This window comes from Micropterus salmoides, unplaced genomic scaffold (genome assembly GCF_014851395.1).
Source record: "Micropterus salmoides isolate LMB-PRFRI ecotype aquatic unplaced genomic scaffold, ASM1485139v1 Ms_hic_scaffold_3, whole genome shotgun sequence".
NCBI lineage: Eukaryota > Metazoa > Chordata > Actinopteri > Centrarchiformes > Centrarchidae > Micropterus > Micropterus salmoides.
Window position 1 is genome coordinate 1,492,111 of NW_024042261.1, and position 137,884 is coordinate 1,629,994.

General features: G+C 41.4%; 3 protein-coding genes and 1 long non-coding RNA gene across 10 annotated transcripts; 3 read left to right on the plus strand and 1 right to left on the minus strand.

The window, feature by feature from the left end:
- Positions 1 to 331: 331 nt before the first annotated feature.
- asb7 (ankyrin repeat and SOCS box containing 7) lies at positions 332 to 23,284 on the minus strand. Of its 5 annotated transcripts, none has more exons than XM_038693638.1 (5): positions 23,056 to 23,284; positions 22,256 to 22,342; positions 18,252 to 18,442; positions 16,282 to 16,887; positions 332 to 2,363 (listed from the first exon to the last, which is right to left on the minus strand). In XM_038693638.1, exons 2-5 carry the CDS (start codon positions 22,291 to 22,293, stop codon positions 2,224 to 2,226), a joined length of 975 nt encoding a protein of 324 aa, XP_038549566.1. In that variant the 5' UTR covers positions 22,294 to 22,342; positions 23,056 to 23,284; the 3' UTR covers positions 332 to 2,223. The 5 variants fall into 5 exon arrangements, with proteins under 5 accessions (XP_038549566.1, XP_038549568.1, XP_038549567.1 ...); XM_038693640.1 differs by having other exon boundaries at positions 18,252 to 18,505; XM_038693639.1 differs by having other exon boundaries at positions 23,052 to 23,284.
- A 27,683-nt stretch (positions 23,285 to 50,967) lies between these two features.
- lins1 (lines homolog 1) lies at positions 50,968 to 72,611 on the plus strand. 3 transcript variants are annotated; one of them, XM_038693733.1, is made up of 6 exons: positions 50,970 to 51,342; positions 52,566 to 52,655; positions 53,695 to 53,827; positions 62,191 to 62,772; positions 67,412 to 67,598; positions 71,738 to 72,611. In XM_038693733.1, exons 1-6 carry the CDS (start codon positions 51,016 to 51,018, stop codon positions 72,600 to 72,602), a joined length of 2,184 nt encoding a protein of 727 aa, XP_038549661.1. In that variant the 5' UTR covers positions 50,970 to 51,015; the 3' UTR covers positions 72,603 to 72,611. The 3 variants fall into 3 exon arrangements, with proteins under 3 accessions (XP_038549663.1, XP_038549661.1, XP_038549662.1); XM_038693734.1 differs by having other exon boundaries at positions 67,415 to 67,598; XM_038693735.1 differs by lacking the exon at positions 52,566 to 52,655 and having other exon boundaries at positions 50,968 to 51,342.
- A 1,751-nt stretch (positions 72,612 to 74,362) lies between these two features.
- Positions 74,363 to 111,236, plus strand: cers3a (ceramide synthase 3a). Its single transcript, XM_038694004.1, has 11 exons — positions 74,363 to 74,522; positions 79,159 to 79,340; positions 95,006 to 95,123; positions 96,282 to 96,400; positions 96,518 to 96,575; positions 96,796 to 96,846; positions 97,067 to 97,159; positions 99,288 to 99,416; positions 104,551 to 104,657; positions 107,432 to 107,585; positions 109,131 to 111,236. The coding sequence occupies exons 1-11, from the start codon at positions 74,436 to 74,438 to the stop codon at positions 109,314 to 109,316; spliced, it is 1,284 nt and encodes a 427-aa protein (XP_038549932.1). The 5' UTR covers positions 74,363 to 74,435; the 3' UTR covers positions 109,317 to 111,236.
- Positions 111,237 to 127,871: 16,635 nt separating this feature from the next.
- LOC119883381 lies at positions 127,872 to 132,238 on the plus strand. The gene is made up of 4 exons (XR_005440630.1): positions 127,872 to 127,952; positions 128,693 to 128,722; positions 130,091 to 130,167; positions 131,671 to 132,238. It is a non-coding gene; the product is annotated as an uncharacterized LOC119883381 (long non-coding RNA).
- Positions 132,239 to 137,884: the final 5,646 nt, after the last annotated feature.

A 137,884-nucleotide genomic window follows, 5' to 3' on the forward strand; every position in this document is an offset into this window, starting at 1 on the left:
AAGAGAAAGCTGTGTGGATCGCTGGTGTGTGTGTCGCATTGAGTATTACGTCACTGCAATTGTGTGGTGTTGCTTTGACGACCAGCTACATTGAGGGGTACTATCTGCAGAGTCGAGGCGAGTTTAGCTGGTACTGGTAATAAGGAACTTTCCCCAAAATGTCAGATTCAGTGTCTGTTACAAGGCTGCAGACAAACATGCAAATGTATGTTAAAGCAGATAAACACTGTTAGAATTGACTTTTGAATAAAACATTTTAGGAATACCAACTTTAGGTGCCACATCATTTCACTACACATTTTCAACACATGCAGAGACAAAGAAAAACATATTTCCTGTGGCGTGGCCATTGTTTAGACCCCAAATCCTACATTTTATTTTAAATTGTCAAAATGAAAAATTCACAGTAGAATCTCAACAGAGATTCCTGCAAGAGATGATGAATTTTAAGAAAGCAACCAACATTTCTGCCATAAAACTCAAAAAACACTTGATTGAATTATTCTTGTACAATAGAGTACTTCAACTCAGACAAAAAAAAAGAAATACTTGAGTCACACCAAACAGATCACAATACTTTCCAAACTTTAAATACATTAAGAATACCAGAGATCATAGCTTAAATAAATTCTACAAAAATATCTGTTATACATGTAACATATTTACATTGACTTTAGCTTCTAGCGTAGTTTGTGTGTCCGTGTTATCCAAAACAGACCTTATTATTCATGATTCCATCAAACGGCTTCAGTGAGGAAAAGAGGTGCTTTCAGAAGTGAATTCTATCAGTGCTCTCACGCCAAACTCAAATGTAGTATAGTGTATACATGGGAGAAAGAACTGGATTTACAGTTGATCACTGCAGAATGCTTTCACTGTTCAACTGCTAGTCTCAAATTATCCACGTAAGTTCAAAAATCATTTCAGCTGTATGTTATATTCTTGCCTACTTAAACACACTCCCTGATTGTGAATAACAGCACCCTGTAAGCAGCTCCAAACCTCAAAATGTCCTTTCAGCTTACTATTGCTATTGTAAAATTCTATTCCGTTCTAACACATCAGCAGTGAGCATGGAGGCCATTATGTAGCCTACTAATAAGGCTAAAGTGTCATTTAATTCTACTCCAAACAGGTTGCACCCCACACATTTTAAAACTGACCTTTGAGCTGAACTGACACCAGGTCGACTGTTGTTTCTGACATTCAGTGTGTGTGTGTGTGGCGGTCTGACTGGCACATCAGATGGATTTCTAACAGGTTGAAAATGGTGTGTTGCAGTGTACTGTAATGAGCTTGCTTTAATATCATTGGAGTAGTACATCTAATGTTGTGTCTGCTGCAGTTCGGAGTCAGTCCTGCAACAAAAACAAATCTGACTGTCCATCGCACAGCCGTCTATAGCTCCACATTTTGCTTCCTCTTCCTGCTTTCTGTTCAAAGCAGAACTGAGCACAAACGTTAACACTACTTTTCTCTTCCTACATAGCTACCTCTGTAAGAAGATGATGTCCCATTGCTTATCTCACCTGCCAAGCTCTGACTGGTTTCACTTGAAATAACTGGTCAATGAGCACAACAAGAGTGGTGTTTGCTTAATATGCCACTGAACAATTTGGACATGTGGGTGATGATTTGGAACTAGGCTTTTTTGTGATTTTATCCTCACTCTTGGGTGATAAAATGAAACCAGGGAGTGTACCTTGTAGATGTTTTTTAAGGGATCATTATCCAATAAGCTTAACACTTTACCGATTTTGAGTCGGAAAGAAAATTATTACTGCAGCAATTTAGGTTTAGCTTTCTATAACTTACAAAAAAGATGGAGGGTGGGGAGATTAAAATGGACTAACTGGCAAGTATGCACATGATGACAACAGGACCCAGTAAGGATAACATCATGCATATTTTTACAGTAACATAAATGATAATAACTGTAACAATGCTATCTGTTGTAAAATGAGGTTCTCTTTTCATACAAACACCATCGCCGTTGCTCAAGTGAGGCAGATCCATTTCCAACTGTAAAAAGGCAGAACTGGAGAACAGGAGCAGAAAATGCATCGAACTAGACGGACAAACTGGACTAACTGTCCCTTCAGCGTGTACAGAACAGACCTGTGAACCTTTCTTCCAGACGAGGATCATAGTGATTGCATAGTCTTTATAAACAATAGCAGAGAGTTCACAGTAAAAACCTCTCCTTTTCTACTGTCGTCGTCTTCACACGTTGTCAAACTTGTGTTTTAAATAGTCTTTCATAACCTTTGCGATTGGTAGCTCCTCCAAGAATTTCAAACTTTGAAGGCCAATGCAGTGACGGATTTTTATTCGACACAGGTCCTGTAGAGTCCGAGGCTGTTCTGAAAGAGGACAGAAACAGATGTTACACAGTGCAATCCCACCTGAGAGCCTCACAGATGCACCGGTAGGGCTGGGTATTGACAAGACCTCATGATATGATACTATACGTATCACGAAAGAAGAGTCATGATACAAGGGTCACTATAGGATTGTATCACAATATATTGCGATGTGATACACATTGCAATACACTCAAAAAACTCTAATTTACTGAAATTTTTAAGACAGCTGAAAATACAACTTGCTGTGTACCACCTAAGTCTATTATATCACATTATTATCTATTAACTGTTTAGTGACAGTTAGGGTTGGGCTGGTAGACGATGCCATCGTCCATTGGCTGACAGACATAACATTGAGCAGGCATTGTGACCTCCCACCCCCTGGCAAAAAAAGATCCAAATTTTTCAAATTATACCATCGCGAACATTATAGGCCTAGTTTGTTAAGATTATATTATTGTAATTGCAATATAATATTAACAGGTTAATGGGGATTCCCATCAGATGTTAGCATTGAACTAACAGCCAAAGTGCTATTAAAAAAATGTATGTATCGAAATGAAGGTCTGGAAAATAATTTTGCTCAGCCGTATGAACCAGTGAGTCAATTTATCAGCAGATATTTTTTTATTGCACATAAGTTGGTACTGGTTTTTATGTGTGCCAGTTAGTAACTAGACATACTTGAGAGCACTGTAACGCACTGATCAAACCTGCCTGAAATCGTAAAAGTCAAGTTGACCTCAAACTCAGCAGCAGATAATCGTGTACAACCATGTACATCGTCATCATGGCAAGGCGCTTATTTGTGTGCGATACATGACTTCAATGATAATAAACCATGCCTCCTCATCTGACCGTCATGCATTAGCAGATTGGCCAAAACGGGACATTTCCCAGTGGCCTATGGGCCGTTAATTGTCAACTTGACCAACTTGATAATATAACAAGCTTTTTTAGGCTAATCCAGCAAGCAGGACAATCGGTGCATCCACGTGTCCGCGTTCTCTCTCTCTGTTACTCTGCTGGTTTTAAGAGCTTCCACGCAGTTGGCCACATGTTTTAGCGTTTGTGTGTGTGTATAAAGCCTTTTCAGACAGGGTGCACCCCTCCTCATGCTCCTCTTTCGGATCCGTAGGTTGTCACTGCGCTCCTCCTGTGAACAAACAGGCAAACAAGAGCTCCGCTAGGAAACACTGCTCTATTGGTAGTAACCATGGCAACGGCTTCTGTACACTACTGAATCTGTGCAACTGTATTTTCTTTATTGCCTAGGCCTACAGAAAACATTAAATAGCCTATAGGCTGGCTATCTAGCAGAAATGATAGAATGATAGAAGATAGATGTGTTTATATTTGTGCTGTTTACTTTATGGACACCAGTGACTGAACTCTAATAAATATTTTTTTTGTAGGCTATAGGAGTTCTTTATGGACTTTTGCATTAGGCTATAGGCCTACATACCTTTATTGTTGTAGGTTATGTTCAAGTTCAGTGAACATGGGTGTGTGTGATGTTTTTTGGTATGACTGATGCTTTTGCCCATATAAAAGATAAAATTTTAACTCTGTATATCTCATTCTATTTTTTAAAAGTAAAGCCTAGGCTTATTTTTTGTGTGTAGCCTTGTACATTTGTATGTACTATGATTGGTGTAGCTAGCCTAGGCTATTTCTCTGGAGTTTTGAGGGTGCACCCATAGCCTTAGCATACCTTGTGTTTACATCTATAGGCTACTTTAATGATCATTCCCAAATGTCTGAAGATGAAAATAGTGTCAAAGACTATACCTGGTTTGGTACCCGTCATCTCAACATATAGGGTTAGTCCACAAAAATTATCGGTCTGGAGGTTTGCGTGCACAGGGTGGCCTGGGATGAAGTCAAATTCCCGGCCTGTTTGTGCCAGTCCTATCAGCCCTATCATTTTGTCAGATGTATGATACAGATATATGTTTAGACTGCTTCCCTCAATCTTTACCTACTAACTTCAAAAATTTCTTCATCTAAACCATAAACCTGACCCATCCCAACTAGGCTGCTTAAATAAGTTTTACCCTTAGTCAGCACTTCTTTACTAGATATGATCAATGTGTCTTTATCAACAGGCTATGTACCACAGTACTTTAAAGTAGCTCAGGGCTCTACAATAATGGTGGCCCGATGGCCCGGGTCAGTAAAACGTAACTGATCAACTCACTGGTCCGAAACATCAGTATTTTCAAAAAAACAAACAAACAATGAAACTCAACATCCTGCAGTTGTTTTGCAGCTCTTAGCGCGCACCGATGTCCAATCCAGAGTTGTAGAGAGGTTTCAAATGTTACTTCTCTAATCTCAATCATGCCGCGACCTCTGTGTTGAAAGTGAAGCTGCATTCTCTCTAACAGCCAGCAGGGGGCGAGTTCCATTAGAAATAATGATAAAATGTTGCTACTTCTCAGCTGATTTATTACCTCAGTAAGCACTTTTAAATGAGTTTATGGTCTCAGTCGCTAGTTTCAAGTCTTCTTCAACACAGCATGATGTTCATTTAGTATATTATGGTCCTATTTAGGGGCGGTGGTGAAAATTACTAACGACCTCCTAATTGAATCAGACAAAGGACTTGTCTCTGTACTGGTTTTATTATGTCTTAGCACTGTTTTTGATACCATTGACAATCGAGCTGTCTCAGCCCCGAGACTGTGGATGAATTGCCTCTTCATGTCAGACTGGCACCAAGCCTTCCGGTTTTTAAATCGTGACTTAAAACACATTTTTATTCCTTGGCTTTTAATCTGGCATGAGATCTGTATGTTGTATTTGTCTGGTGTTGTATTTTGTCTATTGTTTCATGTCAATGTAGAGCACTTTGGTCAACCTGGTTGTTTTAAATGTGCTTTAGAAATAAAGTCTGATTGATTGATTGATTGACCATCAGATCCTATTACAGAGATTGGAACATTTAATTGGCATTAAAGGAACCGCTCTAATGCGGCATTCAGACCAAACACGAATTTTCTCCTCGCCACACTTTCCTCGCGCGAGTACATTTGCTGTTCACACACAACGCGAGAAGGCGATTTTAAGGAAATGGTCTCTACGTGTCTTTGCATTGACTTTGTATGTAAACTCACTGCACCAAACGCTCGCTTCGCTTTTGCTCTGAAAGCACCATAAACTGGTTTAAGTCCTATTTATCAGATCAATTTAATTTTGTACATGTTAACGATTAATCTTCCATGCACGCCAAAGTCAGTCATGGAGTTCCACAAGGATCTGTGCTGGGACCAATCCTGTTCACTTTATATATGCTTCCTTTAGGCAATATTATCAGGAAACACTCCATTAACTTTCATTGTTATGCAGATGATACTCAATTATATCTAGCCAGATGAAACTCATGAGTTGGCTAAAATTAAAATGTGCCTTCAGGAAATCTGGATGACCTGTAATTTTCTAATATTAAACTCAGGTAAAATTTAAGTTTGTTGTTTAAGTTGTTCTAGGGCCCAGGCACCTCCATGACACATTATGTAAAGATATAGTTTCGTTGGATGGCATCGCCCTGGCCTCAAGCACCACTGTGAAGAATCTTGGAGTTGTCAGGACATGTTGTTTAAGTCTCACATTAATCAAATTTCATGGACCTCTTTTTTTCACCTACGTAATATTGCAGAAATCTGGAACATCCTGTCTAAAAATTATGCAGAAAAACTAGTCCATGCATTTTTTCCTTCTAGGCTGGATTACTGCAATTCCTTATCATCAGGCTGTCCGAAAAAGTCCATTAAGTCTCTTCAGCTGATTCAGAATGCTGCAGCACGTGTCCTGACAGGAACCAGGAAAAGGGCCTCCAGCACCACTGTGAGGAATCTTGGAGTTATCTTTGATCAGGACATGTCGTTTAAGTCTCACATTAAGCAAATTTCAAGGACCGCCTTTTTTCACCTACGTAATATTGCGAAAATCAGGAACATCTTGTCTAAAAATGATGCAGAAAAACTAGTCCATGCATTTGTTACTTTTCACCGACTGCCACCTTAACACTCCACTGCAGCACATCCATTATGACACTTAAATGTTCCTCTTTCAGCTGTGTGGTTTCCGACAGCCTGCCAAAGGCATCAATCAGTGCCCTGAATCACTCAGTATCCACTCTGCTATCAGCTGTATGTAAACCACTGGGAAGAAGCTCCTTGATTCCAGGAAGTGATGGGCGTTGGAGTTATCAGTCTGATTTGGGTAAATAACTCCTCTGCCACGGACATTTCTCTTCCTCCACCACAGAACCACCCACATGAAATGTGAGGCCAGTTTACTGTCTCCACTGTCTCAACTGACTCCATGACGCTTAATAGAAATGTCAATCCAAAGCCCTGAACCATGGCAGTGCAGCTAAGTGGGAAATATGACTGACTGAGGAACTGATAAGAAACAGCAAATTGTCAGAAAATACAGCGCATATTTTGATAGGCGTGTAAGGAGTGTTTATTGCTTTATGACATGAAATAAAATAAAAACTCCAAGCACCTAGCTGTCCTATTGTCATGGATTCTTGCTTTGGTTTCCAAACATTTGGGCACTGCTCATGAGATAATACTAAATGCAAATACAGGGAAAACATTGAAAAGATGAAACAAGATTATAGCTTTGTGGTCTGTGTACAAACTTTAATCTCAATTTCAAATTCTCAAATGTCAGTTTGTAAAAGTGACGCCTCATAAGGCTTAAGGCCAATTTCTACTTCTGCGTCAAGTCTACGCCTTAGCCTGCATGCACATTTATATTTGTGAGTTGGTGTCTTGGTGAGGTTTCAGTGTTCCACTGTGTTGTTTCTTCTTTTTCGTTGGAATAGTCCCCTACAAACAATGGCGACTGAAACTGAGCAGATCATGTTGGAGTTGGAGCTGATCGATGTCGAACAGCAGTAACTTTGTGTGAAATTACTAAAATGCAGAAATGAGAGAAGGCGTGAAAAAAAGAATGGTTGCTCCACATAAAGATGTCCTAGGCTATAAGAAATTTACCATGAATCTGAGCTGCAACACGGTCGCCAAGACCATACAGCGGTTCAACAGGAAAGGTTCCCCTCAGAACAGGCCTCGCCATGGTCAACCAAAGAAGTTGAGTGTACATGCTCAGTGTCATATCCAGAGGTTGTCTTTGGGAAATCTATGTATGAGTGCTGCCAGCATTGTTGCAGAGGTTGAAGGGATGGGGGGTAGGGATGCACCGAATGTTTGGCGACCGAAGTTAATCGGCCAAAGAGCAAAAAAAGCACTTTCGGTGTTCGGCCTAATAAGTCAAAACACCGAAGACATTTTACCCAACAATTACGTTGACATGTCAGCAGTGTGGATACATTTTAAACAGTTTGCTGAAGAAAAGCAGACTAAGGACATAGATTACTGGATTACAAGCTGTACACTTTACTACTTTACATTGTAGCAAAAGTGTAATTTCTTCAGTGTTGTCACATATTAGATATAAGAAGATATAATCAAATATTTACAAAAATATGAGGGGTGAACTCACTTTTGTGAGATAATGTACATGACCTTTTAGAAGCCACAGAATAAAGGTACTTTATTGTCACATACACCTATAGCGAAACACATACGCTGCATTTAGCTGGTTTAAGTCCTATTTATCAGATCGATTTCAGTTTGTACATGTTAACGATGAGTCCTCCATGCATGCCAAAGTTAGTCATGGAGTTCCTAAAGGATCTGTCCTCGGACCAATCCTCTTCACTTTATATATGCTTCTTAGGCAATATTATCAGGAAATATTCCATAAGCTTTCATTGTTATGCAGATGATACTCAGTTATATCTATCGATCAAGCCAGATGAAACTCATCAGTTCGCTAAACTTCTAATGTGCCTTCAGGATGTTAAAACCTGGATGACCTGTAATTTTCTAATGTTAAACTCAGATAAAACTGAAGTTATTGTTCTGGGGCCTAAGCACCTCCGTTGACGCATTATCTAAAGATATAGTTTCCCTTGATGGCATCGCCCTGGCCTCCAGCACCACTGTGAGGAATCTTGGAGTTATCTTTGATCAGGACATGTCGTTTAAGTCTCACATTAAGCAAATTTCAAGGACCGCCTTTTTTCACCTACGTAATATTGCGAAAATCAGGAACATCTTGTCTAAAAATGATGCAGAAAAACTAGTCCATGCATTTGTTACTTCTAGGCTGGATTACTGCAATTCCTTATTATCAGGCTGCTCGAAAAAGTCTGTTAAGACTCTTCAGCTGATCCAGAATGCTGCAGCACGTGTCCTGACAGGAACCAGGAAAAGAGATCACATTTCTCCTGTTTTAGCTTCTTTGCATTGGCTTCCAGTAAAATCCAGAATAGAATTTAAAATCATTCTTCTTACCTACAAAGCTCTTAATGGTCAGGCACCATCTTATCTTAAAGAGCTCATAGGACCTTACTACCCCACCCGAGCACTGCGCTCCCAGAATGCAGGGTTACTTGTGGTTCCTAGAGTCTCCAAAAGTAGACTTGGAGCCAGAGCGTTCAGCTATCAAGCTCCTCTCCTGTGGAACCAGGTTCCAGTTTGGGTTCAGGAGGCAGACACCATCTTTACATTTAAGAGTAGGCTTAAGACTTTCCTCTATGATAAATATATAGTTAGGGCTGGCTCAGGTGAGTCCTGAACCATCCCTTAGTTATGCTGCTATAGGCCTAGACTGCCGGGGGATTTCCTACGATGCACTGAGCTCCTCTCTCCTCTACTTTCTCTCCCTCTGTATGCAACCTCATCCCATTATTGCATGTTACTAACACAACTTCTCCCCTTTCTGGTAGTCTTGTGTTTTCTCGTCCCTCTCCTCTCTCCTCCTATCACTTCCTGCAGGTGTTTCTGGCTCTGGAGCTGTGGAGTCTGGATCTGTGGCTGCGGGTCACCTGCTGCCCCCGTGTTCCTGCTCGACACCCTCTGCTACAACAACTGTTGTTACTAGTCCTATTGTTATTATTACGACTGTTACCATTAACACTACTATAAATATCTGTACCATTTTTCATTTAGTCTATAGCAACATTACCTTTACTGTCTGTACCTCTGTGTGTATATTGTGTAGGCTGCCTCCCTCCCCTCTCTCTCTCCTTACATCCCTCTCTCTCTGTTCCTCTCCTGCTCTCTCTCTGTTCCTCTCCTGCTCTCTCTCTCTCTCTGTTCCTCTCCTGCTCTCTCTCTCTCTCTCTCTCTCTAACCGGTGGAGGCAGATGGCCGCCCACCCTGAACCATGGTTCTGCTCGAGGTTTCTGCCTCTTAAAGGAAGTTTTTCCTTGCCTCTGTTGCCTAGTGCTTGCTCTTGGTGGGAACTGTTGGGCTTCTGTAAATAACATCACAGAGTACGGTCTAGACCTGCTCTTTTATGAAAAGCACTGTGAGATAACTGTTGTTGTGATTTGGCGCTATATAAATAAAAGTGAATTGAATTTAATCCATCCCTCAAGGGAGCAGTGGGCAGCCACTGTATGCCTGGGGACCAACTCCAGGACAAAAAAAAAAGTGGCACTGGTCAATGACAGTGACTGGAGATCCCCAACACGCAGAAGAACATGCAAACTCTTGAACCCGGGACCTTCCTGCTGCGAGGCCACGGTGCCATCCACTGGGCCACCGAAAAATGAATTACGTAACCAATACTCATTAACGCTATCCAAGTACTGTGCTGGAGTAATGACATGTTACTCAGCAAGTGCAAAAACAGGCTGCCGGACTTATCAATGCACTTTCAACAGGCGGAAGTAGACTTTTCTTTTAATGATTCATGGATTTTCAAGATCACAAATCTAGACTCAGGTGTGAACAATGATCGAGATATCATACATGTGACATTTTCTCTTGGTGGAGTATGTCTGAGTTTTTGGGTTTGCTTTAAGTTGGAACCTTTGTATGAGGACATGTGCCTGTTGCAGTATCTGACATGAGAAAAACCTGTGGGGAGCGACGCTGACTTCTGCAGCAGTTGAAAAGAGCTGGGAGCCTTTCACGGCGTATGAGTTAATCCAGGAGGTAGAGGTGTAATCAATAACCCAGCAGATATGTGATCTGGCTGAGGGTTTGGAGTCTGTGAAAGGGGTTGTCTGAATCAGTGCACAGCTCTTTGATATCTTTGATATCAAAGTTCAGGGGGTAGTTCAGGAATGTGGCCATTGTTCCTTCTAAATCATATTGCTTCAGGTACATGTTCTCCTGTTCCTCCATCCTGGGATTGTTCTGTCACTTAACACTGATCATTATAACCTTGTGTTGGCAAGCAGCCCATTTTCCTTCTCTCAGCTTACAATAAAAAGCTCTATCACTTTTTGTACTGAACTTGGAATCCCTTTCTATACTCCACCTAATTTCACAGGTTCCTTTTCATGGTTAAAAGAACATTCACTTTTTCCTGTGCCACGCTGTCATAGCAAACAAGCATGCACCATATGCTAGTCTCCACTCTTAAAAATAAGGGCCAACCCCCTATAAGTCGACTAAACTGTTGTCCATGAGAAGAGTTGTGTCACGTGTCATGTTAATTTGCGTTGAAATAAACCATTACAATGTTCCGTCCCCTTGCCGTTTTTTCTGACACATCCAGAAACATTACCCCTCGTCATTAACAGGCGGGTCATTAAGGTTCATTACTATTGCTGTAGCACAGTGTCAATGCTACTTAGGACATTCTGGGTGTTTCTCAAAACCAAGAATGCAAAGAACAGGTTTGTTTTCTTGGGCAGAACGTTGCTATTCATTCTTGGAAGAATGAACTTGCAATGTCATGAGCACACAGAACGCTGCTGACAGGTTGAGATGATGCGTTCTTGCTGGTATTGTGCTATACCCTAAGCACAGAGGCTGCCTGCAGTACTCCAATATAACAGCCAGGCTTTATCACCCAAAACAAAAAGCTAGGAATTGGGTTTATTGCCAAGTAGGTTGCCACGGTCTATTGCTGCATAAATAACATTTATATAAAATAAAAGCAAGTACTGTACCCGCAACTTTACTGTACACTAACAATGTAATGTCTAATAATAACAATAATACTACCAAGATGGCGCCGCTCAGGGCAGCTGTGGTATCGTGTCATCAGTGGAATTATTGAACATTCTGGTCAAGGCTTCACTCTCTGCTGTTCATGCGGTGAGATGCCGGAGGGGGAGAAGGTCCGGTACGCTGGTGCGACTACACTGAAGAGGACTCCGCACGCCGCTACTGGGAATATTTCTCTCCAACGTGCGCTCACTGTGCAACAAACTGGATGAACTTCGTCTACTGGTGGGGAAAAACTGAGACTTTTATTCATCTTCTGTTCTGTGCCTCACGGAGATGTGGCTGTGTGGATCAATACCGGACTCCGCGCTGCAGCTGGCTTCCAACTCTACGGAGCGGACGGCAACACGAAACTCTCCGGCAAAACAAAAAGGTAGGGGTATCTGGTTTTACATTAACAGTGGATGGTGTAACAATGTGTCAGTAATTCAGCAACTGTTCTCATGACCTGGAATATTTACCGATACACTGTAAACCATTCTACTCTCCCCGAGAGTTTGCTAGCTACTTTCTGTCTAAGCGCACGCTGGTCGACCAGATACTGTGGGTAGAGCGGACATTCCCGGACTCCTTAGTTATTTTTCTTGGTGACTTTAACAAAGGAAACCTCAGCCAAGAACTCCCCAAATACAGACAGTTTATGAAGTGTCCAACCAGAGAGGGGAACACTTTGGATCACTGCTACACCACAGTTAGCAGTGCCTATCACGGCGTCACTGCGCTCCACTGGGACACTCTGATCACACCATGGTTCACTTGATTTCTGCTTACAGGAAAAAACTAAAACTTTGTAAACCTCGAGTGAGGACAGGAAATGGACCAGTGAAGCTGTTGAGGACCTCCAGGTGTGTTTGGACTGCACTGACTGGGATGTTTTCAGGACTGCTACCAACAATCTGGATGAGTTTACAGAGGCTGTGACGTCCTACATCAGCTTCTGAGAGGACAGCTGCATATCAACGCGCACCAGGGTGAGTTATAACAATGACAAACCCTGGTTCACAGCTAAGCTCAGACAGCTGAGGTTGGAAAAGGAAGAGGCGTTTAGGAGTGGAGACCAGGCCAGGTGGTTTAAGGAGTCAAAGTGGGCCTTTATGGAAGACAGAACGTAGGCTAGTCCTCACAAGACTTTCAGTCACTGAACATTTAATGTTTCGTCATGTTGTCGTCTCCTGTCTGTGTTGAGAAAATGTTGCCAGGTGTAAAACACTAACATAACATCAGGAGGCTTATAGACTTGCAGGACTATAGGACTATATTCATACACTGAGCCTAAGTGCTCAGTTGGAAACTAACATTCACACTCACTCGGGGTTCAGTATCTTGCCCAAGGACACTTCGACACGCAACCAGGGGGAGCCAGGGATTGAACCGCCGACCTTCCGATTATCGGCCAACCCGCTCTACCTCCTGAGCCACAGCCGCCCCCAATTAACTGCATTTCAGTTAACGCTGCACTCAATTTCTTTCTATCATTCTCTGCCAGGAAGAAGCCATTACTCCAAAAGAAACAAATGCAAATGCACACAGGCACAAAGACACATGTCCAAAGAGACATGTCCTGTGGTCTGATGAAACTAAAATCGAATTGTTTGGCCATAATAGCCCCTTTTCCACTGCACGGTACCAGCTTGACTCGGCTCGACTCGCCTTTGTTTGGTTTTCCATTGCAGAAAAGTTTTACCCGTACCTGCTTCCAGGTACTTTTTTTCAAATCACCTCCGTCGAGGTTCCAAGCAAGCTGAGGGATACTAAAATGTGACGTGAAAACACAGCAGACTGCCACTTGGTCAGAGAGAATCGTCACTATTCACTGTGTCATCATTGCGTGCGCCAGACAGAGGCCAGCAGCATAAAGTTTTATATTTTAAAGTTTTCGTATATAATTCCATCACTAAATCCACTTCTGAGAAGTTTTGAGGTGAGAAATCAGCTGTGTAGATTTCGAATATTGACAGTTTTACGAGAAGTGATGGCGGAACAAAAGTGTGCTTTAAAGTTTTGGGAGTTGAGGAGCTCAGAAACTGGCGGCGGGGGAAGCCTGCCAGCTTGTGAGGCCGGCCAGCCGCCCGCTCAGAGCCCTCTGCTCCCGCCGTCACACAGACCGCTGCAGCAACAACGGCAGAGGAAAACACAGCTGGAAGGTTTTCATACCGCTTATCTGTCTTTACATTCTGACAAATGTTGAAACGCTATAAAAAAGAGGAAACTGTGTGGATCGCTGGTGTGAGTGTTGCATTGAACATTACGTCGCTATGACGACCAGCTACATTGAGGGGTGCTATCTCTGGGTACTATCTTCAATTTCAATTTTCAATTTTATTTATATAGCGCCAAATCACAACAACAGTTATCTCACAGCGCTTTTCATAAAAGAGCAGGTCTAGACCGTACTCTGTGATGATATTTACAGAAGCCCAACAGTTCCCACCAAGAGCAGCACTAGGCGACAGAGGCAAGGAAAAACTTCCTTTTAAGAGGCAGAAACCTCGAGCAGAACCATGGCTCAGGGTGGGCGGCCATCTGCCTCGACCGGTATCTGCAATGGAAAACAGAGCACGGACAAACCGAGGCGAGTCGAGCTGGTACTGGTAATGGAAAAGCGGCTAATGATCATCGTTACGTTTGGAAGAAAAAGGGGGAAGCTTGCAAGCCTGAGAACACCATCCCAACTTTGAAATAGGGGGGTGGCAGCATCATGTTGTGGGGTTGTTTTGCTGCAGGAGGGACTGGTGCACTTCACAAAATAGATGGCATCATGAGGAAAGACCATTATGTGGAAATACTGAAGCAACATCTCAAGACATCAGCCAGGAAGTTAAAGCTTGGGTGCAAATGGGTCTTCCAAATGGACAATGATACTGCCAAGCTGGTTCCAAAATGGCTTAAGGATAAAGTCAATGTCTTGGCTATCACAAAGCCCTGATCTCAATCCTATTGAAAATGTATGGGCAGTGCTGAAAAGGCATGTGCGAGCAAGGCGGCCTACAAACTTGGCTCAGTTACACCAGTTCTGTCAGGAGGAATGGGCCAAATTCCTGCCAACTATTGTGAGAAGCTTGTGGAACGATATCAAAAACGTTTGACCCAAGTCATACAGTTTAAAGGCAATGGTACCAAATACGAATGAAATGTATGTAAACTTCTGACTTGACGAAAGTAATAAAAAAAAAAAGGGTCTAAAAAAAATCCTTCTCTCATTATTCTGGCATTTAGCAAATATAAATATAAAATAAAAACAGACAGTGAGGAAAAAAGCACATGTGTCTTTCTATATAGTGTATGTAAACTTCTGGTTTCAACTGTATATATATCATATTTGGGCTGATCTGAAGCAGTTGGTTACCTGAGCGATCTTACAGATCTTAAGAAAATATCCGAATATCTTTATCAAGGGTTTTTTTGAGGCAACGGCCAGGGGCCAACCTCCTCTCCCTCGCCCTGTACGCTCCAGTGCCCTGCTCCCCCTCCGTTCACTCTACTATGGGTTGTGTTGGTCGTTACCTGATCTTAAAAACCAGAGGATTCTCAGGAAAGCGTTCCTGTTCCAGTTGCTAGTCAGTTACAAACTGAACATTGAGCCAATATTATATAGCTGCAGCCTCCGGTACTACAGCGATATAATATTGTCCTGTTTTTCTAACTAAAAACCCGCTTACATTGATGTTCAAGCTCATCTTAATTACATTTAATCAGGCACCGCCATCCCCCAAGTGTATCTGCTGCAAGTTTATCAAGTATAAAACACAAAGCTACACAAATCGGACTCGTTAAATATCAAAATCAATATTTTTGGTTTTGGTTTTAAAACAGAAAAACTAAAAAGACGACTTGTTTTTTTGTTTTTTCCAATTCGGTTTTGGAAGGCAATAATAAACGAACGAATGTTTTGAAAAATGATTGTCATCATAATTGTTATTAATTCCTCAGATTTGTGAAGTGATCCACCGTTTGGCATAAAGTGTATGTCATGTTCTAATCATAAAGAAATTTTCTCTCAGGAGCAAAAATCAGCCTTTAAACTAGAAAGAAATAATAATTTGACATTTATCGTGATATTTATCGATATCAAATGGTATGAAAGATCTTTTCACACATTGCTAAAGTTGGTCTAACATGTTGCAGAATTGTATGCAGTATACGAATGCAGCCCTTCAGTATCTAGTCATGTCTTGAAGAGAAATTATATTCTGAAGAGAAAAATCATCATTATTCAGTTAATTCAGTCATTTAAGTATTAGTTCACAAGCAGAGGGGTGAAAACATGGATATACCAAAACTGTTAACTGTAACACTTCGTCATTGTATACACTGAACTTCAGATTAGTGACAGAGTCGGCCGGCCGACATCTGCCATTTTGAGATAATTAATCAGCCGATTCCTGAACTCACAAGGCTGAAGGCTGAAAAAACATGTCAGCGGACACATATATTCTCTTACTCTTCTGTTTCATTAATGAATAAAACACCACGTTACTGGCTGAGATAACATGTATGTTAGATTGTACTCTGCATGGAATAATGGAACTATATATGACTTTTCTTAGTTTGATTTACCCTGCTTACAAAATATCGTCAGCGGTCTTTTTAAGTGGGATACTTTCAGAATCTAGCCGTCTCTTGCTAGTTTCTCCAAGATTAACTACCGTAGGTCTGATGAAGGATTTATAGCAGAAGTAATTTAGCATGTAATAACACCAAACATTTGCTGGTTGTTGTTGGATAATATATTGTTATTAATTATTATTATTATGCATTTTGTAGACTTATGAATTAAAATATTCAATCGATTATTTCATAATGATGATCAAATGAGTTTTCGGGTGGCTATATGTAACTATAAGTAGTGTGTTGGTGAGACTCACTGGTGACCTCCTGCAGGAAGTCCAGACAGGGCCGGCTGATCCCAGACATGCTAACAGATACAGCTACGGGTGTCTGGCCCTCGTAGTTCCTCGTATTGGTATCAGCTCCGTACATGTAGAGCATCTGGGCGCACAACACATCGTCCCTGAGGGCTGACAGGTGCAGGGGGGTTTGGCCGTCTTCAAGACGTCCGAGATTAGTGTCCGCTCCCCTTTGCAGGAACATGCGGCAGTAGGAGTGATTGCCTTTGATGACAGCATATCGGAGCAGGAAGCCATTTTGAATGTCAATGTTGGCGCTGTGGTCCAGGAGGATCCGTACACAACTGGAGCGTTCACGGATGATGGCCAACTGTAGTGGTGTGGTCCCTTTGTCACTCAGCGGGTCCACCTCGGCCCTGAACTCGAGGAGGAGGCGCACAAATGAGTCTCGTCCGTAGTGGGCAGCCACGTGCAGTGGCGTCCAGCCATCGTTGCTTTTTGCATTTATAATGTCGCTGCGAAACTCAGATTCTAGCATCAACCGGGCGATGCGTGCTCTGCCGTGCATAGCAGCATAGTGAAGTGCTGTGAAGCCACCAATAAAGTCCTTCACTGTGGGGTCAGCTGCACAGAGGAGAGTGGAAATGAGAGGAAAGTCAAATACAACAGGAGTTTGTGGCTGTGGGTGAAATGATCTTTGATCAGCTGGATGGCTACAGTCCACCTAAACCTAATCTAACACAAGAACCTCTTTACCGGTTCACACTAACTGTCCTAATGTTTATTGCCCTCTAGCTGTTCTACTTCAGGTAAACTATTAAGACTTCAGGATTCTGACACGTACAGTGCATTGGAGTTTAGACACATCTAGACATTATGGCTAGGCAAAAGATTTCATCAATGTAAACCTTTGAACCTCTTTCAACTGTTCATATCAGTTTTAAATGTATTACACGATTTAAGAACAAAAGACAGAACAACAGTTTCACACACTAGTAACATTTTCCAGGACATTCATGTATCATTCCAAGATATCCAACCATGACAATTTTACTAGCTGATAATATGTCAGTGTTAGGATTGCAGTTTTTTGTGCTGCATCTGAGAGACCAAAGCTGGACTGCTGACTTTAAAAGTTGAATAATACCCAGAATGTAGGAAAGACGTGGAACATTTTGATATCTGAATGGAGTTTCTATCTGAAATTCTGAATTAGTAGGTAAGAGTTGTCCATTCATTTGAGTGCAGAAAATACCCCGGAAAACCTGGAATATTTTGTAAAGTATGAAAGGAATGAATGAGAAAAGCATTCTCCCCACCTCCCCATTAGTATTATTATATTATTTTGTATACTTGTACATTTTTGATCTCTTTACTTTATCTATATTTATATTTTTTATCTTTATATTCTAAAGCGAAAGTGAACCTGGCAATAAACTTCATTCTGATTCTGATTGAGCTGAACATTTTAAAAAAATAAATTTGTTCCCAATGTGGAAGGAGTTGAGTGCCAAAATAAAGCGGTGGAAAAATACAAATAATGACAAACATGGCTGCCTCATGACAGCTTAAGTCTGTCTTTAAGACAGACTAAAATTTAAGTTGTAAACAAGATGATGAATATTTTTAATTGTTGTTATATTTAATGTAACTTTAAATGCTTCTCACAGTATCATATGTATACAACTACATTTATAGATGATATAGTAGTATATTTTCTTCACATGTAAGGCATTTATAAGGAATATTTGTCTGCTGTATAAATATAATGACCATATTTCCTTGCCATATGAACCTGTGTGAGACATGTAATTTATATATATATATTTTGTACTTTAATGGCTTTTAACATGGAGGTGAATCAATGGAGTTCTCTTCCAGTAAAATAACGCCCTCTAGTGTTTGGACAAAAAAACCCATGTCCTGGCATAATGCTAACCATCAAATGATGCCAAATTCAGTGACAAGACAAAAAAAAAACAACTCACCTCCATGCTCTAAAAAGACTCTAACACATCTCTCTTTTCCTTTGGCAGCAGAGAAGTGAAGCAGTGTCCAGCCGTTGGCATCGCGGATTTTAGGCGAGTATCCCTGCTCCAGCATTCTCCTGACAGTGCAGACATCCCCTGCTGCCACTGCCGCTTGGATCTGTAGCTCCTCATGAAGCTCAGGGTTCCTTCTGCAGTGATGGTTCAGCATCCTGTCACATTTCGTAATGGAAATGTTCACCTGTACCTAACCTCTGTTAGGAAAAACCATTGAATACATTCTGTATGTCTTGGAAAACTGGATGGGTGTATGCAGTGTGTCTGAAGTGAAGTTTCAGACTCTACTGTCAAGGGTCAGTGACCTAATGGCTATGTTACAAAGATGTTCTACAATCCAAAAAAAACATGTTTCACATACGTCAGAGCTATTTCAACTTAAACTGAACACTGTCTAATACACACCTGGGAGAATGAAGCCACATAAAATAATTAACACCTGACAGATGCTGAAGTACTGATAAAAATCTGATAACATATTGGCCACCATTTTTTATATCCATGCATAACATAAACAACTGGTTTTAAAAAAGAACCCTTAAATTTGGTTCTTAAAGAATTGTGACTTTAGGTTGACGAGCCGATACAGGCATATTTTAATGGATCAGTAACAGCTGAAACAAACCTGAACAAACCACCAATGGACGATAAATACATACATAAAATGATACTCAAAGAAATTGGCTTTAGCTTTCAGTTTTCTCATTTTCCAGTGCAGCCAACAATATAATTTTTAAGCAATATGGAACAATATACAGTTTGTTTGATCATGTTCGCCTACGTTAATCGTATCATAAAAACTAGGGATGGAATAGTTTATGCGACTATCATCTTGTCTTAAAATATATTTTCCTTTTGTGTGTTCAGATTCAGTGTGTTCAGTGAGAAGGATCCATCTGCAGCCGCCGTGTGAGGGACCTTGAAGGAAGTTGTTGACTGTTCAAAGACGTGTCCTGGTCACCACATAGATTTACACATCAGGTTAAGATAGGGCTAACGTAGCAGCAGCAAAGTTGTGCTGATGCGTATGAATATAAAGTTCTAGGGTTGAAAAAATGTAGTTCCTAAGCACAGCACTACAACGGTGTGTGGAGATAGGTCTGGCTACACGGTACCAGCTAGAAGCCAGGCAAGTCTTCAAAGTCAAATATTTTCGAGTAGGGTTGGGCGATGTCTACAATGTCTTCAGTGACACATCGGGATGGACAATGGCAATGTGTGTAACACACGTCTGTCGGTGGGGGGTTAGCAGTAATCTTATAAAAGGTATGCGTTTCAGACATAGACTTCATTTGGTAAAAAACATGGTATTAAGTTATAAGATAAGGACACTGTGGATATTTTACAAGCACAGACCAAGTAAAGCAGCAGTGAACACAAAGAGTGCAGATGTTGGTTTTGGGTTTTTGATAGGCTACGTTATTAATAAGCCGGCATGGAGCTCACCTGCCATGATAATGGATCGCGGGTGGAAAACTCTTGGGGAAAAACGAGTTCTGTATCTTTTCCGCGACTTTATAATAAATCAAACTGCTTGAAACGGCCATTCCTAGTAAAGATACATTATATCCTTATAATGAACTCTATGATGTTCAAGTTATGTTAAAGACCTCCAATTCAGTGGTCTCTAGTGGCATTTGGGTAATTTGTACAGCACATATCAGTCGGGTTTTAGAATTTGGCACATATACTTTTCACGTTTGAATACAAACACAAAGAAAATGCCCTTTCAGGAAACACGTAATTTTGTTCCAGACAACACAGGTTTAACTTCTCTAATTTCATATCGTCTGATCATGGCTACTTGAGATCACCGATTGGCGATCTGATCACCAGGCGGTGTTACGTTGCAGCACGTCAATGAAATGCCAGCATGGAAGAAATAGACTTATTAGCTTTAGGAGAAACCACCAGAAACATCTGTAAAAGCAACGCATTCAATAGCAGCTATGTACAGCTTGCTAACCTCGACAAACCAGGGCTGTCGTGATTACCGCAAAATTGAGATACTGCCTACCACGGAGAATGGCAAGCACCGCAACAACCGCAATGTTCATATTTTCCACTTCAGGGTGTGTTAAATTAATAAATTAATGCTTTAAAAGTTCCACAACCGTAATGAGCTCTGTAACAGTCCAAGGACGGATCGCCATGGGCTGTTACGTGACCTGACTTCAAACTTGGAAACTGTAACCGTATTTTGTGTTGTTGTACTGTTGTTGTAGCTAATTTGGTTAGCATATTGCGTGGCTTATGTGGCTAGCAGGCTCGGCGATGTTGGATTAATGATGTGATATTGAGGGACAGTCGAGGGAAACCGTTAACGGTAAGCCTCATTTGAAGCTCACTAAATAACGCGTGTATAGTGTCGGATGCCTGCAGCTGTTTTTCATGTTGCTTTATGTGGAAATTTAGTTATAACGTTACTAAAGCGCAGTGGTTAGTTGTGGACACGGTATGTTAATTGACTTGATAGACATGCCCTGAAGGTAACGATATAGCTAACATTACGTGTGAAAACGACACGGTCAAACTACAAAAATGAGTTTGCTTGGCAATGTTGTTGACTAGCACCCAGCAGCTAGCTTGCTCCGACCATAAAGCTGTTGTTAGCGGCTCGCTGTAAAGTGAGGTGACAGACACAGACACTCTTACTAAGTTATGGCACCAAATTACTTCAATGATGAAAACTGTGATAATACCGCATAGTTTTGAGCCACAACAAATTACCGCGGGTGAAATTACTTCACTGCAACAGCCCTACGACAACCCAGCTGTATTCTAACGTTTACATAGCTATCGTTATTAGTTCGGCTCCTTATATGCTTGCTTAACTAATTTGAAGGTGGCTCTCCAACATTGACAGTGTTGTGTTAAGAAAATAGACTAACTTCTCAGAGTTAACTTCAATGCATTCGTTTTTCTATAACACACTGCTCCATTTCAATGTGAGTGTGTGTGTGTGTGTGTGAGAGAGCGCACGCGCAGAGGTACTGAGTGAATCAACGGCTCCACAATGATTTATGATTTTAAATCATTAAAATAAATCAGTGAACGGGAAACACTGCAGTGTGGTACAGATTCTAGAGACTGTTTTTATGTCATCTTAGTTCTAACAGTGAATAAGTTAAAATTGCCTTAATATTGGCGCATGAAAAACCAATAGCTGATCACACCTTCAATTGCCAATCGGAACAACCCTGACTTAAATGATAATTTCAGTTTTTTAAATCTGTATCTTCCCCCCCCCCCCCCCACATATTTTGAGATTGAAACAACAAATAGGTAAAAAAAAGTTTTGGAATCCATGCGATAGATGGCTTGCTCAAGGACAATTCTTGCTCTGAAATCTTGTGAGAGAATAGCTGCCCATCAAAATGGAGTCCACAAAAAGTGCTTCTTTCTTCCAGTGACTGTTATACCAGGTGTCTGACAACATCATGGAAAGTATCCCTACGACTGACTCCGGGTGACAGCCTTCGTTTTTAATAGGAAAGTCTCCTTAAGGAAAATTTTTGTTCTGTAATCTCGTGAGAGGCGAGTTGTTGTGGGAAACACCAGTGGAAACAAAGGAGAAGAGTTTGTTGTGTACGTAAAGGGGCAGCTAGTAAGACGTTGTTTTTAACAGTGCTCCAACACAACAAACTCCTCTCTCCAACTCTGACTCACGTTTCCACCAGCGTTTGCATCAGCAACTTGCCTCTCACGAGATTTCAGAGCAAGAATTGTCCTTGAGCAAGACTTTACCTACTTGTCATTTCAACACCAAAATATGTGAAAATAGCAATATTATTCTTTAAAATGTAAATATACTAATGACACAGAAACAGCCCTGGGAAGTTAATTCCTTTTGTTGAGAGAAATTACTAATTTTGTTCAAAAATTTTGAACTTCTCTTGTTGCCCACCCTAAATTAAAAGGGTGGCGTGATAAAAAACAAAGTATACCTTTTGACAAGCTGCAGAGAGGAGCTTCTCTTAGTCATATCGGAGCTGCACCTGGAAACATAGGATGGCTCTCTTCAATAGTTTTTCCTGCAACACACACACAAACAAACAAACAACACAGTCACTGATCAGATTATAATCTTTAATTGGTACATCTCATCCAATTAATATCACAGAACAGTATCTATTTGTAATGGGCAATACAAATAACAAGACTGTCAAATGGGAAGAATGTTGCAAATGCACATCTTACTAATAGAAATACCTCAGGTTTCAAATGAGCTAACGTCTTGTTAAAAAAAAATGACTAAGACGTGGCAACAAGGCAGAAAACTCTGCAGCAGTCCCGTTCGCCTAATTAAACACTCAGATTTATAGTTGGTTAGCTTAACCGGCTGATGAAACAACAATGGACAATAGAGTGGCTTTATTTGCTAACATAACTAACAATGTTAATCATGCACAAGTAAACAATAACGATAACTAACTAAACCAGAGGGAGCCAGATGAAGACCATACGTTTCACACGTTGAAGAAAATGTAACCAAACCGAGATTCTTAGACAAAACTTTGGTTTAGGGCTACATTTATCCCAGGACGTTAGCTAGCGCTGCTTAGCCAGCAAGCTAACAAGCTCACTAGCGATAGCTCGCTAGATTGCGTTGACTTTTTGGACTTGCATTGTTGGGTAACGTTACGCATAAACCCCAACACATTGGGTGCATCGATATTAAAGTTGGTTCTACATCTTTACTGACAAACACAACAGCGCTGCTGCTATAAAACAAAGACTTACTTACAGACACTGAGCCCGACGTTTAATTAAGCCAATCAGCTTCCAGACGGGACGAATTGGAGTTGTCAGAGCTGTGTATTTCTGACCCTTTCTACTCATAGCCAACACTTAACTACAATATTGTCTATTAAACTTCCCTAAATGTCAGTCTCAGCAGTGTTGGGCATCATTTCGCTGTTTAACAATCAGCTCTCTCTGTGAACATATCAGTGTGACCCCAGCAGCAAAAACAATTACACTTCCGCCTGAGTTCCACAATAAAAGCACAATTTCCTCAACTCTAAACGGACAACGGCAGATGTTCTCAAAGTCTGCCCCCGCCCCCACTTCATTGTTTCTGACCCAATGGTATCCCCGAACTTCCTATTTAACCAAATCACACACCCTTAGGATATTCTACGTTAAGGTGACCGTATTTTGGTTTTCAAAAAAAGGACAGTGGGGGCAGGAGGCAGACAGACACCCGCAGTAGGTGTCATTTACTTATTTATTCACTGTGGACGCTGGGGACATGTCCCCAGCACATTTTGAAATGGCTGATTTTGTCCCCATCACTTTTTTTAACAAATAAAAATGCTTTAAAAAAGATTTATTTGCACAATAAGAAAACATGCAATGGAATTTAAATATAGAAGAAACAAATGTGGATTGTCTAAAAAAAGTAACTTAAGCTAAAAAAAAAAACAAGCAACTGATTACTGCTTTATATTCTGTTATATTTTTATATTTATGAATTTGTCACCTGCCAGCTGAATTTTTTGTTTCTCTTTATATAAATAAAGACATTTCCACCGTAAATTGGAGCATAAAATGCAGGAAATTAAGTGTTTAATGCTCAAAATCTTCTGGGGCAGGACACCCAGACCCCCACTCACACACACTATATTTCAGCATTTCATATTTCTTCAAAATAGTGTTAGAAATCTTCTAGTCTTGTTCTCATGCATCGTCATATCTCGTGACCTAACTGTATCATCATGACCCTAATCTTAGCCCTTATGTCCTCACCATTTTTCAGCACAAAGTGATGACTGTGGCAATGTGTACTGGGGGTGGCAAAACGAGCAAATATTCATTCACTAGTACTAGTATGTACTAATATTTTAACAATAAATTAAAAGTTTAATGTTTGTATAATACTAATATATTTATAGGTTACACTTTATTTGGATAATGTCTGCATACAGATAGTTAAAAGTATAGGCCTATTTGTAAGATTTCAACAGCTTTTTGATAACAATTCTAATGATTCACCGTTTTCTGTCTTGTTAAGATTTGATTAAGACTAATATTGTCCTCTTTTTGGAAGTTAAAAAATGCGTCCGGCTTGGACTCTAAATCGCCCAAAATTTCCAGATTCGGCTTTTGCTTTCTATAATAGCCAATGATTGTGTGCATTTTTGCTGATGCGTACCTGTCAGTGTCAAATAAAACTGCTAGCAATCTAATAGACCACATGTAGGCCCTATTAAAGTTCAATGACATAGTTGCCCCCCATTCACATTGCCACAGTGCCACCAGTTACTTGAACCCCACTACCCCGAACCTTGCACCTACTGCGGGTGTCTGTTTGCGTCCTGCCCTCACTGTCCTCTTTTTTGAAAACCAAAATATGGTCACCCTAGTTCTGCTATACATGTTTTCAATTAGCTACTAGTTTTGCCCACATATCATTTCCATGAGACAAATTACTGCTTTAATATGGACAGATGTATCACCCCGCAAAGCAGCTGGGCCAGACTCTGTCTCCCCATCAGATATTTATATACATTATTCACTAATGTCCAGACTTCCTTAGAAGTTTTGTCTTTTGATGATTTTAAGATCAAATATGATTTTAACTTTGTCTCAGAGAATATTTAGATAAAGCATTGCCTTTCTAATTGTAATTCGTGACACAGCACAGTTCTCTCCGGCAAACTTAAGGCCCCACTCACGCGCTGTTACAATTAATAAAATGCTGAATTAAAAAAAAAGCAGTCATAATATTTAATGCTCCCAGCGCCAAGCGCTGTGAGATAACTGTTGTTGTGATTTGGCGCTATATAAATAAAACTGAATTGAATTGAATACCAAAATGTTGTGGTTTCAAATCCACAGCTAGATTTCTTTGAAGCCAGATATAGTAACATTCCATGTGTTATTGTATAAGTAAGCACATCGTGAGCAATGTGCAATCCAGAGTCAAATTCCTTGTATATGTGTACACATACCTGGCAATAAAGCTGATTCTGAAAAGTCACTCTACATCCACTCAACAATCAGAATCAAGTTGGAACAAACTGTTTAATTGAACCACATCTTAACTGTGGCTAAATACCACAACCACTGTTCCAAATGGAAGTCCAGTCCCCAATCTCTCAAAATTGCCTTTTTAAACATTGTTGTGTTTACAAACTTGTTGCAGCTGATTGGGTAACACCTGTGACACGCCCACCAAACAGAAGAAAACATAACTGAAAGCCCGTTACGGAACGTTTCAAGGAAACATGTTGTTGCAAACCGGTTTGAGATTGAACTGTTTTGGATTTTTTTGAGATTGAAGTTGCCCCAGGCTATGGCAAGTGTAGTTAGGTCAGTAGTTGACATTACACGGGGCTGTAATAAACAAAAGTAGCCTATGGGCTGCAAACCAGAAACAAAACCAGTCGCATGGACCTGAGGGCCATTGATCTTAGAAAAATGGAGAGAGGTCCTCAGGAATGTGTTTCAAATGGGCAAGCTGCTACTAGCCATGTCCCCTCATGTTATGGGAATATCCCGCAAGACGTCAACAGCGGAAACAGCTGATCAGTCGTGAGTTACAAATTTGCTACGTCAGAACTTATTCGGCAGAAGTGTTTCCATCTCCCATGGTAACTCTTTTTTTGACAAAGCTACCAGTGCCCACCAACATGACATCACTCCGGCAGACAGTAAAGGTGTGAGTTTTAGGCGGCTTGATTACTGTTACGGCTGCCGCCAGCACCCGTCTGTAATTTACCTGTGCTTAAGAGTATCTGTTATGCTGAGCAGGCTGTGCCAAACCGTGCTGAGGATTGGCTGTACGACGAGGGAAGGTCCCGCCTACTTCCTGGGTTCCTGTGAACACGACGCCGCTTGGTGCAGCATGCTTCCGCCGGCCAATCAAGGAGCGCCAGTGAAAACCACCACCTGTTTAAAAGCCTGCTGGGTCTGCCGTTTGGGGCAGCTATCAAACCTGATTTGCTTGCCTCGGCGACACACGTCTCAGAGCTTGATGTATTTAGTGTTTTTGTTAGTCTTGGCAGACATTGAGTACGTGATTGAGTAAATTGTGCAAAGGAAGTGGGCCAGGCTTAAGGTTCAAAAACTGATACCATTCTTGCACCCACAGTAGTTGTGTTTTATGTTAGTTTCCACTAGGTTCAGGGGTGCTGTGCGCTTTGTGATTTGGTTTTTGCAAACACTTCAGTTAGATCTTTTTGGTTTACCCCTTTTTTTTCTCCCCTGTAGTTAGAGTAGTAATCCTCTTGAGGACCTCTTTTTGTTATAATTGTTTGTTGATTTCCACAGCACCCATTGGTCCATTTTCTGTTTGTGAGCTTTTGGACAAATAAACACCCGTAGTCGGTCTGGATTATGCTCTGACAATTACACCGTTTACCCGCGGGAGGAGCTCAGAGTTAACTGCTTTTATTAAATTAGCTTTTTACTTTAGTTTTTGGGATTACAACTTGTTTTATCTTGACTTCCGCTTCTCGGCAGCTAGCTTCCGTGCACATTTGGTTCCACTGTTGTTGTTAGCGTCAGATGGCATCAGAGTTTTGCTTTAGTTTAAGAAAATAATGATCCCCATCGAGGGAGGTCACAGATTTTAAGTTTTTAAGTTGTGAAGATTGTTTTATTCTTAATCACAATCCATTTGTTGCTTCTCGAAATTCTAGCACATTTTTCCAAAATTATACTTTAAAGTTTGTTCAATTTGCCGGCAAACATGACAAAGATCAGAAAGGTCAACAAGATACTGACGGAGCGGTGTCATTAACTGAAGTTAATGTCGCCTAGTGCTTGCTCTTGGTGGGAATTGTTGGGTATTGTAAATAACATCACTCTGAGATAATTGTTGTTGTGATTTAGAGCTATTAGCATTATTGAAACATACAGAGGTGGCCAAATAGAAACCTGCTGCCATCCGATAGAAAGGAAAAACTCTTTAAAAATAGACTAAACTAAATATGGCACTATTTTCTCAAGGAACAACCACTTAGTTTTTTTATAAAGGGGACTGTGGCCAAACTCCCCTTAACGGGGATGCGTTTACTAAAAGCATTGTTGCTAACTATGGTAGCAACTTCCTTTGTTCCTTTTACCGGAACTATGCAGTTGCAACGCAACTGTTTCCCAAAACCCTACTTCAAACTAATGTTCTAAGGTAATTAAGTTGGTAACTTACATGGTACGAATCATCGATAAGCGATGCAGGTGTTTCCCGAAACCATAGTTCTGACTAACGTTTGCAACCACAGTTTGAACTACAGCTCCTGACCTGTGGTTAGAAGCTTAGTTCACAGTGACTATGTCACAGATAGCAGAAAATGCAGTGTTAGGAGATGGATGTAATGTGTCTAAGCAGGGAATGTTAGATAATCCTGCTGTAAAAACATATTTCAGGTGAAGTTTTTTAAAAATGTAGTTGTAAAAGTTATTTTAAACATTTTTGTCAGGTCATGGGTAGGGTTGCATTGATTCAGTACTAAGTAACTTAGTGTAGACCATCTATTAACAGCAGGTGTTTTTCTCAGAGATCTGTTCACAATAACTTAATTTAATATTAGTCACACAGTACAAAGGTTAAAGGACAAAACAGAGAATGTAAAGACAAGACTCATAATATTACCTTCATGTGTACATTTCTAGGCCTATGAGGAAGATGGGTGTTCTCTAGTCTTCATTATTAACAAATATAAAAGGGACAGCATAAGATTACTGTAAAGTACTGTAATAAATAAATCCCTGAGAGCTTTTGTTGCCATTATAACAAAGATAGAGAATTCACGGGACTCGACCCCGTGTCTATCTCAACAGAGAAAATTTACAAGTCCAGACATATATCACACTGAGCTATTCTCAAGACCTTTATAGAGTTATTTGTGGCCAAGGGATTCATAATAGTGTTAAAGTGTTGAAATGAAGATACTTGCAGATCAAACCTATTTTACTAAATGTCATCGCTAATAGTTCTTATAGGCTAAATAAAATTATTAATTATATATTATTTATATTGTTGATTTTCTTGTTATTGTCGGTACGACTATAATATGAAAAGTCTAAAAAATAAGTTTGCATAATAATGTCACTTAATATCGTTCACAACTGACATATTTAGGCATAATATGATAATTTGTGCTGTGAAAGTCAGACGAACACACCTAGAAACATGTTAGTTTGAACTATTGTTGGTTGAAACAAAGTTAGTTCAAACCACGGTGGTACCAACAAGGTACGACAGTTTTGGAAAACGGTCGTACTTCAAATGTATGTTAGTTTAACGATGCATCGTACCAAGATAGCTCAATGCTACCTTCCGTGGTTGTACGGGAAACTCACCCCTGAACGAGAAAGTCTGATCAAATTGTTCAGTCTTCTCCAGAGCAGCCTTTACTGCCAGTTAACAATCTGAAGATTCATCACTCTGATGAACACCAAGCTTTATTTAGACATTAAGCCTTTCATTCACAAACACCTCAGAAGAAAAACCTTCTGGTTATTCCCTCTGTCACGTCACAGAATACCAACAGCAACTTCTAATGACATTTTCTCACATCTGATACAAATCAGCAGACTCAGAGCAGGACTGAGTTCTCTTCCTCTTAACATATCAGACATGTCCCACAAAACAAGCAACAGGCAGTATTGCATCCATCCGTCCACAGACATCCCTCACAATGTCTTAATATTGCAACATGTCTGCAAAGATAAAGATAGAATGTCATCGACAGTGCTGAAAACAAATTGCAACAAACACATAGCTTAACCCACCAAATTAACTGGAACATTAACTCAATCCAGTTACCATTGCATATTACATTCAGCCTCCAAGAAACAGATACAATGACCAAGTAATCAGCAGATTTCGCCCCAATATTCAAGTTTTGTATCTATTTCCTTTAAATACATCCAATGCACAAAATAAGAATAGACTAGACTAGACTTTAGAAGCAATTATTTTCTTTTAACGTTGAAAGCATTAAGTATTAGGCTACACATGTGAGATGTTGTCTGTAAAGACGGTGCAGGTGATTGGTAGTAAAGGTGGGTGACCCAGGTAGGGTCGACATGTTGGAGATGTGTCTAGTACAGGTCACCCATGTATTTCAATATCCTTATGCACAAAAGCAGAGCCACAATTACCATATTTCATGATCTAAAAATCAATTTCACTTTTATTTTACTTTACACAGACTGTACCTGATGGCTTATCAAACAGAATTAAACCCAAGAAAGGCAGTAAAAGACTTGAAAGCCCCAGGGCTAGAGGAGATGCTTTTTTACTCACAATAATGCTCACCAGGTTTCACATACTGTATAAGTAGGCCTACATAACTAATGAGAACTACAAGCTGCATTAAAAATATTTAACCTACTTAACTAACATAATAAGTGTATAACACTGGAGAAAATTGCAAAGGTAAATAAAAAAAACTGATTTGTTTTGGAAGAGTTTTGTTTTGACACAGAATGGGTAACAATAGCTCAGATTTTTAACAGTAATAGCACCATTGAAAGAGCAGCTGGAAGGCAGGTGGGGTTCTGCACACCCTTCAAAAGTGATTAGCTTCCTCTGGTAGCAGTGCCAGCCTTCTCTTTGATATAAACACAAGTCGAAAGTCAAAACCTTGTTGCCTGTTGGTGCCACAGAAGTGGGTAGAGTGACGTCTGCTGGTTGAGCTCCCACATAGCAAGAAGGCCTATAAATATGTTACGAAACTAAAATAAGAATTATAGAATATATATATACTTAAATAAATAGGCAAACTGTCAAACAAATCCTAAACTACATATAACATTAGTTCACTTGTCTTAATCTGAAGTTACAGGTCACCAATGGTCTTACAAATGTTTAATTCTCCCTAACAGCCAGAGTTATTATTTTATTTATTTATTTTTTTTATTTCAGTTAACTAAAGTGTTTTTTCACACCCAGTGTTAGTTTAGTTTTATAATCACCTTGCTAATCACACAGTAAATGGGCTACTTTTATGTTTTACTGACGTTTGTTTCCTTGCTTTCAGCTCGAAACAAGAAATATAATTAACAAGGAAACCAAAACTAAATTTTAGGTCGTTATAGTTCTTTATTTTTCTTTAGCCTATTTGTTTTCCCATTTCCCACGGAGCCGTCAATTCTGATTTGCGCATGCGCAGTGGATAATCTCCAACCATGGAACAAGCACAAAACAGTGTCCCTCAGTGCCAAGACTGTATGCTCTGTATGCCCTGGTGCCATCCGTAAGCTTCTACGTTGTAAAATGGAGAAGCTCCCGTCTGGTTCGATCTTACTTTCGTGTTTTTGAACTGAAGTGTGATGGCAATCATGTAAATGAATAAAATATTTAATAAAACATCTGTCAATAAGTTAAATGCAGAATATCATGTTAAAGAATAAAAATATGTCTGTCTATAAAATGAATACAGACCGTAAACAGACTAAAGATCCATTCTGAGATCATTATTATTGTATTCCAGCAATCTGGTAGAAAGATTGTTCTAAACAATAAGTATTCCTATCCATTGTTGTTACAGTATTAATTCAATTCAATTTTATTTATATAGCGCCAAATCACAACAACAGTTATCTCTGAGCACTTTTCATAAAAGAGCAGGTCTAGACCGTACTCTGTGATGCTATTTACAGAAGCCCAACAGTTCCCACCAAGAGCAAGCACTAGGCAACAGAGGCAAGGAAAAACTTCCTTTTAAGAGGCAGAAACCTCGAGCAGAACCATGGCTCAGGGTGGGCGGCCATCTGCCTCGACCGGTTGGGGTGAAGGAGAGAGAGGGGGGAGGGAGGCAGCCTACACAATATACACACAGAGGTAACGAGAGTAAAGGTGATGTTGCTATAGACTGAATGAAAAATGGTACAGATATTTATAGTAGTGTTAATGGTAACAATCGTAATGTTAATGATTATAATAACAATAATAACAATAGGACTAGTAACAATAGTTGTAGCAGAGGGTGTTGAGCAGGAACACGCTAATCAGAAACAGAGGACACTACCTGCATCACTGCCGATGTCATTTGACCAGGCAGTGAATGATGATTAATGCAATTGTCATCAGTGTTTTCCTAGTGTCTCCTTTTGTTCTTTCACTTCACTGTGTTTCCAGTGTTCTCGTCTGTCCCTGTGTTTGTTATTGCCCCATGCTCAGTCTCCTGGCTCTCGCTCAGCTGCCTATTAGGGCCTCCCCCTGCAGACAAAGATGTTTCACCTGGACATGAAGGACCACTTGGCCACTTGGACCAGCTTTGGATCAGTCCCAGTCCACTAGGTCACAACACAAGCTGGAAATTACAGCTACAGCTGATTCAGTAACCTCTGGATCCACTCAGGATTTTTTCTCTCACTTAGACATAATTTACTCTTCATTGAAGGCTTGTATTTTATCTTGCAAAGTTTCTATGTGATCTATAATTACCTTGTTTTATTTTGCTCATTATATTATGCATATAAAGAGCACAGAGGTGCAGTTTGACGGGAGAAGCTGCTTGTCTTTTGTTTTCACCATATATAATTGCTGCTGTTGCACCTAAATTTCCTCTAGTGCAGTCTTATCTTAACTAGTATACATGATCATACAGCCTATGGACTTGCACAGTTTCTATGATCAAGTGTTGTGCTATACCCAGTCTATGGCTATACCTTATTTGATTCTAGTGGTGGGTGCTGCTGAAATTAGAAAGATATTAAAGCTAATTTGGCTTTTAGTTATGATTATGTAGTTTGTCATTTGTTCTGCTGTCTTTGGAAGAATTTGCTCATTTATAGAGGCAGCGAAATTGCCATAACATTTCATTATACTTCCAATTTTACGATACTAAAATGTTAAAATCAGTGTTCTTCAATTATGTATAGAAGCTTCCTACACCAGGTAATGAAAGATAGAGACAGCGAGGTCCCCTCACAAGGCCTGACCTGCACACGCTTATTTTATTTTTTCAACCTGAAAACAAGCCCTTTAAAATCTATTTGTAAGAAATAAATATTTACCTTCTGAGCCATGATCCTCTAATTTCCAAGTTTTGCAGTTTAAGAAGCAACATTATATATTTAACACAGCCCTGTTCTTCCCCCATTTACATTGATCTGCACTGGCACTGTTGACAAAACCTGGACTCATTACATGGAGACAAAACTCAGGAATTTTATTCCATAGGGCAGGAAAGTTTGTAGGCTCTTTATGCTACACACACAGAACATAACAGATAGTTAGATATACATTTGAATATGGTTACATACAACATGGCCTATACAGTTATTACTTTACAAATATACATACACATATACACCCAGGAAGTAATTGTCCAGTGCATTTTTTAAATTTGTGTCAGGGAGAATGTTAACAGCAGTAAGGTCATAATGGTAATATGGTTTTCTCCAACTGGACCTCAGTCTTTTTTTTACTGCAAAAAGTTTTTGATCATCCAGTACTTGATGTCACTGATACAGTTGTCAAGGTCATTAATAAGGCTGAGGATATCATGTAAAAGTGAAATAACACAAATGAGCCTTGTGGGACCTCAAAGAAAATGTCAGAATTGCCAGTTTAAAAGCTGTCAAGAGACACAGAGAATGTCCTGGTTTTTAGATAAGAAGAGAGCCCTTTTAAGACACAGCCACATTGCCCAAATGAATTTTCTAGTTTATTGATTAAAATGCTGTGGTTGACAGTATCTAAGGCTGCAGTCTGTTCTAGAAATACTAGGATAGAAGGTTTGTTTGCAGCATTGTTGATCTTTTGATCACTGACTACCTCAAAGCTGTTTCAGTGCTGCGGTTGGTCTTAAAGCAAGATTGATACACATCGTATAGATTGTGGAGGGAGAGGTAATTATGCAGTTGTTTGTAGACATCCTTTTCAAATATCTTACTAGGAAAAGGGATATTGGAGATTGGTCTGTAGTTGCTTATCACAAATGGGTCTAAGGGGTTCTTTGAAAAAAAATTGGGGAGGTGTAGGTGGAGGAGTTTAGCTGCTTTATCACCTCTTTGGGATCATAGAGGTAGTAGGTGAAAAATGATGCATTGTGCCCACAGTGTTGTGATGGTAGGGGCATTAGATGAACCGGAGATGACTAGGGTTGGAGATCTGAAGGAAGTTTGTGAATAATGTCAGATGAGATGACGTGGGCAGTGGTGAATGGGGGAGGCAGAGGAGCAGGCGGTGATCCTGAGGTACAGGAAATGTCTCGGGTTACGTATGTAACCCTTGTTCCCCGAGAAGGGGAACGAGACACTGCGTCGGTGACGACACTATGGGAACGCCTCTGGGCGTGGCAGGGCTGAAACATGAATGAAACTACTCCAATCCTATTGGCGTTGCTAGAACGGTAGCGTGTGACGGCGTAACTGGAGGCGTATATAAGCACGCCGGCACACAGGACACATTAGCTCTTTTCTATGAAGCAAAGCACTCCAGGCGGGGTGAGGTGTGGCGGACCGACGCAGTGTCTCGTTCCCCTTCTCGGGGAACAAGGGTTACATACGTAACCCGAGATGTTCCCCTTCGAGGGAACTCGAACTGCGTCGGTGACGACACTATGGGAACGAGAATACCCACTTAGGCCGTGCCGAAACCCCGTCTGCCCCCAGCGTGCAGTACCTGACGGCACGACTAGGAGGAGAGCGCACGGGTGCCAGGTGCAGAAGGGAGGTCCAGACTGTAGAACCGGATGAGCTGAGCAGTGTCTCGACTGTTCCCGCCGTGAGGCCCGCCTCCAGGAACTGGGGCCAGACCCACAGTCTTCATAGGGCGGGGCAAGGGTGAAAGACCTGTCCCTGCGCCTGAGACAGCAGATCCTTCCTCAGAGGGACCTGCCATGGCGGGCCCTGTAGGAGCAAAATTAAGTCTGAGAACCACACTCGGGCCGGCTAAAACGGGGCTACTGCCAGTAGGCTGACACCGCCCTGACGGACCTGCTCAGGAACCTCCGGAAGCAGAGCGACGGAAAAGCATACAGCCGCAGCCTCGGCCACGTCTGTACCATGGCATCCATCCCTAGTTGGGCTGGGGGCGAGAGGGAGAACCACAGAGGACAGTGCGTCGTCTCTTGAGACGCAAACAAGTCCACGTCTATGGGGCCAAACTCTTCGCACAATACCTCCACCACTGTCTCAACAGCAGGTCTGCTCCTTGATTCTGGGTCCCAGGGATGTACATCGCTCTGAGGGACAGCAGTCTCTGCTGGGACCACAGGAGGATCCGATGCGTCAGCTTGCATAATGGGCGCGAGCGCAGACCCCACTGGTGATTCAAATAGGCCACCACCGCCGTGTTGTCGGTCCTGATAAGGGCGTGGTGACCGCGGAGAGCGGGCAGAAAACTCCTCAGAGCTCTGAAAACCACCAACATTTCCAGGAAATTTATGTGCCAAGAGAAATGATGCTCCTGCCAGGAGCCTCTTGCGAAGCGGCCGTCCATGACCGCGCCCCAACCCGTGAGTGAGGCGTCTGTCAAAATAATTGTCCGGCGACATGACGCTCCCAACACGGGCCCTTGGGACAGGAACCAAGGTTTCTTCCATGCTGATAGGGAACGAAGGCACCTGCTCGTAACACGTATCAGACGGAACGGATTTCCCCTCGGGGAGAATCCCTTGGATTTCAACCACCACTGCAGGGCTCTCATGTGCAGCAGGCCAGACGGGAATACGCTGGACACTGTTGCCATGAGACCCAACACTCTCTGAAAGTTTTTCACAGTGATGGAGCGGCCTAGCTTTATCCTGGTTACTGAGGACACAGTGGACCCAACGTGTGCAGGCGACAGGTGGGCCTGCATCGTCATCGAGTTCCACACCACCCCTAGGAACGTAGTCTGTTGGGTGGGTGTCAGCACGCTCTTCTTCGTGTTGAGCCGCAGCCCCAAACACCGAAGGTGGGCGAGGACGACCTCTCGATGCCAAACCGCTAACTCTTGAGACTGGGCCAGAATGAGCCAGTCGTCGATATAGTTCAGTATGCGTATACCCTGGAGCCTCATCGGGGCCAGAGCTGCATCCATACATTTAGTGAACGTGCGAGGAGAGAGTGCTAGGCCGAACGGGAGAACCCGATACTGGTATGCCACTCCCCAGTAGGCGAACCACAGGAACTTCCTGTGAGAGGAACGGATGAAGATGTGGAAAAGTGTGTCTTGTAGATCTATCATGACAAACCAATCCTCGGATTGAATCTGACTGACGATGGTGGGGATGGTGAGCATCTGGAATCTGAATCTCCTCAGAGATTTGTTCAGGAGATCTAAAATCGGACGCGATCCTCCGTCCTTCTTGGGAACTATGAAGTACCGGCTGTAGAACCCGGACTCCCTGACTGGCTGGGGTATGCGTTCTATGGCCCCTTTGTTCAGTAGAGAGATAGTAAAAGCGCCTGCTTCCTGAGCTGTCCTGAGGCTCTCGGGAGGGGGACCCCCACTTCTTTTGACACCTGTCGTGGGAACCAGCCCCTCGGGGTTGGTGGCCGAGGTCTTGTCTTCTGGAGGTCCGCCAGGGAGATCCCGCCGACAGCCCATAGTATGCGAGCCAGAGCACCTGCCAACTATGGCCCCTCGGGGCAGGCAGCATGACGCGTGCTTGCTGGAGGCTAGCGTGTCCCAAGCGTCGCGGTGGGATACCTGTGCCCGCTTCCTGTGCCCGCTTCCTGAGCTGCCACGATGGAGGGAACCTCGGTTGCCCTCTCTCGGGGGGGGGGGGGGACCTCTTCCCCCGGCCCCGGCGAGACTGAAGAACGGTCCTCAGAACCCTCGTCTCGGGGGGATGTGGGTGACAGCGCCGCCTCGAGTATGCTGAGGGGGAGCACGACAGGCGACACTCTGCCTCTGGGTCTGGCGGTAGGAGCTGGATGACGGCTGGGCCCTCTCACGTCTCTCCACAGCCGTAGTCATCCTGGCCCCCGAACGACGAGGGAGATATTGCCGGAACGCATCTCCTTGAGTCCTGGCATGCTGAAACCTGTTGACGACGGCGTCAACCACCTCGCCAAACTGGCCAGAAGTCGCAATCAGTGCGTCGAGTAGAAAGGTCTTCTCTTTCTCCTGGATGCCCGACAGGTTGAGTCATAGGTGCCGTTCCGTGGCTACCAGAGCTGACACGGAGCGACCAATAGCGCGGGCCGTCTCCTTTGTGACTCTTAGTGACAAGTCTGTAGCTCGGCGGAGCTCAGCAACATCCTCCTCAGAGGGGCCTGCTCCCGAGACTATGTCCTTTAGCAGATCAGCCTGATATGCCTGCAAAACCGCCATTGTGTGCAGGCTTGCACCAGCCCAGTCTGCCGCCATGTAAGCTTTGCCCACCAAAGCAGATGTCATACGACATGGCTTGGTAGGTAGCGCCGGCTCTTTGAGTGATGATGCATGTCCGGGTGAAAGATAGCTAGCCAGAGCATCCTCAACCCGGGGCATCATCCCATAGCCAAACCCCTTGACTCCTGCTACGTCGCTGTAGACCCGGAGCGGGGGAGTAGTCAGACGAGCTGAGAAGGGCTTATCACAGGACTGGCACAACTCATCATGCAAGTCGGCAAAAACGGCAGAGAATGGCGCGGAGGCGGCGCACGGCGCTGCAGAAAGCGCTCATCCAGTTTGCTCGTAGCATGTGTCTCTGGTACATCCTGCGGCCAATCGAGCTGGAGCTTGCTCACTGCCCGCGTCACCACCTCTAGGAGTTCGTCATAGCTGGGCGCCGACTGATGATGCTCTGCTTTTCTCTCCCGGAAGTCTTCCTCCTCCATGATGCTAAGCACGTCCAGCTCCTCAAAGCCAGATAGCTGTAGCCTCTCCTGGCTCATACCTCGAGTGGGAGAATCCACGAAGAGGTATGAGCCATCCTGCCGTCTTGGGAGAAGAGAGCCACATGGGACCTCAGCACCCTCAGGGGCAGGGCCTCATGTTCCTGACACACTGAGTCAGAAATCAGCTGTTCATCAGAGTGATGGCTTGTGGGAAGAAACTGTTCCTGAGTCTGTTGGTTTTGGCGTACAGTGCTCTGTAGCGCCTACCAGAGGGGAGAAGCTGGAACAGGTTGTGTCCCGGGTGAGATGGATCTGCAGTGATGTTTCCTGGCCGTTTCCTGACTCTGGAAATGTATAAGTTCTGAACGGAGGGCAGGTTGGCACCGATTGTAGTCTGTCACTGTCCTTTTTGGTGTCAGATCCAAACCAGACAGTGATGGAGGTGCAGAGAACAGACTGGATGATGGTTGTGTAGAACTGGATCAGCAGCTCCTTAGGCAGCTTGAGCTTCCTGAGCTGACGCAGGAAGTACATCCTCTGCTGGCCAGCTGATCAACCTCCCGTCTGTAGGCCGACTCATCACCGTCCCGATGAGGCTGATGACCGTTGTGTCGTCAGCGAACTTCAGGAGTTTGACAGATGGGTCTCTTGAGGTGCAGTCGTTGGTGTAGAAGAGCAGTGGGGAGAGCACACACCCCTGGGGGGCGCCAGTGCTAATAGTCCGGGTGCTGGATGTGATGTTCCCCAGCCTCACCTGCTGACTCCTGTCAGTCAGGAAGTCTGTGATCCACTGACAGGTGGAGGCTGGCACAGTGAGCTGGGTGAGTTTGGTGCTGAGGATGTCCAGGATGATGGTGTTGAACGCCGAGCTGAAGTCCATAAACAGGATCCTTGCATACTGTATGTCCCTGGAGAGTCGAGGTGTTGCAGGATGTAATGCAGTCCCAAGTTGACAGCATCATCCACTGACCTGTTAGCCCTGTAGGCAAACTGCAGGGGTTCCAACAAGGGGCCTGTAATGTCCTTCAGGTCGACCAACACCAGTCTTTCAAAGGACTTCATGACTACAGATGTCAGGGCGACGGGCCTGTAGTCATTTAATCCAGAGATGGAGGTTTTTTGGGGACCGGGATGATTGTGGAGCGTTTGAAGCAGGAGGGAACTTCACACAGCTCCAGTGATCTGTTGAAGATCTGAGTGAAGATGGGGGCCAGCTGGTCTGCACAGATTTTCAGGCACGATGGTGAGACACCGTCAGGTCCAGGAGCCTTCCTGATCTTCTGCCTCTGGAAGAGGTGGCTCACGTCCTCTTCACAGATCTTGAGTGCAGGTGAGAGGTCAGAGGGGGAAGGTGACTGTTTGAAGATGGCGTTGGATTGGGGGAAAGGTGTGACTGTGGGCTTTTCAAACCTACAGTAGAAACCATTCAGCTCGTCAGCCAGTCGTTGAGTACCAGCAGTGTTGGGGGATGGTCTCCTGTAGTTGGTGAGTGTCTGCAGGCCTCTCCACACTGTAGCAGGGTCGTTGGCTGCAAAGCTGTTATTTAGCTTTTCAGCGTAGCTCCTCTTTGCAGCTTTGATCTCTTTAGTCAGAGTCTTCCTGGCCTGGTTGTACAAGACTCTGTCCCCACTTCTGAAGGCCTCCTCCTTGGTCTGACGAAGCTGCATGAGTTTCGCTGTGAACCAGGGTTTTTGGTTGTTGTATGTGCGGAAGGTTTTAGTCGGCACACATCCTCATAAAAACTGATGTAAGATGTCACAGTGTCAGTTAGTTCGTCCAGGTCAGTGGCTGCAGCCTCAAAAACACTCCAGTCAGTGCAGTCAAAGCAGGCCTGTAACTCCAGCTTTGACTCGTTGGTCCATCTTTTCATAGTCTTTACAACAGGTTTAGCAGATTTCAGTCTTTGCCTGTGTGTCGGAATAAGATGAACCAGACAGTGATCAGAGAGTCCCAAGGCTGCACGGGGGACAGAGCGATAGGCGTCCTTTAATGTTGTGTAGCAGTGGTCCAGTGTGTTAGTGTCTCTGGTGGGACACTTATATGATTATTTGGAAGTTCATGACTGAGGTCTGCTTTGTTAAAGTCCCCAAGAACTATGAGCAGGGAGTCTGGACGTTTTTTCTCCACGTTAGTTATCTGGTCGGCCAGGTGTAGTAACGCCTCACTAACACAGGCCTGAGATGGAATGTAAACAGCGACAAGGACAAACGAGGAAAACTCCTGCAGTGAATAAAAAGGTTTACAGTTTATAAATAATGTCTCTAAGTGAGGGCTGCATGATTTTTCCAACACTGTGACATCTGTGCACCAACCTTCGTTTATATAGAAACAGAGTCCGCCTCCCCGTGTTTTTCCCGTGAGCTCCCTTTTGCGATCCGCGCGGATGAGATTAAATCCCGGTAGGTAAAGTGCGCTGTCCGGGATGCGCTCGGTGAGCCAGGATTCGGTAAAACAGAGGGCAGCAGAAGTCCGAGTTGGTTCTGTTGAGAAGCAGCAGTTCGTCCATTTTGTTGGCCAGAGAGCGGACATTCGCCAGGTGGATTGAAGGGAGCGCAGTGTGAAATCCCCGCTGTCTCAGTTTAACCAGCGCGCCTGCTCGTTTTCCCCTGTACCGTTTCCGAAGGATCCCAAAGGAGCTGCTGCTCCTCCAACTAATAACTTCGGGAAAGTTCCGGGGACAAAAAAGAGCGGTGGAATAGTATCAGCAGTTGAAAGTCCAATGTTTAAGAGTTACCAGAGAGGGACGGCAGAAAACAGCGTTAATTAACAAAAACACAAAAAGCACTACGGAGCGTAATCCAGAGGCGGCTGTCTGCGGCGCCATCTTGGAAGAATTATATGTATAATACATTGTACCACCACAAGGTCTTAAGCGGATGATACATGGACTATTTACGTCTACTTACTTGTGTACGTTCCGTTCATATATTATGTCTGCTTGCAACATACCTGCAACATACACAAACAGATCGGTACATTGTTATGAGCATGGTCTGCACTGCCTTGTTGAGGCTGCTCCTAACATAACTCACTAACAGTATACTCCCTCTTGTGGTAAAAGTGGGATCTAACATTTACTTTTTAACAATGCCCTGCTTGTGTACAGGACAGTGGAGCACAATACATAATTAAACAATACCAAGAAGCAAAAGTATCACAAAACAATACATGAAGAAACAAAAAAACAAAGTGCTACACTCACAATATGTAAAGGGGTGCCTGTGTTATGATCCTATGAACCCATTAACCTCACATAATACAGAGCTAGTGCAACCCAGTGCAGGTGTGTAGATGTAGCTGAGCATGAAAACACTGATGACAATCGCATTAATCACCATTCACTCCCTGGTCAAATGACATCGGCAGTGATGCAGGTAGTGTCCTCTGTTTCTGATTAGCGGATGTCTATCAGGCCTCAATGTTACATCCATACGCGTGTAGTAATAATACCATACTAGGTCTGCCGGCTGAGCCCCGGCTCCTCCAAGCTGCATGTCGAAGTATCCTTGGGAAAGACGCTGAAACCTGAATTGCCTCTGGTGGCTGTTTCATCAGTGTATGAATGTGTGTGAATGTTAGTTTCTGTTTGAGCACTTAGACTAGAAAGGCGCAATACAAATACAGAGCATTTAAAATTTGATACTTCTTCTCCACCATTGCTGATAATAATAATTCATGCAATTCATGCATCACTTTTCATCATAATTTCATCATAACACAGGCCTGACCCACAAGAAAGAACAGTGTATGTTTAATCTATCTAATATTGTGTTGGTCATACTATACACTGATTTACTGCCTGTCCATTTTGAATAATACAAATACAGTTAAAGAGCTTAAAACATTGCATATTAAATTGCAATATAGGTTAAAAAAATCGCAATATTGGTTGAAAAATTGCAATTAGATTCTTTTCCAAAATCGTTCCGCCCTACTGATCACACAGCATGGGTTTTGTACAGGTGTGCCTTAGGCTGACCACAATAAAAGGCCACATTTGATTGTGTCTGGCACTTTGGAGAGGTGTTCTCCCGGTTTTCACTGTACAGGGCAGATGGCCATTGAGTACGTTTGGGATGCTCTGGATCGGCGTGCACGACAGCGTGTTCCAGGTGCTGCCAATATCCAGCAACTTCGCACAGCCATTGAAAAGGAGTGGATCAACATTCCACAGGCCACAATAAACAACTTAATCAACTGTATGTGAAGGAGATGTGTTGCTGCGTGAGGCAAATAGTGGTCCCACCAGATACTGACTCGTTTCTGGACCCCCTGGACCTCAATCAATCAATCAAAGTTTATTTGTAGAGCACAAATCCAAAGTGGACACAAAGTGCTGTACAGTAAAACAATAAATGAATACATAAAAGACACGAAATACAAAGCTCGCACGACGCATAAAATACAAATAAAAACAATAACAACCAAAACAAGAAATTTCAATTTCAGTTATCAAAGGCCAAGGAAAAGAGGTGGGTTTTAAGAAGAGACTTAAAAACAGACAGTGAAGATGCCTGTCTAATGTGCAGAGGTAGATCGTTCCACAGGGACTTCTACAGCAAAAACTCGGTCCCCTTTGAGCTTGCGCTTAGATTTGGGCACACTTATGGTGCTTTCAGACCAAAAGTGAAGCGAGCGTTTGGGGCGGTGAGTTTACATACAAAGTCAATGCAAAGACGCGTAGAGTCGCGATTTCCTGTCGGGTGGCGCAAAGTGACGACAAGAGTGCGGGGCCGGCGACACGAAGGCAACGCGAAGGAATTCGCGTGAGTTGAATATTTTCAACTCAAGCAAAGAAGTTGCATGACGCTGAGTCGCGATAGCCTATCAACCTTGAGTTTGTCTGTACGAGGCTTCAGAGCGTTGTGTGGAGAGGGCCGGGCAGAGCGGGAGATTGAAAATCTGCTGGCCGGCTGAGAGCTGCTAAACTTGGGGGAGAGGAACGGGGAGCTGCGCTGCAACCATTGGACAAATAAACACCCGTAGTCAGTTGGATTCTGCTCTGATAACCACGCCGTTTACTCACGGGAAGAGCTCGGAGTAAACTGCTTTTATTAAATTAGCTTTTTACTTTAGTTTTTGGGATTACAACGTTGATTTATCTTCACTGGAGCTTCTCAGCAGCTAGCTTCCGTGCACATCCTGTTCCAGTGTTGTTGTTAGCGTTGTTAGCTCTGTCAGACTACGACTTCATATTTATATAAAAACTGGACAAAACTGGACATTACTTGGAGAAAAGAAAGCGAGGAGGTTGAACTACCTGGTGAGTAACTTTATTCCAGCTATCATTGTACTTTACTGTGACCAAGTTAGCATATCATAGCCCTGATCGATCCAAACTCCATTCAGAAAAGAAACATTTTAGAAGTTGTTGTCCTGCTGTCTTTCTGACAGACCTGACAAAGCATGAATTCGTATGTTTAACAAATCTGCATCATGTTGTAGTTATTTCGGCATCAGTTTAATCCGTTTATTGCTATTTAATCACAGCAAAATGTTTACTTTGGGTTCATACAGTTGTTAAAATCGCCTTCTCGCGTTGTGTGTGAACACTTACAGCGAATGTACTCATGCGAGGAAAGCGTCGCGAGGCGAAAATTTCGCAGTTGGTCTGAAAGCACCTTAGGAGCAGTTGATCGGTGACCTGAGAGAACAGGTGGGTCTATAGCAGCTCAGAGATGTAGGGTGGGGCAAGACCATTAAAGAAGTGGTATTCTGCTTTTTGGCTTTTCCCCTCTCCTTTATTGAGCTATATATCTTTTTTGTGCATGTAACAGGTTTGCAAAGTGAAAAAGCCCAAAGGGAGTTCCCATCTCCCACAGAAAACTCTGCTCTGAACCGCTTGAAAACAGCTCGTTTGTAGTCCAGCCCTTCACTTCCTTTACTTCTGATGTCACAATGAAAACGCGTCATAAAGCTTGCCAAGCGGCTAGCGGGGTCAGGCACGCCCTCAAACCAAGTTAGTCTGAGCGGAGGCCCTTTGGTGCGACTCGCCTTTGTTTGGTTTTCCATTGTAGAAATGTTGTACCTGTACCTGCTTCCAGCTACTTTTTTTCGTATCACCTTACCTCCGTCAATGTTCCAAGCGAGCTGAGGGATACTAAAATGTAACGTGAAAACAAGACAGACTGCTGATTGGTCAGACAGAATCGTCACTATTCACTGCATCATCATTGTGTGCACCAGACAGTCCAGCAACAGAAAGTTTTATATTTTACAGTTTACTTATGGAATTTCATCACTAAATCCACTTCTGAAAAGTTTTGAGGTGAGAAATCAGCTGTGTAGATGAAGTGATGGCAGAACAAAAATGTGCTTGAATATTTTTGGAGTTGAGGAGCTCTGCAAGTTCTGCTGACGCACCTCGCACTGTGAGTCACAGACTGTTTTTTGCCAAAGCGGACATATTCAGGAGTTTCAGTAGGCTCTAAAAATGTAACGTTAATCAGAGGTGCTGAAGTTAACATGTGTCATCCAGTTCTGTGTCTGTCAGACGGTTGAGGGGAAACTTCCAGTGAATCAGTAACATAATGCAGTATAAAGCATGTAGTAAAATATTATGAATTCTCTTTAAATAGGCTAATGACTTTGGTCTCCCATTACGACTTTTTTTCTATACATGTCAGAGAACACAGATACGTGAGAGAGATTCTGAATGTGCAGAAAGGTTTGAACATGAACAGATTATGATATGATAAGTTATTAACAGATGAGCTAATAAAGTCCAGTCAATAACTGAATTAAAACGGATTAATTTATCACAGAGATGAAAAGGGGCCACAAACACATTTATAAAAGGTTACTTCACCTCATAAGAGGAGGTGAGACTTAATGTGTGTGTTGACTCAGCAGGGATGATATTAAATAAGTTGATCTACAGGAGAAAAATATTTAAAAGCAATAAGAATACCTGAGAGCCTCACTAGATTATATTCTATTATAATTATATATTTTGAATTGTCGAATTGTTGAATTGCAGGAGAAATTTTCACCAGAATGCAGGAAATTAAGTTTTTAATGCTCAAAATCTTCTGGGGGAGGACCCCCCCCCCACACACACACACGCACACACACTTATTACGTGCCCCATCCAAGAAAACAGTATCTGGCTTCAGACACAGTTTCTGGGAGGAACATTCACTTATTAGTTAAATATAATTACTTTTCACATGGCTTTTTGTTACCTTGTTTATGTTTTTAATAACAATAGTAACAATAATAAAAAATTTGCAATATTCAGGGCAAATAGCAAACATCTTTTTGATGGGGGGTGGTAAGAGACCTGGATAATGGATAGGGGGCACTGGGCCAAAAAAGGAACCACTGGGTTAGACAAACCTACACATCTGTAAAGATTCATCCAGGTCATAGTTATCCAAGAAAAGTTGAATCGGGAGCATCTGGACTTGGATGTAGATGACGTACAAGAAGAAGTCCAGTCAATTCAACCTTCCTTGTAAACAGGTACTTTGAGGCAGACCAGTTTGTCAGGACCAAAAAGGTCATCATCTTTGTGCATTGTCCTCAAACCTGTAAATATTAAAGCTGCTGATCAAAGCTTTACTTTTTAAAGTTACACAGAAGTAATAAGAATTAACTGTTAAACAGTATTGTTTCTTAAATATTACATTAACAGTGCCATGTCACCTACTACTACAGGTATTGAGGTAAGAAGGAATATAAAGTCTAAGAAGGGAAGAAAGAAAGGATGCAGACACTAAGAGAAGAGAAAGAAAATATAACATTTTACGTATGATTTCTTATAAATGGTATATTGTAATAGGCATTTACAATCATGTGTTATTTTCTGTCTCACCATGGTCCACTCAGTACTCTTTAGCATCACTGCTTCTCCAACACGCGGTATACTGCTCTAATATAATTCATGTTTACTATGAAGATTGTCTACACAACTGCCTTTTTAACACAGTTTTGTAGACAAATTTGTCATAGCTGATTGGGTAACACCTGTGACACACCCACCAAACTGGAGAAAACATACCACAAGCCCGTCACACGTTTCAAACTGTTGCAAAATGTTTTGAGAATTAACTCGCCCCTGTTGTTTGTAGTTTCCGATGGGGTCCCATGAATAAGAGGACAGAATTTGAAATTTATTCAGAAGAAATTACAGGCAGCAATTACAAGCAATTACAGTGGAGGTGGAACAATGGGTGAATAACTGGAGTTTTAAGGTATCGGTTGCAAAGAGACAAGTTATATGAGACATAAAGAAGTGTCCTTAAAACTATATGACCAAACCCTCGAACAAGTAAAAGTTGTCAGACTGTTAGGTTTGTTTGATTGTTGTTTGATGAAAAATTTACCTGGAAACAGCACACTGATAAGGTCAAAGACAAATGCAAAAAAATCAATAACCCTTTAAAAATGTCTATCAGGAAGGGACTGGGGGGCAAATACAACATCATTGCTTAAAATATATCAAGCCTTGATGAGATCTACAATAGATTATGGATGTATAGCATATATGTCAGCAGCAGAATGGCATCTTAAAAAACTAGATGTGGAACAGGCGCAAGCTTTAAGGGCATGCAGTGGAGCATTTAAGACCTCTCAGTGGCTGCCATGCAAGTGGAAATGGGGGAACAGCCACTAAGGATAAGAAGAACAAGAATTATGCTAACATACTGGGTTAATCTTCAGGGACACTGTAGCTCTCACCCCGCTAAAGCCATCCTAGAAGAATGTTGGGAACACTGTAGCTGTTTCAGTTTTGGATGGGTGGGAAATGATAAAGCAGAAAGCCTTGGCCTGTGCAGTATAAAATATAGTCCTCCATGTTTTTTTCTAATCCATCCGTGGACCTAAATATACAGCATATAATCAAAAAGAAATCCAAGCAAGCACACTTAGGAAGAATAGCAGAAAGTTACATAGAGCAGCACTATATAGATAAGCGCATGGTGTTTACTGATGGTTCTAAAGATCCAGAGACCGGACGGACAGGAGCTGTTATGTACATCCCAGCATACAAAATAGGCATTAAAAAGAGAACCCCAGATCATCTGTCAGTATATATAGTTGAGCTTATGGTCATTTTGATAGCATTGCAGTGGGTAGAAGAAAATAATGAAGGCAAGGTGGTCATTGCATCAGATAGCTGGGCAGCACTCAGTAGTATTAAATCAGTTAAGTCCTGTAGGCTAGATCTGGTATTTATTATTCATAGTTGTCTGTGTAGAATATATCATAAGGGACTGACTGTCTGCTTTGTTTGGGTTCATGCCCATGTAGGGGTAGAGGGAAATGAAGACGCTGATATTCTGGCAAAACAAGCACTCAAATAAAAGTCAGTTGACATACAAGTTCTGTTAAGTAAATCTGAAGGTAAAACAGTCATTAAAGAGGAAATGCAAGAATACTGGGAACTAAATGAAACTGGGAGACATAGATAGATAGATAGATAGATAGATGTTTATTTAGTCCTTGCGGAAATTCATTTTGTGTCATACAGCAAACGTCAGATAAACAAAATCAACAGACCAACAAAGACAAACCGCCCCGCCAACACAACATCTATACAAATTACACTAAGGTGCAGCTCCCCAACACCCCAGGATTTAGCTCTTTTTTATCTCATTCTTTGTTAAGAAATCCAATACCAATAGGTACAAATGACCCGCGGGCCCAGTTGGTTCGGAGACATGGCACCCTAAACCTTCTGCCTGAGAATAGCGGCTCATACTCATATTGAAACAGAAAGTGTTCACTGCCAGGCTAACCCCATCTCTCTGTCAAAGCCCAAAAGAAACACAGGTGAACAGGTGAAGCAAACCACCATCACTTCCGCCCATAACCCTGGTGGACACACCCACCCCCTACAATCCGAGTGCAGTGAATAATATGAATGAGACCATAAACATAGAACAAATGGGAGACTTACAGGTGGCTCCTACAATCTCTAAAAATCGCCTGCCCCTTCCTCACCGACTGGTGATGCTAGTTTGCTGTACCCCTGCAATCTTACTGGACATATTAACTACCTTGTGCAGTTTATTTTTATTATTCACCGACAATGTGAAATACCAGGCAATGTAACAAAAAGTTAGGATGCTTTCCACAAAGGAGCGATAGAAGAGGACCATTATTTCTCTGTCCACATTAAAAAGTCTTAGTTTACACATAATATATAGACGCTGCAACCCTGTCCTATAAATAACATCTGTATTAAAATTCCATGACAGTTTTGCATCGATTATTGTTCCTAAGTTTTTATAATCATCTACCATTTAAATACTCTCTCCATCCATAGTAAGTGGTTGGTGGGTGGTGTCACTTCTGAAGTCAAAAATGATTTCTTTCATTTTCATGGTGTTCAACAGAAGAAAACTTGCCCTACACCCAACCCACTCCTGGTAGCTGGTCTCCTTGTCATCTTTAATCAAACCAATGAGTGCTGTATTGTCAGCAAATTTAATAGTAACATGCTCAGGTGTGTTGCTTCTACATTCATTTGTATAAAGGGTAAATAAGACTGGGGAAATAGGGCTCCCTTGTGGAGCCCCTGTGTTAGTAATAATAGGAGAAGACACTGCCTTATTTACTCTGACACACTGTACTCGGTCAGTCAAAAAAGACTTACCCCTCTGACGATGTGGCCATTTACACCTAACTGCAGTAGTCTCTCCATCATAATATGGGGTCTGATAGTATTGAATGCAGATGAAAAGTCTACAAAAAGAACACGTGCATATTGCTTGGTCAAGATGACAATAAATATTATGCAGCATAAATAACAAAGCATCCTCTGTACTCCTCTCCTTCCTATATGCAAATTGCAGTGGGTCCAATTTATGTTGCACTTCCTTCAGGACCTGGTTTAAGACAATCCTCTCAAGACTCTTCATTACAATTGATGCTAAAGCAACTGGTCGATAATCATTTAAGACAGACGGTCTTGATGTTTTTGGTACTGGCACTATGAGAGAAGTTTTCCATACCCTGGGAATCTGGTGTAAATCCAGGGACATTTGAAAAAGCTGTCTGAACACAGGACTAAGTTGTTCCCCACACTCCTTCAGAACCCTACCTCTGATCCCGTCCGCTCCAGCTGCCTTATGTGGATTGATCTTCTTAAAACTTTTACCCACCTCCTCTGCTGTTATAACCAAGGGCTGGCCATAGTCCAGATGTTGCCTAATCACATTACGTTCAGTGCAAAAATCAGATGCGTCAAATCTGGCATAGAATGTATTTAGATCATTTGCCAAAGTCATATCGTCTCTTTTCTTCTCCTCCTTCCCTATCATTGTGTACACTCCCTGCCATGCCTGCCTTAAATCATTTTCCCTCATCTTATATTTTTGTTTACAGTCGTTTGTATAACTTTCATTTGGGACACCTCCCCCTGCTCAAAAGTTTCAGTGCTTCTTTAAGTTCCCTATTTACCCATGGTTTATCATTTGGGAAAACTTTAATGTTTTTTTTCTGGGATTATGCTGTCCACACAAAACTGTATATAATCTGTCACCACAGAGTTAAGTTCTTCCAGGTTCCTGGAAGTGTCAAACAAGGTAATCCAAGTTCCAAGTCAAGTGTCCTCTCCCGTCTCGTGGGACAATTAAAGTATTGGTAGAAGGTAGGCAGTACATTTTTGATGGTACAACCATTGAAATCCCAAAGTACCATCTTAGGGGCATCAGGTGCAATGTTTTCTAATTTAGACATTGTGTCATATACAGTGTTGAATTGTATACAGTGTTGTAATAATATTACTTTCCCCAGTAGCTAAGTAGTATAACTAATTACTTTTCTAAAATGGTAATATTATTAGTAGTTACTAAGGCAAGTAACGCTGCGTTACTCGTTACTGAACGCACCATCCTTGACGTAAATCCACGACTGTGCGGCAGCTCAGCAGGACCGGACTTTGTTGTTCATGTCCGCTGATAGCCAAAACTAAAGGAAGAATGGAGAACGAGGGAGAGAGGCGTTCTTACCACAGCTGGAAGTAGCTGCTGTTACGAGGTTGTGTGGTGTGGGGACAGAGAGGACCCAAATGCAGCACTCTGAGGGAAGGAGGTTTATTGAGGGAAAAAGGGGTATAGGGACTGGAGTGGAGGGAGAGGAGGACGTCAGGGAAACACAGGCACGGGGAACCAAGGAGCCTGGGGGCCAGGGAGCTGGGGAACACTGGGGCCGAGGTAGCGAGGAACGGTGGGAGAACAAGGAGGTCCAAGGAGGAGAGGGTCGGTGGATGAGCCCAGCCGACTGAACGGAGGATGAGGGTGAGTGTACCTGGGAGGGAAACAGACAGAGAGACAGGGTTAGAGATGACAGCGGCAAGACACAAGGAAAATGTGGAAAAACAAGAAACATGAAAGCCTGCACACAGAGGTGGTACCAGGTATGGAGCAACGACAATCAAGCGAGGATGGTGTGGAGAACCGGGGTTGAAATACAGGCAGGCATGAGGTGATTACTGGCAGGTGTGGCAGGCTGACGAGGTGGCTGATGGGATGCAGGTGCAGGTAGTTGGCTGGGCTCAGGAGCAGAGGGAGAGAGAGAGAGAGAGAGCACACACAGGGGAGGAGACACAGGGAGGCAGGCAGGGAACAGAAAACCAAGGAAAAAGCAGAAAAACAGATAAAAAGGAGAAAAAACCAGGACACTCACCGTCAGCCGGGCTGCCACCACAACAACTGCTCCATTATTGTGTCACAGTCTAAGATGCAAAGAACATTGTCATCTAGTGTAAACTGTCCAGCAAAAAGCTTTCAGTGTGAACATTTCTACATCTGATTTATTGAAGCATCTGCTCACAACAATGTGAAACTTACAGAAAGAAAGTCCAGCAGCTGCTGTCACTGATGCTTGGACTCGTCGGGAGAGAGTGGCGTTAACGTAATGTTTTGTAACTGCTTTATAAACAGGCTACATGTGCAGAAAAAACAGCTGTTCAAAAGTCGGGATTTACTTGAAACGTTAGGCCTAGGCCATGCTCTGTAAAAACCACACTCCTTGCTGCTGTTATGGATATGATGTTAGTTAAAAAGCCCCCCTGCTGTCATTCTGTGGGAAACACTAGAAAGTAAAGTGATAATATTACTTTTTTAAGGAGTAATAAGTAACTAGTAATATATTACAATTTCTGAGTAACTTGCCCAACACTGGTCATATACTGGCAGTCTTGATGTTGGCAAAGGGGTGAACGTACACTACATTGACAAACACCTGACCAAACTCCCTGGGCAGGTAGAATGGCCAAAAGGACAAAGATAAAAGTTCAATTTCCTCCAAACAATGAGACTGTATAGTTCCCGCTCCATTTCTCATTTATATAGACACAAACAAAACCCCGCCCCGTTTTTTACCCGTTACCTGTGAGTCTCGGTCCAACCTTATAGGGTCGCTAAACCCTGTGACTCCTAGTGTAGAGTTGTCAATCGTCTCCTTGAGCCATGTTTCGGTAAAGCACAGCAAACAGTATACAGAATCATGTTGGTCTGGGAAGAAAACTGTGGGTGCTAAGGATAGGAAACACAGGGCTTAACCACTCACTTTAGAAAATAGGTAAACACCCAACTGGACACTGTGTAAAATATAATAGTTAAGAGATAATTCAGCATGTGCTGGTTGAGTGTAGGGTCTATGTGGAGACAAGGAGGGAAATAGTAGCAGTTGTAGAGAAAGCTAAGCCTAGGTTCACTGTCGAGAACCTGCTTGGGGATAAAATATGGGGAATATCTAAGCACCTCATTAAATATCTGAAAGATACGGATTAATGGAGAGGATATAGGTTTTTCAATTTTTATTTTGTTTTTTCTGTTTGTTCTTTTAAATTGTTTGTTTATTAGATTTCAAGTATGTTAGTCTGCAAATTCTCTGTTCCACTCTTCAGTCCGGTAGGTGGCGGTAATGCACCTAAATCCTGTATGCCAACCGCCAATCAAATCAAAAGAAGAAGAAGAACCTTCCGCGTGTGTCACGTGGTGAGCCCGCACAGAACTGATACAGAAGAGGCTGCATCATGGAGCACGCGGGGGTGTCGTTCACAGTGAGAACGCGCTTCGACCGGCTGACAGATGCGTACAGATGTTTTCTGACTGACTCGCGCCCCAGCCAAAGCGCTGCCGATGCGGCGGCTGTCATCTTTTCCGGGGTGTGTGGACAGGTTCCCGGTGAGGACAGAGTGCTCTGCGGCGGCAGCAGTGCGGAGCTCACCTGCGTCGGTGTCAGTCTAGTGGGGAGGATCGCCTCCAGCCTGGCGTCTCAAAGGCTGCCTCCACCAGTTACGCTGTACTGCGTGGACATCCTGAGGGTGCTGGTTGAAGACCTGGATCTCATGTCACAACTTGTGAGTGCCGCATAACACCAGAACTGCGTATAGCTACAGTAACACGATTGACTCACATTTTATTTGTAATCTCTGTTCAACCTAACTTCTTTAGGAGAATCTGTTAGGACTTAGGAAAAGAGGACCGCGGGTCTAAGAGAATCCGACTGCACTTTTCTAAGCGACGTAATTATGCGACGGCGGATTTATCAACATGTCAACTGTATGTAAATACAGTGTTTCCCACAGAATGACAGCGTATCAGACATGATTAAACGGTTGAAACGTGGACAAAAATCATGTAGGCCTATAGAAAACATGCGACACCGCAAATGTGGTGCTTGACAGTTAAGGGAGAGACTCGAAACAGGTGCAGCAATATTACTTTATTTTTTGCTGTTCTTTTTTGTAGCTGAAGACAGCAGTGGAGATGCATGCTGCAGGCGGGCTAGTGACTTGTTACAAGTAACTTAATTTTGCAAAATAAATAAAAAGTAATTGGCAACTTTTCACGTTCCTTTTTTAAAACTGTAGTCTACTTTTACTCTTTACTCCAGTATTTTCTGTGGGCCAGTAATCTACTTTTAATGTGGCTACATTTTCCATTCATACCTTCATAACTTCACCAGTCTGTAATCTGCTATAGGTTTCCTTAACCGAATGATGTCAGCCAGGCTGTGTGCGCGCAGTTACGCAGAAGAACGCAGGTCTCCTCTGTGGTACAGTGACAGGCGCTTATCACAGATATGAATGAGCTGGGCAGGTGTAAACATTTAGAAAATAAGGCAAATACCTTTTCAGTTAATGGCTTTATTGTTCTACTGAAACCCAGTGAGCCACACCATGGCGCTGGTGACCGTGGTGTAGATCGGCCATTCCAAATTTAAGATATCACATTGCATCCTGTTTTTAGCATTTTTCACAAAAATTTGTTAGCTTATAATTGGGACATTTTGTGTCGGATGAAAATTTCCTCTACAAACCTTTATCAGCTTGGTCCAGAGATGGTCTATGCCAAGTTTGGTGCTGACTGGAGTTTCAGAGATGTTAATTAAAATAACTTTTTCAGTTTTTGCAATTTAGCAAATAAAAATGTCATGACACAAAGGCGTGTCCTATACCATAGGAATCGGCAGTATCCCCCAAACACGTAGACATAAGGTCTGCTGGTACCCACTCGGGCTTGGACCCCTAATAATAAAATATTTTCTACCGTGGCATCTAAACAGCCCTCTTTCCCACAGGTCCATCACTTTCATGCTGAGGATCAGATCATCTCACAACTGGCTGCAAAGAGCATATCAGTGTGTGTTTTCTATCATCTCCAACAATCTGTGAGTTCTGAGTGCTGCAGGCCGCTGAGCTTTTAGCCAAGTTTGCTTAGAAAACCTGTTCATTTCTGTCATTTTTACAGCCTATGAAGTCCATTTTATGTGAAACTCCTTTACTGAGAAACTGCCTTTGATCACCCCACCTTTTCACCTGGTTCATCTATACAGGCTCAGGTTGTGTCCAAGCTTTGTTTATATGTTGACTGTATTTTAAAAGGTTCAAACAAACCAGTTTTAACAAATAGTAAATGTTCTCTGTCACTACATAATTAAATAAATAACAAAGAAGACTCTTTTGTTAAAGCAAAATCTGGCTGGTACAACATGGTATCAAGCTCCTCAGGCTGATGGACTGTTTAAAAAAAACAAAAAAATATTCTGTCACATACTGAATCTGAATTTATAGTAATTTGTAGTAATGTGGGTTATATTTATATTTTCAATGTATATGCATCATGTGCATTCAATAAAAACATTAGACAAACAGATAAAGGATGTTACACTGGCACAGTGGAGGAACAAGTGCCATAAATTGCACTCCAAATAATTGCTCCAGGCCAGTGGCAGACTCAGGCTGTCTGAGGGGCAGGGTCGAAAAAACCACCACTGCCCTAGGCTGCGAGCTAAAATGTATCTTTTTTTTTTGTGCAGACCAACTAAACTATCTATGTGACGCTAGCAGTTAACTGGAATTAATAATCTCCACATTCCCTAGACTTTACAATAGTATATAGTCTCTTTGTAGGAACTTCAGTACATGCAATAACATTACAATCAACCTGTTCAGTGTTTGTTCTCATAGAGAAATGACTGTCAGGTCATGCAAAGAGATTGGCCTAAAGCTGCCCTACAGATTTGGACATTGACATGGCAGGTCAGGAGATTCAGACAGAGGGGTGGTAGGGTTTTCAGAGGCAAATAAAAATCTGTGTTTGAGCTGATCAGTAGTGATTAGCAGCGATGATTTGACCTAAACCTAGTACCTTTATATAGCAGCACACTGACACATTTTATGTGTATAATATATACTTTCATTTTCCAGAGTACTGTCAGTCCTGTCTGGGAACAGAAGTGTGTGCAGGCCTTTTACGGCTCACCCCCCGGTACCGAGTTGGATGCCTGTCTGTGGTCCTTGACCGAGGTCTTAAAAAGACTTCTTAAAGGAGGTCATCAAGGTAACGCTTTGTCCATTCAGTGTGAGCAGAAACTGTATGTTCATTTAGCTTAGATCTGAGTGATGTCCAAACTCTGCTGATGTGTGGAGCGTGTTGCTCACTATCTCCCACTAGGACATGTCAGTCCCTGAAGAGCTCATCGAATCTGTCACAGAAAGAATGTTAAAAACAACTATAGCCCGGCTGATACTAGCTTTTAAATTCCAATACCGATAGCAATAGTTGAGAGTTACAGAATATCAATAATGGTGGAACAGGCCATATTCATTCTTTTGCATTAACAGGGTTAGCGCTACAGAACGCCTTTCATCACAATGTAGACGTTCATCACTACATTGAATACGTACGTTCGAAGAAGAAGTAATAATATACAGCAGGGTCTGCAAATAAGTTTTGCATAGGAGCAATTTATTATCCATTAGAGGGTCAGAATATAACACATATATTTGAAGTCATTGTCATTTTTTCCCCCTCTCTTTCGACAAATTGATTCTGCAGCGACAGTTTCTCAGCTCACAATACAGCATGTGCTACAGTGTGTGTGCGTCCTGGTGTTTGATCCGCATCCATCAACCTTTGGACGCTTTTTCATTTCTCCAGTATCTTCGAGGTATGTTTTCTCCCATTTGGTGGGTGTGTCTCAGGTGTTACAGAATCAGCTGCGAAAAGTTTGTAAACACAACAGTGTTAAAAGGGAGTAAAATTCAGTGCGTACACGGCAGAGTGTTCAGGGAACCACAGTTTCAGCAAGAAAAAAACGTTTTGCTACGTTTTGTCTGCACTAAACTGAGCCATGTTATCTGACAGCTCTATCAGAGGTGTGTCAAGCAGGCTACAGACTCTTTTAATGTCATTTGTCAGTTTAACGTCAGTTTTTCAAAGTAAAAGCTCAGTTCAACTCCAAATACTGAATTACAGTAAACAACTTCCTCGCGCTTTTATTTTGCAAAACACTAGAGAGGAAGTGATTATGTGAGTAACTGTTGCTGTCATGACTGAGCTCTATTTCATAAGGGTGCTCCGATCAGGATTTTGGGGGCCGATCACAGATCGCTGGAAGCAGTATCTGCTGATACCGATCGGTTCTATTTGAAGCCTTCTATTTATCATGTCATATATTAATTTAAATATTCTTAACAACAATGTATTAAAGTATTAAAATTAACAGAAGATAATGTATTGTGAATTGTCAACTGTTTACTTTTATTGACAGGAAACGTTCAACATTCCATGCCCTCTGTTAGAAACACACCTTAAACAGCTTAGAGCTTAACAAATAGAGCCTTATTTCAGAATAAATTACAAAAAAACTGTCATTGTTAATTTACACAAACTTAAAGTGTAATTAAACTTAAATTCACTTAAACTTAAAGTGCAGGGCAAAGAGAAAAAGTCCCATATCTTGGGATGTCAAGATAAAAAGGCATGAGGTATTTGAGTATCTAAAGCTTGTCCTCCTGCTGTAATGAACTGAAAATTGAAGCCATGACGTTAGACATTCTCTAAACAGTCACATATGTTTAGAGAATTTATAAGTAATTGTTTTGCTTTTGTCCTAGCTAAAAATCTAAAAAATGTCCTTTCAATCACTGCAAATATTTCTTTAGCAAAACAATTTTTTTGTATTTTTGTCAATTTCAGACAAATCCTAACTGTAAATGTTCCTCTATGAAGAACTTGGTACGCTTGTAAACAATATTGTGCTCTAATAAACCATTTGATCATAAACCCATTGTAGAGCTATAAATGGTGATGAAACCGCAACAAAAGTCAACAAATATATTTAATGTTTTCCCAAAAACCCTGAATCAAAGAATAGAAGACAGACTAAGTAATTTCCCTAACATTTTATTGTTGTGTTTTTTACTTTTATTGGTAACATGTAATATGTTTTATATTTTCTGTGAATATAATCCTTTTTATATCCAGTCTATGATATAATCCAATTAATCTTATTTCCATGCTGTATAGACACCTTATTTTGAAAACCGGTCGTTGTGTGTATCCTCGCTCTAAATTCAAGTCCAACCAGAGTCCGAACTTGATAAATAATGTTGTATGTGGTTCTCGTATCGCGTAACATAAAGACTTCACAGCCTCTCTTCAGGTAGGACTCATACTGCAACACGTGTCTTTGTAAAGAGACAAACTGACAGGATAAAGTCGCTAACCTGCCTGTCAGCTCACTCTGGTCCGTTACTGTGGATTTACCATAAAGGCTTAAATACGTGTGCACTCTAAATGTAGGCGCGGCTAGCTTAATCGCATTCTCACAAATGAGTGACAGAAACAGATCGTTTACGTTACCATAGTTACCTCAAAAGAAAAGTGATTGTCTCGAGTTGGAGGCCAAAGTGTCTGAGCGTGCGAGCTTACAGTAACGCAGAGCAGCGCCCACAAAACACAACGTTGGTGGTCTGTAATATATTATGAGATGTGAAAATATTTTCCGGTTCATTTTGAAACTATGGTGGGCTGCCATGGTCTCGATAATTAATGGGAAACACTGGATGGTATATAGGCGCTTCGATTGAATGTGTTCTGGACTGCTTCCAACAACGTGGCTTTCGTTTTTACACCGTGGTCCGTCTCAGCTGTTTTCTCCAGAAGACGAGTTAAAGCTCTGATGGATGGTTGAACATCTGCAGCTGATGCAGTTGATGCGCTGATCTGTTGCGTGAGCTCTTCACACGGGGCAAGTAGAGAAATCATATTTTCCACCAATTTCCACTGGCTGCCGGTGAAAATGGAAGGCAAGTCATAGTCAGCTCCATAAGCACATAGGGCACGCTTCTGTTCCAGCAGACTCTTTAGCATACAAACTGTACTGTTCCACTTTGTAGGTACATCCTGTTGTAGCCTCTTAATAGGCTGGCAAAGTTGCTTCTGAATACTTTGAAGTCGAGAGTAGGCAAGCTGTGAATGTTTGACATAACCGACGATGCATCTTCCACAGGCTATAATATCAGCGATGCCGCGTTGTGATAAAACTCCGTTGGCAACGGCAAGCTGCAGTGTATGAACCATGCAAAGCAGGATGGGTAGATCCGTATCCCTCATGGCCTTTACCATGTTCTTGGCATTATCCGTTAAAATAACGTGCACTTTTTCCTAGGGGATTCCCCATGGGCGAAACAGACATGGGACATACAGTTGAACTCCAAATATCTCTTGTAAAGCTGATTGATGTGATGTCCTTTATAAGGCTGTTAACATGTGCAAACACTGTTTGGTATAACTGCGGTAGGCATTCAATAAAGGTCGTAGCAGAAGCCCTAAAGCGACTGGGCAGTGCATCTGATCATCGTCCACACATCGTCTGGAGGGCATTTACGACCAAAAGCCGATGTCTCAACGACATTTTGCCAATTAGCATTCGCTGTGCATACAACGTCTTGGCGAACTTTAAACATCGGGCCAACATCTGCAAGATGTATGTGTGCTATCTGGGTGGGCCACTGACAGACAACATGGAAAATGTAGTGAGTGTGGAACATTGTCACTGTTTCTGCACCACAGTCCATCATAAACCACATAATAGAAAAGGTTTATACAATCATTGACAAGGGGAAACATGTTAATTCTCTCTGCAAGTATGGACCCTCGCCAAAACTGCCCGCCAACAATAATAGGTTAACCGTTCAGCACCCTACCACGTCCCCGGTAAGAAGTGAACCACCATTGTGGTACTGAAAACCCAGGGTTAACCGTGAAATTGCAGATTCTGGAGCTCTGCCAGTGTGGCTGTGAATTTGCCACGGGCTTCGGACGCTGCACAAAGGTGTTAATCATCACTTACTGTGTCGCCTTTGTGGCGCTCATCAATGGCTTTAGAGTAGACTTGAAAAATCTGAAGTCGGTCTGACTAATTCTCTAGGACAGGGGCAAGTCTGGCATCAGGCCAAATTTCTTCAAGCTGTTAAATGGCGGGCCAGAACAAAGTCAAACCATATGAAATCATGTGCACATTTAGCTCAGTTGGTGTGGGACTCCCGATGGGTAGATAGTGAGATCAATCCATCTTATTGCAGATATTTTTTTGTCCCTTGTTAAACAAATTGAATAAAAGGACACTTTTGCACATGCTTACATAAAGCATGTGCTGCAGTGTGTGCGCGTTCCGGCGTTTGATCCGCATTCATAAACCTATTATTATTTTCATTTCCCTAAGAAAATTCAGGGGAATCCAATCACACGTTTACTGACGGCTTTTTCAGAGGTGTGTCAAGCAGGCCAGAGACTCTTTTGAATGTCCTTCAGAACTCTTCAAAATAAAACCTCATCATAAACTTGACATGAATCATTGCGTCAAAAGACGTTCTTGCCCATTTATTTTAGAGGCACAATCACTTAAGAGGCAGTGATTATGTGAGTAACTGTTGCTGTCATGACTGAGATCTATTTCAGCACCAGCCGTTATCTATTTATTTATTTTTTATTTTTCTGCTATCAAAGCAATCTGGCCGCTGGCCAGATATTATTGCTGGCGGGCCGCCTATTGCCGACCACTGCTCTAGGAGGTATTTCTTAAAGTATGTAGTGTGTGGAAAAATCCAAAAATAACCTTAAAATTCAAAATGTGTTGTGTTTAGGGCATCACTCCAAGAGGCTTTTTTGTACATCTGGACATGAAACATGCGGCACAGAAATTTCATACATGTAGGTAAAACATACCGCAGGGTCTGCTTCGTTGAAGGTCACTTCCTATTGCCAGTAGGTGGCAATCAATCAATCAAATTGACTAAAGAAAACTGTATAGAAAACGTTACAGATCATAAGGTGAAGTAACAAGGCGTTAACGTAAAGCTAGCTCATTAAGTAGCTTACCGAGACGCGTCGTATTCATCCACAGAGCAACAACATTACGTGCCGCCTCTTCAGATGCTCCGGTGTTTCCAGGAAAACTCAGCTTTGCAGATGCTGCAGTTAACAACCTTTTTTTTAGCTGAGTGAAGAGTGAACTGCTCCCACACTTTGGAGGTTTTAGGTTGTGAAGGTGTTACTGCACCGCTGATGTTGTGTTGTTTTAGTAACTTTACTGTTGACATCACTTTACTCTGTTAAGCATGAATGAATCGATGGCAACAAATTTAATAACCGATTTTCGTCGACTACGTCGATTAGTTGTTGCACACCTGATAACAAGCAATGCGCCGATCCAAAGCCAACCCATCTGAGAAGTTAAATGGAGCATGAAGAAATCCAACTTTGCGCAGATGCTTGTCAGACGCTATAAATATAATTCGATGTACGATCTCAGGCCGACATCATATTTGTGCTATCTGGGAAGTTGCATGACATGTGGTTTTACTGAATAATTAAGTATAATTTCTTAATATATCTACCTAAAGAAACCTCAATTCTTGACTGGCTACTCTCCGCTGTCTCAGAGGACGACACCTTTTGTGCTGTGTCTGCCACTGTAGCTGTCCTTCGCTCTTTGAAAGGGTAGGGGGCAGTGGTAGAGTGTACAGTTGGTGGCAATGCACAACCTCACCGCTAGATGCCACTAAATCTTACACACTTAACCTTTAAATGATTTCTTTAAAGAATTGTGACCAACATATTTTGTTTCCAAAAAGGGGATCAGAGAGTGTGTGCCTATTACAGGGGTATCACACTTCTCAGCCTCCCTGGTAAAGTCTACTCTAAGGTGCTGGAGAGGAGGGTTTGGCCGATAGTCGACCCTCGGATTGAAGAGGAATGCGGATTCCGTCCTGGTCATGGAACAACGGACCAGCTGTTCACTCCCGCGAGAAGAGGGGGGGGTCTGGTAGTCTACATGTGTTTTGCAGATCTGGAAAAGGCATAAGACAAGGTCCCTGGGGGGGACCTGTAAGTCCAAAGCGAGAGCTGTGTACGGATTCTTAGTAGTAAGTCGGACTCTTTCCAGGTGGGGGTTGGTCTCCACCAGGACTCTGTTTTGTCACCAATCCTGTTAGTGATATTCTTGGACAGGATATTGAGGCATAGTCGGGGTGGGGAGGTGTTGCAGTTCAGTGGGCTGGGGATCTCCTCGCTGCTTTTTGCAGATGATATGATCCTGATCAGTCCGTGACCTTCAGCACTCACTGGATCGGTTCGCAGCCAAGTGTAAAGAGCTGGGATGCGGATTAGCACATCTAAATCTGAGTCCATGGTTCTCAGCAGGAAACTAATGGAGTGCTCACTCCAGGTAGGTAATGAATGCATACCCCATTGAGGGAGTTCAAGTACCTTGGGATCTTGTTTGCAAGTGAGGGGACAATGAAGCGTGAGATTGACAGAGCAGGGGGCACTGTATTTTATTCTCACTGCACCATTGTGGCAAAAGATAGCTTAGCCAGTAGGCAAAGCTCTTGATCTACCAGTAAATTTTTGTTCCTACCCTTCACCTATGGTTATAAAGGCTGAGTCCTGACTGAAAGAAGTAGATCGCTGGTACAAGCGGCCGAAAAGAGTTTTTGCACGAGGATGGTTGATGTCCCTCTTAGAGGTAGGGTGAGAAGCCAAGTTATGCGTGAGGAACCGAGTAGGAGTAGAGCCGCTGCTCCTTTGCATCTTATACCACTGGGCGCCATCCTAAGGAGGTGTTACAGGCACTTCCAGTTGTGTGGAAGCCTCGGGGAAGACCCAGGACTAGGTTGAGAGATTAAATCTCCACACTGGCCTGGGAACGCCTCGGGATCCCCTGGTCAGAGCTGGTTAATGTGGCTTGGGAAAGGAAGGTTTGGAGTCCCCTGCTGCTGCTGCCCCCTTCAACCTGACCCCATATCATATATGCAGTTGAAAATGTATGGATGGATAGATGGATATTTTGTGATATATTGTGAGCAAAACATTTTGCAATTTAAAAAAAACTTTGTTAGTGCACTCTGGTCCACAAACTATGTAATGGAGACACCTGTCGAATTCACGCTCCAAAAAAGTAAATAAGGTGCAGCATATCATCTATCTATCTATCTATCTCTGCTGTTATCTAGTTAGCTCAATTAGCCAGACAGCTAACTTAGCAGTCCTATTAGAAGACCTCGTCCAGAATGGGCAACGGACCTGTTCTCAGCAGCCTCCCAGTGAAAACAGCTGGACCGTGGTCGAACACGGCCACCAAGACCGACGGAGGACAGGATGACCACATACAGTGGGGAGAACAAGTATTTGATACACTGCTGATTTTGCAGGTTTTCCTACTTACAAAGCATGTAGAGGTCTGTCATTTTTATCATAGGTACACTTCAACTGTGAGAGACGGAATCTAAAACAAAAATCCAGATAATCACATTGTATGATTTTTAAATAATTAATTTGCATTTTATTGCATGACATAAGTATTTGATACATCAGAAAAGCAGAACTTAATATTTGGTACAGAAACCTTTGTTTGCAATTACAGAGATCATACGTTTCCTGTAGGTAGAGCGGGTTGCCCGTTAATCGGAAGGTTGATGGTTCAGTCCCCGGCTTCTCCAGGCTGTGTGTTCTTGGACCAAGATACTGAACCCCGAATTGCCTCTGGTGGCTGTTCCCCCAGTGTATGAATGTGTGTGAATGTTAGTTTCCGTTTGAGCACTTAGGCTCAGTGTATAAATGTGAGTGAATGGTGAATGCAGATGTAGTGTAAAAACACTTTGAGTGGTCGAAAAGACTAGAAAGGCGCTATACAAGTACGGAGCATTTACATTTAGTTCTTGACCAGGTTTACACACACTGCAGCAGGGATTTTGGCCGACTCCTCCATATAGACCTTCTCCAGATCCTTCAGGTTTTGGGGCTATCACTGGGCAATACGGACTTTCAGCTCACTCCAAAGATTTTCTGTTGGGTTCAGGTCTGGAGACTGGCTAGGTCACTCCAGGACCCTGAGATGCTTCTTACGGAGCCACTCCTTAGTTGCCCTGGCTGTGTGTTTCAGGTCGTTGTCATGCTGGAAGACCCAGCCACGACCCATCTTCAGTGCTCTTACTGAGGGAAGGAGGTTGTTGGCCAAGATCTTGCGATACATGTACAGTAACTAAAAAGATGCTGAATGATGCTAAATAAATAAATGCAAATGATTACAAATATCCATGCATTCTGAATTCTACAGAACCTTTTATTTGAAAGAAAGGTATGATAAGTGGGTCAGCAGTTGCTGCCATTTGTGGTTTTGTTTCTTGTCTCACATTAATTATATATTTCCAAATCATTAAATCGTTTACATTTTCTTTATAGTGGGGAAATCAAATACTCAGCCGCAGCTAATTATTATTTACATTAACTGCCAAGTATGTTTTTTATTAATTAATTGTTCTTCAAAATGTGTTTTTTTAAAAATATTTAGTTTGCAGGGATTGTGTTGCTGTGTCTAATCTCTTATTTTAAATGCTTGTGTTTTCTTCTGTCAGAGGTCCTTGGGAAGCTTCTGGCAGCTTTTGACTCCAGCCTGTGTGCGCTATTTTCAAGGTTTCTCCCTAAAGAGTGTTGGATGGGTTTGACCTGCAACAGTCACTGGGGAACAACATTCTGCCTCCTGCTTGACCTGCTGGAGGTGCTGACTGCATCCAGTCTGAAATGTGGACCAGGTGTCTGTCTGAAGAGTCAGAGAATAACCCACATTCACTCTTCAGCACTCCTGGCAATAATCAGTTGCTCCTCAGAGTATTTTGTCAAAAAGCGAGCGCTGCTGCTTTTAAAGAGAGCCATTCTTCAGAAGGCTGGGGAGGACTGGGCTTTAGGAGAAGCGCTATTCCATGGGCTGAAACATGAACACCTCAACTCTGATATGATCATGCTGGCTCAGAGTGTGGTCACAGCAGTGGCTGCTGATTGGTTACAGAGTGTTCAAGTGGAGTCTGCCTCTTTCTTTGGGGGGACCAGACACACCAGAGGAGATGAAGGTCAGAAACCAGACTGTGTGATGTTGAGAGCTGTCAGCGTGCTTCTTCTCAAGTCCATGGAACTTCACATCCCAACGGCTGCTGTAACAGGTGAGACTCCATGATGAAAGGGCACGTCATAAATTTATGTTGAGTTTGAGTTGTTGAGTTTAAAGTCAGAATTATGTGAATAAAGTCAGAATTCTGAATTTAAAGTCAGAACTCAAATAAATTTTTGGCCCTAATCCTCTTCCGTAATACAGTACTGTATGTATTGTGTTTAATTCTGGATTGATGTCACATGAGAACAGTTTGATGGAGTTGATGCTTAAAAACAATGCTTTGAAGGGAACTTTAATTCAAGTAAAGTGTCAAGATGTTTTGGTTAAAGCAGCGTTAGGACATTTTTTGGCCACTTGGGGGAAACGCAACATCCTGCAAACACAACACTCACATATATGAAGTTGATATGTGAAATGTGTTGGCATTAGCACAGTTATCTGTTTATACACAGAGCAAAATCCAGCAGACACAAGCCATATTAGCATTCATTTATTGTGTTTGTGTCTATGTTATCAATGTCAGTCCAATATTCACTCTTCTTTTATCTCTGGATGGGTCTCCACCAAGGTTATAATTGTTAACAAAGACAAACAAAATAACGAAAACTAGATATGGAAAAACATTGTCGTAAACTGAAAATGAGGCTTTAAAAAAACGATAACTACCAAAAAGTGAATTGTAGGTTTGCAAAACCAACAATACAGTTGTGGCGACTGCTGTTACGAGGAGATACCCATGTATCGTTGGGGGAGGCTAACTTAGCTAGGGAGACCCAGGTAGGGAACATGTTTTCTATTATCTTTTCTAATTACATGTGTACAAAATAATATGAATGCAACAACTGTATGGAGTTATATTTTGTTTAGTTTGTGTTGCAGGTAACTTAGTGAGTCACTGTCTCTGGGGTTTTCTTTTCCTTGTTTTGTTCCATTCTGATGGTCTGGCTGAAGATCTTGCGTGTGGGATAAACTTGCTTAATAAAAGTTCATATTTTAATATAACTGCTTTCCAGTCATATTTGTTTTCAGGGGTGCTAGGGACCTGTAGTTTGTGGCTCCAAGGGGGGCCTACACTATCTTCCAATTTCTTAGCCGTCCATCAATTGTATTTCATCTCCATTTATTGTATTTCACTTATTTAACCATGAATGATAGAGCTACTGACTGATGTAATGGATTTCTTGGGACCACTAGGTAGTAGGATTAGGGTAGTTTGTAGATTGCATATGCTTCATTTATTTGTAGTATTTATTTAGACAATGTGTTAGTACTTCAAATATTTGCTTAGTGTTTTGGCCTTAGGATCACAATGTTAGTCCAACATTGCCTAGCTAACACCAAGTTAGCTAACCTTTAAAATAAACAGTAAAACAACACGGCAACACTTATGGTGCTTTTAGACCAACTGCAAATTTCTCCTCGCGACGCTTTCCTCGCGTGAGTACGTTCTCTGCAAATGGTCACACACAACGTGAGAAGGCGATTTTAACGCGATAACGTGAATAAATACAACTCGCCATTACTACAGCTGTATGAACCCAAAGTAAACATTTTGCTGTGATTAAATAGCAAACGGATCAAACTGATGCTGAAATAACTACAACATGATGCAGATTTGTTAAACATATGAATTCATGCTTTGTCAGGTCTGTCAGCAAGACAGCAGGCCAACAACTTCTAAAATGTTTGTTTTCTGAATGGAGTTTGGATCGATCAGGGCTATTCTACGGTGCCGGGTTCGCGGCTCTACGTGTCTTTGCATTGACTTTGTATGTAAACTCACCACCCCGAACGCTTGTTTCGCTTTTGGTCTAAAAGCAACAATACAGCTTCAGAGTTTGAATTTGGGTCACATACAGCCCATGGCGATCCATCCGTGAACAATTACAGAGCTTGTTACGGTTGTGGAACTTTTGAAGCACTCATTTATTAATTTAACATGCCCTGAAGTGTACAGTGTGAACATTGCGGTTGTTGCCGTTTTAGTGAAAAAACTAAACTGGACTGAACTAAACTGAACTGAGCTTGGCATCCTGCAGCGACAAAGACTAAAACTAACACTGAATCTAATAAAAACTAAAATAAAACTAAGCATTTTCAAAAATAAAAACTAAACAAAACAACTAATTAAAACTAAAACAAAATTTAAAAAACTAATCCAAAACTATAATAACCTTGGTCTCCATCACCTCCTGAGAAATATAACTGGCTCTTAGCTGCCAAATGCTCCACTGTGTTCACCAGCTAATCTCTGTCTGTCAGAGTACACTGGCCTTTTCATTGAAAACCATTGCTTGCCGCTGCTGCTGCTGCTGCTGCTGCCAATAAGGTTTATGAGAGTTATGAGAGTTTGGTTGTAAAACCAGAACAGTAAGTTGAAACAAGGGCATCACTTTGTGTTAAAAAGTGATGGGGAAATAAGCACTCAGATAAAAAACATTTTAGGAAACGATTTTAGGAAATATTGCAGAACAGCGCATCAGAAGGGCATAGCGTAGGCTACTACAGAGTCGACAATACAAAAATACTCAGCATACTAGCATAAAACGCATATCACTGCTCGAAAATGACAAAATAGGAACATCGTAAGGAATAATGTTAACAATGTTCAAAACCACCTTACCTTAAGTTAAACTGCCTTGTTGTTTGGATTTTTAACATTAGAGAAACAAGATGTCACATACCCGACTCAACAGCTGTTTGTCATGTTCACACGGAGACAAGAAGGACAAGAAGAAACTGTCAAGTATTTGTTAAATTTACTTGTTGGGTGCATGCACGTTTTTTGGTAATTTTAGTATCAGTAGTTTTGGGTTTTTTTTAGCTAAAGTTACTTTTTTTGGACAATGCACATTTGTTTCTTCTGTATTTACATTGCATTGCATGTTTTCTTAATGTGCAAATAAACATTTCTCAAAGCAAGCAATTTTCAGAATATATTTAACACATTCAGCTGGTGACAAAATCTTCAAAAAGTGGTGGGGACATGTCCCCAGTGTAAATGACACCTATGAGTTAAAAGATACCAAAACTCCCAGTGCAGCTGAGGGGAAGTACACAGTCGCTGATCTGCTGGGTCATTGGTGTGACCAATATATTACACATTACCCATACTGACCTATTGTCAAAATAACAATACACCTTAAGCAAGTGTAAAACCTATTTTGTGATATTGTTTCCATCTAGTTTTTCTAATTAGTGTAATTTACCTGAAAATTCTTGGATGGAAACGTGGCTTTGTGTTTTGCTGTTGCATATTTAAGCAATACGGATCTTTACGAAGGAATTTGACATCATACCAGTTGTATACGCTCTATATATCTCTACTATGACAATCAGATTGCTTGATTTGAACTACCCATTTAATAATAACTTATTACAACGCAGATTTAGAACGAGCTATTTAAAATAAATCTGGTTGCAGCAGAGTGAACGTTTCTACGCAAACTATTACAATATTTGCATCATTTCGATAAGCAGCTATTTACAACGTGGACATACAGGTGAAACTCGAAAAATTAGCATATCGTGCAAAAGTTCATTTATTTCAGTAATTCAACTTAAAAGTTGAAACTAATATATTATATAGACTCATTATATGCAAAGTGAGATATTTCAAGCCTTTATTTGATATAATTTCCATGATTATGGCTTACAGCTTATGAAAACCCCAAATTCAAAATCTCAGAAAATTAGAATATTGTGAAAAGGTTTAGTATTGTAGGCTCAAAGTGTCACACTCTAATCAGCTAATTAATCCAAAACACCTGCAAAGGGTTCCTGAGCCTTTAATTGGTCTCTCAGTCTGGTTCAGTGGAAGAAGACTGCTGACCTGACAGTTGTGTGACAGTTGGATGTTGTCAAAGTGCTGTATCAAGGCACATTAATAGAAAGTTAAGTGGAAGGGAAAAGTGTGGAAGAAAAAGGTGCACAAGCAGCAGGGATGACCGTAGCCTAGGTAGCATCCATGCCACGCCGCATTGAGGCAGTAATTCATGCTAAAGGGGCCCAAACCAAGTACTGAGTACATATGCATGATTATACTTGTCAGAGGGCTGAGATTTCTGTATTTAAAATCCTTTTTTATTGATTTCATGTAATATTCTAATTTTCTGAGATTTTGAATTTGGGGTTTTCATAAGCTGTACGCAATAATCATAGAAATTATATCAAATAAAGGCTTGAAATACCTCACTTTGCTTGTAATGAGTCTATATAATATATTAGTTTCACCTTTTCAGTTGAATTACTGAAATAAATGAAATTTTGCACAATATGCTAATTTTTCGAGTTTCACCTGTAGGTGTAATGTAGCCAAACACCACAACAGCAGCAATGTGTGGCATAAAATAATCAGAAAAACACAATAAATGGTTAATTGCAAGTATTTGCATGGCAATTCATCTTCAAGGAAAATGTTGTGATGAACTTAAAATATGATGAAATGCCAGTGCTGTTAACTGGTTTCTGGGGCTGCCCCCAAATAGTTCTGTCCTATTTTGATGATAGTGCAGGATGTGCATTTTTCAAAACTACAAATGACACACTGCAGCAACAACACGTCACCACCAGCATCCCGGCAGGAATTCTGCCACCATTATAGCATTTCCACAGCACTCGTCTCACAATTGATTAAGTTGCTGTGCTGATTCCCTCTCTGTGATTCCCTACAATGTGTCCTCTTACAGCAGGAGTGAAAAGTGCCAAAGAGGTTAATGAGTATCTTCAGAGTCTGTGGGGCTTCCTGAGGCGGTACAGTGTCCAGCTAATGGAGGTCACTCATCTCTGCTGCTGGGTCAGCCTGCTGTTTGGAGAACAGGACGACGACATGTTGGAGGCAGCCAAAGCTTTGCTTTCCATATTCCTCAATCACAGGTACAACAGATACCCAGATGGTACTATATGTGTAATTTGTTTTATCAACATGACATGCAAACTAACTAACTAATGTATTTGTCATTACAGTGGAAAATCCTCTGAAATAGCATTTACACATACAATACAACTTTCCAATGTAACCCTGAAAAATTAAATCTGATCAAAATTTCTTAAGGAGGCATGAGGTTTCACATTACCACCTTCAATTCTTTTTCACAAACAGCTAAATAATTTTACAATTTAAACAAGTAAACCCATTCAGTTGAGGTGTTATTGTGTGTTTCACAATATTCTGTATGCTATATATCAGAACAGCAGTCTGTATTTAATTCAATTAAATTTTATTTATATAGCGCCAGTTCATAACAAAAATCATCCCATCACTTTTCTTATAAAGCAGGTCTAGACTGTAATCTTTGTAATTTTATTTACAGAGACCCAACAGTTCCCACCATGAGCAAGCACTTGGTCACACAGGCATAGTGCTTAAATCACTATGTTTAGGAGTTGAAGTGGGATCAATAAAAAAAGACACTGTTGCATACTATAAGGCTGTCTGCACATGATTTACTCACTGCGAGGTATACACCGTATACACCGTAGTTGGTCATTGGCTGAGAAGTAGTTCTGGGGAGATAAATATTTGTGCAAGTTTCTACAAACATACCAGAACAACTGAGACGAGGGAAAGATGCAAGACATGTTAATGTGTTAATGGAGAATTAGCTAACAAGAGGTACAAATTCAGAGAACCAGCATAAACGTAGCCACTTTCTGTTGCCAGCTGGTGGCGCTGTGACTACTGGTGAATTTTGGCTTGTAGATGTGTTCAGAGCGGGACTCTTATTAAATGTGTAAAATTTGGTACAGATCTGAGATCTAGATCTGATCTCAGTGAAGTTGCAACAACTTCCTGTTTCATGGCGAAGCGTGTAACTTTGCCGCCACGCCGTTAACCGAAAATTGACAAGTTTTACAACATGGCCTCATCAATGAGTTAAGGGTTTCCTGGGACAGTTTTGAAGTTCATATGTCCAACCTGCCTGGAGTAGTACATTACAGCGTAAAATGTGTCATTTTCTGTTGCCAGCAGGTGCTATGGCTTTGAGTGAATATTAGCATATGGACGTGTTCAGGTCGGGACTCTTATAATGTATTCCAAATTTGGGCAGGTCGGGACTCTTATAATGTATTCCAAATTTGTGCATGCCGTTCCACGAGAATTCACAACTTTTAACTTTTAATCGTCATCAACAACAACTTCCTGTGTCATGACGAAGCATTGAACTTTGACGCCACGCCAAGGACATCCGAAAACTCACAAGATTCACAACATAGCATCATCAGTGTCTTATACTGCATTCAGACCAAACTCGAATTTTCTCCCTACGTGAGAACCATCGCTGCAAGTGTTTACACACAACATGAGAGGGCGATTTTTAACGCGATAACGTGAATAAACACAACTTGCCATTACTACAGCTGTATGAACTCATAGTAAACATTTTGCTGTGATTAAATAGCAATAAACGGATCAAACTGATGCTGAAATAACTACAATATGATGCAGTTTTGTTAAACATATGAAATCATATTTTGTCAGGTCTGTCAGCAAGACAGCAGGACAACAATTTCTAAAATGTTTGTTTTCTGAATGGCAGTAGTACATAACAGCGTAAAACTATGGATGTATTCAGGGCGGGACTCTCATCCTACATGTACGGTGTGGTGCAGATATGAGCATGCACACTGAAGTTATAACAACTTCACGTTTCATGGCGAATCATCAATTTTGGACGCCACACACTGGACACGCCCATTGACGAAAACTCATAGATAGCACAACTTTTCATCGTCAGTGCCTTTAGAAGGCACAGCAGAAATTTGAAGTCGGTCGGACTAAATCCCTAGGAGGAGTTTGTTAAAGTACGGAGTGTGTAAATCATCCAAAAATGACCATTAAATCCAAAATGGCCAACTTCCTGTTTGGTTTAGGCAACGGCTCCAAGAGGCTTTTTTGTACGTCTGGACATTATACACGTACCCCAGAAATTTCGTACACGTAGGTGAAACTTTCTCTGGGGGCTAATCTGTAAGGGGCGCTAGTGACTTGCTTACTTTGCAGAAAAAAGAAAGAAAGAAAGAATAATGATAAATAAATAATCCCTTCAGTTTCAATAGGGACCTCGCACGGTTCGTGTTCGGGCCAGAAATTCGACCAGAGCCATTTGACATAGCAAGCACAACAATTTGGAATATCCTGAAAAAGAAAGAAACTACTGGTGTACTGAGCAACAGACGTCCAACAGGTCGGCCAAGGAAAACTACAGTAGCTGTGAAGAAAACCCCCAAAACATCAGTATGTTAGTTTCAGCTGTTTTCTCGCTCATACGTGGCCGTTAAATAAACAGAACATGTAAAACGGCCGAACATTAGATGATACACGGTGTAACATTACGTTACCATGACAGCAGCTGGGCAAAAATAAATTTTAACCAGGGGCGGACTGGCCAATCAGGAGAACTGTGCCAAATCCCGGTGGCCTGCCATTGATAATAGTACACTGGCATAGTAGCCACTGCCCATCATCCACCCAAGCCCAATACTGACTTTATAAATGAATTTGCTGCTTTTCTCACATTTACAGCGTGCAAGCCTCGAAAGTCCAGCTGCATTCTAACATTAACTTGGCTCTCCTTATTTGCTAGGCCCCTTGCATGCTGGCTAATAAAATTTTTAAGCTGGGTCTCCGACATTGACAGCGTTGTGTTGGACAGATTTGTGCAGCGGTGTTCCATGAGTGAGAGACAACGAGCGAGGTACGGGTGAGTGGGAGAGAGAGGGGACGAGCGGGAGGAAGTGCTGCGTGAATGCGCTACGGCGCTCTGCAGTCAAATACGATTTTAAGTAGGCTTAGTAAAAAAAAAAAATTATCGAAAATCAATCTGTGGCGGTTAGCGTTTATATTGTGGCGGGCCGCCACAAATAAATTAACTTATGGGAAACGCTGCTGTCCAAAATAAAACTGCCACATGTCATTTCATTGAGAAATATTAAGGACATTAATTTAAACACTCTGTCTAGTGAAATTGGCTGCCTCCCCAGTATAAACTGTTTTTCCAAACCTGATGAACTGATTTCTCACTACAACGATGACCTACAAAACATTTTAAATTCTCTGGCTCCTTTAAAAAAAACATACTTTCTTTCACCCATTCTGCCCCATGGTTTACATCAGAAACGTTCCCACACTGGTCACCTCCTGCATTGATTATTGTAATTCTGTTCTCATTGGTCTTCCTCTCAAATCCATACATAAACTTAAACTGGTTCAGAACTCTGCTGCCGTATCATCACCAGAACCCCTTCTATTAATCATATTACTCCCGTGCTTCAGCAGCTTCATTGGCTCCCAGTTAAATACCGCATTGATTTCGAGATTCTGCTCCTCACCTTCAAGGGCATTCATTACCTCTGTCCTCTGTACCTCACTGACCACCTTCATATAACACACCCACCCTTACCCTTAGGTCTTCTTCTTTTTACCTCACTGTACCTCCTGCTCGTGTGACCACCATGGGGTTCAGAGCCTTCAGCCGCTCTGCCCCTTGTCTCTAAAACTCTCTTCCACCAGACATCCGAAACATTGACTCGCTTTCCATTTTTAAACCCTGCCTGAAAACACATGTTAAACTGTCATATCCCACGTGATCACTCTTTCTCAATCTTTGTTTCCTATCGATTATTGCTGTACTGTAAATAAAATGTAGTATTATTATTATTATTATTATTATTCATAATATTATCCCACCAGAATATTCAGTATGTCAGTATTTGGGGTCATGTTCTCAGTCTCAAAAAAACTAACCATGTCACAGACATGCTTCAGTAACAACATATATTACTGGGACACTACAGAAAACTGCATAAACATTTAATATCCATGTATTCACAACAGCTACACTGCAAAAGGACCCTGAACTATCAGTGAGAACAAGAGCTGATAGATTTGATTTGATTATCCTGTTGTTGTTGTTGTCGGTGTAAATTATGGACTGTATATTTTTTTTTAAATTTATAAATGGTGGTGACATGTTTTCAAAATGAGCTAACTAACTGCTTGTCTGTCTTTGCAGACTGTGTTCTGGGTTGGGTAACCTCACTGTGTTGGAGGCAGCCTGTACCTTTGGCTGTAACCCTCACTGCCACTTCCTGCTTCTACTTCAGAGCATCTCATTTGACCACAGCATCCTTCTTGACTTCCTCATCTCCACTGAGGCCTGCTTTCTGGAGTACTTTGTACGGTACCTCAAGTACCTCAGAGCTGACTGGCAAGGCTTCACTGCAGCATGTGAAAGAATCAGTGTGTCAGACTGTAATCTTTCACTGCAGCAGTCACTCTCTACCTCATGTGGTGGTGATATGTTTACACTTGCATATAAAGGTGAGCCAGAACGAGTGGAATTCAGCTCCCTTGTCCAGTCCACAAATGTTATTTCACCAGCAAAAATGATCAGTTTGGGTGCTGGGCTTCGCCTTGTAGACTACGATAGTTCTGACGAGTCTGATCAAGACAACATGGAGGTTTCTCAGGATAAACCAGAGGTGGATATATCTGAGAAAAGTAGATTTAGTGCTCCGGATGTAAAACAGGAGATTAGTGGATCACCAGTACCCATCAGACAGAAACAATATATGTCATCTGACTCAAATGAATTACTGAGCAAATCTGTTTCCACACTGGAAAGAAGACAAGAAACATCATCATTGCCATTGTTACAGAGTGAGCAAACATCAAGTCCAAACATGGCACCTCTGTCAGGACAGGTGACCTGTGAAACATTAGCTAGAGCAGTCCGCTGTCTGTCTCAGCTCAGAGAGGTGGTGACGAGGATGCAGACAAAGAAACTCTTCCCATACAATCCTTCTTCCCTCTTAAAACTTTTAGCACAAGTAGAGAACTGTTCTCAGCAGTCAGATCTGTCACATTTCAATAAATGATTAAAATAATGTACTGTACATGTGTTTTATTGTTTTGTGAGGAGATGTGGAAAATAAATCTAAATATTTCAGGTTTCAATAAGTCTGTGTCTATTTGTACTCGTATGTGTTTTAGTCAGGGTTTCATCCTGCTATGCTGGGACAGGCAAGTGGGGGGTGAAGACAAGAAATGGACATGAAACTAGAAATTTGTGGAAGAAAACGGGTGAATGCTGACAGCTGTTTTTAAAGCTTTGCAGGAAATGCAGAAATGTGAGATGAATAGCCTGAAAAATCGGAAAGCTCAACTGCATTGACTGTTGAAAATCTATTCAATTCAATTCAGCACCAAATCACAACAACAGTTAAGAGAGTGCTGTCTCTGTGCTATTATAAACTCTAAATCCTGACTGAAAATCCTCAAACTATTGCTATGTAGAAAGTCACACAGCTGTTTAGCAACTGCTTTCTCAAGGATCTTAGAGAGAAATAGAAGGTTAGATATAGGTCTATAGTTATAGTATAGCTAAAACATCTGGATCAAAGTTGGGTTTCAAAATAATAGATTAAATTTCACCAGCTACAGTAAGGACTTAGTCTTGACTATGGTGTGCATGCTCTAACAGGTAAGCTAGCCGGTGCCCCAGCTACCAAATTTGTAATTTTGAATATTTAATAAAAAACAATCAGACCGTTCTCATCTCAGGCCGTCCAATACCAACGCTTTCAGACAAAGTGACAAAACGTAGTTATTTGATGTTCTGGGGCGTCTTGTACAGACAGGAAGTGCTAGCTAGCTAGCTACGTTTGTTTTAAAGGTACCAGTACCCAGTCAGTACACACATCCTAAACCACAGAGAGATGGAGCTGACTGTAAACCCACTTAAAGCCATCTGATGTCAGTCTTAAACAGAATCATTAATGTTAATGGAAGTTAGTGGACATTACATGATCATAAGTCACAGATTTTAATCTAAAAGGGAAACATTTATTGAAAATATTTGTGTGTTTGCCACAAAAAATGTGTATTTTCTTTTTCTTTTTTTTGTATTACAGTAAAAACTAAAGATAAAAGGGAAGTTAAGTTGTACCTGAAATTAAAACAAAGAAAGAAGATGAAGTGACCGTTAAAGTGGAAGTGCTGACACTGGGGTGAAGTTGCAGTTTAAGTGTAATTAATGAATAAAGTTGATTAGTGAGTGTTAAGTTAAAGATGAAGTCAGTTGAAATGTTGAAAGTAGTTTAAGAATGAGTAATTCAGGAAATGAAATAAGCTGAGGTGAAGGGGGGGGGGAAGAGTTGCCTGTTCAACTCTGAAAGTGTCAGAGCTGAAAGCAGTTAAAGTATCACATAAAGTGCTAAAGGAGAAATATCAGATAAAGTGTATGAGCTGAAAGCAGTTCAATTGTCAGTTGAACTGGTTTAAGGATCTGACGGGTCAGTTGAATTGTAAGAACAGAAAAAAGTTTTTTCTACTTTCACCAGTGCTAATATCCAGTACTGTATGGTAACATTGATTTCTTGTAAAAGCCACAATTGAAATTTTTTAAGAGTCAACATTATTTCCCAGTTGCCTTTTCTGTACCTGGAAGGCGTGTTTTGTGGGAGAACCTGCTTTTGTACTTTATCAGGAACACAGTACAAACAAGGTTATTAGATCCCTTGAGGGCAGGGAGAAAAAAAACGTGTGTGTGTGTGTTCAATCTGCTAACCTATCTCTACTTCCTGGAGGGGAGGGGGAAAAAACCTTCTCAGGTAATTGTGGCTGGACTGGGTGTGACCATAAAGAATGACAAACAAAAAGAGAGTGGCTGGCTGCTTGTCATAGCAGGGAAATAGTGGATTTTACCACCCATGTTCATCTCCAACAGCAAACACAGCAGTCAGCAGGGGAAACAGGAGCTCTTGCCTTCTCTAGCTGGTAGCACTTACAGTGGAAAGGTAAGCCTGTGCTTTCCTGTGACCTTGAAAAGCATTCTGCTTGTTTATTTAGCTTGAATGTGAGTGATACCTCTTTCTTTTTATTTCTATTCTGGTGTAAATATATCTCCTGCAGCTACAGAAGGGCGGGGGGCTCTTGGATCCAAGGAGATTCTACAGTTAGTGAAGTTTGCTCTCAGGCTCTGCAAGCTTTGTCATGGCCGAATTAAGATGAATGAGGTCCTTGTTCTCAGAAAGATCAACACAAAGATCCAGTGAACTCTGAGTTATATAGGCTGCCCACTTAAATTTAAAAGATTTGGATTAAGATTAGTTGTGGGGGAGTTTAAGATGTTTGTTTTTGGTCTCAGTTTGTTTCAAGGGCCTGTCTTGCTGGGTAACCCTTGTAGAGATCACAGCTATGTAAAGGTACAATGACGAGTACTTTGACTGGAGACAAATATCATTTAAAGTCACTTCACAAACAACAGCTAATGGACATGGCATGAACTGTATTTTAACTGTGTATTTGTAAAGCCCGAGGTTTTGACTAAGTAAGGCTTTCAGCTTTTGTCTTTAACTTCAGAGGAAGATGTTATACTTTGTTTCGCAGCTCCTCTAAAGTTAGGTCAGTATATTCAGGTAATAAACCATATACAGTGTATGTTTATCCTTCCCCCACTTATACCCTACCACACCCCCATTGATTGGACTGATTCATTGGACTGGAAATTTAAATGTACTCCTGTGCTACAAACATGGCAGACTTGCGAATGATGGCATATTCTCAGTCCTAGTACTCCTGGACACCACTGATCACAACATCATGTAAGACAGACTGAGGCACTGGATGGGGATCTTTGGTACTGCCTTAGAATGGTTTTCATCCTACCTGTCTAATAGGAGGTTCTGTGTCTCTGTGATTAGCTATGGTGTGCCTCAGGGGTCGGTCTTAGGACCCATTTGATGTGAGTTCACTTATGCGGCATTCAGACAAACCGTTTTCCTCGCGTGAGTACATTTGCTGTTCACACACAACGCGAGAAGGCGATTTTAACGCGATAACGTGAATAAACACAACTTGCCATTACTACAGCTGTATGAACCCAAAGTAAACATTTTGCTGTGATCAAATAGCAATAAACAGATTAAACTGATGCCGAAATAACTACAACATGATGCAGATTTGTTAAACATATGAATTCATGCTTTGTCAGGTCTGTCAGAAAGACAGCAGGACAACAACTTCTAAAATGTTTGTTTTCTGAATGGAGTTTGGATCGATCAGGGCTATGCTATGCTAACTTGGTCACAGTAAAGTACAATGATATCTGCAATAAAGTTACAGACACATATTTTCTGAACTCACCAGGTAATTGAACCTCCTCGCTTTCTTTTCTCCAAGTAATGTCCAGTTTTGTCCGGTTTGTATATAAATATGAAGTCGTAGTCCGAGAGAGCTAACGACGCTAACAACAACACGGGAACTGGATGTGCATGGAAGCTAGCTGCTGAGAAGCTCCAGTGAAGATAAATCAACGTTGTAATCCCAAAAACTTAAGTAAAAAGCTAATTTAATAAAAGCAGTTTACTCCGAGCTCCTCCTGCGGCGTTAGAGCATAATCCAGTCCGACTACGGGTGTTTATTTGTCCAAAGGTTGCAGTGCAGCTCCCCACTCCTCTCCCTCAAGTTTAGCAGCTCTCAGCCGGCCAGCAGATTTTCAATCTCCCGCTCTGCCCGGCCCTCTCCACACATTGCTCTGAAGCCGTCAGTGACGTACGGACAATCTCAACACTGATAGGCTATCGCGACTCAGCGTCATGCGACTTTCTCGCTTGAGTTGAAAATATTCAACTTGAAAAGTTGAGTTTGAAAAAAATTAATCGCATATTAAATCGTAATATTGGTAATATAAATAACGCAATTAGATTATTTTCCAAAATCATTCAGCCCTATTTTAAAGTCTATTCTAAAGCATATTGGGAGCCAGTCTAATGAAGCAAAAACAGGGGTGACGTGATCATATTTCTTTGTTCTGGTCGAAAGCCTGGCAGCTGAGTTCTGGACAGTCAATCACTAGATTATTGGGTCAAGCAAGGAAAAAGGCTGTTGCAGTAATCCAGGCGTGATGAGATGAAGGTCTCAGTGTCCTTAAATGTTAACATTGACCGTATTTTTGATATATTTTAAAGATGGTAAAAACACGATTGCCAGTGTCCAGCTGTGGACTGTAGCTCAGGGGGTGTGGAAACAAGAACAAATTGAGCAAGAGACTTTAATTATAATTTCAGTCTTTATACTAATGCTATAATTTAAAGTTTTTCTTTAAATCATGGGCTTCTGTCAACTACAATATCCACATATGCGTGGTACAAGTATCTGAATGTGTAGAACAGACCACACAGAGAGATGCTGTGGCTACAATCATTACAGACTGTACCATGAGGGGGGCGTGGCATGAGCGAGGGGCGTGGACGCTTTGCAACAGGCCTGATGTGATCTGAGTCAGCAAAGAAAGTCATAATTATGTGATAATGTTTCATAATTACTATTCTGGGTTTTTGAATGTGGCATTAGAACACTGATTTCCTCAGTTAGTGACAGTTCATGTCCCAGGTCAGTAAAATGTATCTGAGTCACAGTATTCTGAATATGACCGCTAATGCATGATTATGATCTAAGACAAGATTTTCACTTACTACATCATAATTATGAGATACTTCCTACTTATGATTTACTTGATTTACTATTTAAGAAGAAGTCAGTTTCAATTCAGCACACAATGCAAAACCTTCAGTGTCGCTCTGCTGCTTGTATCACTCCGCTAAGCCCCTCCCACCAAACCCACATGCAGGAGCCAGTTGCCCTGCAAAACCCAATCCTGGGTAGGGCTCGCTCTCCACTGCGAGAGTCTCGCCAAGAACCCAGTCCCTCTCGCATCGACTTATCTTCTCAAAGATGCTATTGTGATGCTTTGCAGCCCAGGGCAGGGCACCCCAGGCTTCAGAGGCAGCGGCACAAAATCTAGCAGGATGAGAGGCTAGTATACTCCTGCCCCCACTCAAAAGTTATTCCGTTTGTCACCATGCCTCTTTGCATTGAACACAATGAGCTAGTTTCAGCAAAGTTATTTTTAAATAACCTTCTGCAGCTTTAACTTAAAAACTCTTTCAAAAATTCTATTTACATTTGTAGTTAAGCAAATAACTATATAACAATACAGCCTTGTAACATAACCTTACTTAACAGTATGACATGTAATTCACTTCATATATCTAGATAAGGATAGGAAGTTTTTTTATAAATTATGTAATTTAATTTATATTTTAATATTTTTAGTCCAGGAAAAAGTCACTTTTAGAGGCACCGATGAAGATAAGAAATGTGAAGACTCTCGGTAAGACCAAAATCGGTTAGGTTTACTGAAGAGTAAACGCTCATACTGATAAAAACAAAGTGGGGGAACACAATTACACACAGACACAAGTGACTCAATGTAACCCATCCACCGTCATCTAAAACACAATGGTTTTCCTGAACCTAACAAAAACCATGAACTTTTCCTAAACCTTACAAAAACCACAATCTTTTTCTGAACCTAACCAAGTAGTTTCGGTGCCTAAAAATAAACATCTCATACGGATGCTGAAGGGTATCTTGTGCGTCAAATGCCGACACTTTGTCAGGTATTCTCAAAGCGTCAGTATTTGGCACCCTGAGATGAGAACGTGTTGGGATATTATGTTATTCTACTTTGTTAAGTTAATGTCTGTATGGGAGTAGCTGTTGCATTTTGTATTGTCATTGTGAGTTGTCTGTAAGTGAGAGGATGATTATTATTCTCTAAAAGTTTGCCTGCTAGGAAATCATAAAGCCTCCACCCCCACCCTTTCTCTGTATGAGAGATAGGGCTGTTGAAATAGGCCTGGAAGTGATCTTGAGAATAAGGGAGCGACGGGTCAATATTTGTTTAGGAAACAGACCTTCATGTACGCTACAGTAACTGGTCTGTGACTGCCGTCTGTTTGTTATAGACCTACCTCCATTGCTGTCGTAAAAAATAAATCATAGTTCAACTTTTGCCCTTTTGTCATTTCTCAGTGTGATGTAATCATTTATAATGAACTAAAAGATATTTCAGAATGGATGCTTAAATGTACAAGTCACACTGCTTGACAAAGAGAGACACAATGGGCCCAGTAGAGAAACATGGTTATATGAAATGGTCCAAACACTTTAGTGAAAGCTGTTCATCCAGGACATACACCAGAAGGGTCTCTTGCCTTCCACTCAGGTGTCAAACTCAGGGTGTTGCAGATACCTAGCACGGCCTTTAACAAGCCAGATATCTGATATTTGGAACTTTGGTTTAACTCACCCCTTGTTCTTGTAGATGCTTAAACTGCTCTTCATTTTGGTACATATATATACAGCTTTCCTGTGAGACCAGGCTGCAATTTTAAAAGGAATTTCCAGATGGAAGTGAACTTTGGGTGTTAAAAGGCTGATTCCTGGATATCAGTTCATCACCTCTTTGTTTTTGGACAATTTGTCATAGCCGTGTCCTTATAGCTAATAGCTACAGATAGTGCTGCATGTCTATTGATAGTTACTATCACCTTACTTACCCCTTCTTGTATTTGGTGGTTCTGCTAGGGTGGAGGGATGTTTGACATGCTGTATGACTGGTTCTGGTGGGACAGAATCTGGCTGCCTGTGAACCTGACATGGGCTGATCTGGAGGACAGGGAGGGCCGGGTCTATGCCAAAGCCTCGCATCTCTATGTCACTGTCCCCTATGCCTTTGCCTTATTACTCATCAGATACCTGTTTGAAAGGTAAGATTCATACTCACCTACATGATTATACCAACTAGTCCTCCAACCTAAACAACAACAAAGATTTTTTATCCATGCCTCCCAAAACATATGAGTGAACCCCGTTCACCTGAGTGAAAGTCTGGGGTGGACTTTCTCACTATTTATAATAAGTCACCAGACTTCATCCTTTGCTACCGTTGTACAGCCATTAGAGGTCGCAGCCACAAATCACATTAATATGGATCATAATAAGATGCTGCACAAACATTCTATAATATCATTTTTTGGGGGAGGACAGTTTTGGTTATACTGTAACTTGACAAATTACGACGCAAGTCCTGCTCATGGGATGATTGGCTAATCATTAGTCCTCCAGCGGTGCTCATTGGATCACTAGCCTTTTCAGCTGAGAAACCGATATTTCATGTCATGGTGCCATGACCAGAATCAGTCAACTCTGTGGAGTGGGATAATTCAAAGGTCTGGACCCAGGCAAGTACAATCAGCCAACCATGTCTCCAAAAATGTGTCAGGTACAACTGGATTTACAAATACGTTTTCTAGAAAACATTCCATGAGAATTACATTTTTAACAAGGAAAGATGAATGTATCTGGAAAATGTTCACTGTTTGTTCCCTGCAGTGTCTGCCCATGAAAACTAACGCATAAATCTAGTTTTAATGGATATTTTAAGGCAACTCAAAAGAGAGAGGGTGGTAATTATAAAGTCAACACTGACTTCAAGCATGAAGCGGGACATATTTAACCAAAACCAACATCTTCCCATAACCTTAAAGCGAGACTATAAACATTGCTAAACAGCAACCCTTTTTACCACAAGTTGCAATTACAGGACAATGGCAAATGCTAAACCTTAGTGTAATAGTCTCAGTAATATCAGTTACACATCAGCACTGTATAATAGCTAACATTAGCCACCATCAGCAACTGGTCATACCAGACCAAATAATGCTGTAGCAGCAAAACCAACTGTGCTGAATTGAGAATGGGACAAGTGACATAGTTTAACGTTGTCCTTGAGTTTGGTTATTCTGAATATAACATGTATGCTCAAATCTTCACCCTGACCTCTGATTTGTGTGTGGTATACAGATAATTAGATTGGGAAAAAAACATTGCCAGTGAACATAATCCATAAAGCAATTACATTTTCTCAGTTATTTGGGAAAGCAGAGTGTATAAACATATTTTAGGGGACAAGGTTGGTCCTGTGCAATGCAACAATCTTAGCAAAAGACTGGAGGCTGAAAGGAACAGCTATCCTAGTAAAAAAAACAACATGCCAATTGTACCTAAGTTAACTCTGTGTTTAGAGTTTGGAGCTCCCTCTGGCTAAATCTTTTAGCATATTTTCAAAATTTTAAATTTAACAATATCCATGTATAGAAATTAGGTGGAATAAAGTGAATTCAACAGCTCTTTCAGAAGTTTATTACAAAAAAAAATTTATGACAAGAACCACAGCAGAGATTTTTTACATGGACCAACAATGAGGTGGTACTGGGACGATAAAGCGATTTTGGTGATGCACAAAGTAAATACGGCGACATGCACAGTACAAAATATTTTAATAAAAATACCAAAACTAAAACTCTGTTTTCAGATCAGAAAGCCAGATGTGAGTGCCTGCGTCATTGTTTTTAAAGTCCTGTGTTACTACTAAACTAAAACGCTACCCTGGAGTTTTAAACAAAAACAGGGTCGGCAGTGTTTTCAAACTATTAGTTTTAGGTCTTCGGATTCGCCATTTTAGTTTGGACGGGAAGTGCAAACGTAGGAACAGTGTTGGCCAAGCTACTTGGAAAATGTAGTGAGCTAAGCTACTAGTTATTCTACATTAAATTAAGTTTCACTACACAAAAGCCACACCCAGCAAGCTAAGCTACAGCATCATGGCAAAAATAGTTTACTATATCTAAGCTACTTTGAATTTTTTTATATTTTGTAGTTAATAAAAATATACCCGCAAAACTTATATAATAGCCCGGGCTTTTATTTGCTAAAATCACTAAATTGACCCAGCCTATATTTGGGACAGGCATCCATATGGGACAGGCCTTTAATTCTTTTTGCACAAAACAAACAGAATAATACTTGTATAAAAATGATCAAATAATATCAAATACACGTAATTCATTTCATCTAGCGCTGACAGATGGCTTGTGCGCTTTTATTTTGAAGGCAGCAACTAACGAAAACAACAACAGGGTACAGGATGAGAGAAGTGCGGCAGAGGTTAGCAGACAGAGAGCGATGGACTTCACATGACAGGATTCACAACAAATTTTTATGAAAAGCTGTTTGATTCTTTGCGTCCGGGTGGACCCTTACAGACTAAAGGAATATAAATAATCATGGAATGACACATTCGGACTTAACAAGCGCTTCAAAGGTAATGCATTCAGCACTTTTTTACCTTTCCTCTCGTACCATGCAGGTTAAGAATTAGACTTTGGGGCTTGTTGTTTGCGTTAAATGAACTGAACAACTGAATTGTGGAGAATCTAACCAATCTAACGATGTGTAGCATGTTCATACGGACATATTGATAATACGTTTAAACATTAATATTTGTGTTCACGATCTAAGCAGCTTAGAAGCAGGTAAAGCAGGTGACCCCGCAGGGTTTAAGAGGTTCCCCTTCGAGGGAACTCGAACTGCGTCGGTGACGACACTATGGAAACGCCTCTGGGCGTGGCAGGGCTGAACTATGAATGAAACTACTCCAATCCTATTGGTGTTACTAGAACGGTAGTATGTGACGGCGTAACTGGAGGGGTATATAAGCACGCCGGTACATAGGACACATTAGCTTCTTTCTATTCAGCAGGCACTCTGGCTATGTTTGGAAGCTCCATCATCCTACCTGAAGTGGATGACAGTGTGTCTTTCCATGTGAGCGTTTCATCACGGCTGGTGATACCTATGGGATGTGCGTCTCATGCCTGGGTATGTCGCACACCCAGGCAGCTCTCGAGGGGACTGCCTGCAACCATTGCGAGGCCCTGCCCCTGACGGTGCTGAGGTCTCGAGCGGCTCTTTTTCTAGAGGATGGCCGGATGCGCTCCCCCCGTGGCACAGGACCCGCGGTCACTGAGGTGGCACAGGCCCCACGGTCGCTGAGGCGTTGCGGCGGCTCCGATCCTGGGGATCGCAACGCGAGATCGCCGAGGGTGCCAAAATGGCTGAGGCCTTTTTCCGGCCCTCGTCCGTGGAATCCTCGTCCCCGATCGGGAGCCCGTTTCTCGGTTTCTCCCACTCGAGGGGTGAGTCCGGAGAGGCTTGCACGATCTGGCTCTGAGGAGCTAGATGTGCTTAGCATGGAGAATGACTTTGGGGAAACGGAACGTCATCAGCCCTCGCCAGGATACGAGGAGTTGTTAGAAGTGGTGACGCGGGCTGTGGCCAAGCTGCACATTGATTGAACACAGGCGGTGCAGCAGCCGTCGGTGGGCAGCAAACTAGACGAGCGAGATGACGTCCGATTTGGTGGGCAAGGCCTACATGGCAGCGGGTCGAACTGGTGCCAGCCTGCACACGATGGCTGTCTTGCAGGCATACCAGGCCGATCTCCTTCGGGACTGTGACGTAGGGGAAGGTCCCTCTGAGGAGGACCTGACTGAGCTACATAGAGCGACGGACTTAGCTCTCCGTGTGACCAAGGAAACGGCCTGTTCCATCGGCCAATCCATGGCGGCTTTGGTGGCTACGGAGCGCCATTTGTGCCGATACTTCCTGGTTCCCAAGAAGGACGGAGGATTGCGTCCGATTTTGGATCTGCGGTCCCTGAACCAATCTCTGAGGAGATTCAGGTTCAGGATGCTTACCATCCCCGCCATCATCAGTCACATCCAATCCGAGGATTGGTTTGTCACAATAGATCTGCAAGATGCTTATTTCCACATCTCCATCTGTCCCTCTCACAGGAAGTTCCTGAGGTTCGCCTTCGGGGGCACGGCTTACCAGTATCGGGTTCTTCCGTTCGGCCTAGCACTATCTCCCCGCATGTTCACCAAATGCATGGATGTAGCTCTGGCCCCGTTGAGGCTCCAGGGCATCTGCATACTGAACTACATCGACGACTGGCTCGTCCTGGCCCAGTCTCGCGAGTCCTCGCCCACCTTCAGCGTTTGGGGCTGCGGCTGCTGACACCCGGCCAACGGACTACGTTCCTAGGGGTGGTGTGGTACTCAACGACGATGTGGGCCCACCTGTCTCCCGCACGCGTCGAGTCCATTTTGTCCACAGTGGAGTGCAGTTAGGCCGCGCCATCACTGTAAATGATGCCATGGTGCAGATGTGGCCGAGGCTGCGTCTGTATGCGTTTCCCCCCAGTCGCTCTGTTCCTGGGGGTCAAGCACCTGACCCTTAAGATGACCTTTCTCCTCGCTATCACCTCTCTGAGGAGGGTGGGAGATCTCCAGGCACTTTTGATTTCTGCCCGATGCCTGGAGTTTGGCCCGGGGAGGGTCAGGGCCATCCTACACCCTTGTCCAGGTTATGTCCCTAAGGTTCCGGCCAGACTGGCAGGGTCCACGGTGCTGCAGGCGTTTCATCCCCCACCTCATGTGACAGCGGAGGACGGGAAACTTCATCTGCTCTGCCCTGTCAGAGCACTGAGTATTTACACTCTGAGGTCTTCCCGGTGGAGGAAAGCAGACCAGTTGCTGGTGTGTTCGGGTCCCACAAGGCTGGGCTCCCCGCTTCTAAACACACCATCAGCAACTGGATCATTCAGACTATTTCCCTGGCCTATCAGGTGCACGGTTTGCCTTCACCTATGGCCGTAAGGGCGGCTTCTAGGGCCCTCCTCGCAGGGGCGTCACTCCAGGATTTGTGTGACGCCGCTGGCTGGGCCACCCCTCACACTTTTATCCGGTTTTACAGTCTGGACCTTCCTTCTGCACCCGGCACCCGTGCGCTCTCCTCCTAGTTGTGCCGTCAGGTTCTGCACGCTGGGGGCAGGCGGGGTTTCGGCGCGGCTCCGGTTACGCCGTCACACACTACTGTTCTAGTAACACCAATAGGATTGGAATAGTTTCATTCATGTTCAGCCCTGCCACGCCCAGAGGCGTTTCCATAGTGTCGTCACCGACGCAGTTCGAGTTCCCTCGAAGGGGAACAAGGGTTACATGCGTAACCCTAGACGTTATATACATTCAAAGAACTTCTATAAAAACCAGACCAGGCGTTTAATGGGGACCTGCGTTTATTTGTCAAAATGTGTTCCAACACCAGGCCAGTAAAGGAGGTAGGCAGCTATTTGGCATTTGGCTATTAATTGAAGTTTTACGGTATATATTAAAAAGAAAATATATACAAATTATAAGCCTAGTTTATAATGAACCATCTTCATTCCACTGTAGCAAAAAACAAAGACTAAAAACCTGCTCCTTACTGTTACTGTAGTGTGTGTGCGAGAGAGAGCTAAATCAGACACACTGTGCAAAATGTATTTCCTCGTGCAACAAACTGAGAACTATTGTTGTTTGTTTAAAGTTAAATTAAAATTATCACATTATTATAATTATTAGGGCCCGAGCACGAACCGTGCAAGGTCCTTATTGAAACTGAAAGGATTATTATTAGGGGCCGAGCATGAAACATGTGAGGTCCCTTTTGGAACTGAAGGAATTTTTAGGGCCCGAGCACAAAACGTGCAAGGTCCCTATTGAAACGGAAGGGATTCTTTTTTTCTTTCTTTCTTTCTTTTTTCTGCAATATAACCTCAGTTTTGGAGGCCTAAACATACTCGAAAACTCACCAAACTTTGCACATAATTCAGGCGCACCGAAAAATTTTGTATTTTATGGGTTTTGTGCATGGGCGTGGAAAAATGTCTCACTAGCGCCCCCTACAGAGCAGCCCCTGGACTAAGTTTCGCCTACGTGTACAAAATTTCTGTGGTACATGTTTCATGTCCAGACGTACAAAAAAGCCTTTTGGAGACATTGCCTAAACCCAACAGGAAGTCGGCCATATTGGATTTAATGGTCATTTTTGGCGATTTGACACACTTTGTACTTTGACAAACTCATTCTAGGGATAAAGTCCATTTTTTTTCCAAATTTTCACTGTGCAGTCTAAACCAATTGATGACTAAAAATTGTATAAATGGTTATTACCAGTTGACCAGTTTGCCCATGGCGTGCTGTTGAAAAATGATGATAAAACAGGAAGTTGTTATAACTTCAGTATACATGCTCACATCAGCACCAAACTTTACATGTATAATAAGAGTCCTGGCCTGAAGACATCCATATGCCAATATTCACTCAAAGTCATAGTGCCACCTGCTGGCAACAGGAAATGACTTTTTACGCTGTAATGTATTAGTCCTAGCAGGTTGGTTATAACTTAACTGTACATGCTCAAATCTGTACCAAACTTTGCATGCTTCATAACGAACCCACCCCGAACACATCTACACATCTATATCCACCTGTAGTTGTAGCGCCAAGTGCTCTGCAGCGCCACAAAGGGGACACAGGAAGTGACGTCTAAAACCTTCGTGCAGTGTCCGAAGTGTCACAGCTGCACGGGCAGGGCTCCAGAATCTGTAAATGTAGTTAAACTAGTAACGGCGCTACTTGTAGTGACGCTACTGCCCAACACTGCATAGCAAAAGGTCTGCAATTTAATTACAAAAACATAGTAGTGTAGAGGTAGCCTTACAGAGATGCAACCATTCCCACCATGAGAAAGCACTTGGCACTTGGCAAGGAAAACAATGTAGTATACCTACTTTGCTGTTAATAAAAATTATGAATATTAATATTTGGAAATATTAATAATAATAATTCTCTCGTTTTCGGGGCACCACCTAAAGATTTGCTGTCTGCCAAAGGCTTTAGGAACCTTAAGTATAGCTTAATAATTATGCAATTATTTCCTCATGATCAGTTAGTAGTAATTGTTTAATTATCAGTCTAATCAATCAGTCAATCTCATATCGAAGGCGTAAATCCTCCGTTACAGTGACCTGGAGTTAAACAATACACACACACAGTTAATAATTACGGTGAAATTTATTAGCTAAATAAAGGTGTATAAAAGTGCGGTTAAATATACATCAAAGAAAGAAACAATGGCTAAACAAACAGGATGCACACAATGAGAATGTAGTGCAGTTCAATGTGAATTTAGTTGGTCTGAGTTATTGTGGAGAAGGATTTGATTCTAAGAAGGAGAACTAATAAACCAATGAAGGTTAAAATGAAGGGCAACTGGACTTGGTTGAAGATACTGGAAGACGTTTCGTCCCTCATCCAAAGGACTTCTTCAGTTCTGACTGACTGGCAGGGAAACTCAGCTATTTAACCTCAGTGGGGTCGTTATCCCGGGTCATCTATACCGCTGGTTCGTTAGTGTTCCTTGTTGCTGTGACGACAGTCGTTACAGTCGTTAAGACTACCTGTGGCCAAGACTGAACGACCATCGTTGGTATCTTCACCTGAGGCCAATAGGTTACGTTTGTGCGTAAGCGCCCAAGCCAGAGAGAAGGAACAGAACCACCTGAAGGGGGCACTTACAGCCTGTGGATACCCTAAATGGACCTTTGTGAAAACAGCCACAAGATCCAAGAAGAACAAAACTACAGGGGAGGAGGAAAAGAAGGTCAAACACAACAACATTGTGATTCCATACGTGTCTGGAGTATCAGAGAAACTCAGGAGGATTTTCAACAAACATAACATCCCTGTGTTTTTTAAACCCAAGAACACACTAAGACAGATGCTGGTACACCCCAAAGACCGCACACCCAAACACAAGAAAAGCAATCTAGTGTATGCGGTCCAATGCAGTGAGGAATGCACAGACCTGTATATTGGGGAGACTAAACAACCACTACACAAACGCATGGCTCAACACAGAAGGGCCAACTCCTCAGGTCAAGACTCTGCAGTCTACTTACATCTGAAGGACAGAGGACACTCGTTTGAGGACCACCAGGTGCACATTTTAGACAGAGAAGATGGATGGTTTGAAAGAGGTGTCAAGGAAGCCATCTACACCAGGGTCGAGAAGCCGTCATTGAACAGGGGAGGGGGTCTACGCCACCACTTATCCCCCACTTACAATGCTGTCCTTTCATCACTTCCCAGGAAACTCAACAAGCGTAACCTATTGGCCTCAGGTGAAGATACCAACGATGGTCGTTCAGTCTTGGCCACAGGTAGTCTTAACGACCGTAACGACTGTCGTCACAGCAACAAGGAACACTAACGAACCAGCAGTATCGATGACCCGGGCCAACGACCCCACTGAGGTTAAATAGCTGAGTTTCCCTGCCAGTCAGTCAGAACTGAAGAAGTCCTTTGGATGAGGGACGAAACGTCTTCCAGTATCTTCAACCAAGTCCAGTTGCCCTTGATTTTAACCTTCGTTGGATAACTATGACCTGGATGACTGAGAATCTTCATAGACAGAACTAATAAACACAAGTTATGATAATAACTAGGTTAAATTTGGCTAGGATTAAACTAATGGATTAAAAGACTATTGGACAACAACTCAACCACAGAATGCCGTTGGTTTCTTACTGCTTATGGTTTCTCCACCGTCTGGTGTTCTCGGATCTCGTCTTGGTTGAGACGGCTTAACAAGCCGTTGGCCGGTCGCTTTCTCTGCCAGGGAATAATATGATTATTTGCTCATATTTTAAATCAAATACTTTCCCACAATAAAACGTTAAATGTCGAACAGTTATACCGCTCTTAGTTTTAAGCATTTGGTAAAAAGGAAACTATTAAGTAAGAATGGGCATTTCCTTAAGAAAATGCGTGTGAGAGCTGGTAGCTTTTTTTTGCGATTGCTTCTGCTATCAGTGCAATGTGCGGCTCCATCAGCTAAGAGACTCAATGATGTGCTGCACACTTGTTCAGCAAACCTATGTGTTAAGTTTTGCCCGTTTTCGTTAACATGCTGTGAGTGGGGTTTGATCCATCAATCTCTGGATCCGGAGCAAGAGCATGACCTAAACCACCGGACTACTCAGATACACTGTGAAGGGAGGGCTTTCAAGTTTCTTTGTCAATCATGTGTCTTATTCTGACAAAAAAAATGCCTCCTAAGCACCAATAGAAGGCATGTTTCGCTTATAAACATATTTTCTGTGATATCTACTCCGCTGTTGAAGAATAAAATGAACAGCCAAAGAATTATGCTGTGAAAGACTTAATATCATGTAAACAATGATTGCATTTAGAAAGACTGACAACATAGAATTTTGAGAGTAACCACTGCAAGTAAGTCAGTAAGGACTCCACATTTTGATAGCATCAAGTTCAAACAACTAACAGCTGTGTAAATTCACAAGCTATAATATATTAATATTGTGAAGCAAATCAATGTCAGGCACAGGAAGTAGTATTCTGAGGACTGTCTCTTTACCACTACACTATTGGATCACACAGGTTTTTGAGTAACATTTTGAAGTATTGTTGAAGATAAAATACACTTTCCTTAAAAAATTTAACTTTTCTGTTGTCCTTTGTTTTTTTTGTTACAGCTTGAGCAGCTGAGCATGAAAATATAAAGCATGAGTCAACACAATAATTACAGAGATAGATAATTCAAGTTGAAGAATTGGATGAGCAAAAAAGACAGTGGGCTAGCTGTCAATGCAGCCATTTTTATCAGATGAAACAGGCACTTCACTCCTGGTTTCAATAGCAAACCACCACAAGAATGACAATTACCAACAAAAAAAGCTATTTTCTAAGCAGACACGTTTAACAAAATTTTTGTATTTCAAACAAATTTAAGACTTATTAGCAAATTTGAAATCAACTTTCTTCACCTCCATGCATCATGGGAATTCTGAAGGACGGGGTGACATAGAGCAGCCTAAGTCCATCATTCTAAATTCCCATGATGCATGGCGTTGAAGAAAGTTTTGTTAAAATCTGCTAACAATTATTTGGCCACAATTGTGGTTATTCTGTTAAAAGAAACGTTAAAGTATCACAAAGACAAACCTTTGCTGTTACCACTGACGTGTGGTGATGTTTATTAGCACATTGACCCGGATAAAAAAGAGACTGGGCGAAACAGCTTTAACATCCTGCACGTGCTTCCGCAGACGGCATTCAGTTTTTAGGGAATGATCACTTTTCAGCACCTGTCTGCTCTGCTGTCCAGTCTTTCTGGCCACGTAAAATCTGTTTTCAAGTCTGTTAACACCTTATACAGCGTTAAACACACAGTTAAAAATGGGGACATTTCCAGGGGCCGCTTCAGACGGGGATCGGCCACCAAAACCCGGGACTGTCCCCGGAAAACGGGGATGTCTGGTTACCCTAGGGTAGTCTCCGATTTAGCCCTCCGCTAACATGAATGGGGGTAAAATTGTATACGTGCGTCTGTTTGTCTTTAATATTATTTTATTATTGTGTTATGGTATTTTTGTAAGTTTTTTGGTAAGTTTGTGAGTAAGCACATCGTGAGCAATGTACAATCCTGAGTCAAATTCCTCGTATGTGTACACATACCTGGCAATAAAGCTGATTCTGATTCTGATATAGCTGCTAAACTCTCAGTAGCTCACCATCATTTAATGGTTGGAGCTGGAGACAAATGAGCTGTTTCTGCTCCAGTAGAATGGAAGCTACAATCATGGATCCAACAATGAGTCTTATAACCCATTCAAAGCAATTATTGGGCATTTTCTTCCCTGCTGCAGCTGCTGCTCTAACGCAATACCGAATGCTACTCTGTCCAGCTTTAAGGAGAATACACTGTAACATATTATCCTCTTTATCTACAATGAGTGTAAAGGGCATGTTTGGATCTAGTAGACCAGTGTAGTCAGTCTGTTTTGTCTGAGTTAATGCTGTGTCAGCTCTTCTGTCCATGTCACATTGTGTCTTGGTCTCAGTCCATGGCTATGCATTATAGATAGAAGTTGAGCCTGCAGGGATGCATCCCTTGCCATTTGAATCATTTTAGTGGACACACTTTCAGAAATTAAGTATACACTTCATTTTTCAACAGATGTTATGTTGCATGGCCTTCGCCATTGTTCACTGAAATACACTTCTTGTGCACTTGTCAGTTGCCACTCACGATAATGTCCCATCCAATGCCCTGCATCTTTTCTCCTAACATTTGAGTTCAGAGCCAGTAAAATGTGTGGGACCACATTATGCATTGTAAAATACTGACTAAACAGATTTTGTGGCAATTGTACGTCAGCTGCACATTTGTCTTATGTCCAGTACAACCATCGTGTTGTTAACAGATCAGTTTCCCCTTTCTGTGCAATGCAGTATAGTCTTTGTGTCTCGGAAACAGCATTCCTTCCTTGCTCATGTGCTCAATGGAGCAGAGTGTGACCTGCTGCGTTAGGATTCTTATGTGCGATTTGCCACTTGTACATAAACTACAAAATTCAATTCTATTCAATTCAATTTTATTTATATAGCGCCAAATCACAACAACAGTTATCTCAGAGCGCTTTTCATAAAAGAGCAGGTCTAGACCGTACTCTGTGATGTTATTTACAGAAGCCCAACAATTCCCACCAAGAGCAAGCACTAGGCGACAGAGGCAAGGAAAAACTTCCTTTTAAGAGGCAGAAACCTCGAGCGGAACTATGGCTCAGGGTGGGCGGCCATCTGCCTCGACCGGTTGGGGTGAGAGAGAGAGAGAGAGAGAGAGAGAGAGAGAGAGAGAGAGGGGAGGGAGGCAGCCTACACAATATACACACACAGAGTTAGAGACAGTAAAGGTGATGTTGCTATAGACTAAATGAAAAATGGTACAGATATTTATAGTAGTGTTAATGGTAACAGTCGTAATAATAACAATAGGACTAGTAACAATAGTTGTTGTAGCAAAGGGTGTCGAGCAGGAACACGGGGGCAGCAGGTGACCCGCAGCCACAGATCCAGACTCCACAGCTCCAGAGCCAGAAAACCTGCAGGAAGTGATAGGAGGAGAGAGGAGAGGGACGAGAAAGCACAAGACTACCAGAAAGGGGAGAAGTTGTGTTAGTAACATGCAATAATGGGATGAGGTTGCACACAGAGGGAGAGAAAGTAGAGGAGAGAGGAGCTCAGTGCATCATGGGAAATCCCCCGGCAGTCTAGGCCTATAGCAGCATAACTAAGGGATGGTTCAGGACTCACCTGAGCCAGCCCTAACTATAAGCTTTATCATAGAGGAAAGTCTTAAGCCTACTCTTAAATGTAAAGATGGTGTCTGCCTCCTGAACCCAAACTGGGACCTGGTTCCACAGGAGAGGAGCTTGATAGTTGGACACTCTGGCTCCAAGTCTACTTTTGGAGACTCTAGGAACCACAAGTAACCCTGCATTCTGGGAGCGCAGTGCTCTGGTGGGGTAGTAAGGTACTATGAGCTCTTTAAGATAAGATGGTGCCTGACCATTAAGAGCTTTGTAGATAAGAAGATTGATTTTAAATTCTATTCTGGATTTTACTGGAAGCCAATGCAAAGAAGCTAAGACAGGAGAAATGTGATCTCTTTTCCTGGTTCCTGTCAGAACACGTGCTGCAGCATTCTGGATCAGCTGAAGAGTCTTAATGGACTTTTTCGAGCAGCCTGATAATAAGGAATTGCAGTAATCCAGCCTAGAAGTAACAAATGCATGGACTAGTTTTTCTGCATCATTTTTAGACAGTATGTTCCTGATTTTCGCAATATTACATAGGCATGTACGACATGTCCAGATCAAAGATAACTCCAAGATTCCTCACAGTGGTGCTGGAGGCCAGCCACAAGTGACTTGCTTTCCTTTTCCAAACACAACCAATCAAAATGCTACACTTATTCACCAGGTCACACACCCACTCCTCACATGTGTAAACACTGACTGCTTAACTGATCACTAACCAATCACTGCTTCAGTATAGGCTTATAAAGAAGTTAAGTTAAGTTTTTCTCAATTGCTTGAACACTATAACCAGCCTTTTGAGCTAAAATTTCAAAACAATAACTCAATTTTTCAAAGAGCGCACCCATTTCCCTAAACTCCACACAATTCCCTACACCATGTGGTCATTGAGAAAGCACTGGCATTCAATATTGTTCACTCAATCAGCACAGGTTGAGCTCAATTAGCACACATCCACCCAGATGGAAACACAAACAGTCAAAATTTATAACACACCAATCAGAAGCTTCAATAGCTATAAAAAAGAGCCAGAGTCAGTTCATTCATTTCAAATTCAAGGAAGAAGATGAGGAGTAGGAGGAAGAGCAGTATGGAGAGGAGTAAGAGGTGAAGGAAGAGGAACAGTAGGGGTTGGATAAGATTAAGATGAGGAGTAGGAGGAAGTGAAGAAGGAGGGAGGAGGAGGAGGTGGAGAAGAAGGTGGAGGAGATAGAGAGAAGAGGAGTAGGGAGGAGGAGAGGGTGGGGCAGAATAATTTGTTGTTTGGTGTGTTGTACTGTACAGCACACTAAGGAATAAAAAAAATGTTTACATTTGTTATTTCTTTTATTGTGTTCATCATGTGAAAAGGTTTTTGAGGGGGAGAACCACAAGCCATGTCATTAATAACCAGTTTATTTAGTATTGTTTTGAATTTATCTCACCAGTGTGTCAGACTGTGTTGTAGTGTGTGTGTTTTTGAGTGCTTGTGTGTTATATCTGAGGGCAAAGTTTAGTTTTTCAGCAAGATTGAATGGTTTTGAGTGGAAAGCTTCATTTTGACCTGAAAATTGGATGTTTGGAGAAGTGGGTGAGAAGTTGTGGATTTGTGTTTAGACTTTCGAGAAAAAAGAGGCATAATTTCAAGAAATGTGTTTGAGCAATCAAGAAAAATTTTAAAGGTCAGATACCTGTTTTGAACAATGGATGCCAACAATGGACAGAGAGCAAAGGAAGTAGGAGGGAGAGGCAGGGGACGATAACAAGAACAAGTTCAAGGAGGAAGAGTTTGAAGACGAGGATGACTTGGAAGAGGACTAGTTGGATGAGGACGAGGGCAAATAAGAGAAGGAAGGAGAGCCATGTTTGATGAGATCAGGGCCTTATATAGGACTTATTGATCATGTGATCAACCACAGGTTGACAATGAGAGAAGCTGGACTGAGAGTCCAGCACAACTTGTGACCATAATTTGAAAAGAAAGAATTTGAAAGAAATTAGAACAGGTATGCAAACAATCTAATAGTTATTTCAGCAGTACAGTACTATAAAATAAGTATTATTGCTTGGCAATAAAAGTAAAAATTATATTTTTGGTTTATATATGATTATGGTTTTCGTTTCTTGTATGCTACTGTATACAACACTGTGCTACTGTTACAACAGTAATGTTTAGCCAAATTTCTGTTTCAACATTGCATTGGTGTTTAAAGTGTACTTTTCAACTCCTCTCAGCAGATTTCTTTCACTTTAGAACACAATACGGAAACGTACACAAAGGCCTATGAAAGACAAAAGAGCTTTAAATTTAGAACAACAGTGTGTAAATGGTATAACCAATAATTTACTATTTTGAAGTGTTTGCCATCTGATGCAAAAGCCTCATTTTGGGATGTGTTTATGGCATTTTGAATGCAGTATTTAATTTTGAAGGACATATGCAGCATTTTGCATTTTGTGTGAGCAATGTTGGGAAGTGTGTAGAGTTTTGAAAAAAGGCGACATAGTTTTGAAAACGTGTGTAAGCAGTTGTAAAAAACTGTAATTTCCCTTACACCCACTCAGTTTACGTATATTTTACATTTTGAATGCAGGTGTTGGTTCCATTCATTTCAGGTTTGGTATGAAAATAATTTAGCGGACTTGCTTATGAATACAAAACTTGCTTACAAATACATCACAGTAAACTCATCACAGTCTGAATTAATTATTGTCAAGGTGAGATTACCTTTAAGGAATGCAATTTAAGTGCAGATTGGTTTGAAACTAAACACTTGACAATGAACCCACAAATGCAGTCCATATATTACATATTCTAGATTTCTAAAAATCATTAGCATGATTTCCTAAATAGTTAGTTGTGATGTAAAGTACCATGTAAAGTATTGTTTTATACAAAATCTCTGTAATGGTACTTCACTGTAAAACCCTGCTGCTTAACACTACTACTACTACCAATATCAGAATCACAATCAGGTTAATTGCCAGGTACATTTTCACATACCAGGAATTTGCCTTGGTATAAATTGGTGCTTACAGTACACATGAACATAAAAAATTTACATTTAAAAAGTGAGGAGATCAAAAAATGTACATGTATACAAAAAATACAATAATACTATAATACAATCCTGACAAGTATGTGCAAAGGTCGGCAACATGAGCATAAAGCACAGTTGAGCGTTGTTGTAAAGTGTGGGGTCAGGAGAGTGTATGAGTGTGTGTGTTTGGGGAGGGGGGCAATGAGAGTCAGTGACAGTGGGGACCCGGGCCTTGCCATCGGAAAAAGACTGTCCTTGTGGCAGGAGGTTTTGGTCCCGATGGACCGCAGTGGAGTCAGGCATGCTCAGCTGGGACAGAGCTGGGACAATATTACTGTAATTATGACTAATTATTATTACAATAGTAATAACTGCAAATAATAAAGGACTCTTATTTATTCATTAATTATTTATGTTATATGTAAATAAACATTATGCACTATATGTTTTCTACTGACACTGATATTGTTAGAACTGAACACGGTGTGTGTTTAACATGTTCCAGATGGATAGCAACGCCACTCGCAATCTCAGCTGGGATCAAGCAGAGAGTCCATCTGAAAGCAGTGGACAACCCCATCCTGGAACTCTACTACGCTACTCAGTGTAGAAATCCTGCTCAGGTAAACAAAGTAAAAATCAAATCTCAGTTCTGTCACTAATATTTATATTGCTTTTAACTACATGAGAACTGCACTGTACACATCTCTGTTCTAGATGAGGAGGCAGGCAGGCATTTAGCTTAATTGACTGTTGCTTTACAAGTGGGCGCTTTCATTTTCCTATCATTGTAACATTAAATATTATACAGTTATTACACAGACAGTTTTACCACATAGATGCCAGGAGAACCAAATGAATCAGACAGTCCACAGTAGTTTTATAGTCTGAAGCTCCTATTAGGAAGTGAAAACAAATAAGATTAATGTTTCAACCCAAACTGTCTGTTGTTAAGCCCTGAGTATTGCAGAGCTACTTACTGCTTCTGAGCTTAGAACAGCTGTCCAATCCAATGGGAGAACAAAATATACATTCTGGGTGCCTTCCTTTGGGTTTGACTTTATTGTTAGTGGTTAAGATAACTGGATTTAACTGTGTTTGATTTGTTTTAAACCTGTCTGCTTTTCTGAGTACTCATACTGCTTGTGGTATTGGACTCTGCTGTAATGAAAATGTTGTCAAAATCATGAGATCAAGAGGACATGAAAAACAAGAATCGTTTGTCTCATGTCAAGATAATTTAGATTAAAAAGTCCCTTCACCCAAATAAAAAACATATATTGTTGTATATTTTGAAGATGTGACCAACCTTCTGGATGGTCAAGAGAACACAAATAATAACTGGTGTCCTCCTGTGTGGTGTCCCACATGGGTTAACACCTGGTCCACCTTTTTGTTTTGTGTTTTCAGGCAGCTGCTTTGTCACAAAAAATACATTATAAATGATCATTATTATGCTGACAACACACAAATCTGTCTTGCTGTAACAGTCAGTTGGTCCATTGTTGGATGATCCAACATCCAGAATCCATTACTGCAATGTGCTTTTGTCTGGCCTGTCCATGACAGCAACGAGGGCTCTTCACTTGCTCCAAAACACATCAGTCAGACCAGCCTTACTAGCTCTAAAAAGGCTGATGATGTTTTACATGCCCCAGTGTATTTGCATTGGTTACCAATACAAGCCAGAGCTTCATTTCAAAATCCCTCTGACAAGGCTTTAAATGGACTTGGCCGTCTTATTACAGTGTAATTACCTATAACTGTTCACTCTCTTCCAGGTACACATTGTTGGGCTATCTAAGAAAAGCAGTTTGTCAGTAAGACAAGTTGAGCGCTGGTTCAGAAGAAGACGCAGTCGGGACCATCCTGGAGTCCTGAAAAAGTTCAGAGAAGCCAGGTCACTACTCTGTGTGTGTGTGTGTGTGTGTGTGTGTGTGTGTGTGTGTGATGATAATAATAATAATGCAGTACCTGCGATAGCCATACATACCTGCCTCCCCTCTGCTTCCTACAGTTGGAGGTTTCTCTTCTACCTGTTGGCGTTCATCGGAGGAATAGTGGCATTGTACGATGTGAGTAGCTTATATCATTGCAACAGGAACCCATATCAGCCAGAAACAGTTTACAGAAGGAAATATTTTACTGTGAAAAGCAGATTAAGACAGCTGTAGTTACATTCACAAGTTACTAGCGACATTGTGGGTGTGGCTGTATAGCATTCATAAAAGCTTTCTTCATGTACATTTCTAATAAATTGTAGAAATATAATAATTTTTCTCACTGTTTTTGTAGAAAGAATGGCTTTATGACACTTCCGAAGTATGGACAGGTTTTCCAAAGCAGGTTTGCATGCTTTTGTAATACACCATAATCATAAAAATATCAGAAAATACAAATGAGTTTCTAGACAAATGAGACATCCATAGTCATGCTGAAAGACAACAGACTCTCCTCCTGAGTATATTATCCAGGATTGACTATAAGTTAAAGGGTCTGACCAAGTCCTTACAGGACAAATCTTTTTTCTGACTCTGATTCTGTTTCTGTGTCTCTCTGTCTGCAGTCCATGCTGGAGTCTCAGTACTGGTATTATATCTTGGAGATGAGCTTCTATGGCTCTCTGCTTTTCAGCATTGCCTCTGATGTAAAGAGAAAGGTGAGTATAGATTGTTAGAGGCCACCACAAATAAAAAAAATCTCCTGCACTCCTGATGTATTAATGCCCAGCTAGAATTTGTGGTTTTATTTTATGCCATTATAGCTCTGGACATTCAAGTCTGTATTATTTTGAATCCCAAACGTGCAAAAAAACCTGTCCATTATTACTCAGCCAGTGATATGGGCTGTTCAGCATTTTGACACAGTGAACCACCAAATCCTGCTGTTCACCTTATAAGAACCAGGCATCTAATCTCATCTCAGCACCACCTTGCTTTGAGTCCTACATTAGTACCAGTACATCAGTATCCAACTCAGTTCCGCCTCGCTTCCTTCAGAAATCTGGGCATCCTGATTAACAGCTAACTAACTTTCACTTAGCATGCTGCATCTGTGATTTGGTCATGTTGCTTCACACTATATAACCCAAAAGCCAAAAATGGCGTATGCCAAAATATATTCAGACTTATAAAAGCGTGCGTACGCACACTTGTAAGCAAGTTCCCTTTATAAATCACAATCAACTTGAAATGTGGCAAGTGAGGGAGCTCCAAGTCCGACCCTTCAAACGCCCATAATTGCCTATAAATGGTCAGTGAAACGCCCCTTATTAATATTAATTCGTCCTGACTGCAGGAAGAAAAGGAGGCAAAATCTGACAGAGAAGCTACAAAATGAGATTTAACTCAGTGTGACACTGACGTTCCTTTTGGTAAAGCGTAAACATGTTGTTTGGTGGGTAAAAAACGCACTTTCACGCAACGCTTGTGCACCGGAAGAAAGGGGGCACCGGAGCTCAACCCCTTTATGACAGATCTGCAGGAAGGGGCATCCCTCCTGGGTAGTTACGTCACTGACCGGAGGGGGACACACAGATGCAAGACGGGATGACTAAGGTACTAATTTGGATCCCCCATTTGAAAAGAGAGTAAACCAAACGCATTCCATCTGTGTTTAAACATTTGTTTACAGCCCACTCAGTTAACGAGGCTGGCGATGAGTTAAAAGAAATAGCCTGTGACTTGTTGTAAATGACAATAAAATAGTGTTGTTTTTCCATAATGTGTTACAAGCAGCGCATCACATCCAAACACTGGCGCACAGCGTTTGGCTCGATAAGGCAACGAACATGTGATAAAAATACATGAAACTCTGCTCACATATTTGTTCGACTGACACACATTGAAAACGGCATCAATTTAAATATAATTTTTCCTCCTGTTCACCTTATTTATGAGAATAAATTTCAATGCATGTATTATTCTCAGTCATTTTGTGCGCCGCAAATGATCTTAAATTAGCCTATGTTTTTAATCAAACGAGTATTTAGAAAGGCTTTAAGCCTATACTACTCAGTGGTAATATTTCGATATTTTTTACACAGTAGTAGGCCTTCATTTCAAACAGTTTCATCCTTCTGCCATGTGTTTCTCATTTCTCCTCTTTATGTGCATAGGCATGGTTCAGAGTTTACTTCAGTAAACTCTTTTTTTCCGTCAAGTTTGTTTTTTATGAGACCCTGCCCCTATCAATATATATATATATCAATAATTGATTACAAGGTAAGTAGAACCTGAGCGATATGAACCTATGAATTATTATATTCAATTGCACTTGAGCACGTAAAGCAGAAAACAATATAACAAACACTAAAAGTACAACCATCACATTTCTATATTAAAAAGAAAAACTCATGTAAGACCTGGTTGATAAAAAACATTAGTGCAAGCGATCAATCAATATTAAACTATGCTTAAAAATACATAAAGTGCCGGAAGTGCTTCAAGCCGCCTTGTTAGGAGCAGATTGTTTGTTTAGGAGCGCTATGGAAGTTGGGATGAAGGACAGCTTATAGCGTTTACTTTTACATCTTCCGTTTCCCTGAAGGTAGAACATCATATTCAGAGTGCAGAATATGGGAAGGGTCCTTCAGAATTTTCTAAGCCTGGGAGACTACCATATTTTCAAAATGGTCTGAAGGGAAGTGTAGTCTTTCTTTCCCATAACCTTTTGAACAACCTACTGTATTTCTCAGCTTTGTATTTATTAATACGATATTGTGTTACAAATTTATTGTTTGATAAATGTGATCAAATGACTGATGTGATTCAATCCCCCCCCTCCAGGACTTTAAGGAGCAAATCATCCACCACTTGGCCACGCTGGTCCTCCTATCATTTTCCTGGTGTGTGAACTACATTCGTATAGGAACGCTGGTCATGCTCGTCCATGATGCCTCCGATGTTTTGCTGGAGGTCAGTCACATCCACACATGGTCTTAAACGCCCATCTCTCTAAGATGATATACACTGCCAACATTTTAAACATTTCCTTCATTGTAAAACGTAAAAAAACAACAATTTTTTATACCATGGCCACAGGAATTCTCAATAGTGATTGGCATGGGAAGTGTGTATTAACTTTAAGTAACTGGACAGTATGACTGGACATACTGTATATTATGTATGTGTTTGATTGCAGTCCTAAATTAATGCACCAGTATTAAACTATAGGTTGCTATAGTTGTATAGTTTGTGTAACCACCTACAAAAACCAAAAAAAAGGCCAAATAGCTGCAGAGGGAAAAAAGGAGGACCAAAGACGCGACCAAACACCCCGAAGAAAGTAAAGACATGTGGGGAAGTCACAGGTATAGTAATAGTGAAAGACGGCAAGGGAGAGAGAGACCCCTAGGAAGACCGTTTTAATATCATATAGCAGAGTGCTGTAATTGACAGCAATCAGTAAATTTCTCGTTGTCTCAAACAACCTTTCTCAGACTCCAGAAGTGCCAGTTCTACTTTATCTGTTGCTTGTCAAGGCGATTCTCCAGTTACTTCCACAATGTCAACCAGAATGTTCTTGACTGTTCTCATGGGTTGATGAGTATTTCACTGCAATTTTTCCAGTCAGTCAGTCAGTCTATCACTGACTGGTTTGTATGTTTTTTTTGTGAGAACAGCTTGCAGCAGAAGCAGTAAAGACTATTGAATGAAACAAATCTTTGTCTTGAAATATGCCACCCAGGTTTTCTTGATTTTCTCTCCATTCAGTAATTTTCTTTGAATGCAAAAGTGGTGGTTGTAGTATATGCTTGAGAATAAAAAAGAACACAGGGATCTTACCAATGCTGTTTACTTTAACAGGCTTACATTGGAACAACAACATGGTTTTCAGCAGCCGTCTTGATACTACGACAGTGCCGCCTAGCGGTATAAAGTAGCGGGTGCATATAACTGATGGACACAGCAGTGGTGGTGGAGGCAACTTCTCCTGTCCTCTCTTTTTGGAAATGTAAAGTATGATTATACCTGACATGGCCTTCTGCTGACGAACTCTGTCCTTACTGTAAAACAGTACAGCTGGCCGGTCAGCAGAATCTGTAGGCGCTGCATTGATGGACTCATTCAGGATATGTTTCAGTTGATGGGGTGTCTGCAGGCTGTAGAGTAGCAGCACAGTATGTTTTGCTTGTTTTCCCTTCACCTGCAGGATAATACAAACATGCTTGCAAATTTAGTTATTAATCCTTTAGGAAGGATATACAATGATCATAAATTAAAACCCATCAGGCATTTAACACATCTAAAGCATAGATATTAGATAATGGTTGACCAGTACTTTTCCAATACATGAATAAAAAAGGTCAAGAATCAAGGTTTACATGATTCTCTGATGGGAAAACATTGTGCATTGTACATATGCGCTAGGTTAACTATGTATATATGCGCAAACTGAGTATCTATATATGTGTGAGGTGAGTATATATGAATGTGCGAGTTAGAGTGTGAATACATGTTCTAGGGGTGGGAGGGTAAGATCCGTTGTATAGTGGTTAATCCTCTTGCCTTTGGTGTGGAAGATCCAGGAGCAATTCCTGCTCACTGCATCTATCATTGCAGCAGGTTTTGGGATTATGGGGACATGATAACAATCTTTTAATTTTGGGGGCGATAAAGTGACTGCCAAATCACTAAATGTACATGGAAGAGGAAAGTTTTTGTCCATTTGATAAGTAGGTGAAACGATGTTAGCTATCTAACTATGATTCTTATCCCTGTATGATTGCCAAATAATAATGTCGTTCAGCGTCTTTTCAGATGAATGTTACCTAAGCTGTACCCTTGTATGGAGACGTAACGATATTATCAGGTCGTGCTGTCTGTCAGCCTCTCAGCTCTACAGGAGCTGCTGCTGAGTTTGTTAACTCTGAGAAGAGGGAAATACTGCATTTTCCGTTCTAGAAGGAGCAAATTTAACTCCTGTGACAGCCCACTGTAGTGAGGGAGGAGAATCTGCCAATCACAGACTGGGAGCTGATCAAATAAAAGCTACAGCTAAATCAATAAACGGCAATGTAATATGTTGACAGCAAAACAAGTGAAGGTTTATTACTGATGGAATAACTCTCTTTTTATGTGTAGTTGAGTGGTGCAGTGGCAGAATCAACATTTTTCATGCAGTAGGTTCCCAGTTCAAATCCCAGGCATAAGAAGTTACTTTACATTTTTGGCAGAGGATAAAAGTGTCTGACAGACAGCATGGCTGGCACTTCTTACTTCCTGAAGCCTCCATTTTCAGTGCACATGGCAAAATTGTGAGCACACAATGCTGTGAGCAGTGCTTTTATTTGTTCATTCTTACTTTATTTTTTTATTTGTTACCTCAAGTCAGGAAATGAGGAAGGACACACACCGGAAAATCTTTATTGGGTGTGAATGCTGCAGAACATTTATGCTTGTAAAAATTTTTTTTTAACTTTTATACTTTTTAAACTATTAAGCTTTTTGTGCAATTTTTTTACAATGTAAGTCAATCGAGAAATCTTCAAATCCTTCTTAAACTTCTTCAACTTTCAAAGGCTACTACTTCTGCATACTTTCAGCTACATTCACCATTTCAGCTTTAAAATGTTCACACATCTTTAAGCTATAATGCTTGGATTCAACTTTTTGATATCTTTTACAGTTTTTTCACAGTCCCTGTTTTAGTTTCATAAAGATTTCTGCCATAGTCAATTCTCCTCAACATTTCTTGACCAGAGCGGAACGTACCAGTTTTAAACTCCCCAAATTGGTCCCTTTTTTCAACTTTATCCACACAAAAAATATATCACATCATTCACAAATGCCTTCTGCCGCTGCCGGTCAGGTCATTTCGCTGATAAGACCTATAGTTTTGTCTCTAGGGATGTTTGTTTGACAGAAAGTCTCGGAAGGATTTTCCTATCTGTCTCTATTGTAGAGCTGGTTACCTTGGTGACGTAATTTAGCTGATTAAAGATGAAAGGACTGGGTCCTCTTTTCTGATTGGTGGACTGAAGTTAAGCTATTTTCTGAACACCTGTTTGTGTCCTCTTCACTGAACACACACACACACACACACACACACACACACATTAAAGGAGACTTATTAGGCTTCTTATATTTTCTGTCTTATCTATAATGTTACATGGTTGGATGTTCATGTTAAATGTGGCAATCCAGTTTAGCATCAGCCTTCAACAGCCAGCATTCACACCGAAATTTCTCCAGAAATTCCACTGTAAAACTCCACTGTCTAGTTTTATTTATTTATTTTCCTTTGAGGGCAACCAGTGGAACCAACCGACACCTCAGCATGTATGATCCCCAACTTGTTGGGTAATATGTATGCAACATGGAGTAAACTGTGGTCTTTGCGTGAAGGTCGGATGCACTACACTCTCATGGCAAGCTACCATGGACCATGGTGTTGTAATACCATAACTTTTGCTGCTTTTGGTGTTATGAAACATTTAGTGACACCTATTTACTAAAAGATTTCTAAATTTTTACACTATGGATAGTATCATTATTATTATTATTTGTAGCTGTAGGTCTAGTAGTATCAGTAGTAGTTGTCATAAAACAAATGTACAACAGCCAAATGTAGCCCTCTATAACTTACTAACTCTAAATTAATGGCTCTTCAATTTTTCAATTTTATTTATATAGCGCCAAATCACAACAACAGTTATCTCAGAGCACTTTTCATAAAAGAGCAGGTCTAGACCGTACTCTATGATGTTATTTACAGAAGCCCAACAATTCCCACCAAGAGCAGCACTAGGCGACAGAGGCAAGGAAAAACTTCCTTTTAAGAGGCAGAAACCTCGAGCAGAACCACGGCTCAGGGTGGGCGGCCATCTGCCTCCACCGGTTAGAGAGGGAGAGAGAGAGAGAGAGAGTGATGGAAGGAGAGAGAGAGGGGAGGGAGGCAGCCTACACAATATACACACAGAGGTACAGACAGTAAAGGTGATGTTGCTATAGACTGAATGAAAAATGGTACAGATATTTATAGTAGTGTTAACGATAATAATCGTAATGTTAATGATTATAATAACAATAATAACAATAGGACTAAAAACAATAATTGTAGCAGATGGTGTTGAGCAGGAACACGGGGGCAGCAGGTGACCCGCAGCCACAGATCCAGACTCCACAGCTCCAGAGCCAGAAAACCTGCAGGAAGTGATAGGAGGAGAGAGGAGAGGGACGAGAAAGCACAAGACTACCAGAAAGGGGAGAAGTTGTGTTAGTAACATGCAATAATGGGATAAGGTTGCACACAGAGGGAGAGAAAGTAGAGGAGAGAGGAGCTCAGTGCATCATGGGAAATCCCCCGGCAGTCTAGGCCTATAGCAGCATAACTAAGGGATGGTTCAGGACTCACCTGAGCCAGCCCTAACTATAAGCTTTATCAAAGAGGAAAGTCTTAAGCCTACTCTTAAATGTGGAGATGGTGTCTGCCTCCTGAACCCAAACTGGAACCTGGTTCCACAGGAGAGGAGCTTGATAGCTGAACGCTCTGGCTCCTAGTCTACTTTTGGAGACTCTAGGAACCACAAGTAACCCTGCATTCTGAAACATCATTTCACCTACTTATCCTCATGTCAACAAAGTCAAATGATAGATTCATACCTCTGCATAACCATTGAAGCGCATCTACACAATCAGGGAAGACCATGTGACCACAATGTAGGCAGTCATCTAACCTAACCCTGTGTTAAAAGTCAATAGATGTGGTTAAGGTAATGGTAGTCATACTGTAGGACAACATACCAGTAGGGTTTGACACATTTATCACCTGCCAATGGCACTGAAGCTTTACTATACATGTGTCCGTTGTGGCTTGTCAAACCCATCCACCATCTCCACACCATTACTTTCTGCCCCTCTGTAGAACACACAGCTTGCTGCATTGGCACTGAATATTGGACTGCTTTAGATTAAGCCATGATACCATTAATGCTTTGCACTTACCAGTGAGTATGATATTCCGCAGAAAATGCAAGGTAATTCAGTTCAGACTTGCTCTGTGTTTTTGAATGTGGTTGATTAACAATGCAACTCCTGTTTCTTTCAGTCTGCCAAATTATTCAACTATGCCAAATGGGAGAAAACCTGCAAAACTCTTTTTGTTCTGTTTGCCATAGTGTTTATGGTAACACGACTGATCATCTTCCCATTCTGGTGAGCTCATATATGAGGTGTGTGTGTGTGTGTGTGTGTGTGTGTGTGTGTGTGTGTGTGTGTGTGTGTGTGTGTGAGAGAGAGAGAGAGAGAGAGAATCTGCATATTTATGTGTATGCATGAGTATGCTAAATGACAGTAAGCTCTAAAGCAGGGGTATTCAATTAGAATTCAAAGAAGTCCAGTTAAAGAAAAATTTCCCGAAGCAACGGTCTGGAACATCATAACGACTAACTTGCGTTATCATTCAATTCAATTCAGTTCAATTCAATGTTATTTATATAGTGCCAAATCACAACAGTTATCTCATAGCACTTTTCATAAAAGAGCAGGTCTACACCGTACTCTGTAATGTTATTTACAGAAGCCCAACAATCCCTACCAAGAGCAGCACTAGGCGACAGAGGCAAGGAAAAAAAATTCAGTGCCATAATGTATAGCTTTATCAACATATGTGTTTAGTCAACAACAGACTGTCAAATTAAATAATATTTCAGTTTTCACATCAAACGGGAGGGATAATGAATAATAACTACTCTAATAATAAAATCAAAATTTAAGTAAACTAAAATATTTTTAGAAAAAATGAAATACAGTGGTTCAATCCCTGGCTCCCCCTGGTTGCGTGTCGAAGTGTCCTTGGGCAAGATACTGAACCCCGAATTGCCCCTGGCGGCTGTTCCGCCAGTGTATGAGTGAGTGTGAATGTTAGTTTCTGTTTGAGCACTTAGGCTCAGTGAGTGAATGTGTGTGACTGGTGAATGCAGATGTAGTGTAAAAGCGCTTTGAGTGGTCGAAAAAAGACTAGAAAGGCGCTATACAAGTACGGAGCATTTACATTTACATGAGCCAGCATTCCCAGTGTAAATAACACCTGTGCATGCTTGTGAAATGCCGGAAACTCAATGCTGGCTGTCATTATCCATCGTTATGTCCTAGGGTCCAGGGACAACCTGGAGGCAACATAAGGTGTGGCTCCCCACTCTTCCCACTCCCAAGCAAGACCAGAGAACAAACGGAAATACCAATTAGCAGTTTTATTTTATTCAGAGATGAGCAGTGCCCAAAACAACAAACAAAACGACTCTAGGCAACCTAAAACTTCCCTAATCCAAAACAAAATGTAAAGAAAAGACAAAGCTCCAAGCTCCAGAAAAAAGGTACTCAAACAGAAAAGGGTTTCTAACTCCTACTAATACTGCTATTAGCAAAACAACACAGCTACAACACAGAAAATCTATGTACAGAAAACAAAATGGCTAAGGCCATCAAATCAAGGTGGTCACAAATGATCATCACTAAATGCTAGTGATGGCAGTGCCACGCTGAAGCTTTGATAATTCTTCAACATGCTTTGGCACGAAAACCCCCCGTGACAAATGACGTTCAAAGCAGCAACTGCTTCATTGCCTGAATGAATCACTGACTGGTTCGTGGTCCAATCAGGTGATTCGCTGGAACTTCCTTGAGTCTATGAGTTTCAAGTGGCCTTTTATTGTGGCCAGCCTAAAGTACACCTGTGCAATCCCCATGCTGTCTGCTCAGCATCTTGATTTGCCACACCTGTGAGGTGGATGGATTATCTCAGCAAAGGAGAAGTGCTCACTAACACAGATTTTGACAGATTTGTGAACAATATTTGAGAGAAATAGGCCTTTTGTGTACATAGAGAAAGTCTTAGATCTTTGATCGTTCAGCTCATGATGAATGGGGGCAAAAACAAAAGTGTTGCATTTCTAATTTTGTTCAGTATATTCATTCAGCCAGTGAGCAGTTACCACTGTGTGCCTAATTTGAATGGCTGGAGGGAGTAACTCTGCCACTATAGACAACTCTGAACATGCCAGCACAATACATTCTAACTCTCATCTCGTCACATATGGGCGCTTGGTCAAGACTCCTTGGCGTCGCTTTTTAATGCCCTGGGTTACCTCTTTAACGCCACGGTAAAGTTAGCAACAATAACGTCCAGTCAAGATACCGACGATATACTGGCGAAGTCCAGTTGGACTTTCAAAATAAAACTACTGTTTAACCTTGTTGTAACAGCATGTGGTTTAACATTGTCCCACTGTCACAATTTGGTTAGGTTTAGGTACCAAAACTACTTGGTTAGGTTTAGGAAAAGATCATGGTATGGGTTAAAATGACTAAAATGACTTATGTTGCATAACTAAAAAGAATTAGTGTTGATGTTGATGACTTCCTGCTGTTGCTGCAGCTTACCTTAAAGCATGGCGGTTAGTGTGTCAACATTCGAAACAATCAAAGCTGTTCCCTATCTGAAAGTATTTTTTCGGACACCTTCCTGGGGTGACCTGATGGACTAGGCATTTAAGGTGCTGACCAAGCAATTGCAACGTCCCAGTTCAACTGTTCCTCATTTCTCACAACTCTCTACTGTCAAGCTCTAATACTGCCAAAAAAGAAAGCAACATATCTGATTATAACACAATACAACTGAATGGCATTGAATGAACACCTCCCTACAAACAGTTTCGAAACAAACTGAACAATAGAATATTCACAAAGATTCATTGCAGACATCCTCGATGAGACTGCATTAAGCGGAGGTGGATCTAATAAATTGAGTACATATGAGAGGTTATATTCGGTGAAGACATCTTAGCCACATGATAGCACATGATAAAACTCAGACTATAGGTCTGAGACTCTAACAACATTTCATTTGTTCAGATAAAACACACAACATAATATAATTATACAGGACTTAGGTTAAGGTGCTGACTTGTTTCTATTCTTCTCTGTTTCAGGCTGATTCACTGTACATGGATCTACCCTGTTCGCCACTACCCCGCCTTCTTTGGCTACTACTTCTTCAACGTGATGCTGGTGGTCCTTCTCTGTTTGCACATATTCTGGGCCTACCTCATTCTCTGCATGATCAGAAAATTTATGTTTGGCACTGTAAGTCTGCTCAATAAGAATCGTCTGTCATCAGCCAATATTCAAACCATTAGTCGACTAGTCATCGTACATGTATGATAGTTATTTATTTATGTATGTTTTGGGGGCATCTGAAAATGATTTGGTCTCCTGGACCCGGTGTGTCTTCGTCGTCCCCAGAGTAACAGTCCTGGTAAGAGCCGCTGTTCTGTATTCCCTGTCATCAAACTGGCCTCCGTCGACCTCTGGGGCTGTGTTCAGTCACGATCCATCTTCACTAGGAGGCTCCTGAGCTCGGTTCCATTGCCCACTCGCTCAGCCCTGGTTCTGGTTTCAGATATTGTTTTTTTTTATTTTAATGGCTATTCTTCTTATTGATATTGTTATATTGGTGAGTTGTTGAGTATTTTTGCTGCTCCCTGGCACCATTCCTTGCCCGCTCAAGTCCAACTCTCCTTTGCCAGTGATGTAAACAAACACTCCTCCTGGCCAGTCCAGGTAAAGTCAGCCTGTATGACCACTAACTGACATCTGGGGAGGAAATAGAAGGCTAATAGTAAAATGACTGTCGGAACTTCCTGTTTCAGCTTGGACCTACCATTCTTCCTGTAGTTACCAACATTTCAGGTGGTTTCAGTTTTGGTTTTGAGACTGTCTACACCTAAAACAATGTGAGTTGTCTTTTCAAATTCCTGAAGCAACCTGTGTTTAATTTCACCTGACAAGTATCCCTCATGGCAGCGTAAACGTCTTGACTGTCAGGAGTCAAAGGGGATGTAATGTGACATTAAGGGTCAGCAAAGTATGTGACTCTATCATGGGACACTTTACACTGTTTCCCATTATATCCAGCACTCAACATTAGTCATTATTAACCTAGTAGGTTTTGTTCCTAAACTAACTTTAACGAAAGTGTTGAAAGATTACATTTTAGAAGGTACTGACTAACAGTGTTGTCCTACTGATACAGGAAAACGCCAATACAGGTCGTTTTGGGAGGCAACGATGTTCTCGTTTAGTTTGGAGGACTTGTTGTCAGCTTTCTCCTCTAAATAAAAAGGTTTAGATAATCGGGATAATGATGGGAACTACGTCTCTTAGAGGGGATTCAGGTCTTGCTGAGCTGATTTTTAGTAGACAGTCCCTTTTAGTACTGATCATCATTTAGCAGTCGTTGGTGATTTTATATCATTGTATCCATCTGTATGCAGTGTGCTGTGTAAGAAACAGCCCTTTAGCTACCAGGGACAATTCAATAATACCATTACAGTTGTTGTTAACACATGATTATTTCTGACTTTGTGTGAAGAAATATGTTTGTGACGAGAGGTGAAAGCTCAAGCTCATTGTTCGCTGCTGCAGCTCAGGTTGCAAATCTGCTTTCTTGTGTTCGCTTTGCCCTAGGCTGCTGGCTCTACCAGCTGCTTGTGGTATTTGTTCCCTCTCCCAACTTATTTTGAAAGCATTTTACCAGATATAGCACGTGGCTTAAAAGTCAATGAGTCATCAATCAAAATTGCTTTGTTTCTCTACATCTACTGTATATTTCTCTTACTTAAACCACAGCTGACCAGAGATGAGAGAAGTGACAATGAAGAGGAAGAGGAGGAAGAAAGCAGCCTGACAGAGGACGAAGCTGAGGAGCAGCACAAACTTGGCAATGGATCGGCAGTGGATGAGAAGGACAAGAACGGCTGTTTTGGATGCTTGTCTCCACCAGAGAACATCTGCCGGTCAAAGACTGTGTACTGATTCAGCCTTAGGATAATCATTAGAGTCAAAGATGTAAGAAATATAACAATGGTTAAAATATTTTCATCCAATAGGAACCAAAAATATAAGAGAAACGTGATTTATTCCTCCAGATGCTGTAACACGACCTAGCCTTGCTGTTCTCACAGTGCTTTGAACTGCACAGGCAGAGAGCAAGAGGCTCTGTTCCTCCCCACAGTGTTGTCACAGGTCAAAAGAGAGCAGCACGCAAGCAAACCCCACTGTGTGCTTATTGTCCTATATAATTTGTTCTGTATTGTTTGTGAAGAGCAAAGCTGGTGCGCTGTGGAACATGAATTGCTTATTTAAGGCCACAGGGGGGATGATTGGGATCTAGTATTCATAGATGTCTCCAGATAATTGTGGGCTTGGTGGGGTGTGGTTAGATGGGTGGGAGTGCTATTTACAGCAACAAATGAAATCATATGAGATACGAGCGCACAGAACAGTAGCGTAAAAGCATTCTTGCGAGTGGGAATTTCTGCTCCACATGCACAGGGCTGTGACGAGCACTTGCTCGACCCTCCCTACACACTAGTAGCTGCTCAATACTCGCACACTTGTAAAGTTGACTTTTGAGACTTTGGAGACAGTGATGGAATAGACAGCAAGGCTTCTGGATTCATTACAGAAGTGACTAAAGTGTGTGAAACTGTGGCAAAATATAGCTGGTGTCAAGAAATGAAACAGCCGCCTCACTAACGGTTAAAGCCGTAGAATGGAAAACTGTATTTTCCTTGGCATGAATAAGAGTTAAGTACGTGGAACTGACATACCGTGAGCCTCAATCACCATTGTTTTTTCCTTGATATGTAAATCCTGCGCATATAAAGGATTCTGGAAAAACAGGAGTATGCCAATAATCACTAGATGTGATTTCTGGGATCATTTAAAGATTCAGTGTGTAGGTTTTAGTGGCATCTAGTGATGAGGGTTGCGAAGGAAAAATCTATGGTGGCTGACACGCTCTGTCGATTTTTGTGCTAAATAATACGTGTGGTCCTCTATTTGTCCAAACTTCTCTTCTTTTCTTACTGCTTGAAACATGGCGGCATAACATGGCGAGGTCCATGTAAGAGGACCCACGGTGTACAGTATGTAGCTAGAAATGGTTCATTCTAGGATAATAAAACATTATGTTAGGTTCATTATGTAAGGTCTATGTAAAGTCAAAATTGACATATACCAACCCACGTTCCAGAGAAGTGGTCATTCCATCACTGAGCTAGAACTGGTGGTTGCTCAGTACGTCTCGCAGAAAGTGCTTTTACGGTTATGAAGGAAAGGTAAATATTTTCTCGTTTTCCCTCTTAAGTTCGCTGACTGCTCTGTCTCAGCTCTGTGATTTAAGAAGTTTCCTAATTAACAGATAGCTTTACTTGTTGCTAACACTACAGTAACCGCTAGCTGTTGCTAATTGTAGCTGCTGCTAATGGTAGCTGCTGCTAACAGGAGCTGCTGTTATCAGCTGGCTCTGAACTAGCGGTTCAAAGCATCTGTACTAATGTTAGAGGCCTAAACGCCACACATACCAGAGCACCAAGCTTCCAATCCAGCCAGAATCAGCAATAGGACCGCTAGCTGCATGACAAACTGATGAGCTAGCAGCAGCTGATGATAGTAATAGTTAGCAGCTAAAGTAACTGGTAACATACAAACTCCGTAAATCACCAAAAGTGGAGGCAGAGCAGAGTGCATCAGAGGGAAAACCTTAACTCAGCACTATGCAGCCAAGTCCCACCCCTCTGCTGTGTTCTAGGAAGTTGGCCTTTAGGGATGGGGCCTCAACAGAGTGTTCCGACACAAGGTGAAAAGAGGTAATGAAGCAGTAAAGAGTATGAGAAAAATAATGTGTTCTTTAAACATTAAAGCATGTAAACAATTTCTAGGTAAAACCCTAAACACAAGTATGAACCTTTTATTTTGTATTTTATTTGCTTCAGTTCTTGAACTCACCCTGCCTATATCTGGGACAGGTGTCTATAAGGCACTGCCTTTAATTCCTTTTGCACAAAACTCTTGCTCAGGAAATTGACTTAATTGTCTTTGTAAAATTAACTTCACGGATGAATTGTGGAGAATCTAACTGATCTAAAGTTGTGTAGCATGTCCATATTGACAAAAGTTTATACATTTGTATATGTGTGATTAAAGCAGCTTTGCTCAAGTGGGCGACCCAGTGGGCTTTAAGAGGTTTTATACATTCAAAGAATTTATATAAAAACCCGATCAGGCATCTAGTTGAGACAAGGCAAGTAAAATGGACAGGCGTCTAATTGAAACTAAGCTTTTAATTGAAGTTTTACAGTACTCCAACACTAGGAATTTTGATAACGTGGGCTGTCAATATTTTAACCTACATTACAAACTGTGACACAAAGCTGCACAAATGAGAGTGTCGCTTGAGACATGTTCGACACGCTTGCTTACGTCTAGACATGGGGTGGTTGGGAATGATTGAAATGTCTTTTTACCGCAAGTGTTGCAAAATAGGAACATTTCCAGTTATACAGTGATCTGCAACTTAAAAAGAATGTGGGACAGGGGCATAGGGTGGAACCATGGATTCGATAAGACACGTGCGTTTGAATTCTGCTAATCGGATCCTAACTTTTTGCATATTTCAGTGGCGCTTTCTATTGAACAGTGAGCATTTACCTGATACCTTTTACCTGTTACCTGTTGTTGGTTATGAAGTACATCAATATAGCATGTGAGAAGAGACTACTTCTGTTTCTATTTCTGGACCATCGCGGACCGCAGCAAATGTTCCAAAGTTTGGCTTAGCTTCACTGAAAAAAAAGGAACGACAACAAAATGCAACACCTGCAGTAAGGAGATTTGGTGTGAGGGAGGAAGCAGCTCCATCATCACGAGGAATTTACTTCAAAAGGGTGTGAATCTGAAGGAATGCACTGTGTTTAATGTGTTGCACTCTTACAACCCCATAGGGGCACTAAGTAGGGGGGCCTATGGCCCCAACTTCTGGCACCCTTGGTAGACAGTGACTAATGTCTCCATTTCTGCAGGTAGAGCAGAAATTCTGTTGTTCTTCAGATTCTGTTCTGTGCGCTCATTTTTATGTGTGCTGGTTTTGAGACTAATAAACGCCATAACTTTCCCCCTGTCCTCCCAACACATTTCGGCAACAAAATTAAAAAATCACAATCAAAAATGAATAAATAAATGAGAAAACCAGATTCAAAGAACGGTCCAATTTTGTTTTTTTGCAAATTCCTATTTTAATTTTTCCTTTTCTAATTAAAGAATGGAGAAAGGCAGACAGGTGTTGACTCTGACTTTTCATGCGTCGGAGCGCTTGAGAACATCCACTAAACTAAAATACATTATGTTCTAGTATATCAAGTTTAGACTACACCATGAAGATTTCATGTTAACCAAATGATGATTGTCACACAAGGCTTACTTCCTGCTGTCAGTAGGTGGCGTAATTAATATAATTATAACTTGGCATGTAGATGTCCTTAAGCAGGGACGATAATCAAACATGGGGGAAATGTGGGGCAGATTGGACAATGTACACTCAAGTTACAACAACTTCCTGTTTCATGGGGATTGATGTGTCCCCACAGTAACAGCATTGGTAAAGGTCTTAAGACATTTATCCCAATTGCACTGCACAAATTTGAAACTGATGCAATTAATTAGGTAGGAGTTTCTTCGTTAAAGTACGGAGCCTGTCAATGTTGAAAAATGTCTTCATATTGCATATTCCATTCAAAATGGCAGACTTCCTGTTGGATTTAGGGTATGATTCCAAGAGCCTTTTTTAATAAATAAAATAAAACTTCTGCCACAAAAAATCCATGGTGAAATGTAACATGGGGGCACATATTTAAAAATTTTTGTAGTGGTCACTATGGGAAACGTGTGCAAAGTTTCATAGTTTTTGGGTACTTTTAGCTCTTCAAAAATGCATTCACTGGGGCGAAGTAATTATCCTAGCAGAACCAGGCGGTTCACTGGCCCTGAATATATCAACATGAAAGCCAAGAGGATAGAATGGCCATTCTATCAAAGTGTAACATTATGCAAGCACAGGATCAGGATAAATACATAAATGCATACATTAGCTGAACATCACAGATCTATAGTAATAAGTCTTACTATACAGTCACTAGAGTATTTGCGATTTCCAAATACAAGGCACAAATATATGAGGAGGTTCATCACTATGATTAGTGAACACACTATGTTGTGATTTTTTATTATTGAAGTGTCACAATTTTGACATGTAGCAGTCATTCTCAAACACTGAATTGTTTGTGTCATTTCATGCTACAGAAATAAAATATTGAAAAATTTTTTAAAAAGTATGTTGTACAGTTATTTTTATGGATGACTCATCCATTCTGCCATTTTTGCCGATTCAGTGTCTGTATTTTAACACACTCCTCTTAGAGACTTAATCCGATCGACTTTTTTGCTGTGCATTTTAAAGGCATTGATGATAAAACAGTTGGGCTATCTGTGAGTTTTCATTGATGGCGGTGTCTGTGGCATGACATCAAAAAAAGATGATTCGCCATGAAACAGGAAGTTGTTATAACTGCAGTGTACATGCTCACATCTGTACCAAATTTCACATGTTTGATAGTGTCACACCCTTAAGACAACTACAGGCCAATACTCATTCACTGTCATTGACAAAACTGATTTTATTTACATATATTTACACTTCATGTACTGGTACGCAACATATAATGCGCAGGTTTTATCTAGTTATGTGTTCTGTTATTATTATTATTAAGGTAAATGATAATGTAAATAATAGAATAATTCAATTTAATGGGCAATACAAAACAAATGAACTGATCCTTAACGAACCAGAGGTAGATACTAAAAAGGACATTCAGTATTGCACTTCCATGAACCTGGGTTACTCACATGAGCCAGGTTTTCAAATTGTCAAGGTTCTGAGGGTATGGGCGTAAATTTCATCTAACAGTTGGGGGGGACATTAAAGAGCAATTTTTGAATGGGACATAAATAATACAGCCAAATATGTACTTGTATTGGATATGTGTACACAGAGGAAAGTCTTACTACTACTACTTACTACTTTTCTGGCCAACAACACCAAAGCAAATATGACTTAGGTTCATAGGTTCACCACGTGGTCATATTATATTAATAATCTTGCGTCCTCTTTTATGTTTCTTCTGAGACAGAGGACATCTCTTAACTAGAATGGGCATTCACTAATGTGTGTGAGAGCTGTCAGCTGTTAGCTGTGACTGCTAATGCTGCTGCTGCAAAGTACTGCTCCATCAGCAATTCAAAATCCTTTAACGCTGCCTACAGGTAAAAGAATCACATGCCACAGACTAATTCAGTTAAATATTAAAGCAGCAATCAGCATTCGACGGGCCCTCGCATGTGAAGTGCATCAGATAGTGTTGCTCTGAATTGTCACGCACTTTGGACGCTGCACGAAATACTTAAGTCACTTCCTGTGTCCTCTATGTGGTGCACACAGTAACTATATGCTAGGTCCCAGTACATCAAGTGTGGAACACATTGGCCCTCATTTATGAAAAGTGCGTACACCAAATTTCTAGCATACACCTGCCGTACACCGAAAACCACGGTGACTGAGATTTATCAATATGGACGTTGGCGTACAGCACGCTCAAATCCTACGCCAGCTCAGGAGGTGGTGTACATGTACGCAAGTTTTGAGTTAGTGCGGAAATGCACAGAAAAACAATTCCTAACACCACAAAACGCACTGACAAACTAAAAGATATGATATATTATGACCCACTGTAAAAAAAACAACATAGTAATTATAAACTTCCATGTTTATTTTTGTGCAACATGGACTTAAATGTTTAATTTGTGTGACTTTACCAAAGCATTTGATTTGTAGGCATATGTATTCCTTCATTTGTAGTTTATTTGGGGTTGCTTTTATTTCAGTGTATATCCAAACAAAAATAGGCTGTGACACAAATAAAAGTTGCAGGTCAAACTGACTATATTAGTGCCCAAAAACAGAAAAATGCACGCTGCAGATTCACGGAACCAGCCACAAGTCAGCACCCAAATGTGCATTCAAAATGCTATCTAAGGCAGTGTTTTGCTTTTCTCGACATTTTGAAGAGAATAATAAAATGTTTCTAAAGCAACACAAGATTGGTTTGTCTATGTTTTTCTTGCTCAGCGTTTGACTAATATCTTGCATTAAACAAAATGTAAGCATCATCCCATGATGTTGCAATAGTAGGAATTGTAGCCACTTCAACACAAAAACTATAACTGCACTTAAACAGAATGATGGATGACAGTTAGGATAAATCTGTACTCAGGCCTCAGCTATACCCAGTGGAGCCTGTGTGCTTTACCTGACGTTTCAGGGTTAGGCCCGGCAGGTGTGCACGGACTGGGTTCAGTAATGAAAGGCTTCCAATGAACAAAAAATAATTCAGACTGACAAAATAATAAAAATGACATTCTTCTTCTTTTAAATAATAAAAATAATAATAACGACATTCTTCTTCTAAATTGCTTTAAGTGGTCGAAAAAGACTAGAAAGGCGCTATACAAGTATGGAGCATTTACATTTACATTTAAATAACAATATAGGTCATTAATAATAAAAATCATAATAATAATAAGAAGAATATTACAAATTGTCATGCAATTATTAATATGATCTGGTGGGCCTCCCCCAGTCTGACTCTGGCTCCTCTTCAGAGCCGAGACGCGCCTCTTTGTGACGATCTTTGTACCGGACCACTTTTTTTTCCCACCTACAGTAAAGAAAACGCATGCTTAACTTGTTAAATATTGGTCTATATTAAGCAATAAAACATTCTTACCTCTGCTGGAGTGCGCTTCTCAACCCCCACACTATTAACAGAAGTCATAATTTGGGTCCATATTTTGTTTTTGTGGGGGCCTTTAATCCTACTTTTTAAACTCCCAAATAAAACAATTTTTTTTCTTTCCACTTCCCTGGTGATGGTCTCGATCTCCTCCGCGGAGAAGTTCCTCTTCTTTGCCGTCTTCCGTGTGTCCATGGCGTAAAATGAGGGCGTGGGGGATGCGGAAACTTGAATATATAGGGATGTGTTATTCTAATGACGATCGTTTTCAGCCGCGGCATTTATTGCGTACACCTGGATTTCAAAGGTACGCGCAGCTTCATAAATCACGCAGTGAGAGGAGTGTAAGCATGATCTTACGCCAACATATACACCCATTTCTATGCCATTGAGAAAATGTCTTTTAATCGCGTGATGAGTGACACAAAGGGCTTACTTACCAGTAGGTGGCACTATGACTATTACTGAATTTTGCCCAATGTCAGCTGGGATTGGCTCCACCCCGCCCGCGACCCTGTTCGCAGGATAAGCGGTTGACGATGGATGGATGGATGGATGGATGGATGTGTTGGGGGTGAGACCATTATCAATCACATAAAGTTTGGTGCAGATGTGAGCATGTACACTTAAGTTATAACAACTTCCTGTTTCATGGTGAATCGTTGATATTCCACTCCACGCCACAGGCGACCAAAACTCCATTTGTACAACGTGTAATCATCGATGGGATAAGACTGTACAGCAAAAACGTTGCACGGACTAATTCTCTAGGAGGAGTTCATTAAAGTGCAGAGTGTGTAAATGGCCAAATGTGACAATTAAATTAAAAACTAAACGTCCACTAAGCAAGATTTTGACATTTCGAGGAGAAAAGGCATGTGGCTGCATCAGTTTGCCAAAAAATTTGTGGTCTGCAAAATCCTCCTGTCGCCACTCTAACTGATCACATGACACACTGGTGAAGTCTGCTAAAAGCTGTAAAACCCTTCACTTTGGAAGGGCATAGCTCCTAAACTAAACATTTTTTTAGCAAACACCAACAATACAACTTTGAAAGATCAACAGCTTTTCTGCAACTTACAGCTGAAATTGAGTCTCTAGCTGCACATATGCCGGAGCACTAAGCTCTTAAAGTTGGAAGAGTGGAGTACCTGCTCCCATAGGAACCCATTCATTTTAAAATGCATAAAAATATTAATATAAAATCAACTTTTACAGATATCAGCCACACAGGTAATAGCACCCATCTCATGAAGAAGATGTACAATTTGAAGTTGGAACCAAGTTTGTAGGACAAACGGTACAGGAGAAGATAGATGCCAAAACACGGCGTAATAAATTAGCATCATTAAGTTCCAACAACAAACAGCTCTGTAAAGTTTAAAGCTATAATGTACTAACATTATGACCCGAGGAATTTCACTATCAATCTGGGGGAGCACAAACCTGTATCACGGAGATGGTCCGTGCCAAGTTTGGTGCCGATCGGACTTGCGCCTTCAGAAGAGTTAATCAAAATAGGTTTTTCAGTTTTCGCGATTTTGCGAAATAAAAACGTCATCACACATAGGCGTGTCCTAAGCCATATGAATAATCCCCCAAATATGCAGACAGAAGTTTTTTGAATGTGCAATGTATTGGTGCGTAGTTATGAGGCAAAATGTTCGTTGGTTGAAATACCATTCAAATGAATGGGATTTTCTGATGGTATTTGAACTTCAATTATAGCGCCACCTTTAGGCCGAATTGAACGAAATTTTTCAGGTGTCATCAGGGGCCCATGGGGAACAATTGACCCAAACAATTGTTAGCCTATAACTGGAAAAGATTTTCGTGCATCAATCTGGGGAGCCCAAGCATGTATTAGCTTAGTCCAGAGATGGTCCGTGCCAAATTTGGTGCTGATCGGACTTGCGGCTTCGGAGGAATTAATTCAAATAGGTTTCGCAGTTTTTGCGATTTTGTGAAAAAAAAGTCTAGGCGGAAATGGGCGTGGCCTATACTATGAGATTCAGCAGGATCCCCCAAATGCATGGATGTAAGGTTTTTGATATGCGCCTTCGTAGGCGGGAGTTCCAAGCCCAAACGCAAAAAATTTGTTATAGTGCCCCCAAGAGGTAGAAGCATGCAAATTTTTGCGCCTGCGGTCGCTGCGGTGACCTGGACCTACCCTGTGAGTTTCGCGTCTGTAGCACTTACCGTCTAGGCCGCAGTATGCGTTTTCTTCACGGAAGAATAATAACAAATGAGAACGATTCCAATAGGGGTTAAGGTACCGGTACCGTGCTTCCCATCGCGGTACTGGGAACCGCAATGACTTGCGGGGTTGGACTCCTAATAATAATAATAAAGAGCGAAGACAACTGAAGTGTGACTGCTACCGCTGCAGCAAAGTACTGTTCCATCAGCAATTTAAAGTCCTATAGCACTACCTACAGGTAAAAGAATCACATGCCACAGACTAATTCAGTTAAATATTAAAGGCACACCAGTGTCAGGATAGTGACACTTCAGAGCAACACTACCTGTCACGCTTCACGTGCAAGGGCCCGTCCAGCGCTGATTTATTTGAGGTCCAGTCCACTGTTGTCGAATAAAATATATAGAGCTATCAACTTTAAGGAAATACTGATATCCAGGTAAACATTGATTGCATTTAGAAAGACTAAGATACAAATTTAAAAACACCACAGCAAGTCAGTGGGAACTGAATGCATGTTATGCTTCAAAGCACCAATAGAGGACAATCTATGACCACAAATGCGTGGCACAGCACTGTTTTGATTTACATTTTCTGGGACGTGTAGTCCAGTGTTGCAAAATAACATGAAGACACAGAAAACGACTAATCTTATGAAAAACTTATTCCATGTACACAATTACTGCATTTAGAAAGACTAACAACATACACATTTAAAACCGACCACTGCAAGACGGTCTCCACACAGGTGTTTGAAGTTGAAATGCTGCTGGAGGTGGGATTGGAACCTGGGTCTGAATGAAAAAAGATGGCTGGGACCACAGTGCTCTAATCAAGCAAACTATAGAGGGACACAGCTGATAGAGCCACAATTTGACTAGCGATAGCTCTCACACTAAATAATAAACAGCAAAGACAAGTGAAGTGTCTTTCTAAGAACTATAATTGACAGCATACACAACCATCTTTGTAACTTTTCTTCGTTTTTTATTAGGATCTCCATCAGCACCAGTATGTTGGCTATTCTCACTGGGGTCCAGTCAACTGTACGGTCATCATGAAACATTGATTATTAAATAATAGGGGTGTGACGTGATCTCGCGCCACAGGATCTGCGTGAGTCTCGTGAGACAGCTTTTTACCTGACAAGAATTCTCTGGATTGGCTGGTGCCGGTGAGGATCTGTCTGCTCCCGCCTACATCTATCCTGATTAGAGCAGTCCCAAGACCATCCACCAATCTGCGAGCTGTGTTTGGGACCTGCTGCTTGAAAAGCTGTCACGCTGCGGTGCAAGAGGCTCTTATTGTCATTTATTGTTTTACCTCTGTGCAGATCACTGTGTGTATTTACAGATCCTAAACGTATGTATATTGTGTGCTGATTGCAGCAGCTTCACTTCTGTGGCTTGCTTGTGTTTGGTACTGCTGCTATTACTGAGAGTCAGTATTTATTTTTGTTAAGAGTAGTCTTTGTGTTAACTATTTAGCTGAAGACTTTGTAACTCTGTTGCAGCAGTTTATTTCACTACTGAGAGTCAGTAAGTGTTTTTTTTTTGTTGTTTTGACACACACTTGAGTTAGTTTGCGTTTAACCGTGTGTCTACAGAGTTGGGCTAGGGTTTAGAGTAAGTACTGACACCCACTCTACACGTAGGATTTTCCTTTGGTTAGCACATTAGGTTTAGGGGTGCTGCTCTCCTAGGGATCTCTTTTTGTTATCTTGAGTTTATGTTTTCGCAGCACCCACTTGCCCAACTTTAGTTTGTTTAAACCATGTCAACTTTGTAAATAAATAAATTTTCCACCATACCAATGTAGTAAACCTAAATTTAGTTATGCATTTTAATAAATTTATGAGAATTGATACCCAATTATGAATTTTAATATTCATAAAATCAAACCAGATTCCTCATTAAGGGCACCACCGGAGTTGTTATAATCCTAGAGTCTCCGGACCTCTAGGTAGTTTTAATAATTATACAATTATTACTAGTGATCAGTTAGTTAATAATCGCTCAATTATCTTAAATCAGTCAGTCAGTCTCAAATCTAAAGGGTCAATTCTCTTGGCAGGGATGTAGAAATAGGCAACACACACAGTTCTTGATTATATTACAGTGAATTTATTCTCTAACTAAGGTGATAAAAAGATGGTTGAATACCGGGAAAATAAACAATTGCTGAACAATGAGAAATGGAGGTTCGATTGTCGGAAGAATTTGACTCATACGGCATAGGAGAACTAATGAAAGTAAGCTAACGCTATGAGTTTAGGAGTTAGAAAGGACATCCCTGACCACAGAATGCTTTAAGTCTTACTGCTTGTCGACAGCCTGCTTTGGCCTGTTGCTGGTCCCACGCTAGCTGCCGATCCTGGCTTTTTGCTAGGGATTCTCCGGGGTTCTCCGTGTCCTCCGTCTGGCAATTCGGCTGTTTCAGGTTTCCTTCGTTGTAGCTGGCGAGCCCACGTGGCTTGGTCTGACCTCGGTGAAGTTGGCTCGACGGACTTAACAGAACAAAAGAAATAAAGAAAATAAAACAAACTGAGGGGCAGATCGATGTCTCGGCACTTCACGTGTGTAGCTTCAAGCGAAACAAAAGGCCTGTCTCGCTGGCCGACTCTGATGGCGTTGCCTGGCGAGGCACGCCGAACGCGTGCCGAAGCGCCCAGCGATCCGAGGGGAAGAGCGGAGGAGAAGAGACTAGAAGAGAGCAGAGAGAGACACAAGAGAACGAGCGACGTCGCGTGTCGCTCGTTTGTTGCCTGGGGCGTGGTTCCCCCGGGGGCGTTTCAGGTTTCCCAAGGGACTGCCTTTCTAAACTTAAGGTCTAAAAGAAAAGAAATCTGTTTGCGCGTATTATAATCAAATATTTTCTCAATGGTCAAACCATGTGATATTTCAGTTTTTCTTTTTTAATAAATTTGCAAAGATTTCTACATTTCTGTTTTTTTTTGCCATGATGGGGTACTGAGCTGCAATGAAACAAAGAGTGAAAAATTTAAAGGGGTCTGAATACTTTCCGTACCCACTGTAAATTGCAGTAGCCAATAAACTGGGCCATTTTAAAAAAATATTTTAATTGAAAATATTTGAAAGAACACAATCTCCCACTTCAGTTCTCACCATTTGAATTCTACTTAATTTTCCACCTTACTTTTGTGTTAAATCACAAACCACAGTAATCTGCTCACATTGCTTTTCCCGTCAGACGCACATTCACACACCTACACCTGTCTCTCTCTCTCCCTCTTTCTCCCTCTGCCTGTATCTGTCTGCTCTGACTTTATTTGTCAGCAGTTTTTGAAAACAACTCGCGTTTTGTATTTTTCCACGTGTGGAGGAGGCTTGTTGTTAATTACCAATAGAGACCACCATGGCATGAATGACATTGTCACTAACAGCTGTGTTCACTGTTGCTTTACCAGCTCCCTGCTTTAAAATATCCATTATCTTCTAAAGTGATACAAGAATGCGTCTCTTTCTCTGTGTTTCTCTGCAGATGTAAATAGTGAGCGTTGCGTCTTCTTCACTCTAGTGAATAAATTCCACACACCTAAGACATGTTTAAGCATGCGTGTGACATGAGGTTACTGTCTGTGCAGCTGTGCACACACATGGCACAGTGCAGCGTGTTTGTAATGTTCAATGTGATGGGCAGAAAATTGGATATTTGTCACTGCTCGGCCCGGGTCACTGGTCATTGCTGATTAAGCAGAAAACCAGCCTATTTCAGTCCCCAGCCGATCAATAAGCACATCTCTAGCTGTAGAAGGTGACTTACTATCAAACAAGGTATTAAACAAGCTACCAAACAAGCTAGGTAATGTTATAATAACATCATGGGCTCATAGGAAAAATCTGTTTTTTTGTCATGATTCATTTATTATTGACTCAGCATCATCTGCATTAAAGACTAAATAATCAGTTCATCTGATGTTTAAAATGAATAAAACAGCCCTGTCAGCCTACTTAACATTACTGCAGTTTTCAGTATGTTTTCTCCCACGGACTCCTGTGGGAAGAGGGAAAGCAGGCAAAGGACAAAACCACTGTGAGGCAAGGGAGGGGGGACTCAAAATGTTTCTAAACTTATAATGCACTTTTATTGCCCTGTGCGTTTGTATTGTTTTGTTACTTACACAATTATTCTTTGGGGTGTTTATTTTTTTGGGGGGGGGGGGGGGGGGGCAACACTCAGATAGGGGGGTTTGGGGGAGTTTAAACAGTTTATTTAGACAATCAGTGAAATTTGACCTAGGGGGGAGCTGGCAGGTGAGAGTGGAGGAAGTCCAAGAGGGTTGATTCTGAGAGAGGCTGACTGGCAGGCTTGAAGAGTGGTTTTCAGGTAGCGTGGGCTAAACAGATTGGGTTACCAGGACAGGGTTTCCATTGATGATTCCTGAGATAGACACGGTTAAGTTGCGGGCAAAAACAGACAAGAAGCCAACAGCTCAGGCAGGCAGAAACAGACAGGCAGCAAAAGGCAAAAATGTTAACAAACTGCCTGGAGAGCAGTAGCATACCTCAATACTTCACAATTGTGATCCAGCTGCCATTAGATGTGTGGCTGCTCCTTAACTACTGCAGGTAAGTGGATGCAGAGCAGGTGTGGTGAGAAGCCAGAGATGGGCACGCCCCCCAAGCCACTGCCAGAGGAGAGATACAGAACACAACAAGCACCCACCAACAACCACAGACAATGAACAAACACACACACAGTCATTACGGCCGAGGATTTGTAACAAAAATGTTCAAAAATTAAAGCTCAGCTATGCTGATTTTTAGTCCCTACTCCCTGGGCTAAGATCCAAAAACACTGGAATCAATCTAGTGTCTTTAGTCTGACAGGAAAAGATCCTCGTGGCACAAATTCCATTTCTCCAGTCACCAAGTCCAAGCTTCTCCAGAGCCACAGGAGATGTTATACAACTGTTCCCACCGGCTGATGAGCACTTAAAAATGATGAATAAATGGATCTTTATGTGTATTCTGTTTGCATTTAGGACATTAATTTTGGGATTATTTAAGTATCCGGGCCCCTACACCTATAAGGAAAGTGTGGTGTGACAGAGCATTAACATGGCCCTCCTAAGAAAAGAGAACCCAAGGATTGCTTCTATTCAACAGGACATTATAGTATACTTAGCATAACCGTGTTTATGCTATTTTCTTTGTCTGTAATTAGAATACATTCTCTTTCAAATGAAAAATCTTAAGATATCAGGGAGGCAAATTTGTGTTCTTGCAGCTGCAATTTTTTGACTCAAATTTTGATGACTATGTCATGTGCTCTGCTACTTCAGTGCACTTTAAGAACAAATGCAACTAGGACCGCTACAGAAAAGTGCAGCTGAACATTTAACAGACAAACAAGTGCTATCGGTGGCCACAATTCATTTTTTGTGAATTTGTCCCTGAAATTTTAGCTTCAGTTTATGCAACATCAAAGGTTACTCCTTGCTGGAGGAATTTGCATGTCTGCCTGATACAACACAGGAGAGCCCCTGTTAGAAGAGACCAGCTACTGGCTGAGAGCAGGATTCTGCTGCTATGTGTTTTAAGGTAGCTTAAAATCAATCACATTTTGAATAAACTTAGAATTGAGGCACAAACAAAAATTCAAATAAGGTAGATTTCTTCAGCAGTGTTGAAGTGAATCAGTCTTCTATTAAAACATCTAAAAAACAAAACAAAAAACAACCAAAAAGATCTGCACAATGTCCACAGTGTGACCTGACCAGCCTGACAGACTGGTGATTATAAAGCTCAAAGCTGAATGCATGGTCATGCTCTATCAACTTGGAAAATCACTTCCCTCTGCATCCATAAAGAGCCATGAGTGGTCAGCTGAGCAGAGATCCCCCCCTGAGCACTGTGCTCTGCTCTGACAGGGAGATCCAAATCAAAACACGGATTTGCCAGGGAAAAGCACATACACCGATGACCACACCGACATGCCAAGTGGGACTGCTGTGTGATAAGCTGAAGCTGTCGGCCAGAACATTACACTAGTATGTGGCAGATGTTGGCCTTTTATGAAATATCATCACTCAATCATTGTCATCCATCTGATACCACTGTTACATGAAATACAACCTGGAACTCTTCCAGCCAATGAGAGCAGGCAGCTACTTTTTCACTACAAAACATTTTTTACTCACCTCCAACTCTCTCTGTAGCACAGACAATCACTGCTGCCTGCATCTGCTAATCCATTCTTTCAATCCAAATTATTTGTCTTAGACGTCTTCTGTCTTCGTGCGTTGTTTTGCGTCACTTACCGTGTCACTTTTAACATGTGTTTTCTTGACAAAATGTGGTTTGGAGACCAGCCTCATGTAGTGTGACCACCAACAATTTCAAGACTCCGTTACAAGACAGAAACTGTGTAATCTGCACTCGGCATAAGGCACCAAAACTTGGTTAGGAAAAGATTGGTTGGGTTTGGGTTAAAATAATAAATAAGTTACTTACCTTAAAAAGAATTAATGTTGACACAGTCTCCTGGGTGAAAGTCCGGTTTGTGACCCACCTACCTCCTTACTCTGACTTTTCTGTTATTTATACCAGGCCTACTTTCACAAACAATTTATAATAAACGGTAATTGGACTGCATAGTGCCCTTCTATTCATCTGACCACTCAAAGTGTTTGGGGTTCAGCATTTTGCCCAGGGACACTATAACATGCAGACCGGATGCCGGAGATCAAACAACCAATCTTCTGATTAGTTTACAGCCTGGTACAAAAGATGGTTTTAGTGTATATAGCTAATTTTGTCTTTCTTTACAACTGGTTTTTGCAATTGTTTTATAACTCACCTGTTTAAATTACACTGAGCCTTGGCCACTTTGAGTGGCAGGTGGCTGCTAAATGCAAATGCTCTGTATAACACCTTTCTAGTCTTTGCAATCACTTAAAGCACTTTTTTACACTACATTGCATGCATAGTGCACAAACAGAAACTAACATTCACACACATTTAAACACCAGTGTAATTTGTAATGGATGTGCACGGCCCAGGACCGGAGGGCTCTGCAGCGGGTGAATAAAACTGCTCGGAAGATCGTTGGTACCCATCTCCCAAGCATCAGTGATATCGGTGAGGTGCCTACGCAGAGTCCAAAGGATACTAAAGGACAGTACCCACCCAGCCACAGCCTGTTCACCCAGCTGCCTTCTGGGAAGAGATATAGAAGTTTCTGCTGCTACACCACCAGACTGCAGAGCAGCCTTTCCCCCCAAGCTATCAGACTCTTAAAATCTAATTCATCCTCAGCACTGCTCCATTAATCATTTAATATAGTTTATTTCTGTTGTGATGAAATTCTAGTATTTTGTTTATGTATTAACAGTAATTAGCAGGTATGGGTACATAACATTAGCTTTTTAGCTTAGCAACTGAACTAGCTAATTACCCAGCTTCAAGCTCTACTAACGATGCTAAAATAGCAGGAGTGTATGCTAACTGTAGTTTTGTATTTGTTTTTCGCATTTGTAAATTTTTTTTATTGCAAGACAAACACAGACATGACAATACAATGGGAACAAGAAGAGAGAGACGACAAAGTAAACAAAAACAAAACATGTACATGACAAAAGATGGTTTTAGGGTATATAGCTAATTTTGTCTTTCTTTACAACTGGTTGTTGCAATTGTTTTTATAACTCACCTGTTTAGCAGGTGGCTGCTAAATGAAAATGCTCTGTATAACACCTTTCTAGTCTTTGCGACCACTCAAAGCACTTTTTTACACTACATTGCATGCATAGTGCACAAACAGAAACTAACATTCACACACAGCAGCAACAAAATTACTTAATCTTGTGTGTGCCTCCCATATTGTCAGGGAAGGGGGATGTCTACTGGATAGATAATAAAGATAGGCTAAGAGGCTGGCGGGGGGAAAAAACAAAACTATAATAGCAATAACAATAATAACCAATAAGTACGGGTTATTAATAATAATACAAACAAAAAGTCAAAATAGAATTGGAATACTGCTGCCGCCACCACCCCCATCACTGCAAGAGACATTGTAAGTAGTACTTGAGTCAGCTGCCCCCGCGCCTCAGTCAGCCCTGTCAGTGAGGTAATGCGAGGGAGCGGAGCAGGACAGCACAACTTTATGTTTAGAAAGTTTTCCTATTTTACTCTATTTGTGTTTTAAAGGATTGTTGGTTTGTTTGTTTGTTTAATTGTGTCTGATGCTGGTCCTGCTTTGTGTTTCTCCCAGACCCTATAGGAGGGATCCAGCCCACAGTGGCCATGTCCACTTTCTAAACTGCTCCCAGACTGTGAGAAGGGGCCAGTTTAGTAGAGACTGTGCAATCATGTGCAAATAAAATATTTTTTTGATGTGTAAAATATATAATATTTGATGTGGAGAATAAAGAAAATGGGGACCCAGCCAGTCACAGAAAGGAAGTATGATACAGCAACAAAAAAATAAAACATTAGATTGTTATTTTCACTTTTTCTCCCATCTCCTTACCCTGACAATATAGGCCTCTAGAAGATATTGTTACAAACATGATTTATGTCTATTACAGTTGGTTGATTCGGCATGAACAATGGAATCAGGATTTGGATGAATTTAATGATAATAATCTCCAGTTAGAGTTTGAGTCTATTGGGATGTTTGTGGTGGGGTTAGATAAGTTTTCCATAGATACGTACTCTATCTTTAAGTTTATGTTTTATATGTATGGTGGACCTTGATTTCCAGTTCATGAGGATGGTTTTCTTGCCGATAGTTAGAGCCACAAGTAGTAATCGATTGTGTTCTTTATTTTTCAGATTAATTGTTGATATCACCTAGTAAGAGAGGGGAGGTGATAATGGCATGTGGCAACCCAGGAAAATAATGATGTAGTGATTTCTTTCCAAAATCGTTTAATTGGTGTGCAATTTCAGGTACCGTGAATATACTGTAGTTATCAGGGTTATTTTGTGAGCAATGTGAACAAGTTTAGCATGTGAATCCCATTTTAAACAATCTTTGCCCGGTGTAATGAATTCTGTGGAGTACTTTATATTTTATGAGTTGTAGGTTAGCATTCTTTGTCATAAAATAGATGTTTTTGCAAATATGGCTCCAGAAGTCAGCAGCAGGAGTGACAGACAGGTCTATCTCCTATTTTGTTGATGGTATGGATATTGTCTTGTCTGATATTATTTGTGTGATATTATTTTGTAGATTCTTGTGGTATCCAATATTTGTGCATTTGACTCATACACTGTAAACCCAGATTTTGTTTCTAATTAAACTTACGAGTGATCATTACTTATTCTTTTATGTTTTGTCAAAACCTGCTATCAGTACTAAACAACATTAGTTGTTTGTACTATTTAGCTGAAAGATTAATTGCACTAATCATGTTTAGTAGAGATAACTTGGTATGTTTAGTTTCATAAGGAAGGGGAGGGGCTAATTCAAAAACCTGCCTGGTCACATGACGTCTAACGTGCGTCCAAGAGGCTCTACACCTGGCGGGACGAGCACAGGCCTCGGCAGCAGACGGTACCCTGACTAGGAAGCAACATTACTGCAAGTGGAATGGTTAGTATTTAAAATAACTATTGTAGCCTAGTTATCTTTGTGGGAATTTTTAATACCCAAAAGCTTGCAGATAATTTGTTGACGCAACTTTTTTTCCCGTCTAATGTTACTGTTTGAACCTGTGCATGGTGTTAATACATGCTTATTGCTAACACTAGCTAGCTAAGTTACTCAAAAAAGTGTCATCTGAATGTTAAAGTTAGCTTAGTGTTAACAGTCTAAGGATTGCTCACATACCGGCGAGTTTGCTCGACTGTATCATTTATATAAATATAACTTTACGCAATAGAAAAGCGATTCAACCGCTGTTGGGGCAAAGGAGTGTAAATTAGCACTCGCTGTGGTGGTGTAAATAGTAATGAATAATTATCGATTTTCAAATATTGCACCTGTGAATACAGAACGGAATATTTTGTAGCCTTTTTTGCCGTCAATACTGCCGACGTTGTCTTTGCTGTAATCAAATCAGTATATATTTATGTTTAACATGAAGTGTACTACTGCTTGAGTGCAGTAAATCTATGGGAAACATCCATATGTAAAGTTACAGACAAGGCTAGCAGCAGCGCCGCGTCAGACACGTTTCTGGTGTGCAAAGACAAAACACCACGAAGCTGACACATGCCGGTTTTCTCTGTAAAACAGGCGTCGTTTCGGTTCTATTACCTTATAGTATTTAACAGTGATATTGTTGAACTGAGTCGTTGAGCTAAACGTTTTCTTGTTTTCTATTTTTACAGATCCTTGTGGTGTTAGGATGCTGTGGAAGTGTAAGTACTGTGAGTTTATGTGTGAGAAAAGGGGTTACCTTTTAAAACATTATCGTTTAAAACACGGAAACTTTGGTAGAACCTTCCCATTTCCCTGCTTACACCAACAATGTGTGTGCACATTCAACTCCATTAATGCACTTAAGGTCCACTTAGCAAAGATTCACCAGAAAACCCAGGGTGCACAACTGAGTGAAACTGCCCAAGTAACCTTTCACTGTCAGTCATGTGATTTTTCTGCACCATGCACAGAAGCAGTCTTTCTCACTCACCTGCGCAGTACACATTTAAAGGTAAATCACAGAGTCCAGTGCCCATATAATGGCTGTAACTTTCACACAAATGTGTATTCTACATTTAATGCACACAGAAGTAAGGAGCACAGAACACACAACTGGAGGATGTTTAGGCCAGAAATAGTCTCTAGTAGTGTAACTAATGAAATGGCCCAAGAAGAACATGAGCCTCCAAATGACACCCTTGAATCAGAAGACAGTGAGGATTCTACCAATGAAGATCTTAATAATCTAGAGAAACAGCTGGAGCACAACCTAGCAGCTCTTTTTTTAAAGATGCAAACAGTCCTACACATTCCAGAAAGTACGGTACAAGAAGTCATACAACAGCTGTTACAGATGTGTGAACGATCCCAGCCACTGCTGCATAATGCACTCAAGGACATTCTGAAACAACAGACAGATGTAGATGATTCAGTTGTGGAAGAGTTAGTAAGGGCTGCCGCAAAGGGCAATGTGATCATGAAATTCTGTGGCAAGGATGGCCCCTTAACAACAAAAAGGAGAGCAGCATATGTGAATAAAAACTTCACAGAGGTTAAACCAGTGGAGTACATTATTGAAAGAGGAAAAAAATCTAGTGCTGTATATGTTCCTTTGCATCCAATGCTACAGAAGATGTTGAATAGGGCAGATATTTTGGACAAAGCTCTTCCCGTCCAAAAGCATGTGCAACATGAGTACAGTTCATACAGAGATGGCTCGTACTGTAATGACAATGTCCTCCTTAAAGGGGAGGAATTCAAAATCGCTGTTGGACTTTATACAGATGATTTTGAAGTGTTCAATCCTTTAGGAACATCGAGAAAGAAACACAAAATGAGTGCAGTTTATTGGGTGATAGCTAATGTGCCATCAAAATACAGATCCACACTCCACTCCATTCAGCTTGCTGTTTTGTGTAAATCCTCTCATGTAAAAGAATTTGGCTACGCTAAAATTCTCCGCCCTCTCATTCATGATCTGGCTTCTTTGGAGCAACATGGTGTATATGTTGAGAAGTTGGGAGAATCTGTCAAAGGTACAGTTTTATATGTGGCTGCTGATAACCTGGCTGCTCATTCTCTGGCAGGATTCTTCGAAAGCTTTATGGTGGACAGATTCTGCAGGTTCTGTATGGCGACGAGAGGCGAGATGCAAGGCAAGGAGGTAAATTCAGGTGCTTTTGAACACCGCACTATAGACACTCACAACCAGCAGGTGCAGGAGGTAAAGCATGATCCCACTGTGGCAAAACAGTATGGTGTGAAAGGAGGGTGTGTATTGACTGACGGCCTGGAGCACTTTCATGTTGTCCGTGGGTACCCCCCTGACATCCTCCATGACCTTTTGGAAGGCATTGTTCCTGTTGAGTTATCCCTCTGCATTTCAGACATGATTTCTAAGAAATATTTCACCATAGAAACATTGAACCATGCCATGAAAACCTTTGAATATGCTTGTCATGACAAAACTGACCAGCCTCAGCCAATTGCCCATGGCTTCTCTACCAAAGGGACCATAGGTGGCAATGGCCATGAGAACTAGGCCCTAATCAGGCTGCTCCCACTTATCATTGGTCATAAAGTCCCTGAAGGAGACAATGCATGGAACATTCTGCTGCTCCTAAAAGACATTGTTGAGTTGGCTGTCGCAACAAAGCACACTGAAGAGTCGGTGCATTTCCTTGACTGCAAAGTGTCAGAACATAGAGACTTGTTGCAAACAACTTTCCCAAATTTTAGATTACGGCCAAAACACCACTATATTGAGCATTACCCTGAGATGATCAAAGCATTTGGTCCCCTTTCAGATGTTTGAGGGAAAACACAAATTCTTCAAACGGGTCATTCGTAATGCCCACAACTTCAAAAATGTAGCTCTTACATTGGTTGTTAAGCATCAGAAAATGATGGCGTACTATTTGGACACAAGTTCATTTTTCAAGCCTTCAATTGAAATGGACAAGGTCACTACAGCATCGATCACATCTTATCCTGAGAATGTCCAACAGGTTTTCTGCCAGAGAGTTCCTCAGCTTACATCAGTTCTTGTTGCATCATCAGTCTATGTAGATGGAATTAGATATTGTGCTGACATGATAGTCTCTGTTGGTTCATGTGCTGGCCTCCCTTCATTTAGACAGATCAAACAGATAGTGGCACTGAGATCCTGTTTGTTTGCAATGAGATGACTGCATGGTACCATGAGCATTTGAGATCTTTCGAACTCCTCTGTGACAGCAGTAACCCCTCTCTGTGTGTGGTGCAGCTGAAAGAGCTGAATGATGTTTTCCCTCTTTCAGCGTACAGATATGGCGATAATTTGGTAGTGACCCTCAGGCGTTATATTCTCTGTTAAGAAGCCACAGTGTGATCTCTGCAATAAATCTAGGCTGTAATGGAACATTTTGTAGCTTATTTTAGAGCTCATGTTGAAATGTATAATGATACAGTCTCTGAGAAGTTTTTATTTTTCCCTAAATTTGTGACTTTTTTTGTAAATGTTTTTCTTATACATTTAAGTGGGGATTTCTTGTGAATTATAAGGTTTTTTTTAATGGATTTACCACTTTAATCTAAAGGGACAGTCACTATTTTCTATGCTCAGCAATTGAATGGCCTTTTGGATATTTATATTTCTAATGACCTAATTATTGTTTCTATTCCCAAGATGACTGCAAACCAGAAGATGACCTTGAGGGTCATTCTAACAGAGGCGGATATAAGAAAAGTCATCCTAACCACAAGGCCCTCTACAGTCGAAGATTTGATAAGCAAGCTTAAAGAATCACTGGGACTTCATTATAACTTCAGTCTCCAATACCAAGACCCTGAATTCAATAATGAACTATGCAATCTGACAGATACTGAAGAACTTCCAGAAAAACCAACAGTTAAAGTCATGCCTGTCCTTGAGCTGGTACCTGTCTCATCTGATGAAGTCTTCAGTGACACACCCAGTACAGCAGATACAGACATACTCTCACACTCATCTCAGGAGTGACAGAAACAGTGGCCAGAATTTTTTGATATCCCTACCATGTCTGTGGATGTAGAGTATAGACTTAGGCAAGCAGATCTGCTGTTTATGAGTGAGGGTACATACCTTAAAGTATCAAAAGAACTAAAACACGAGATACTTGAAAGATTGGCAGAGAGCATGTATAGCTACACAGCATACCCAACTGCTGCTCAGTTCGAAAGTGTTGCAGCAGCACTGATAAACAAGCACCCTTGTCTCCAGGAGCAAGGCTCAACCACTCGCTGTTGTGGTTGGAAAAATAGCCTTAAGCATAAAATGGGTAATTATCGAACAAAGCGTAGGCAATCAGGATGCCTTGATGTTTGAGTAAATGCAGGTAAGCGGGGAAGGCATTCAGCAGGACAACCAGCTAACAAGCGCATCAAGAAGGCAAACAAAGGTGAAATCAACTACTTGCCCAACTTTCCGGATGGATTTGATCAGGCAGCACTGGAGGGGGCCTGTAAAGACTTGGTTGATGAAATGCAGAAGAGAACACCAAATGGACCTCTTGTGAAACAGAAGATGGATCAGACCTTTTCTCTGAGAAGAAAAGAGGTAGTGGAGTCGGAACCCGCTATAAGCACGATGGTGAAACGCTGGCCTGCCCTTTTCACTGAAGATCAAGTATGTTTAAGAAAGAGAACATAACAAATAACTATCTTTCTATTATTATATATTGTGTCTAGATGTATATTTCTCTTGTCCTCTTTAAGGAAAACATTGGTATTTTTAATTTGGGGCATGATGTTTTTCATCAACATTGCAAATCATATAAAAAGGACATTCATGATGTTTTTCAGCACTACTTTGCAGATGGCTTAGCTGCCTTGTATAGTTCAGTTGATCTAAGTTCAGTTTTTTTGTTCTCCGTATTTTTCAGGTGTTCATGGAGTTCAGCAGGATTGTGGGCAAGAACCTCAAACAGGAGTTCTATGAGAGCATCGACTGGCACAGTCCTCGTCTCCTCGAGTTATTTCAATCCAAGAGAGGGAATGTTGGACAGTTGTTGACACAGATTTCACAACAGACCAATGTAAGTCCATACACATTCTGTACTTGGCGTTGTTTATCTCAGGTTTTGTATAAACATCATATCACAATGCTACTCTATTAGTTGTATAATTCAATCAAAACATTGCTTGTTTTTTTTAAGCTTTCTTATAGATCATTATTTGTTTTTTATTTTAGCTAGCTAACTTGTTGTACTGTGTTTAATTAAAAGACTACAGAGCCAACTACGATCCGGACACAAGTGCTCAGAGGGCTTCCTATCATCCTTGGGGACAACCCCACAAACTTCTTCAAAGCAGGCTTTGTAAGTAAGCTCTTGCTTTCTTATAATTTTTACCATTATTTATTTTTCACCATGACACTCTTATATTGATTAAAGTTGTTTTTCAAATGAGAAATATAATGTAATGATTGTGCTCTTCTGTTATTCTTTATTTAGGAATCTGATGATGATGATTATTTTCATGACCTTGACGTTGGGATTCTTCTTATTGAGCGTGAAGGTGCTGTGCTCACGTCTTCCCAGCATCTCAGTCCAGCCTCGTTGAAAATCGTCATTGAGGGAGAAGTTGTAATGGAGAACATTCAAGATCTGCCAAAAGCAATGTGCATTCTGTTTGGACTCATGTATGCACTCCATCTTAACTACCCCAAGACCATGAAGCTCACATTTCAGTTCATCCAACAGGTATTGCTATTGTTAGGCCAGACTGACCTAAAGCCAAAGCTACAGAGTTTGAAAAATCAGCTCGCAATGTAAAAAGAGAGGTCAAGTCTACTGTAAGAGGCAGTTGACTACATTTTTCTTTTTGTCACACTAGTAAAATACTTTCTTACCTGTGGGGTAAACCTTTATTTTCTGTAAAACAAGCGGACGAACAGACACACGTAAAACGCAGACACACACGTACAACACCCACACACAACACACACAAACAACACTGACACACACTTAAATGCTGTAGGAATCATGCTGAAGGATGTGACTTGTGTGAAAATTAAAACTGAGAGGAGTTGTAGCAGAAAGACATAGGCCTAAGACATTATTGTTCTAGTTCTTCACCAGTCTATGTAGATTGTTCTGATATGATAGTCTGTTGGTTCATGCTCTGTCCTCCCTTCATTTAGGCAGATGAAACAGATCCTGTTTGTTTGCGTTTTCTTGTACATTTGAGTGGGTGTTTCTGGTAAATTTTATTTTGTTTATGGATTTACCACTCAGGGGACATCTATGGTTTTATCTTGTAAATTTGTGACACATACAACACCCACACACACGGCAACACAGACACGGGCAACACACACGGACAATACCCACACAGGCAACACACACGGACAACACCCACACACACAGCAACACAGACACGGGCAACACACACGGACAAAGTGGTATAAGGCAACGGGTTTCCACGCGATTTGCGAGTAAAGTCAACTAATTCGGGTTAAGTGTAACAGTTCAAAATAGCACTGTAGCAGCAAGACAGAGGGTCAGTGACCTTCTACGGGGAGAGCAGTGATTGGTGGTTATGTAGGGACTGAACCCTTCGATAGAATTTGACTTCTAACCCTTGTTTTGTTACCTCAGAATAGTATTGTACCCTTGTATGGGTTTGAGCTTTATTTTGCAGACTTACACCCTTCTCTGGTACCTAACAGATACCTAAACATGTCCTATATAAGCTATGTTTGATGTACAGAGAGACAGAGTGGCCATCGGGCTGGGTCACTCTCCAAGCTGCTGCAGAGCTTATAATTGATGCTGAACTCTTTGATGTAATAAACTTTTATGATCAAGAACAGTGTCAAGCGGATTTCCTCTCAACACATCATCGCAGCATTATTGTTTGGACACCACATTCTGGAGAGATTTTTTTGGAGGAGGGGATGGAAATTACTTCTGAGGTTAAAGAAGAAAGTTGAAGGTGTGTGATTCCCTTTCCAATCCATGAGCGGAAGTGAATGGGTTTCTTGTTAATTGTAAAGTCAGGGTTATTCCACATAGGAGTATATTTAGAGGGTTCACAAAAGCGGTGTTTGTGATTTTGTGAAATTTCCACCAGGGTGTCAGAGCTGTTGCTATTGTTAATGTGTTGAAACAAGGATGGCGTTTGATTGTTTGGCTGAGGAATGGTAGGTCTAAGATCATGATTTCTTTTAAGATAGTTTGTTCTATATCTACCCAAGTTTCATCTGACTGGTTTGGGTGAATCAATTTTGGTATGTACTGAAGCTGATTTGCCAGATAATGGTAAAAATATGGATCATCCAGGCCTCCTTGTGTGTCTTTGATTTTTGCAGAGTAATCAATTTGATTCTTGATACGTAATATGAGTTGTGCATAATGGGATAGGTGATGAATGGGCTGCCACATCCGAGCTGTTAATTTGAAGTGGAAGAATAGGTGATTTTTCCCAGTTAATGGAGTATTCTGAAAGGTACAGACAGTAAAGGTAGTACACACAGAGGTACAGACAGTAAAGGTAATGTTGCTATAGACAAAGTGAAAAATGGTACAGATATTTACAGTAGTGTTAATGATAATAATTGTAATGTTAATTATAATAACAATAGGATTAATAATAATAATAATAATAATAGTAGCAGAGGGTGTCGAGTAGGAACACAGGGGCAGCAGGTGACTCGCAACCACAAATCCAGAGCCAGAAACACCTGCAGGAAGTGATAGGAGGAGAGGGACGAGAAAGCACAAGACTACCGGAAAGGGGAGAAGTCGAGTTACATGCGATTTATACTATTTCTTACTCACCGCTTGGACGGAGACAGCTCCGTGCTTCCTGAACACGCAAAGCAAAGCTTAATTTTCGCTCAGTCTGATTTTCAGAGTTTCAGAGCAGAGCTGCGTGACAACGCTGCCACAAACCATGTGAGTCGCAAGCTCGCAACTGTGTGGGCATATCTCCGCAAAGTGGGTGTTGTAAACTCAGCTCTAAAAAAATAGTCAGCAATACAAGAGCAAATGTGTAATGTAATAAAGTTTCGCTCTTTCAAACCTCAATTTTCAGAGTTTTAAAACTTTTTTTCACACATTCGTTCACCAGAACACTTGAGGGGAGCAGGTACAGTTCAGAAGATTTATTTAAGCGACAAAAGGCGAGCACACTTACAAACAGAGTGGCTGAGTCCAGGGTATTCAAAGTAAATAAACGATCCCCAAGAACAAATAATCCAACTGGAAAACCAAGAATTGGCGGGGGAAACGGGCAGAAACAGGACATCACAGAACAGAGCATTACAAGCGCATCTACACTGTAATGACCAGACAGGGAATGAACAGAAACACCAAACATATATACACAGTGAGTAACGAGCAGGGCGGGAGCAACACAGGTGACCGGGATCAGGGCTAACGAGGCAGAGAGACAGCAGGGGAAAACAGACAGGCAGGCAGAGTGATAACTGGGAGAACATACATAACCTAGGTTACTGGACACAGGCAGGTACAAAGTGAGCTAAACAGAACCTGCGAAAGAACAATGAAATAAACAAGGCCAAACAGAGAACACAAGACAAGGAACAAAACTCCGGGGTAGGGAACAGAGACAGAACTAACCAGGAAACAGGACAACACTCAACAAGGAACAGAACGGAAATAAGGAAAATACCAAACACCACTAAACACTAGCTGACAGATAATAAGTAGGTGAATAATAACCCAGACTAAATAACAGATACCAAACTCACAGTGAACTAAACTCAACAGAACAGAACTAAAAAGTGGATGCAAAACCCAAATCAAATCAAGAACCAAAACCCAGAAACAGAGAAAACAAAATCAAAACACAGTGTCAACTAGACACAAGACAACAGACAGGACTGAAACCCAAAACACCGACTAAATGACACATACAGAAAAGACTAGAAATAACAAAACTGACTGAAACTAACTAAACAGAGCAGAGCAGACACGCCCACAGTGTGACAAATAGTGCCAAATTGTTTGTTTGCCAAATTGCCGCACAATGGACCATATATTTACCCTCCAGACTCTATTTGATCAAGAATTAAACATAAAGAAAAGAAAGGTATATGCCTGTTTTGTTGACTTCCAAAAAGTCTTTGATTCCATCTGGCATGAGGGCCTTTTCTATAGGCTACTTGAAAGTGGCATTGGAGGGAAAACATATGATTTGATTAAGAACATGTATACAAAAAGTGAATGTGCCATAAGATTGGAAAAAACAAACAGCGTTCTTCTCCCTGGGCCGGGGAGTGAGGCAGGGATGCAATCTCAGTCCAATTCTCTTCAATCTATACAGTATATCAATGAATTAGAAAACCAATTAGAGAGTTCCACGGCACCTGGCCTCCTCCTGAACGACACAGAGATCAGAGGTCTGCTGTATGCAGATGACTTAGTGTTGCTCTCACCTACTAAAGAAGGTTTGCAGCAGCACCTTAATCTTAATCAGACCTGGGCCCTGACAGGAACACAGCAAAGACTAAGATAATGATCTTTCAGAAATAATACAGAAATCAGGTTACACACAATTTCTATTTAGACACCACTAAATTACAACACACAAAAAACTACACTTACCTTGGCCTCAACATTACATACAAAGGGAACTTCAACATGGACGTGAAAGATTTGAGGGACAAAGCAATGAGAGCTTTCTATGCAATAAAAAGAAACATTAAAATCTATATTGCAATTGAAATCTGGCTTAAAATTTTCCAATATGTACTAGAACCAATAATTCTTTATGGTAGCGAAATCTGGGGGCCAAAACTTAATAATGAATTTGACAAATGGGACAAAACAATCATAGAATCTTTCCATACTGAGTTCTGTAAGAGCATCCTGCAGGTGCAGAGTAAGACACCAAAT

Coding starts and splice junctions, on each gene's coding strand:
- asb7 (XM_038693636.1), bottom strand. CDS start 22,293: ATGACTAAGAGAAGCTCCTCTCTGCAGCTTGTCAAAAG. Junction 18,464..22,255: donor TCTCTGCAGCTTGTCAAAAG/GTATACTTTGTT, acceptor GAAATGTGACAG/GATGCTGAACCATCACTGCA. Junction 2,364..16,281: donor CTTCCTGCAGGAGGTCACCA/GTGAGTCTCACC, acceptor GTCCTCTTTCAG/AACAGCCTCGGACTCTACAG.
- lins1 (XM_038693733.1), top strand. CDS start 51,016: ATGGAGCACGCGGGGGTGTCGTTCACAGTGAGAACGCGCTTCGACCGG. Junction 52,656..53,694: donor TCTATCATCTCCAACAATCT/GTGAGTTCTGAG, acceptor TTCATTTTCCAG/AGTACTGTCAGTCCTGTCTG. Junction 53,828..62,190: donor TCTTAAAGGAGGTCATCAAG/GTAACGCTTTGT, acceptor TTCTTCTGTCAG/AGGTCCTTGGGAAGCTTCTG.
- cers3a (XM_038694004.1), top strand. CDS start 74,436: ATGTTCATCTCCAACAGCAAACACAGCAGTCAGCAGGGGAAACAGGAG. Junction 97,160..99,287: donor CCTCTGATGTAAAGAGAAAG/GTGAGTATAGAT, acceptor CCCCCCCTCCAG/GACTTTAAGGAGCAAATCAT. Junction 99,417..104,550: donor CCTCCGATGTTTTGCTGGAG/GTCAGTCACATC, acceptor TGTTTCTTTCAG/TCTGCCAAATTATTCAACTA.